The sequence below is a fragment of the Meles meles genome, unplaced genomic scaffold (genome assembly GCF_922984935.1).
Source record: "Meles meles unplaced genomic scaffold, mMelMel3.1 paternal haplotype, whole genome shotgun sequence".
In the NCBI taxonomy this organism is placed as follows: Eukaryota; Metazoa; Chordata; class Mammalia; order Carnivora; family Mustelidae; genus Meles; species Meles meles.
The window spans coordinates 118,600-226,330 of NW_025721188.1; the positions used below are offsets into that span (position 1 = coordinate 118,600).

General features: G+C 43.2%; 2 long non-coding RNA genes across 3 annotated transcripts; both read right to left on the minus strand.

Moving 5' to 3' along the window:
* Positions 1 to 24,395: 24,395 nt before the first annotated feature.
* Positions 24,396 to 34,625, minus strand: LOC123936088. Of its 2 annotated transcripts, XR_006817069.1 has the most exons (4): positions 34,600 to 34,625; positions 32,066 to 32,167; positions 24,538 to 24,598; positions 24,396 to 24,429 (listed from the first exon to the last, which is right to left on the minus strand). It is a non-coding gene; the product is annotated as an uncharacterized LOC123936088 (long non-coding RNA). The 2 variants fall into 2 exon arrangements; XR_006817068.1 differs by lacking the exon at positions 34,600 to 34,625 and having other exon boundaries at positions 32,066 to 32,318.
* A 1,346-nt stretch (positions 34,626 to 35,971) lies between these two features.
* Positions 35,972 to 102,403, minus strand: LOC123936090. Its single transcript, XR_006817070.1, has 3 exons — positions 102,382 to 102,403; positions 100,561 to 100,649; positions 35,972 to 36,020 (listed from the first exon to the last, which is right to left on the minus strand). It is a non-coding gene; the product is annotated as an uncharacterized LOC123936090 (long non-coding RNA).
* Between the last annotated feature and the right edge of the window lie 5,328 nt (positions 102,404 to 107,731).

A 107,731-nucleotide genomic window follows, 5' to 3' on the forward strand; every position in this document is an offset into this window, starting at 1 on the left:
CCAGTACTCCATGCAGTACGTGCCCTCCCTATTACCCACCACCTGGTTCCTCAACCTCCCAACCCCCCCGCCCCTTCAAAACCCTCTGTTTATTTTTCAGAGTCCATAGTCTCTAATGGTTCATCTCCCCTTCCAGTTTCCCTCAACTCCCTCTCCTCTCCATCTCCCCATGTCCTCCATGTTATTTGTTATGCTCCACAAATAAGTGAGACCATATGATACTTGACTCTCTCTGCTTGACTTATTTCGCTCAGCATAATTTCTTCCAGTCCCGTCCATGTTTCTACAAAAGTTGGGTATTCATCCTTTCTGATGGAGGCATAATACTCCATTGTGTATATGGACCACATCTTCCTTATCCATTCATCCGTTGAAGGGCATCTTGGCTCTTTCCACAGTTTGGCGACCGTAGCCATTGCTGCAATAAACATTGGGTACAGATGGTCCTTCTTTTCACTACATAGGCATCTTTGGGGTAAATACCCAGCAGTGCAATTGCAGGGTCATAGGGAAGCTCTATTTTTAATTTCTTCAGGAATCTCCACACTGTTCTCCAAAGTGGCTGCACTAACTTGCATTCCCACCAACAGTGTAAGAGGGTTCCCCTTTCTCCACATCCTCTCCAACACACGTTGTTTCCTGTCTTGCTAATTTTGGCCATTCTAACTGGTGTCAGGTGGTATCTCAATGTGGTTTTAATTTGAATCTCCCTGATGGCTAGTGATGATGAACATTTTTTCATGTGTCTGATAGTGATTTGTATGTCTTCGTTGGAGAAGTGTCTGTTCATATCTTCTGCCCATTTTTTGATATGATTATCTGTTTTGTGTGTGTTGAGTTTGAGACGTTATTTATAGATCCTGGATATCAGCCTTTTGTCTGTACTGTCATTTGCAAATATCTTCTCCCATTCCGTGGGTTGCCTCTATGTTTTGCTGACTGTTTCCTTTGCTGTGCAGAAGCTTTTGATCTTGATGAAATCCCAAAAGTTCATTTTCACTTTTGTTTCCTTGGCCTTTGGAGACATATCTTGAAAGAAGTTGCTGTGGCTGATATCGAAGAGGTTACTGCTTATGTTCTCCTCTAGGATTCTGATAGATTCCTGTCTCACGTTGAGGTCTTTTATCCATTTTGAGTTTATCTTTGTGTACGGTGTAGGAGAATGGTCGAGTTTCATTCTTCTACATATCGCTGTTCAGTTTTCCCAGCACCATTTATTGAAGAGACTGTCTTTTTTCCATTGAATATTTTTTCCTGTTTTGTCGAAGATTATTTGACCATAGAGTTGAGGGTCCATATCTGGGCTCTCCACTCTGTTCCACTGGTCTATGTGTCTGTTTTTATGCCAGTACCACGCTGTCTTGGTGATCACAGCTTTGTAGTAAAGCTTGAAATCGGGTAATGTGATGCCGCCAGTTTTGTTTTTGTTTTTCAACATTCCTTAGCAATTCAGGGTCTCTTCTGATTCCATACAAATTTTAGGATTATTTGATTCAGCTCTTTGAAAAATATCGGTGGAATTTTGATCGGAATGGCATTAAAAGTATAGGCAATATAGACATTTTAACAATGTTTATTCTTCCAATCCAAGAGCATGGAACGGTCTTCCATCTTTTTGTGTCTTCTTCAATTTCTTTCATGAGTGTTCTGTAGTTTCTCGAGTACAGGTCCTTTACCTCTTTGGTTAGGTTTATTCCCAGGTATCTTATGGTTCTTGGTGCTATAGTGAATGGAATCGATTCTCTAATTTCCCTTTCTGTATTTTCATTGTTAATGTATAAGAAAGCCACTGATTTCTGTACATTGACTTTGTATCCTGCCATGTTACTGAATTGCTGTATGAGTTCTAGTAGCTTGGGGGTGGAGTCTTTGGGGTTTTCCATATAAAGAATCATGTCATCTGCGAAGAGAGAGAGTTTGACTTCTTCCTTGCCAATTTGGATACCTTTTATTTCTCTTTGTTGTCTGATTGCCATTGCTAGAACTTCTAATACTATGTTGAACAAGAGTGGTGAGAGTGGGCATCCTTGTCGTGTTCCTGATCTCAACGGGAAGGCTGCAAGCTTTTTCCCATTGAGGATGATATTTGCTGTGGGTCTTTCATAGATAGATTTTATGAAGTTCAGGAATGTTCCCTCTATCCCTATACTTTGAAGCATTTTCATCAGGAACAGATGCTGGATTTTGTCAAATGCTTTTTCTGCATCAATTGAGAGGACCATGTGGTTCTTCTCTCTTCTCTTATTGATTTGTTCTATCACGTTGATTGATTTGCGAATGTTGAACCAAACTTGCAACGCAGGGATGAATCCCACCTGGTCATGGTGGATAATCTTTTTAATGTGCTGCTGGATCCTGTTTGCTAGGATCTTGTTGAGAATCTTTGCATCCATATTCATCAGTGATATTGGTCTGAAATTCTCCTTTTTGGTAGGGTCTTTGCCTGGTTTGGGGATCAGGGTAATGCTGGCTTCATAAAAAGAGTCTGGAAGTTTTCCTTCTGCTTCAATTTTTTGGAACAGCTTCAGGAGAATTGGTGTTATTTCTTCTTTGAAAGTTTGGTAGAATTCCCCTGGAATCCGTCAGGTCCTGGGCTCTTGTTTTTTGGGAGGTTTTTGATTACTGCTTCAATCTCGTTACTAGATATCTGTCTATTCAGGTTGTCAATTTCTTCCTGGTTCAATTTTGGGAGTTGGTAGTTTCCCAGGAATGCATCCATTTCATCTAGGTTGCTTAGCTTATTGGCATATAACTGTTGGTAATAATTTCTGATGATTGTTTCTATTTCCTTGGTGTTAGTTGTGACCTCTCCCTTTTCATTCATAATTTTATTAATTTGGGCTTTCTCTCTTTTCTTTTGGATTAGTGTGGCCAATGGTTTATTGATCTTATTGATTCTTTCAGAAAACCAGCTTCTAGTTTCATTGATACATTCTACTGTATCTCGCGTTTCCACCTCATTGATCTCTGCTCTAATCTTGATTATTTCCCTTCTTGCATGTGGGGTTGGTTTGATTTGTTGTTGATTCTCCAGTTCTTTACGATGTAGAGACAGCTGGTGTATTCTGGATTTTTCCATTTTTTTGAGGGAGGCTTGGATGGCTATGTATTTCCCCCTTATAATGGCCTTTGCTGTATCCCATAGGTTTTGGACCAAAGTGTCTTCATTCTCATTGGTTTCCATGAATTGTTTAAGTTCATCTTTGATCTCCTGGTTGATCCAAGCATTCTTTTTTTTTTAATTAATTTATTTATTTTTATTTGCTTATTTACAGCATAACAGTGTTCATTGTTTTGGCATCACACCCAGTGCTCCATGCAGTACGTGCCCTCCCTATTACCCACCACCTGGTTCCTCAACCTCCCACCCCACCCCACCCCCTCCCACCGCCCCTTCATAACCCTCTGGTTGTTTTTCAGAGTCCATAGTCTCTCATGGTTCATCTCCCCTTCCAGTTTCCCTCAACTCCCTCTCCTCTCCATCTCCCCATGTCCTCCATGTTATTTGTTATGCTCCACAAATAAGTGAGACCATATGATACTTGACTCTCTCTGCTTGACTTATTTCGCTCAGCATAATTTCTTCCAGTCCTGTCCATGTTGCTACAAAAGTTGGGTATTCGTCCTTTCTGATGGAGGCATAATACTCCATTGTGTATATGGACCACATCTTCCTTATCCATTCATCCGTTGAAGGGCATCTTGGTTCTTTCCACAGTTTGGCGACCATAGCCATTGCTGCAATAAACATTGGGGTACAAATGGCCCTTCTTTTCACTACATCTGTATCTTGGGGGTAAATACCCAGCAGTGCAATTGCAGGGTCATAGGGAAGCTCTATTTTTAATTTCTTCAGGAATCTCCACACTGTTCTCCAAAGTGGCTGCACTAACTTGCATTCCCACCAACAGTGTAAGAGGGTTCCCCTTTCTCCACATCCTCTCCAGCACACGTTGTTTCCTGTCTTGCTAATTTTGGCCATTCTAACTGGTGTTAGGTGGTATCTCAATGTTGTTTTAATTTGAATCTCCCTGATGGCTAGTGATGATGAACATTTTTTCATGTGTCTGATAGCCATTTGTATGTCTTCATTGGAGAAGTGTCTGTTCATATCTTCTGCCCATTTTTTGATATGATTATCTGTTTTGTGTGTGTTGAGTTTGAGAAGTTCTTTGTAGATCCTGGATATCAACCTTTTGTCTGTGCTGTCATTTACAAATATCTTCTCCCATTCCGTGGGTTGCCTCTTTGTTTTGTTGACTGTTTCCTTTGCTGTGCAGAAGCTTTTGATCTTGATGAAGTCCCAAAAGTTCATTTTCACTTTTGTTTCCTTGGCCTTTGGAGACTTATCTTGAAAGAAGTTGCTGTGGCTGATATCGAAGAGGTTACTGCCTATGTTCTCCTCTAGGATTCTGATGGATTCCTGTCTCACGTTGAGGTCTTTTATCCATTTCGAGTTTATCTTTGTGAACGGTGTAAGAGAATGGTCGAGTTTCATTCTTCTACATATCGCTGTCCAGTTTTCCCAGCACCATTTATTGAAGAGACTGTCTTTTTTCCATTGAATATTTTTTCCTGTTTTGTCGAAGATTATTTGACCATAGAGTTGAGGGTCCATATCTGGGCTCTCCACTCTGTTCCACTGGTCTATGTGTCTGTTTTTATGCCAGTACCATGCTGTCTTGGTGATCACAGCTTTGTAGTAAAGCTTGAAATCGGGTAAAGTGATGCCGCCAGTTTTGTTTTTGTTTTTCAACATTTCCTTAGCAATTCGGGGTCTCTTCTGACTCCATACAAATTTTAGGATTATTTGCTCCAGCTCTTTGAAAAATATCGGTGGAATTTTGATCGGAATGGCATTAAAAGTATAGATTGCTCTAGGCAGTATAGACATTTTAACAATGTTTATTCTTCCAATCCAAGAGCATTGAACAGTCTTCCATCTTTTTGTGTCTTCTTCAATTTCTTTCATGAGTGTTCTGTAGTTCCTCGAGTACAGGTCCTTTACTTCTTTGGTAAGGTTTATGCCCAGGTATCTTATGGTTTTTGGTGCTATAGTAAATGGAATCGATTCTCTAATTTCCCTTTCTGTATTTTCATTGTTAGTGTATAAGAAAGCCACTGATTTCTGTACATTGACTTTGTATCCTGCCACGTTGCTGAATTGCTGTATGAGTTCTAGTAGTTTGGGGGTGGAGTCTTTGGGGTTTTCCATATAAAGAATCATGTCATCTGCGAAGAGAGAGAGTTTGACTTCTTCCTTGCCAATTTGGATACCTTTTATTTCTCTTTGTTGTCTGATTGCCGTTGCTAGAACTTCTAATACTATGTTGAACAAGAGTGGTGAGAGTGGGCATCCTTGTCGTGTTCCTGATCTCAACGGGAAGGCTGCAAGCTTTTTCCCATTGAGGATGATATTTGCTGTGGGTCTTTCATAGATAGATTTTATGAAGTTCAGGAATGTTCCCTCTATCCCTATACTTTGAAGCGTTTTCATCAGGAACGGATGCTGGATTTTGTCAAATGCTTTTTCTGCATCAATTGAGAGGACCATGTGGTTCTTCTCTCTTCTCTTATTGATGTGTTCTATCACACTGATTGATTTGCAAATGTTGAACCAACCTTGCAACCCAGGGATGAATCCCACCTGGTCATGGTGGATAATCTTTTTAATGTGCTGCTGGATCCTGTTTGCTAGGATCTTGTTGAGAATCTTTGCATCCATATTCATCAGTGATATTGGTCTGAAATTCTCCTTTTTGGTAGGGTCTTTGCCTGGTTTGGGGATCAGGGTAATGCTGGCTTCATAAAAAGAGTCTGGAAGTTTTCCTTCTGCTTCAATTTTTTGGAACAGCTTCAGGAGAATTGGTGTTATTTCTTCTTTGAAAGTTTGGTAGAATTCCCCAGGGAATCCGTCAGGTCCTGGGCTCTTGTTTTTTGGGAGGTTTTTGATCACTGCTTCAATCTCATTACTAGATATCGGTCTATTCAGGTTGTCAATTTCTTCCTGGTTCAATTTTGGGAGTTTGTAGCTTTCCAGGAATGCATCCATTTCATCTAGGTTGCTTAGCTTATTGGCATATAACTGTTGGTAATAATTTCTGATGATTGTTTCTATTTCCTTGGTGTTAGTTGTGACCTCTCCCTTTTCATTCATAATTTTATTAATTTGGGCTTTCTCTCTTTTCTTTTGGATTAGTGTGGCCAATGGTTTATCGATCTTATTGATTCTTTCAAAAAACCAGCTTCTAGTTTCATTGATACATTCTACTGTATCTCTCGTTTCTACCTCATTGATCTCTGCTCTAATCTTGATTATTTCCCTTCTTGCATGTGGAGTTGGTTTGATTTGTTGTTGATTCTCCAGTTCTTTAAGGTGTAGAGACAGCTGGTGTATTCTGGATTTTTCAATGTTTTTGAGGGAGGCTTGGATGGCTATGTATTTCCCCCTTAGAACCGCCTTTGCTGTATCCCATAGGTTTTGGACCGAGGTGTCTTCATTCTCATTGGTTTCCATGAATTGTTTAAGTTCATCTTTGATCTCCTGGTTGATCCAAGCATTCTTAAGCAAGGTGGTCTTTAGCTTCCAGGTGTTTGAGTTCCTTCTGAACTTTTCCTTGTGATTGAGCTCCAGTTTCAAAGCATTGTGATCGGAGAATATGCAGGGAATAATGTCAGTCTTTTGGTATCGGTTGAGTCCTGCTTTGTGACCCAGTATGTGGTCTATTCTGGAGAAGGTTCCATGTGCACTTGAGAAGAATGAGTATTCTGTTGTTTTAGGGTGGAATGTTCTGTATATGTCTATGAGGTCCATCTGGTCCAATGTTTCATTCAATGCTCTTATTTCTTTATTAATTTTCTGCTTCGATGATCTGTCTATTTCTGAGAGAGGCGTATTAAGATCTCCTACTATTATTGTATTCATATCAATATGGCTCTTTATCTTGATTAATAGTTGTCTTACGTAATTGGGTGCTCCCATATTGGGGGCATAGATATTCACAATTGTTAGATCGTCTTGGCGGATAGTCCCTTTAAGAATTATGTAGTGGCCTTCTGTATCTCTGACTACAGTCTTTAGTTTAAAATCTAATTTATCTGATATGAGAATTGCTACTCCGGCCTTATTTTGAGGCCCATTGGCATGAAAGATGCTTCTCCATCCCTTCACTTTCAGTCTGGGTGTATCCTTAGGTTCAAAATGGGTCTCTTGTAGACAACATATGGATGGGTCCTGTCGTTTTATCCAATCTGCAACCCTGTGTCGTTTTATGGGCGCATTTAGGCCATTCACATTGAGAGTGATTATTGAGAGGTTTTTATTGACATCGTGTTGCCTTTGAAGTCTTTCTGTCTATAGATTGTTTCTATATTTCTGTTCAATGATATTCTTAGGATTTTTTCTCTTTTATAGGACCCCTCTTAATATTTCCTGCAGTGTCGGCTTGGTGGTTGCATAGTCTTTTAAGCCTTGCCGGTCTTGGAAACTCTTTATCTCTCCATCCATTTTAAATGTCAGTCTTGCTGGATAGAGTATTCTTGGTTGCATGTTCTTCTCATTTAGTACTCTGAATATATTTTGCCAGCCCTTCCTGGCTTTCCAGGTCTCTGTGGAAAGGTCTGACGTTATTCTAATGGGCTTTCCTCTGTATGTAAGAAGCTTCTTTGTCCTAGCTGCTTTTAAGAGGGTCTCTCTTGAAACATAATTCCCCATTTTAACTATAAGGTGCCGTGAGGACTTTCGAGAATCTAAAATCTTGGGAGGAAATCTCTCTGCCTCTAGTACATGAACGTTGTTTCCATTCGCGAGATTGGGAAAATTTTCATAGACAACTTCTTCCACTATATCTTCTAGACTTCTTTCTTTTTCCTCCCCTTCAGGGATTCCAATAATTCTGACGTTGGAACGTTTCATGGCATCGTTTATTTCCCTGATTCTGTTTTCGTGGCTTCTGAGCTGTTTGTTCCAGGCTTCCTCCTGATCCTTTCTCTCTATCTGTTTGTCCTCCAGATCACTAATTCTATCTTCTGTCTCAGTTACCCTAGCTTTTAGAGAATTTAGATTGGACTGGAACTCATTGAGAGCATTTTGAACATCATCCCTGGTGGCTTTCAGTTCTGCCCTAACATTGTGAACATCATCCCTGGTGGCTTTCAGTTCTGCCCTAATCAATTCTGTTTGGTCATCCATGGCTTTCTCCAACCTAGCTATTGCCTGGATAATTGTTAGTCTGAATTCCTTTTCTGACATATTGTCTATGTCGATAGCCATTAGTTCTGTTGCAGAAGGCCCATCCTCTGTATTTTTCTTCTGTTGGGTATTCCTCCTCCTAGTCATTTTGGTAAGAGATGACTAAACAGATGCAGCTGGACTTATCGATTGTGGTGCAGTCAATGTGCACCCTGGAACGCTTCTGTGCAATCAGGATTCCCCACCCAAATGAGAGAAAAAAGAAAAGAAAAAGAAATAGAGAAAAAGAAAGAAAAAAAGGGGGAAAGAAAAAAGGAAGAAAAAAAAAAGAGAGAGAGAGATAGGAACAAAAGGGAAGATATAAGAGAAGGCTCAGCCCAAATGGGCCACAAGGTAAGATTTGTGGAGTATACAAACAAAAACAGACAAAGAGTGATAAAAGTATATGACAAGAGAAAAAAATATGTATATATAAGCAAAAAAAGGGGAAAAACCTCTTCAGAAAGAACCCCAAGTATAAGATTTATATATTGTCAGGACAGACACAAATTCACAGAAACACTGACAGAAGGAAAAATTGGGAGAATGGTTATAGATTCTCAGTGTGGGTGAGGAAGGTTATTTTGATTCTTCCTGAAGGTATCTTGATGTTTTTGTTAAGGGACTCAACTTTCCTAAGTTACAGGGGGATTAGAAACTAGTTTGCCTATAGGGGTAGCATTGATTGGGGAAAGGGGGTTACCTTGAAGTTTAACTCTATATGTATAGTAGAAAATAAAAATTAAAAAAAGAATAAACTAGACTAAACTAAGTTAAAATTAAAAAAATAGAAAAACAGAAAAACACGGGTGTATGTATCAAAAATTTCAGGTTAGAAGGTTATTAAAGAATTTGATGTCTTTCTCCGATTGACTTATTTCACTAAGCATGATACGCTCTAGTTCCATCCACGTCGTCGCAAATGGCAAGATTTCATTTCTTTTGATGGCTGCATAGTATTCCATTGTGTATATTTGATGTACTGGACATCTCAGTGTGATGGTAAATAGGTTAAAAAATTATCTGTATGTATAAAAAAAAGAACCAGAATATTGGTAAAGAGTTAAAAATAAAAGTTGTATTTATGAAGTAGTGGTGGTTGTTCTCTTGTAGTCTTTTTTTTTTTTCCTTCCTTCCTGGTTGGTTTTCTGGGGGAGGGGCCTGCCACGTGGGTTTTCAGACAATGATATTCCCTGAGTTAGGTCCTCCTGCTCCCCTCAAGGGGGTGAGCTCTTTTTTTTTCAGGAAACTGTTTTTTTTTTTTTTCAGCCTTTTGTTCTCTGGGGGTTTTTATGTTCTTTCATCTGCTTTCTCTCGCCTTGACAGCTTTTGATGGTTTTTGGAGGTTTAGAGGAGAGCAAACAGCACCCCAACCTCCCTCTCAGAGAGAAGCCTCAGACTGTTTTGCAAAAGCTGCTGGCAGAGTAGGTTCTGGGTCACTGTCCCTGGGGATGCAGGGGCTCCTCGTTGTGCCCAAAACCAGGGCAGCTGTGGCTGTCTAGGCAGCTCCAGACCGCCAGAGAGGTTCCGAGCAGAGATCGCGCACTGAAATTTTCCCGCTGTCCCGGGCTGGGAATGTCTGGTTTTTCCTGCTGCCAGAGCTCCAGGCTAGCGCCTATGAGCACCTTTCCCAAGGGAGGGTGTGGGACGCGCGCGTTTCAGGATTGCCGTCAGGCCAGGCTCCCAAGCCCCTCACGGGAGACAGACCCCACTCGTTCTCAGGTGCGCTGGCGTTCAGGTGCACTCGCGGCTCAGGGACCGAGACCTGATTTCTCCGCCGTACTCTCTCTGGCTCCGCACCAGGGGAGGCTGTCCTGGGTCCGGGGACTTAGGTCCCTGACCCTAACCGCCCAGGTTCCCACTATTACCCCCCCGCCACCGCGATCCTTTGCTGTTTGTTTTTTGAGTGCTTTCAACCAGACTCCAAGTTAATGCTGGTCCCCAGACGCAGAGCACTCTCGTGTTGGGGTGTTACTTTCCAATCGGTCACCTCTGGTGGCTCCCTCCCCCTTTTGTTTATCTTCTGATATCAGTCCGATGCTCCCAGTCTGCTTTACCTGCCACTGGCGTCTTCTGCTCCAGTAGAGATCCAGACGTGTATAATTCTGATCTCAGGCTGATTTCATGGGTGGTCGGAGTTCTTTGGTAGGTAACCAGCTCACTTTAGGGTACAGGTTGAAATGGTGCCTCCTCCTACTTCCCCGCCATCTTGCTCCCCCCTGATCCAAGCATTCTTAAGCAAGGTGGTCTTTAGCTTCCAGGTGTTTGAGTTCCTTCTGAACTTTTCCTTGTGACTGAGCTCCAGTTTCAAAGCATTGTGATCTGAGAATATGCAGGGAATAATGTCAGTCTTTTGGTATCAGTTGAGTCCTGCTTTGTGACTCAGTATGTGGTCTATTCTGGAGAAGGTTCCATGTGCACTTGAGAAGAATGAGTATTCTGTTGTTTTAGGGTGGAATGTTCTGTATATGTCTATGAGGTCCATCTGGTCCAATGTGTCATTCAATGCTCTTATTTCTTTATTAATTTTCTGCTTCGATGATCTATTTCTGAGAGAGGCATATTAAGATCTCCTACTATTATTGTATTCATATCAATATGACTCTTTATCTTGATTAATAGTTTTCTTATGTAATTGGGTGCTCCCAAATTGGGGGCATAGATATTCACAATTGTTAGATCATCTTGGCGGATAGTCCCTTTAAGAATTATGTAGTGGCCTTCTGTATCTCTGACTACAGTCTTTAGTTTAAAATCTGATTTATCTGATATGAGAATTGCTACCCTGGCCTTATTTTGAGGCCCATTGGCATGAAAGATGCTTCTCCATCCCTTCACTTTCAGTCTGGATGTATCCTTAGGTTCAAAATGGGTCTCTTGTAGACAACATATGGATGGGTCCTGTCATTTTATCCAATCTGCAACCCTGTGTCGTTTTATGGGCGCATTTAGGCCATTCACATTGAAAGTGATTATTGAGAGGTTTTTATTGACATCGTATTGCCTTTGAAGTCTTTCTGTCTGTAGATTGTTTCTATATTTCTGTTCAATGATATTCTTGGGATTTTTTTTCTCTTTTATAGGACCCCTCTTAATATTTCCTGCAGTGTAGGCTTGGTGGTCGTATAGTCTTTTAAGCCTTGCTGGTCTTGGAGACTCTTTATCTCTCCATCCATTTTAAATGTCAGTCTTGCTGGATAGAGTATTCTTGGTTGCATGTTCTTCTCATTTAGTACTCTGAATATATTTTGCCAGCTCTTTCTGGCTTGCCAGGTCTCTGTGGAAAGGTCTGACGTTATTCTAATGGGCTTTCCTCTGTATGTAAGAAGCTTCTTTGTCCTATCTGCTTTTAAGAGGGTCTCTTTTGAAACATAATTCCTCATTCTAACTATAAGGTGTCGTGAGAACTTTCGAGAATCTAAAATCTTGGGAGGAAATCTCTCTGCCTCTAGTACATGAACGTTGTTTCCATTCGTGAGATTGGGAAAATTTTCATAGACAACTTCTTCCACTATATCTTCTAGACTTCTTTCTTTTTCCTCCCCTTCAGGGATTCCAATAATTCTGACGTTGGAACGTTTCATGGCATCGTTTATTTCCCTGATTCTGTTTTCGTGGCTTCTGAGCTGTTTGTTCCAGGCTTCCTCCTGATCCTTCCTCTCTATCTGTTTGTCCTCCAGTTCACTAATTCTATCTTCTGTCTCAGTTACCCTAGCTTTTAGAGAACTTAGATTGGATTGGAACTCATTGAGAGCATTTTGAACATCATCCCTGGTGGCTTTCGGTTTTGCCCTAACATTGTGAACATCATCCCTGGTGGCTTTCAGTTCTCCCCTAATCAATTCTGTTTGGTCATCCATGGCTTTCTCCAACCTAGCTATTGCCTGGATAATTGTTAGCCTGAATTCCCTTTCCGACATATTATCTATGTAGATAGCCATTAGCTCTGTTGCAGAAGGCCCAGCCTCTGAATTTTTCTTCTGTTGGGCATTCCTCCTCCTAGTCATTTTAGTGAGAGATGGCTGAACGGATGTAGCTGAATGTGTCGACTGTGGTGGAGGCAAGGTGCACCCTGGAATGCTTCTGAGCAATCAAGAGTCCCCACCAAGACGAAGGAATAAAGAACGAGAGAAAAAGAGAGGCAGGAAAAAAAAGGAAAGATAAAAGAGATGTCCCAGCCCAAATGGGCCCTTAGGTAAGATTTGTGAAGTATACAAACCAAAACAAACAAAAAGACTGATAAAGTTGATGACAAGAGAAAAAAAATATATAAACAAAACAAAGAACCTAGTCGAAAAGAACCCCAAGTCTAGGATTTATATACTACCAGGACAAACACAAATACACAGAAACACTGACGGAAGAAAAAAGATGGGAGAGTGGTTATAAGTTCTCAGTGTGGGTGAGGAAGGTTATTTTGATTCTTCATGGATGTATCTTGATATCTTTGTTAAAGGACTCAACTTTCCTAAGGCAGAGGGGGATTAAAAACTGGTTTACCTATAGGGGTAGCTAGCATTGATTAGGGAAAGGGGATTACCTTGAAATTTAACTCTATACGAATATTAATAAAAATTTTAAAAAGCATAAAACTAAAATTAAAAAAAATTAAAAGTAGAAAAGCAAAAGAAAAACACATTTATATGTATCAAAAAGTTCAGGTTAAAAGGTTATTATGGAATTTGATGTACTGGACATCTCACTGTGACGGTAAATAGGTTAAAAAATTATCTATGTCAAAAAAGTGAACCAGAATAGTGGGAATGAATTAAAAATAAAGGTTGTATCTATGAAGTAGTGGTGGTTGTTCTCTCTCTGTTTTTTTTTGTTTGTTTTCTGGCGGAGGAGCCAGCCTCATGGGTTTTCAGGCAATGATGTTCCCTGAGTTAAGTCCTCCCCCCCATCAAGGAGGTGAGCTCTCAGGAAACCGGCTTTTCAGGCTTTTGTTCTCTGGAGGTTTTTTCTTTCTTGTTTGTTTTCTCTTGCCTTGTCGGCTTTGGATGGTTTTTGGAGGTTTAGAGGAAAGTAAACTGCACCCAGACCTCCCTCTCAGAGAGAAGCCTCAGTCTGTTCCTCTGTGAGTGCTCCAGAGCACATAAATTCCCCCATGGCCACTGGCAGAGCACGTTCCCAGTTGCGTGGCCCCTAGGGACACAGGAATTCCTGCTTGTACCGAAAACCACAAGAGCAGCGACTATCTGGGCTGCTCCATACCACCAGAGAGGTTCCAAGCAGCAATCGCACACTGAGATTTTCCTGCTGGCCTGGGCTGCGAATGCTCAGACTCTCCAAGTCTGAGAGTGCTGGGCTGGCGCCTGCACGAACCTCTCAGGGTAGGGTGTGGGGCGCAACTCAGACTCTGGTCCCATGGCCTGCGTGCATGGAGAGTGAAGAGGGCTGTGCTTCTGCTGGTTGGCAAGTCTCCCAGCCCCTCCTGGGAGCCACTACCCAGGCGCTCTCAGGCACGCTCACGGCTCAGGGACCAAGACCTGGTTTCTCTGCTGCACTCTCTCTGGCTCAGCGCCAGGGGTGGCTGTCCTGGGTTCGGGGACTTAAGCCCCTGTTCCCAACTGCCCCGATTCCCACAATTTCCCCCCGTGATCCTTTGCTCTTTTTGAGTGCTTTCAACCAGACTCCAAGTTAATGCTGGTCCCCAGTCGCAGGGCACTCTCATATTGGGGTATTACTTTCCAATGGGTCACCTCTGGTGGCTCCCTCCCCCTTTTGTTTATCTTCTGATTTCAGTCCAAAGTTCCCACTCTGCTTTACCTGCCCACTGGTGTCTTGTGCCCCTGTAGAGATCCAGACATGTATAATTCTGATCTCAGGCTGATTTCATGGGTGATCGGAGTTCCTTGGTAGGTAATCAGCTCACTTTAGGGTACAGGTTGAAACAGCGCCTCCTCCTACTTCGCCGCCATCTTGTCCCCCCTTCCCACTTCTGATTCTTAACAGCCTTTCAAATTGCCCCCGGTCTCCGACAACAGTGAATGTCTCCAAAGTTCCACAATGTGCCAAAGGATCAGTCACAGCTTTGGCCTACATTCGGTTTTCCTTTCTTCTCAACAAACCCAACATAATGATAATTCTAACCTTGAAGGTTACAAACTGGATGGCAGTTTGTTTCTACCTGGGGCTCTGATTCCAGCAGTAATCCACAAGTGGGCCCCAAGAGCATCCTTCTAAGACACCCTGAGAGTCAGCAGGTTGTGTTTTCAGCTCCCAACTACATGCTGCTCCTTTTCCTCTTAATTTGAGTCAGGATTTCTCCCCAGAAACAGGCCTGCTTCTGTAACAAACCAACCGTGGCATCTCTGGTATGGCATCATATGACCCCTCCATCCACAGATCAGGCCCTAAGTAAAATAGGTCTTATTCAAATACCCTTGAGGAAAATGAGGACCAAACCGTGGGAACAACACCAAGAATGCAACAACCAGGTGGCTCACCTGCCAGCAGGACTCGGAAAGCCACCCAGAGTTCCCTCCTCAGCTCTCAGCCAACAAGGCCGCTTCTGCATCCCACCACAGGAGGCGCCAAGCTGCTGCAAAGCCTCGAGTGTATATCCGGGGCAGTGTCAGAACTGGCTACAAATGCAGTCCTGGCCCTCTGAGGGGCACTGGGTCCTCAATTGGCAGCAGAAACCCTTCCGGCTGTGAAGAACCCACTGTCAGATGACACCATGGTGCGCCGTCTGCTCCGTAAGTCTGCTGTGGCGCATGCACAGACGAAGCGCCCCCTGCCGGCCTGAGGGCACGGGCGCCCTCTGCCCGCTGCCCTGGGAATCCCCGCAATGCTCTAAGCTGGGGCTGCTCAGCGGGAGGCACTGAGGCAGCTCTGGTCCCAGGAAGCCTGTTCTCTACATTGGGGCAGGCCTCTGTGACAGTGCCTCAGACACAAAGATAATTCTTCCTTCTTTCTGTGTGAGTGAAGAATGAACCAAAGTTGACAATGTCACTACATAATTTGTAGCGCTTGCACCCCTCCGTTCAACAATAAAGACTACTGACATACAAAATGTAAAGTAACAGGGGCGCCTGGGTGGCTCAGTGAGTGATGCCTCCGCCTTTGGTTCAGGAAATGATCTCAGGGTCCTGGGAATGAGCCCCGCATCAGGCTCTTGGCTAAACAGGGAGCCTGCTTCCCCCCCTCTCTCTCTGCCTGCCTCTCTGCCTACTTGGGATCTCTCTCAAATAGATTAATAAAATCTTTTTAAAAAATGTAAAGATAAATGTGTTTACCCACCAAAATGTTCGTACTACATAAATCACCAACACTCCCATTACACTACTATAATTTTTCTTTCCTTCTTCTTCCTCTTAGGAAGAATTTCCAGTCATGTCAGGATACATGAAAGTCCACTGATACAAGACATCATCTAGCACTATGATCTTGATTGTGAGACTTTATTTTCAACCTTGCCAATAAAGTGTTCGGTGACACATACGTGACAGGGTCAAGATGCAAATCTAGAGGGAGCTACACATGCGTTATGAATTTACTGCATATCTCTTTAGATCGTATTTTCAATGAAAGGGGATTTAGACATGGTAGATGGATGAGATCATTTCCATCAGTCTGGTAAGGAACCAATTTTACCTTCAAATACTAATTGCCATCTCTTCACAGGCAGAAGTATGACATTTCTGCTTGGATGTAAGAGAAGGCTGCAGGGGTTGAAACTGTCCACCTAACATCCTGTGTCAGGATGGGCAGTGAACATGAGGATAGCAACCCTTCATCCTACTGCACATTGCTAGCTCCAGAGGGAGAATATGCACCTTATTCTCAAATACTCTGGGTTGAGATCAGCTGCGCCTCTGTGCCAGTTCCAGTCTGCAGGACTTGGGGCCTGGTTTTGGAACGTGAGCTAGGCCCTGCTGGTGCAGGAGGAATGTGGCAGGGACAGGGCAGGGAGGGAGATGGCTCAGGGTCACCTCCCCACAGGGCAAGCTCTACAAACTACCTGCCAAAGAGCAGCATGCTCTCACTCAAGCCACCTCTCTCCCTGACAGATCCTGAGGCTGAACCCCACATCCCCAGGTCAAATGACGGGGACTCACCTTCCCAAGTGAAATGGCCACTGGAGTGAGATCAGAGCCCTGGACTTAGAGAACTCTATTGACCAAGATTCCTGCCTTTTCTTGCCCCAACACTCAAAGCCCCTCCTCCGTGGGCCATGGTTCCCCCTCCACACTCCTGGGCCACGTCCCACCTCTCTTCATGCAATTCCCCTTTGTTCCTTCCTCCCTCTATCCCTGTCACCTGACTCTTCCTCTCCCACTCAGACTTCTAGTGGTACCACACTGTCTGGGTGCTGTCCAGGAGTCCCTTGACAGAAAAGCTTATGATGAACCTGATGACTTAAATTAGTAAGTGTTATGGAGATCCCACACAGAGAAAGCATGAGAATCAGCTTGTCATTTTTCCATGTATGTACATAATGTAAACCCCACAATGACACCTAGTGAGGTTACAGAGATAAGTGGCATTTCTAGAGATGTTTTAGGTGTAATACCTTCTCCGTTAATATGCGATGATTTGAACACCATGAATCTTTCTATCTAAGGTGAATTCCCAGGACTGGATGAAGTCTATTTTAATGCCACAGATGCAGTACCATTTTCATTCAGATCAGACCGGTTTTTCCTTTGAGATTCCCTTTTATAGTTTTATTCAAAAAGCTATTCAATTTCCAAGTATGTGTGGAAATCCTAGTTATCCTTTCTTGATTAATCCAGCACATTTGCAATTATGATCAAAGAACAACCGTTGTGTGTTTTTTGTTCTGAGATATATTGAGACTTCCTTTATTCCCAATTTATAGTTATAGTTGAATTCAATTCCTTCATTGCTATAGACTAATATCCAGGCAATCCTAGACTCCAGACTGGGGCCCATTCCCCCTTGGAGGGCCAGGACATAAGGAAAGGTAGATCAAGACCTTCATTTATACTCACACCCCCTCCTACTAACCAGAGGGGATCATCAGGAGAGATGGTGGATGCAAGGAACCTCCAACACCTGAAGGGGGGAGTCTGGAGCCAAGATGGATCTTGGAAAACCTTGGGGAGCAGAAAAGGAGGAAGGGACACAGAAAGTGGGAACAGGGAGGTAGGGTTGGATGAGAGTGAGTCTAGGATTGGATATAAAGATAAGGACTGGGCATGAGTAGAGGGTGAGCATATAGCCAACAAGTACCCTTATGGGCAAAACGGTAGTCAAAGAAGAACCTTCAAGGGATAGCATGTTTGAACTCAGTACAGAACGATACTACAATAAATGTCTCCTTCCAACCTGAGCGTTCCACTTTGTGTGACAAGTTGAATAACCTCACTATTATCTAGGTCACTCTACTGTTTGCATGCATGGATTTTCAGTTCTCCTACACAAGGGAAAAATGTAATTGACTCTCATGACTGAGCTTTGAGACCTCCCAAGAATGTGTGTCTTTTAAAAGGTAGATCCTCTCCTGGGGCACAGAGGGACAACACCCACCATTCTCTGCAGCACCAGGAGTTATGAGGGGCTGGGTGCCTCAGAAAGTGACTCTAAGACAAGGATGTGAATATAAGTAGTTTCTCTGGAAGGGTCTTTGGTGAGAAGAAATTATAGGAGCTAAGACATGAAGGAGGAGTGCAGCCAACACACAAGACAGGACGTTAGTTTAAAGGTCTCTGCTTGGGCAACTCTGTCTCCATCCACTGGGAACGTCCAAGAGACATGCAGAACAGCCTGAATCATCCCATCCAAGTGCACAAAGACCTGCACAGGATGAGTGTTGCTCTTATGGACACTGGTTACCTGGCTGACGAGCTCACTGCCATAGCCAAAGAAGACAAGGAAGCCAATGGACACCCTCAGGCAAAGAGCTGCAGGCAGCTGTGGGAGGCAGCCACTGTGTGTACAAGACATGGAGTGCCAGTAAAGACCAGAGGGCACCAACCCTCTCCGCTCCTGGGTGTATTCCCTATCATGACGCATGGGATCTGAAATACTGAGAAATTAGTGTAGCACTGAACATCATACACCAAATGATGGCCAGGATGCCTTATTTTCATGATCACTTACAGTCCCAACACTGATACTTCTTCAATAACGAGTAACTTCTGTCCCATGACTACTCCAATCCCACTCTTTCACTCCAGAAGTTTCAATTCAAGCAACTCTTCTTCCGAGCACTCTTCAAATCTTGCCAGGGACAAAGACATGCACCTTTAACAAGGGATGGAGGACTATCGACAGCGTATACCTTGTGCCAAGAACAGTGAACACTTTTGTCCCCAGGAAAAAATTCCCATTCCTTGGAGTCTCAGAAGGCATGGGTTCTGAGGCTTAAGATTGCTCACTATCCTTGAATTTAGAATTAATAAGCGCAGCTTTACAAGCTGAACAGCAACTGACAGTGTATTGCAGTAGTGACAAAATAAAAAATCTAATCATGTTCCCTTCCTATAAACATTAACAATTAACTGTGTATCTTGAAATCAACTATACATACATGCATGCATATACATATATTTTTTTATTAAGAAAGAGAGAAAGAAGACTGAATGGGTGGGGTGGGCTAGAGGGAGATGGAGAACCTTTTTTTTTAGAGATTTTATTTATTTATTTGACAGACAGATCACAGAGAGGCAGGCAGAGAGAAGGGAGAAGCAGGCTTCCCACCAAGAAGAGAACATGATGTGGGGCTCGATCCCAGGACCCTGAGATCAAGACCTGAGCTGAAGGCAGAAGCTTAACCCACAGTCACCCAGGTGGCTGAGAGGGACAGTCTTAAGCAGACTCCATGCTCAGTGTGGAGCCTGATTTGGGCTTAGTCTCATGACCCTGGGCATGACCTGAGATCATGACCTGCGGCAAAATCAAGACTCTGATGCTTCACCAACTGAGCCACCCAGGCGGTCCCCCTATCAACTCTCTTTTATCCCGTCCAGTAACCTCTAAATAGTCTTTGTTGGTATTAATCATTCTAGTATTAATATATGTGCTGCCGAAGCGAGCACAATCATTCTAGTATTAAAACCATGATTTTTCTCCCCATGAATAATTAGCCCCTGGAATGCCAGGCACCAACTTCGCAGAGCACCATGTGATGACACACCCATTCTAGATTAGAAAACTACATTATGATAGGATACATAATGTTCTATATGTTTTACCTTAACATAAAACATCTGCAAGAGCTCCTTCTGTGGTTTCTATATTGTTGTGTATTACTCAATTGCTATAACATAAATGCTATTATTTGAATAAAAAAATAGGGGCGCCTGGGTGGCTCAGTGGGTTAACCTTCTGCCTTGAGCTAGGGTCATGATCTCAGGGTTCTGGGATCGAGTCCTCCATCAGGCTCTCTGCTCAGCGGGGACCCTACTTTCCCCTCTTTCTCTGCCTGCCTCTCTGCCTACTTGTGATCTCTCTCTCTGTGTCTAATAAATAAATACAACCTTTTTAAAAATATAAATAAATAAATAAATAAAACAATAGAAGGGAATAGGTGTCATTTACTAGTAAGTAATGGTAGGACTAATTATGCAAGATTATGCATTAAAAAATTAAAAAAACAGTGATTACTAATAAACTTTTCTCTTTGCAATAGGTTTAGATTTACCAACAAAACCAAATAGGAAGGACAGGACTGAATATTTCCATACACCTAACACAGTTTGTCAACTATTTTCCTTTTCTTTTAATTCCACTATAGTTCAGAAATACAGTGTGATATTAGTTTCTGGAATATAACAGAGTGATTCAATGCTTCCATGCATTCTTCAGGGCTCATCAAGACAAGCAGCTCCTTCATCCCCATCACCTATTTCACCCATGCTGCCAACCATCGCTTTGTTGTCTGTCGTGAAAAGTCTGGATAAAAGACCTCAGACTGAGGCAGGAATCCATCAAAATCCTAGAGGAGAACACAGGAACCAACTCCTTTGACCTCAGCTACAGAAACTCTTTACTAGACACACCTCCTAAGGCAAGGGAAACAAAAGCGAAAATGAACTTTTGGGACTTCATCAAGATCAAAAGCTTCTGCACATCAAAGGAAAACCGTCAATAAAACAAAGGGGCAACCCACAAAATGAGCGAACTTATTTGCAAATGACACTACAGACGAAGGGCTGATATCCAAGATCTACAAAGTACTTCTCAAACTCAACACCCAGAAAACAAATAATCAAGTCAAAAAATGGGCAGAAGACATGAACAGACAGTTCTGCAAAGAAGACATACAAATAGCTAACAGACACATGAAAACATGTTCATTATCGTTAGCCATCAGGGAGATTCAAATCAAAAGCACACTGAGATACTACCTTCCACCAGGTAGAGTGGCAAAAATCGACAAGTCAAAAAACAACAAGTGTTGGAGAAGTTGGGAGAAAGGAGAACCCTCTCACACTGTTGGTGGGAATGGAAGTTGGTGCAGCCAATTTGGAAAACAGTGTAGAGGTTCCTTGAAAAACGAAAAATAGAGGATATGATATTTCACACCAGGGCTGAACCTGTTCAGAAAATTACATGTGGCCAAGTGATTCATGTTGGCTGGCTCACTTGTTCTCAGGATACCTCGTTTTTCTCTTCTTCCCCTTCATCCTCTGTAACCTAAAGGGAGTCGGGCCGGCCAGAGGACTTCACTGTGGAGGGAGGGGTCCTCCTCCCCCAGTTACTTCCCCAGTGTGCGCTGTGGGTACGCAGGGGTGCACACACACGCACACGCATCTTCCCCACCACCACGTTCCAAGACTGGCATCAGTGCCAGAACGGCTACCCATCCCCTGTGTCTCCCCTAGAAACTGGGGTGAACAGATGCCATGGAGAAAACTACTGTCACCACATGTTAATATAGGTCTGCACCTCGACAGAGACAAGGAGTCTGCTGCCAAGGATAATCAGCTCAGGAAAAAACTCCATTCAGTGGCCAAAATTAGCAAGACAGGAAACAATGTGTGTTGAAGAGGATGTGGAGAAAGGGGAACCCTCTCACACTGTTGGTGGGAATGCAAGTTGGTGCAGCCACTTTGGAGAACAGTGTGGAGATTCCTCAAGAAATTAAAAATAGAGCTTCCCTGTGACCCTGCAATTGCACTGCTGGGTATTTGCCCCAAAGATACAGATGTAGTGAAAAGAAGGGCCATCTGTACCCCAATGTTTATAGCAGCAATGGCCACGGTCACCAAACTGTGGAAAGAACCAAGATGCCCTTCAACGGATGAATGGATAAGGAAGATGTGGTCCATATACACGATGGAGTATTATGCCTCCATCAGAAAGATGAATACCCAACTTCTGTATCAACATGGACGGGATTGGAAGAGATTATGCTGAGTGAAATAAATAAAACATAGAGAGTCAAGTGTCATATGGTTTCACTTATTTGTGCAGCATAACAAATAACATGGAGGACATGGGGAGATGGAAAGGAGAAGGGAGTTGAGGGAAATTGGAAGGGGAGATGAACCATGAGAGACTATGGACTCTGAAAAACAACCTGAGGGTTTTGAAGGGGCGGGGGGTGGGAGGTTGGGGAAGGAGGTGGTGGGTAATAGGGAGGGCACGTATTGCATGGAGCACAGGATGTGGTGCAAAAGCAATGAATACTGTTACGCTGAAAAGAAATTTAAAAATAGTGGAAAAAAATTCTGCATTCAGGACAGGCCAGGATCTCTGGCTGGGACCACACTTCCCCCATCACGGGAAGCACATCACCTCCTTCTGTACATTGAGAACAGACACAATGAGAGGCCATGGGAAGCCAGGTGTCCACGCCTGGAAGTGCAGTCATTCGTGGGTCAAGTGGCAGGCACCCGCAACCCTCCTGACCAGCTCTGCTTCCCTCCCTGACAAGGAGGTATGCTATGCTGCACAAGGGCTGTCCATGGCTACAGACACCGCTGAGGAGATAGGAGTGTCCAGAGTCCTGCAGAGGACCTGGAAGAGAACTTTCTGAGAGAAGCACGACCCTAAGAGTGAGAGAGACCAGCTCTATGATCCGCATCTCCGATATTCGGGCACTCCTTAGCTCAGGCACAGAGCAAATGTATAGTCCTTGGTGCTGAGAAACACTAATGGGCAGATTGGACATCCCCAAATGTAAACCAATGTGTCTGGAGAGCATGTGCAATGCTCGCAGGATGGGTCGGGAGAGATGCTATGAGCTGGCACAGCCACCAGACCCCATCAGCACCCGCTCACGGGAGCACAACTGAAACACGTGTGAGGTGTGGGCCCTGCGGGGAGTCACTGGGATTCCCTCTTCGGGGATGCTGTTCCAGGGGGCGTTTTCTACGACACACCTGGAACTTCCAGAGTTCACCATCAACTCACCCAGGGGCCAACTGGAGGGATTCCAGCTCACATCTTCACCCACACAGATGGGACGCAAAGGAGGTCACTTACAGCTCACCTTCTCCACTAACACTCAAGCTGCCCAAAGCATGTGGCTCAAGTGTGAAGCAGTCTTGGCTTTTCCCATTTTCCATCTGTGAGGACCTCTGCAGACATCTTCCCAGGTTAATCTCCTGACCCCAAAACCAAAAATGCTCCTGCTCCCGCAGGAAAGCAAACCACAAGGAGTCAGCCAGACTAGCCAACTTCACTGTGGAGTGAGATGTCATCCTCCTCGAGTTATTTATACACACGCACACACACACATACACGAGGTGAGCATCCTACCATCACGTGCCTCTAAGCATCTACAGCTTTGGGAGGAAGCACGAAATTGAAGATCTCTAACGGAGCAGCCCGGAGGCTCCTGGGTGAACAGCGTGCAGTCTGAAAGGGATGATCGCAGGACACACGCAACAGCCACAAGGCCAGGACAGGGAGCTGTCCACACTGCAATCCTTTTCAGAAACGGACACAACTAAAAACGCCCACGGCACTTACCGTAGCCATCAATGGGTCCCGTTGAAGGCTGATGCTGCTGTTCATCCTGGGAACCGGTCTAGGTGCTGGATCAGACAAAGGTCAGAGGTTTATTATGGTTTGCATGCCCTCTATGCCTTCCTCCCCCATCTTGCACTCTTTCCCACACTTGGGTCCCTTATCAAAGGGTTTCACCCGTGACTCAAGTGACTCCTTTGTGAAGAGAGACACCAGTCACTTGACTCTTGTGGGAGACACTCCAGGGCCCTGGTTCCAGTGTTTCCGTAAGTAAACCATCACGTGTGGACAGGTAGAGGAACAACTGGCTGGAAATCAACACTAGAATTGGGGTGCTCAACACACATCAGGCAAAATCACTTTTTCTTCATAGACTAAACATCTAAGTGAGAATATCCTTGCGTGGGTGCCATCCACAAACCCCCAATATGAACGACCCACGTTCTCTTCTCAGGCCACAAGGGGATTGTACATTTGTCCATCCTGCAGATGAGACCTAGCATGTGTGCCTGGCCAACAAATAAACATTTCAGGGAAGAAATAGACTTTGATATTTCTATAGTCATGAACAAAGAAATCATAGGCAGATTGAGCAATAAAGCTATGGCATTGCACTGATAACATGAGAGGAATAAAATATATTTCATTGCTGAATATGGTCTTTTAGATTACAAATAAAACAAAAATATAGGAACCTCCATAACGAGTTAATAATTGCCCTTTTTCAAATAGTCTTTTTTTTTCTTTTGCCAAGTTTGACCACTGAGTCAAGGTGGGAAGGGCGCTCAGCTCCCACCTTCTCAGGCTCAGCTCTTCCAAAGGAGGTAGCAGGTGGGAAGGTGTGGAGTGGCGTGAGCTCCACCTGTCACAGGGGCTAGTGTCCTGCTGTCCGGGGGCATATAAGGAAAGCACCCTCTTGTCACCCCTTCAGACAACCTTCAGGCTTGTGATTTTCTCCAGGACACACAGCGATCACCCACAGCAACAGGAAGGACACCGTGCGGTTTCACAGCAGAAAAAGAAAGGACATCTCTAAGAATTACAACACCACGTCCTCTCCTAGGCACTAAACAGCATAGCCGTCATCTCTGCAAACACCCATAAAAACGCATGTCAAACTCTCACACCTGTATTTCTGGTAGGCGTTCTCCCTGCTCTGCTGCATCATCCTTGTTTCCCAATAGCGAGCCTTCATCTGCGGGAGAAAAAGACACCCACATTCAGTTGTGCCCGACTGTGCCCCAAACGAAGACGAGGAAAAAGAAAACACTTACCCAGTTAGCCAGAGCATTCCTCTCCTGAACTGCGATCTGAACAAAGCCAACACACCGAAAGCCAATGTTCAGGGTTCTAAGGATCACTACCATCACCTGCAGGGGGCGCCAAGGGGTCAGTGTGTCGGACACAACTCAGGTTACCTTGTGATTGAAGGTGAGCTTGGACTCCTGCAGCTGATCTTGCATTTCTTCCACTTGTTGTCTGTGAGGGGCAATTGTTTGCATCAGACAAAACCCAACACTGGGTGTGATTTTCAATCATCTGCCCACGTGGCCATCCTCCTCTGATCTGTCCCCTCATACAATGGATCCTGACACAGGAAACACTTTCAGCAGACTATAATTGGACAGTAGGATCAAAGTTATTGTTACAGCCTTTCTGTAACCATTTTTCTTTGCCTGCAGGTTCACAATTGACATAATTTCTTTACCCGTTTTCAATCTTTCCCTCAGTTATCACATGACAAGTGTCTTTGGTCATGAAGCTCTATTCTCCTTTAACTCTGTCTTTGCCATGGTTCCCAGGGTTGCAAAGACCAGTGCCATCAGATGGCACTACCGTGTTTATGGCTAGGACTCATCCGAGGACAAACTGCTTTCCTCAAGACACCACCCCAAGGACACTGCAGTGGAGCCAGTTTCCACAGAGTCAGGCCAACACTGGGAATCAGGACGTGTTTAGTCACGTAATTGTTTTGTGCCTTATCTTTCTGTGTCTGTTAATTCTCTCTGGATACATCCTATGAATTTTGGGGTATATTACGTAATTGAGTCCTCAAAATGTATAAAGATTAAAAATCCGAAGGGAGGGAGGAGTCAAAAATAGCGGAGAACTAGCAGCCTGAGATGACATCAGGTAGCAGGGGATGAGCTAGATAGCTTATCAAACCATTCTGAACACCTACAAATCCAACAGAAGATCGAAGAGAAGAAGAGCAACAATTCTAGAAACAGAAAATTGACCACTTTCTGAAAGGTAGGACCCACGGAGAAGTGAATCCAAAGTGATGGGAGGATAGACCGCGGGGGGAGTGGCCAGCTCCCGGCAAGCGGCGGAGCAACGGAGCACAAAATCAGGACTTTTAAAAGTCTGCTCCACTGAGGGACATCGCTCCAGAGGCTAATCCGGGGTGAAGCCCACGCGGGGACAGCGTGGCCCCAGATCCCGCAGGGTCACAGAAGGATAGGCGGTGTCTGAGTGTCACAAAACTCACAGGTATTAGAGCTGGAAAGCTGGCTACAGAGACAGAGCCAAGGAGTGAGCTCTCAACTCGGGGTTACCTTGAACCGTAATCCATGGCACAGGCCACTGCTCTGTGAGTGGGGTCCCCATAATATCTGGGAAGACCCCCCCGGAAGAGCTCAGGGATCTAAGGGGTTCGGAGACTCCAGGTGGAGCTGTGTGCCAGAGACAGAGATGCTTGGTCACAGGCTGGGTGAGCTCATAGCGCAGCCAGAGGCCAGGAAGTCGGGAGTGGTTGAGCGCTATCTCTGAGGGTGCACTGGGAAGTGGGGCCCTGAGCTCTCAGCTCCTCCAGCCCATAGATTGGGAGGCCGCCATTTTCATTCCTGTCTTCCAGAACTCTACGGAAAGTTTTTAGGGAACAAAAGCTCCTGAAAGCGAACCCAAGCAGATTACTTAGCCTGGCCTCTGGAAAGGGCGGTGCAATTCCGCCTGGGAAAAGACATCTGAGAATCACTACAACAGGCCCCTGCCCCAGACGATCAACAAGAAATCCAGCCAAGACCAAGTTCACTTACTAAGGAGAACAGTGGAATTGCACAGGAGGAGAAAGCAAAGCATGGAATTCATGGCTTTCTCCCCAAGATACTTTAGTCTTGCAAAGTTATTATTTTTTATTTAATTTTTTTTCTTCTGCTAATTTTTTTAACATTTACCCTTTCCTCTTATAGCTTCTTAAAACTAGTTTATCTTAACAATACTTTTCATTTAAAAAAAATCTTTATTGAACCTTCATTATTATTATCATATTTTATCCTTCTTTGTATCTAACTTCAGTTTTTGTATACACATAGGGTTTTCCTTCAAAAAAAATTTGGGTACAACTTCTTCTAATGGATCAAAATACACACTAAATCTACCACCGGGCTTGGTCTAGTCTCCAGCCTGAGCAAATTCTTTCCACTTTCTTTTCTTTATTCTCCAAACCAACTTATCTATCAACTCCTTTTTTAGAAATTAATTTTTTTCACCTTAATAGTCATATTCCATCTCTTCATTATGTTTACCCTTACATATGTTTTTCATTCTTTAAAATATTGGGAGGTAATTTCTTCTAAGAGACCAAAATACACCCAAAATTAAGTGAGTGAACCTGTTCTAGTCACCAGTCTAATATGTATATATATTTTTTCTTTTTTATATTTTTCCTTGTTTTCTTTTTAAATTTTTTTTCCTGAACTTCTTTTTACACCCTTTCTCCCCCCTCCATGATATGGGGTCTCTTCTGATTGGTTAAAGCACATCTTCCTGGGGTCTTAGACACCCTTTTAGTATTTTATTTGCTCCTTCATATATTCTTATCTGGACAAAATGACAAGGTGGAAAAACTCACCAAAAAAAAAAAAAAAAAAAAGAACAAGAGGCAGTACTGAAGGTGAGGGACCTAATCAATACGGAAATTGGTAATATGTCAGATCTAGAATTCAGAATGACGATTCTCAAGGTTCTAGCTAGGCTCGAAAAATGAATGGAAGATATTAAGGAAACTCTGTCCAGAGAAATAAAAGCCCTTTCTCGAGAAATAAAAAAAACTATAATTTAACCAAGTTGAAATCAAAAAAGCTATTAAAGAGGTGCAGTCAAAAATGGAGGCTCTTACTGCTGGGATAAATGAGGCAGAAGAAGGAATTAGTGATATAGAAGACCAAATGACAGAGAATAAAGAGGCTGAGAAAAAGAGAGACAAACAACTATGGGACCACAAGGGGAGAATTTGAGAGATGTGTGACACCATAAGATGAAACATTAGAATAATTGGGATTCCAGAAGAAGAAGAAAGAGAGAGCAGAGCAGAAGGTATATTGGAGAGAATTATTGCAGAGAATTTCCCTGCTACGGCAAAGGGAACAAGCATCAAAATCCAGGAGGTGAAGAGAACCCCCCTCAAAATAAATAAGAATAGGTCCACACCCCATCATCTAATAGTAAAAATTACAAGTCTTAGCGACAAAGAAAATCCTGACAGCACCAGGGGACAAGAAGTCTGTAACATAAAATGGCAAAAGTATTAGATTGGCAGCAGACTTATCCACAGAGACCTGGCAGACCAGAAAGGACTGGCGTGATATATTCAGAGAACTAAATGAGAAAAATATGCAGCCAAGAATACTATATCCAGCTAGGCTATCACTGAAAATAGAAAGAGAGATAAAAAGCTTCCAGGACAAACAAAAACTGAAAGAATTTGCAAACACCAAACCAGCTCTACAAGAAACAATGAAGGGGGTCCTCTAAGCAAAGAGAGAGCCTAAAAGTTGTAGATCAGAAAGGAACAGAGACAATATACAGTAACAGTCATCTTACAGGCAATACAATGGCACTAAATTCATATTTCTCAATAGTTACCCTGAATGTTAATGGACTAAGTGCCCCAATCAAAAGACACAGCGTAGCAGAATGGATAAAAAAACAAAACCCATCAATATGCTGCCTACAAGAAACTCATTTTAGCCCCAAAGACACCTCCAGATTTAAAGGGAGGGTGTGGAAAACAATTTAAAATGGTAATGGACATCAGAAGAGAGCTGGGGTGGCAATCCTTACATCAGATCAATTAGATTTTAAGCCAAAGACTATAATAAGAGATGAGGAAGGACACTATATCATACTCAGAGGGTCTTTCCAACAAGAAGATCTAACAATTTTAAATATCTATGCCCCTAACGTGGGAGTAGCCAACTATATAAACCAATTAATAACAAAATCAAAGAAACACATCGACAATAATACAATAATAGTAGGAGACTTTAACACCCCCTCACCGAAAAGGACAGATCATCCAAGCAAAAGATCAACAAGGAAATAAAGGCCTTAAATGACACACTGGACCAGATGGACATCACAGATGTATTCAGAACATTCCATCCCAAAGCAACAATACACATTCTTCTCTAGTGCAAATACACAACCTAACCCTACAGCTAAAGGAGCTGGAGAAAGAACAACAAAGAAAGCCTAAACCCAGCAGGAGAAGAGAAATCATAAAGATCAGAGCAGAAATCAATGAAATACAAACCACAAAAGCAATAGAACAATGAAACTAGGGGCTGGTTCTCGGAACAAATTAATAAGATTGATAAACCCCTGGACAGACCTATCAAAAGGAAAAGAGAAAAGCCCCAAATTAATAAAATCATGAATGAAAGAGGACAGATCACAACCAACACCAAAGAAATACAAACAATTATAAGAACATACTATGAGCAACTCTACGCCAACAAATTGGACAATCTGGAAGAAATGGATGCATTCCTAGAGATATATAAACTACCACAACTGAACCAGGAAGAAATAGAAAACCCAAACAGACCCATAACCAGTACAGAGATTGAAACAGTCATCAAAAATCCCCAAACAATAGCCAAACAGGGCCAGATGGCTTGCCAGGGGAATTCTACCAAACATTTAAAGAAGAATTAATTCCTATTCTCCTGAAACTGTTCCAAAAAACTGAAATGGAAGGAAAATTTCCAACCTTGTTTTATGAGGCATCACCTTGATCCCCAAACCAGACAAGGATCCCAGCAAAAAAGAGAATTACAGACCAATATCCTTGATCAACACAGATGCGAAAATTGTCACCAAAATACTAGCCAATATGATCCAACAGTACATTAAAATGATTATTCACCATCACCAAGTGGGATTTATTCCAGGGCTGCAAGGTTGTTCAGCATCTGCAAATCAATTAATGTGATCAAATACATTAAGAAAAGAAAGAACAAGAACCACATGATACTCTCAATAGATGCTGGAAAAGCATTTGACAAAGTACAGCATCCCTTCCTGATCAAAACACTTCAAAGTGTCGGGATAGAGGGCACATACCTCAATATTATCAAAGCCATCTATGAAAACCCACCGCAAATATCATTCTGAATGGAGAAAAACTGAGAGCTTTTCCGCTAAGGTCAGGAACGCGGCATCAATGTCTGTTATCACCACTGCTAATCAACATAGTACTAGAAGTCCTAGTCTCACAATCAGACAACAAAAAGAAATGAAAAGCATCCAAATCGGCAAAATAGAAGTGAAAGTCTCACTCATTGCAGATGATATGATACTATATGTGAAAAACCCAAAAGACTCCACTCCAAATCTGCTAGAACTTGTACAGGAATTCAGTAAAGTGTCAGGATATGAAATCGATGCACATAAATCAGTTGCATTTCTTTACACAACAACAAGACAGAAGGACGAGAAATTAAGGAGTCAATCCCATTTACAATTGCACCCAAACCATAAGATACCTAGGAATACACCTAAGCAAAGAAGCAAAGAAAGTATACTAGGAAAACTCTAAAGTACTCATGAAAGAAATTGAGGAAGAAACAAAGAAACATAAAAATGTTCCATGCTCATGGATGGGAAAAACAAATACTGTGACAATGTCTTTGCTAAGTAAAGCAATCTACACATTTAATGCAATCCTTATCAAAATACCATCCATTTTTATCAAAGAAATGGAATAAATAATCTTAAAATTTATATAGAGGGGTGCCTGGGTGGCTCAGTGGGTTAAAGCCTCTGCTTTCAGCTCAGGTCATGACCCGAGGGTCCTGGGATCAAGCCCTACGTTGGGCTCTCTGCTCAGCAGGGAGCCTGCTGCCCCCCCCACCCAACCTGCCTGCCTGTCTACTTATGAGCTCTCTGTCAAATAAAGAAATAAAATCTTAAAAAAGTACACTATTACTGAAACATACATCTATCGATAACTGATAACATCTTGATTATATATAATTACTTTTAAAAAAATTTATATGGAACTAGAAAAGACCTCGAATAGCCAAAAGAATATTGAAAAAGAAAGCCAAAGTTAGTGGCATCACAATTCTGGAATTCAAGCTCTACTACAAAGCTGTCATCATCAAGACACCATGGTTCTGGCACAAAAACAGACACATAGATCAATGGAAAAGAAGAGAGAGCCCAGAAATAGACCCTCAACTCTATGGTCAATTAATCTTTGACAAAGCAGGAAAGAATGTCCAATGGAAAAAAGACAGCCTCTTCAACAAATGGTGTTGGGAAAATTGGACAGCCACATGCAGAAAAATGAAACTGGACCACTTCCTTACACCACACATGAAAACTGACAAAATGGATGAAGGACCTCAATGTGAGAAAGGAATCCATCAAAATCCCTGAGAATACAGGCAGCAACCTCTTCGACCTCAACCACAGCAACTTCTTCCTAGAAACACTGCCAAAGGCAGGGAAAGCAAGGGCAAAAATGAACTATTGGAACTTCATCAAGATCAAAATCTTGTGCACATCAAAGGAAACAGTTAACAAAGCCAAAAGACAACTGACAGAATGGCAGTAGAATTTGCAAACGACATATCAGATAAAGGGCTAGTATCCAAAATCTATAAAGAATTTAGCATATCAGATAAAGGGCTAGTATCCAAAATCTATAAAGAGTTTAGCAAACTCAACACCTAAAGAACAGATAATGTAACCAAGAAATGGGCAGAGGACATGAACAGACATTTCTGCAAAGACATCCAGGTGGCTAACAGACACATGAAAAACAGGTCTACATCACTCAGCATCAGGGAAATACAAATCAAAACCACAATGAGATACCCCCTCATGCCAGGCAGAATGGCTAAAATTAACAAGTCGGGAAATGACAGATGCTGGCGAGGATGTGGAGAAAGGGAAACACTCCTACACTGTTGGTGGGAATGCAAGCTGGTGCAACCACTCTGAAAAACAGCATGGAGGTTCCTCAAAAAGCTGAAAATAGAGCGACCTTACGACCCAGCAATTGCACTACCGGGTATTTACGCTAATGATACAAACATAGTGATCTGAAGGGGCACGTGCACCCCAATGTTTATAGCAGCAAGGTCCACAATAGCCAAACTATGGAAAGAACCTAGATGACCATCAACAGATGAATGGATAAAGAAGATGTGATATATATATATATATATGGAATACTATGAGGCCATCAAAAGAAATGAACCTTGCCATTTGTGACGATGTGGATGGAACTAGAGAGTATTATGGTTAGCGAAATAAGTCGATGGGAGAAAGACAACTATCATATGATCTCCCTGATATGAGGAAGTGGAGATGCAACATTCGGGGTTTGGAGGGTAGGAAAAGAATAAATGAAACAAGAAGGGATCAGGAGGGAGACAAAACATAAGAGACTCTTAATGTCACAAAACAAACTGAGAGTTGCTGGGGGGAGGGGTGTAGGGAGAGGTTGGTGGGGTTATGGACATTGGGGAGCGTAGGTGCTATGGTGGGTGCTGTGATGTGAGTGTGATGTGATGTGAATCTGGCGATTCACAGACCTATGCCCCTGGGGGCTAATAATACATTATATGTTTATAAAAAATTTTAAAAATTAAAAAAAAAAACAAAGGAACAGGTGTTTCAGAAGCCACTATATGTAGTGTCTGAACTTACCTGTACTTGCCCATTTCTTCTTTGGCTACTTTCAGATTTTCATCGGCAGCTGACAGCTCATTCTTGGTTGCATTCAGTTCATAAAGTGTCTCTTCTAGCTTCCTAAGATGGGAAAGGTATATACACTGTCCAGTAGCCAAGGTCCTGAATTTCTGCCATTTATCCTCCCAGCACACTTGATGGCCTATGTTGGAATGTCTCCGCTAAAAGCACAGACTGACAACACAACAGGGAAATGAATGAAGGCCCCATATAGGGTTAAAGAAAAATCGAACACTGGTTTGTGGCCAAGCTCCTTGCAATCGGGGTTGTCTTTATACTTCTCTACTTTAATTCACTCACAATGTCATCAAATAACATTGCACTTTGTGCCCTTTTGGAGTACGTCTTTGGTTTGAGATGCTCAAGGTTCATTTCAATTCAAAGTGAAAAGCCAAGCCTGACAAGCTACACTCATTAGGATGAAGCACGGGGCCAGCATTAGTCTCACCTCCCTGGGGAGTCCTGATCCTCAGACAAAGGCTGGGCCACACACAGTCAGTCAGCCCAAAGGAACCTTCCGGAATATGGCTTCAATGGCATGGAAACTCACTCCCACACATCTCTAGCCTTTAGAAGTACAACCCCTGGCCCCACATGAAAGATCCTGGTGTAGGAAAAGGCCAATCTTAGTGCCGAAAATATGTCCTCAAATAATCCATGTGAACTGTCACATACGCAGGGTGTTATCTCAGGGAACATACTTCAGATGGAAAACTGTCAGCTCCATTCAGTCAACCTTTTTTTTTTTTACAGATTTTATTTATTTATTTGACAGAGAGAGATCACAAGTAGGCAGAGAGGTAGGCAGAGACAGAGGGGAAGTAGGCTCCCTGCTGAGCAGAGTACCCAAAGTAGGGATAGATCCCAGGACCCTGGGACCATGACCTCAGATGAAAGCAGAGGCTCTAACTTACTGAGGCACCCAGGCGCCCCGAGTCAATCTTCTTGAACAAGACCAAGTTCATGGATGGTGAAGGCAGTAAACAGCAATGCTTAGAAAGGTTGTTTTTCTGTGCCGCCCTCGCCTCTTTTGTTCATGGTGTTGATACACAAGGTTTCAACAGGACACTTTTCAAGAATCTCATGCAGAAAGACTCAGAAACAGACAAAAGCTCAAGAAAGAGAAGGACATGAGCATCTGCTTCTGGTCTCTCAACTACCCTTCAGCAAATGTCTTCTGGAGCGTCAGTCAATGTGGGGCTCAGGGATATGGTGTTGAAGAGAGAAAGGTGGTCAGGACACTGGACCTGCCCCAAGAAGAACATACCAATGAACACAACTCAGGTGCCTGTGAAAGAGAACGGCCCCCACCCCTGGAGTCGGAAGGAATAACAAAAACTTGAGACTGCAGGGAAGACAGGGAATTTCAACATGAATGAGGGACTCCAGCATCCTGATCTCCTGAGAAACAAAAGGAAACACTGGACAAGAGAGCGAACTTGTAGAGAATGCACCCAATTTCTAAAGAGCACATGAAGAAACACGAGAACCAGATGGAGAAGGAAGCACAGGAGAAAGCCAGCCTCGAAGTGGGAGCCAATCTCCCCAGGACACATCAGTGAATTCTGGAACAGGCGAGTGAATACACAGTAAATGAACAAGTAACCTTCTGGAGACAGGTTGGAATGCAACAAGTGAAGTTCCAGTCCAGCCAGCAAAGATGAGAATTAGTGAAACTGCAAGCTTTGGTTGGGATCCGGGAGAGTTACACCTAGAAAATCATGTGGAGGGGCACCAGGATGGCTCAGTAATTAAGTATCTGCTTAAAAGTATTTGGTTCAGGTCATGATCCCAGGGTCCTCCAATAGAGCCCAACACTGGACACCCTGTTGGGCAGGAAGCCTGCTTCTCCCTCTCCCACTCCCCTTGCTTATGTTCTCTCTCTTGTGGTCTCTCTCTCTCTGTCAAATAGATAAATAAAATCTCTTTTAAAAAAAAAGAAGAAGAAAGAGAAAATCAGGTGGACAGGGAATACGCTGGCCTTCTTAGGGATTGGCCTGCAGTGAATGATCTCAGTTGTACACAAGATGAAGGGACCCAGTATTGCTGGAGTCCCAGCCCACTTTCCACAAAGAAACTTTCCCTGTTTCTGCAGGAAGAGAATTCCATTTTTCTCTCCACATTCTGGACCCAAGTCTCATGCTGAACAAGAAATGGACCTGATGCATGATTGGTAAGAGCACGTGATGAGAGTGAAACTGAAAAGACAATACAGACTGACCCAGAGGGGATCCAGGCATCAACGTGATTAATGTTGGTACCTTCCCCCTTCTACTCCAATGAATCACACAACAACATGGGGCAAGTCATTAGAACAGAAAGAAAAATGCAGGTTACACAAATCAAGATTGGAAGGGCAGGCACAACTCTACAGAATGCATTTGGCAAAAGTACTCTAAGATCCAATTCCAGAAGATCCAAATACAGTTATCTAGACTTGCCGCCACGTAAATTCATACAATGGTATCTGTGACAACACAGCAGTAGCTTACTCTTCTGCAGTCAGTTTTTGTCTTTCAGAGAATTCCACCACCACATCCAATTTCTTCTTTAGCAGGTTAAGTTCTGTTTCTTTAGCTGTTTTCTGAGAACTCAGGGCATTACATCGGCCTTCCAGAAACTTTTTACTTTCTGTTAAGGATGAGTTTGCTTTTGTGTGCTTGTGCCATGAACTGAGAACTTGGTTTTGATGAGGAAAGGAGAAGGGCAAGACTGTGAAGGCAGGAAGGCATCTTTCCCTGCCCGATGCAAACTCATGGCCACCGTATGGAGATTTCTTCCCTGAAAACAACATACCTTTCAGTTCATGGTTTTTGGATGTCAAGGCTCTCAGCTCTTGATCCCCCAATTCATCTTGGGCCTTTAAAACAGATTTGAAAAAAGACATATGAGGGCACCTAATAGGACAGGCTCATGGAGGGCAACAAAGAAAGCCCTTGAGGCATAAATGGAATAAGGAGAAAGTAAGCAAACTAGTTCATGTCAAAAAATGCACAAATGGCTTTCTTAGTGGAACAGATATAAAATAATCTTCTACTATACAATTGGGCTTGCTATCGCCCTTCATCGCTCACGTATTTTGTGGGATTTTCTACATAACTTGGAGGGCAGCGCTAAATGATGTGATGATGACCCAGTTGTGAAATAAACCACATTTCCTAGACCTTGAAATAGCAAACCACATCGGGGTGGTCGTAAGTGAAATCGCAGCTCACTGTTCTGTAGGAGTTGCAGTTCCCTGACAGTCACGCTCTACTGCGAAACAGTACAGGAGTGCACTGCACTCACCTCACCCAATAAATGAAAAGCCTCCCAAGCCACATTATAGGACAACTAACACCTAACTCTTACCACATCCACATTCTGGATATTCTTTTCTCTCTCATCTTGAAAGAGAGCCTGTTTACACTGAAGCCTGTCCTTCAAATGTTCATTAATCTCTTCCACATTTTTGATGTTCTCCTTCAAGAAAATATATTGAAATATATATATCTATTGAATGAGTAGCAATGATTCATTCCTTTGGACACCTGGGTTGCACCTGGGTGGCCCAGTCTGTGGAGTGTCTGACTCCTGCTTTCATTTGCCTCAAGTCCTGATCTCAGGGCCATGGGATTGATTCCTGCATCAGGCAACACACTCAGCACAGTGTCTGCTTAGCATTCTGTCTCTCTCTCCTTCAGACCCCCTCCCCTCACTCTATCCTTCTCTCAAAGCAATCAATCTTAGAAATTAATAATAATAATAATAATAATAATAATAATAATAATATTTCATTACCTTTACTTCTGTTGTTAGGACACAATTCAGGCAAAGAATGGATTCTTACTTTCAATTTATGTACTTCAGGAAGAGAAAGCTTATGTTCTCTCTTCGTTTCTGCTTGCTCCTTTGCTTCTTTTGCTTTCCTGACCTATAAAACATATGAAAAAGGAATCAGAATTCCAAAATAGCATGTTGGAGAAATCTATCTTTGTGACTCCTTTCACAAAGACAGAGGCAGTGCGCTACATTTGTGAAGCTTCTCTTACTCAAGGACCGCTTCTGGATCACACAAAATAGATCAATAGAGTGAACTACCAGAGGGGAAAGTAACCAAAATGAAATCACAAAAAAATATTTGAAAGGGCACACATACCTTCTCCTCCCAATGAGCTATGTTTTTTTCAAGGTCCCTGTTTTCCTTTTTAAAGTCATCAATCTTCTTCTTTATTTGGTCTAAAGTAACTGAAAGGAGAAAAAAGAATTTTAAGATAATTAGCAAAAACAGTGACATTGAATAATCGCACTGTGTTAGCACCAGAGAGCATTCTCTGACACTTGGGTGTCACTAACTTGCTAGCATTCCCAGTGTGCCTGAAGAAAGCAAGTTGTAGCAGCATTTGAAACCTAAGACTTTCTATATCAGTGATATTCCTACTTAAAATGTTTTTGAAACATAGAGAAACACAATCGCATGTCTTCACATTTTTCTCTATCTGTAAGCACCATTCCTGGAAAATCCAATCCCTGCAAATGCTCATGTCATCGCCAGAGCTGTGACAGAAAAATCTAGCATCCTAGCAACGAACATCTCTCTCCTCCAATAATTCAGATACAAAAGCAGGTCCCTGCACACAACCTAAAATGAGCAAATATATCCTTTGTCCTGCTCAGTGCCACATCCACTTCCAGGTCCTACTTGGAATTCCACACAAGGAAAGCTCAAGATGTCAGGTGAGTGACAACTCGCAGGCCTTCAGAGACTTTCTGCTGCTCACAGATCGCCTTTCATGAACCCCAGGGCTGGGGGCTCTGGAGGACAAGATCTCTGCTATGAACACACTTGGGTAACAATATCTACATTACACAGAGTCTCTGGAGGGCCTGGATAATGCACACACCCGAGAAGACAAGCTTTTTTCATCACAACAGGAGAATGTTACTCTCTACCCTTATAGGAAAACAACACTCAAGAGGAGCCTGATCACAGCTGGATAACACATGTAAGGTCTAGAACACAGACTCCTCTAAGAGCCACTTGATTCTCTCATCTTGGGGCACCTGGATGGCTCACTTAGTTAAAGGTCATCCCTCTGCTGGGGTCAGGACACCGGGTCCTGGGATCACATCCCACATCCAACTCTGCTCAGCGGGAGCCCAATTCTCCCTCTCTGTCTGCCTGCCACTCCGCTGCTTGTGCGCTCTCTCTCTCTCTCACTTTCTGTCAAATGAATAAACAGAATGTCTTAAAAAATAATTCATCTTTCCTCAAAGTGCAAACTTCTCTTCTTCTGGCCCACTGTGAGCGCTCTCCTGCTCTGAGACCTCTCTTCTCACCAGGAGCACTGCCGCACTCACAGCCATGAACAGGCTCCCCACACCCCTCTACTCTAAAACCCTCAATTTGCTTCCCAGAGTCCATAGTCTCTCATGGTTCATCTCTCCCTCTGATTCCCCCCGCCAATTCATTTCCCCTTCCTTCTCCAAATATTCTCTATGCTATTCCTTATGTTCCACAAATAAGTGAAACCACGTAATAACTGACTTCCTCCACTGGACTTATTTCACTTAACATATTTCCCTCACTTTTTTGCAACCCAGTATCTGCACTGAAGTACGGAACCTGGGACTGTTTTAAAATCCTGAAAGAAAGAAAATGGAAGGAAGGAGGAAAGAAGGAAGGCAGGCAGGCAAGGGAGCAAAGGCTGTGTCAAGGATATGCCTCTTTCCTTCTCTACAAAGCTTTCCTGAAACCTTACAAAGAGTTGGCTGTTCGCTGAATTCACACACAGTCACGGCCCATGAGGTGCTATGAAATTTCCCAGACTGTTTCAAACGCGGTGTCATCAAAAAGAAGTAAAAGCCATAGGATGAGAAAAAGAGTGGCCCATGACGAGAGATGAAGCATAAGCCACAACAGAAATGACAGCTGATGTTTCCAAAAAGGGGAGCCAGGCAATTCAGATTCGAGTCGCCCTGATGTTATTATAGCTCAATAACATCGAGGCAAGACCTCATTTTGACACCATTAACATATTTCCTCATTCTAAAACTTCACAGGATGATGAGAGTTTGGGGCCAATCTCCAAATCTTGCCAGGATATTCGAATATCACCATGCTATCAAAAAACCAGTCATAGTATGTTGTTGGGGAGAGTGCATCAGGGGAGGGCAATCAGAAAGCCATGGTTATTCCTTTAATTTCCCATGTTGGTTAGGAACCTCTGAGCTCCCCTGGCCCATGTCACCAGCCCCATGGGCAGGGCAAGTGGAAAGTAGATGGCTACACCAAATACGTAATATTTTTCTTTTCTCTTTGAAGGGAAGTTTTCTCCATTGGCAGGGAGAGGGGGAATAGTCCCATGTAGAAAGAAAGTCAAAGGAGCTCTTTCTTCTTAGAAGGGTCTGGCCTCAAGTGAAACCATGTCTCCAGAGTCTAACTGGTGGTTTCCCAAAGACTAAGCCACAGAGCTGAGGGAAATCACTCCACTGCCACCTCCTCCCTGTCTCACCGGTGAGGACCTCAGTCTAACCCCGAGCCAGAGGCGCAGAAAACCTCACCCTAACTCCCACTTACCTCACTTCCTTTACCAGGACACAGTATCTGGCTTTCAACACAACCCAACAAGGCATACTGCAGGTAAAAACCATGACAGCAAGCGCGAGAATCACATTTCCTGTGGCAGAAGTAATGGGGAGAGCAGGTTGGACTTTAAAGTCTCTTCGATGCATGATACTGGGTCTAAGGGAAAAGTGCACAAGAGGAAGACGAGATGGTAAATGTGGGCAGAGATGTGAAACTCTAAGGCTGTAACATGATTCCAGACAACAACACCATTACAGAAATCAAGAGTGCTTGCGCTGGCCTTTTGAAGAGGCTCAAAACAAACCAGAGGAAAGAATCATTAACAGTAAAGAATGTCCAGTAGAAACTCCCAAAAAAGAAACACAGAGACATACTGACAAAGACAGCACAGAAAATCCAAGATTGGTAGGTCATTACAAAATGTGTGACACACATGTAACAGGAATACCTATTCCTGTAGGAGAATGGACGGAGAGATATTTGAAGCAATAATGACAGAGCATTGTCCAAAATTAATGGAGTTACCAAATCAAGATCCAGGAAAATGAAAACATTGGAAGAGGATAAATACCAAAACACACACACAAACAATGAACAAAAAACACCAATGATGCCTAATCTAGAATATTCAGCTACAGATCATTAGAGACAAAGAAACAGTTCTGGAAATCTGGAGCAGGGGTTGGGAGTGGGTGGGGGAAGGGGGAGAGGGGAGCAGTAGTAACACCTTACTCCAGAGGAAGAAGGATAAGAACATCACACTTCTTTCCAGAAACCATGCCATCAAGAATGATGAATGTTTATAGTGCTTAAAGGAACATCGAGCTAGAAACTGGTGGCCAGTGAAATGATCCTTCAAAACACACCACAGAGTAAGGAAAGCCGCCAGAAATAATGACGGGCATTATTTCAATGAGGAAGGGGTCACTTCTCCAAAAAGACACAACAATTTCTAATGTGCATGCCTCAACAACAGAGTATCAGAGCATATGAAGCAGAAACGGAAAATATTGCTGGTGGGAACAGATGAATCCATTCCTACAGCTGGAGAATTCAAAACCCTCTTATCAGTCATTGACAGACCCAGAGATACAGAAGTTCCATGAGAACGCAGGTGAACTGACCAGCATCACCCATCCACTGCATCCACTAACATCGGCAGAATACTTCATTCAACAACGAGGTATAGACATTCTTCTCAAGCTCACATGGAACAGTCACCGAGAGAGTCCATATTCCGGGCCATACAACACATGTGAACCACGAAAGGAATCAAAACCACAGGAACTATGTTCTTAGACCACAGATGAGTCAAACGAGAGATCAAGAACAGAAAGATAACTGGGAATGACCAAAAATGGAGATTCACCAGCACACTTCTAAAGAAGACATGGGTGGGAGGACAGGTCGATGGAGGGAAGGGTGAAAGAGGTGAAGGGGAAGAAGAGTTCACTTCTGTCGTGAGCACAGAGAAATGTACAGAATTGCTTGAGTCATGTTGTACACCTGAAACTCACATTATACTGTTTGCCAATTATTCTTGAACTTAAAAAAAAGAACATATGGATCAAGAAGTCACTTCAATAGAAATTTAAAACTACATCAATCTGGTTATAATCTAAATTGACATATTAGAGGGAAATCTGTGGTACTGAATGGACACAGAAATGTCCAGGGACTAGGGGGGTGGGGTTATGAACATTGGGGAGGGTATGTGCTATGGTGAGTGTTGTGAAGTGTGTAAACCTGGCGATTCACAGACCTGTACCCTGGGGATAAAAATACATTATATGTTTATAAAAAAATAAAAAAATGTTCAGTGACTATAAATTTTCTGCTTATTTATGAATGAAAGTACAGAAGGTATATTAATATACTTACAGCAAGGACGGTTCTCCAGAGGTAAATGAGAAAGGCACAAGTTCCCAAGGAGGCAGTTAAAATGAGAAGCTTCCACCGAACTTCAGTCTCATGAGGGCCAAGAAGGAAATGGTCAGGCAAGGAAAGGACAAGCTGAAATACCATTTGAGACAATGAGGACTCTCAAAGACATTTACTGTGTATCTGTCACAAAGAATCAACTGTACAAACCCTCAACCAGCCTCCAGGAGGTAAGCATACCTCTCAACTGTCTCCTCCTAGAGGAGAAGGAACACAGAGGGATTTCCAAGGAGCTGGGGCAAACTTTTGGCAGTGATGAGTGTGTTTATCATCTTACCATGGTGATGGCTTCCTTGTTGCTTACCTATGTCCAATATCAACAAACAGTATTCTTTGAAAAGATGTTGTGATCACATATACATTATAACACACTGAAGCTGTAGGCAAAATCTAATAGACAAATCTTAAGAGATTTTATTTTACCTACAAGCACACTGCAATTTTTTTTCTATAGCTAACAGAACTTGAGAATTTATAAGTCAACATCAAATAGACAAGATAAGTCAAAGTGAACTTAGAATAGGTAAGAAGTCAGTGACTTCTATTGTACATCCATGAAGGACCTGGATAAACTCCTTTGGAACATTTCCAAAACTACACCCAAAATTTATGGAAGAATGAGAGAAATCATGAATATAATGTACTAGAGGTACAAATGAGCATGTTATATGGACAGATGTTTATAGATTAGGACATAAGTGAGAGAGACAGGAGGATGCTTGTTAATACAATATGCGATAATTGTCCAATAAAAATAAATTAGAGTTATTGCTTAGTTTCTGAAAACATTTGTTTTCTTTCAATGTTCACTTTGATTCTGAATCACAGTCCAAGATGTCAGATTTCTGAAGTACATAAGGATTTGCATAATCAGGTGATCATGTATTTTCTAAGGATATCTGTGAAGTTTAGTATCTCCAAAAAGCCAATGGAAGGAATTCATGTCCCTATTTCTTACTACTGTATTTAAATCATGCAATAGCAACTATAAAATTTAGCTTTCTAAAGAGAGAAAATATTAACGAATGTATTTATTTATTTGAAAGAGAGAGGCGGAAGGACAGAGGGAGACTGAGCAGCAGACTGACAGCTGAGTAGGGAGCCCAATCAGGGCTAAAATCCGAAGACCCTGGGATCATGACCCAAGTCTAAGGCAGACACTTAACTGCCTGAACCACCCAGGTGCCTGTAAATTTTAAGAATACAAAATTCCTGGACATGAACACCAAGGCAAGAAACACATCATTTTATAAAAACTATATTTAGAAGCAATTCAGGAGAAAAGACATTCACAATGCAATTCATACTAATTCCCACGAAGCTTGGATTTTGTGCAAACACACCTCTCTAGAAAGGAACTCCTGAAATCTGTAACATTTTCCTTCAGGCCTCACAGCTGAGGTCAGGAAAATGTGTGCTGGTGGGAAACGTACACTGTCTTTGAATAGCCACTGTCTGAAAGAGAGCAGTAGCTGTCAGCACAGTGGTTGATCATGGGGATCAAATGCACAAAAGACAGAGGCCGTCCTGTCAGGAATGTAAAACGTACCCACTTGTGGGCACTCAGTATATCTGGCAGCTGTCTGGATGCTAATACCAGTAGCTGAGTCTTAACTAGATGACAGCCAGTGGGGCCAAAAACACTAGGTTCTCCGACAGTGGCCATGAGCAGGTCGAGGTGGGAAATGCAAGACCAGTTTGTTCAGGCAAGAGTTCAAAGATGGGGTAGGGTGAGAAAGGTAAACTGATCCATGACATGCAGCCTAGGTAGAGGGGAATGATTCCAATCAAGATGACCAAGAAATTCCCTATTCTGAAGACTCAAATGAAACATAATGAAGTCTATTTTGACTAGAGGTCTTCATGTGGGATGGGCCTGCCCCAATACCAGGTTCCTTCTTGACTACTGACACTTCTGGACCCCTCTTTCATAATCTGGAGCAAGCAGAACTAAAGAAGTCTACTTGTATCCAGGGGTGTTCCCTAACTGTTGGCCGGTTCTCTCTTTCTCCTGGGGTTACAGGTTTTACTTTTTCATGATAGAGTGAAATATTCATGCTGGGAACCACATATTTCTTTATATTTAGACAATCCTAAGGACATCCAGAACTTTCTTACTTTGGGAAAATCGACACTCTGCACATACTTGGTCAAAGAAAGGACAACAACTCATTCACTTCCTGATCACGTACTCCTAGTGATTTTCCAGTGACATATATCCCAGCAGGATGCGGTCACTTAGTGTCTTCTGGGATTCTCAGTTCTCCATGGATCTGGTGGGACACACGGTCCCTGAGGACAACCTCCAAGACTAGAAGAAGGAAAGGACTGATTCAGAAGTTGCTAAAAGTCAACAAGCCAAGAAGCACAGAGCACAAAGTATATTTCACTTTTTAACATTCTAGTCCCACCACCAATGCTTGAGATACCCAGGGCTGCCAAACTTCACAAATAGAAACAATGCGCTGACAGGAAAACCAACTAGATAGAAGATGGACACTGAATTTACCAGGCTTGCGGCAGGATCTTCACTGGGCTTCCAGGGACTAATCTAATACCCCTAGCTCCTATTAAATTAGAGTTCCTGACATTTTCAAAGACAGTTTTAAAGTGATATGATGTACATATCACACAAACCCCCTATTTAGGACAAAGAGCTCAATGACTTTTCCTATCTTCACAAATCCTTCCTCTTGACACTATAAACCTGGTGTCTATGGTTTCCATCCTACCAAAGCTGCTCTTCTTGGACCAAGCAGCACAGACAGGACCCAAAACTGGATGGAAATGGCTGTGGCCACAACCCCTTCAGGTTGACCCAGAAACCTGCCCTGCGGTGTCTAGTCGTCAGGAAGAACTGTCATTCTTCTGAAGTTACCATCAAGAACCGCATGAAAAAGCTGTTATTTAACCACCGTGTGAAAGAACCCAGTCGGACGGAAGACACCACTAGCAGCTCATGGGCACCCAAATAGCTCAGTCAGTTAAGTGACCAAGTGTTGGTTGGGGTCAAGTCATGTTCTCATGGTCCTGAGGTTAAGCCCCTCCTAGGGCTCTGCGCTCACTGCACAGCTGGTTTGGGATTCTCTTTCCCACCCTCTCTGCTCTTCCCCCTACACCTGTGTCCTTTTTCTCTATTCCTCAAATAAATAAATCGAGTAAATTTCTCTATTTCTCACATATCCAAAAAGAAAAAAAGAAGAAGAAGAAGGAGAATACGATGACAAAGAAGGAGGAAGACACCAGTGAAGTGTCACAGTTACTCACATTTGGGTTTGGGGAACTGGGACACTGGAGCAAGAGGGACGAGAAGAGCAGCCTTTGCACCATCATGCCCTCGTCCTTTTAAGGGCACTGTGGGCCCAGGGAGGAGGTGGAGATGGCTGGGGGGTAGGGGAGGGAGTGGTGGGAGGGGATAGATTGGGAATTAGGGATGGGAATAGGGAGGAAATAGAGGGTAGAATGGGGAAGGTGTTGGTCAGGAGAATGGGTCAGGGTCAAATAAAGTACTTCAGGGGAGGAGCAAGGTTCACAAAGGTTAGTAGGTCAGCAGGACACATTAGCAGGTAAAGTGAACTCTCAGGAGCAGTTGGTGTGGAGAATCCATCCTCCACCAAGCCTTCCCGGGTTTGAACGTTTTCTTAGCAACCTAGAACCATTCTAATCTCTCCACCAATCAGCTGCCTTTGCCCCTAGTAGCTCAACATGGATGCCACAGGTGACCTCGTTGGTACAAAGCCCCTTCCCACGTGATACCCCACCACGTGCCATCCCAACGACAGGTCCTCTCTGGAACTTTGGCCATCCTTCTTGTTTGCTCCCTCCAACCCAGGTCCCTGTTCCCTCTTCTGGGCGCTCTCTCCTTCCTTTCCAAACTCCCATCTGAGAGCCACTGGCTGAACAACATAGAAAGCAAAGGAGGACCAAACTGCAACAATAAGCAAATACACAATCAGAAGAGGAGGTTCCAGCCTTCTCTCAGCAACTCAACGCAGACAGAACACCCACAAGATGTAGATCTTGATGGCAAACCATCTGAATCCCATAGCTGTCTCCATACATCTGTCCACATCCACATCGACCAACTTTAGGTACATAGGAGACCGTTACAAAAATGCGCCCAATTTACTTTAGCCATAAGGGAAATTTCAATTTTTTTTCAGAAGCATGAAATCACAGACAACAACAAAGCATGTTGTGGTAATATAATGTGCTAGAAATCACTGCTAAAAAGCGAACTAGAAATTCCCATATGTTTAGAAATTGAGAAGTACCTCTATCAATGGAACAGGAGTAAAGAAATAGAAAAGTGGGGCGCCTAGGTGGCTCAGTGGGTTAAAGCCTCTGCCTTCGGCTCACGTCATGATCTCAGGGTCCTGGGATCAAGTCCCACATCGCACTCTGCTCAGCAGGGAGCTTGCTTCTGCATCTCTCTCTGCCTGCCTCTCTGCCTACTTTGATCTGTCTCTCTGTGTCAAATAAGTAAATAAAATCTTAAAAAAAAGGAAATAGAAAAGAAAAAGAGCAACACTGGAACTGAATGATAGGAGCATGATACAACTGTAAACAAATATGTCTTCTGGGCTGGAATATCCTCCAGTATTAGTGTGAGAAGTCTGCATGGTCCCAAAACCATCCCTAATTGGCTGAGACATTTGAACACCTCCAACAGCGTAGATGTGTCACTTCTCTTTGTGACCCTCCTACCTACTAGCTTCGGCTTTACATGACGAACCTCACAGGGAAACAATCCAATCAGACTCTCATGGCATCTCCTGGGACCTCCAGGAATGAGAGAATTTTAAGAGAAGACGTTCACCAGCTTCTCCCCTGGTGGATCCAGGACAACACCCAGAGAGCTGGCTGCTCCAGATGTGCTGGGTGTGGACAGCCAAGCAGGTGGGCAGGGCCAGGGATCCAGGAGACTAGACAAACCCCTTGTTATCATCTCTCCTGGGCCCTGTCCTGAGCTGAACTTCCTAAACTGTGTCTCCCTAGGACTCTCACAATGTTTCCTCAACTCCTTCTGGCCCAAGACAGCTGAATATCAGTGCTCTACAAAGCACCACTTTATCATTATGTAAATTTCTTGTAAACAGGAACCATTCTAATATTGCTTAAATAGAACAACAGCTTTTTTTTCTAATTCACATATAATGTATTTTTTGTTTCAGGGGTAGAGATCCGTGATTCATCAGTCTCACACAATTCAAGCACTCACCAAAGCACATACCCTCCCCAATGTCCATCCCCCAGCCACCCCATCCTTCCCACACACTTCCACTCCCGCCACCCTCAGTTAGGAGAACATCTAAACATACATATAAGGAAACCATAAAAAACAAGCCAGCAACAAAAGAAGGATCACAAAATAAAGTATAAAATTCTGCTTAGATGCCGCTGTCCACCTCAAGAGTCCCAGAGCTGGGCTGCCCTGGTTGTCGAAGGAGAGACCAGCTATGGAAGGGGTGGAGTCAGATTAGCCCAAAAGTGAACAGGAGAGAGGCCCAGCCTGTAAGGGGGGACCAGGGACTTCCATGAAAGATGGCCAGATTCACCTTGATTAGAAGTGGAATTGGGAGCAGGGAAAAAATCAGGGAACAGAATTTGGGGGGCCTCAAACAGGTGAGATCAGTCATGGAGTTGAGGAGGTGTCCCCAAAGCCAGAGTCAGTCTCCTATCTATTGTGGAGGCCAAGAAAACCAAGGCTGTACCCACCTCGAGTCTAGCCCTGAAATAAGTACAGCCATCTTGACAAAGCGAAAACTGGCACCTTGCACCCCCCCTCCACCCACTCCTCTCCCCTTGGTAGTATGTGTGAACAAATACTAAACTTGCAGAAATCACAATCCTGCAAGACAGGAGTCTCCCTCGGTTCACAAATGTCCCAGTGCTAAATCTCACTAACAAGGACGCTTGATAGGAGAAATGTGACATTCCACCAGGAAACTCCCAACTGTCTTCATGTTAGTACCTCATCTGAAGGAAAAAGAGCCTTGGCTTGATAATAACCAAGCCTCCAATATCCTGACAGTCTTCTTTACCCTGGTAGCCCTTCTGAACACACCCTTTGCCCTCACCCACTGCTGAGTCCACCCCTACTCTGCCTTTAAAAACTCTGCCTGTAATCCAGTTCAGGGTCCAAGTCCCTACTCCGTTGCATTGGGTATACTTGGGCCCAAGCTTAAGCTTGTCAAATAAACCCTCATGCTATTGCATCAGTGTTGGCTCCTTGGTGCTCTCTCAGATGTGAAGACTCGGGAATAACACTATGAAACCCTTTGTAGCCCCTGGAGACAAGCCGGGAGCCTAGAGTTTGAGACCCAGCTGTCCTGCTTACCTGCTGTTTGGCCCAGTGCTCGTTTCCTTCAGTGAACCGAGAGTGTCCATGCCTGTGTCCATAACTGTGCGGAGGACAAGAAGAAGCCACATGTTGAGAACACATAGACCTTGGTGTCATCATCTCCATGGGCTGAATTGTCTTTGGAGATCCAGTGCCTCATGTCTCACAGCTCTTAATGGCAGCCCAGGTGACAACCACAGGTCCCTCCTGTGTCAGGCCTGTGCTATGCCCTGCCCTTTGCCCACATAAGCTCTTGGGCTCCAGATGGCAGGAGGACCTCATGAACTGGGGGGAGAGCTTTGGGCCCCTGACGAGACTGAGAGATTCCTGGACCCTGGGAAAGGTGAGTGAGTGAGGGATCCTACAGGACTGGGGAACAGAGCTCCAGGGCTCCCTGGAAGGAATGGGGGATTGGGCAGCCGTGGAAACAGCTAGAGGCATATTACAAGATTCCTGGGTCCCCACAGAGCAGATCCCTCCCTCACCTCTGCTGGTGCTGGTGGGGATCTGGAAGCAGCAGCAGCAGCAGCAGATCAATGGGATTTGGATGGAGCTGGAGCTGGGAAGAATGGCAAGGCAGGTAAGTGGTAACCAGGCTTGTAAAGGTAACCAGGCTTGGCTGCTCTTGGCCTCTTCCTCCTTCCCCAGCCACCTCACCACCTCTGACCCTGACCTCACCCTGCAGCAGGGCATGGGAAAGCCAGGCAAAGGTGGACACCCACGGCCAAGGAAGGGTCCCTCCCCAGACCTCTGTGTCCTGGTTGTTGAACAGACAGAAGGAGTCACCCGGGGCCCCTGGAACAGGGAGGGAGAATCTGGCCCCAGAGCCCTCTCTGATGGGGCTTGGGGAGAATCCTGGAGAGACAGAATGTAGCACTGCTGATGAGGGAGCAAGAGGCTGACTGAAGACAAAGCAACAGCTGGCACCTTGCACCTCCTCTCCACCTGCTCCCACCCCAGTAATATGTGTGACATTCCTTAGGCATCCCTGACTGCCCTAAAAGAAAAACAAATAGTTAACTTGCAGAGATCACAATCCTGCAAGACAGGAGTCTCCCTTGGTTTACAAATGTCCTAGAGATCTACAAACAAAGAAGTTACCTTATCAATACCACCATTTCCAGAGGCAAATAACTCTGTTCCTCAAGCCCTAAATAAAGTTAAATTTCTTCTAAACCCAAATCTCACTAACAAGGACACTTGATAGGAGAAATGTGAAACTTTATCTCTAGATCTCCAAGATAGTGTTGAGAATCATTCCCAAGCATATGGCCCACTAATATACATCTAAAGGGTCTCACAAGAGGATTTTTACTACTAGTAATAAATAACGTTTCTCCCAACAATAGTTAGCCCCTCAAGGTCCTGGAGATCTTGCTTCCAAAATTCCTTAGAGACTAACATCACCCTCTTTGTTCTCACCTACCCAACTCCTGTGTATACAATCAGCCACTCCTCAGGATAATGGGGCAGCAGCTCTTTCTGCCCACGGGTCCTGTCCCCGTGCTTTAATAAACCACCATTTTGCACCAAAGATGTCTCAAGAATTATTTCTTAGCCGTCGGCTCCGAACCTCACCCCATCAAACCTCACCTAGGTTCTACAACTTCATCACTGGTTCATAGTCTAAAAAGTAAACCTTTATTAAGGAAATGGAAAAAACGAATTGACAGTTGAACCTCTGGAGGAGAATAGGACCAGTTTCCATTCTTCCAATTTCTACTCTTTGCCTGGAAAATTCCTTCAGCGCTCTTATCCTCCGTGTCCTTCTCTGTCATGTTGGGACAGAATGGCTTCATTCCTCAGGGCATGGATGCCAAGATTCATCAAGATCGGTCATAGAAACCACGAAGCTAGTTTAAACTGATTTTTATACCTATCACTATCATCACTTTTTCTGAACTTATTTTTCTAAACATTATGCTAAATAAACTTTATATTTACTTTCTAAAAAAAGATTTTATTATTTGAGAGACAGCGAGCACAAGTCGTGGGCAGACACAGAGGGAGAGGGAGAAGCAGGCTCCTTGCTGAGCATGGAGAAGGATGCAGGGCTCAGTCTCAGGACCCTGAGATCATGATGTCCCTTAAAGGCAGATGCTTAACTGACTGAGCCACCTAGGTACGCCTATCATCACCATTTTCACTATTACTGTAGATAGAGTTCTGTGGGCATTCAATATATGGTGGTGATTAACTCTGTTGATATTATTTATGTCACTAGTAGAGTACAAGGCCTTGTACAAAGTAGGGGCTCAGCACACAGTGAATCAATGAATGCATGCTCTGGAGCCAAGCTGCTCAGATTCCCATTCTGGCTCCACCACTTTAGAGCTTTGTGATCAGGCAACTTATTTAATCTCCTTAGGCTTCTTTCTGTCTCTCTAAAAGAGGGTCTAAGAGCTTTGTGATCAGGCAACTTATTTAATCTCCTTAGGCTTCTTTCTGTCGCTGTAAAAGAGGGTCCCATCTTCCTTAATTAAATGGTTGCTGTGAGTGGGAAATAAGCCAGCAGGCACGCACACACATGCACACACACGGGAGAGGCCACACTTCCTTCTGCTGACCACACGGTATAAATGCACATATACATCCCCTGGGCTCCCTCCACCCTAAGTCTAAGGCATCACCTTACCTGCCTTAATGCCCACAGACAGACACAAGGACCTCTGTGTCCTCCTTACCTCCCTTCAAATCAGGTCTGGGCTGCTCCCCATAGCTGATTCAGCCACCGCTGGATGTTCGCTCAGGGTTCTCATCACCTCTGTGGGCCCGATGCGGTTCCTGCAGGATCAATGGCTTTTGCTTGGTTTCTGAGCAGCTGCCCGGGCCAGGAGACCCAGGTCCTCAGGTCTCGTGTTTTGGAGGGTCACATCTACCTCTGGCCTGCAGGAAAACTGTCACAGGGAGCCAGATACCTGGGACCTGGCTCTGTCACTGGCCCCAAACATGAAGAATGCGCACTCTGAGCTGAGAAATACAACATTCGCATGCTCCCCAGAGTTTCTCACCTCATTGCCTCTGCTCAGGGAGGAGTGTGAATATTTATCCCTCCCCAAGCCTGGGAGGCCGCCATTTTCATTCCCGTCCTCCGGAACTCTACGGAAAGCGTTCAGGGAACAGAAGCTCCCAAAGCGAATCCGAGCCGATTACTTAGTCCGGCCGCCGGTAAGGGCGGTGCAATCCTGCCTCGGGCAAAGACACTTGAGAGTCATTACAACAGGCCCCTCCCCCAGAAGATCAACAAAATATCCAGCCAGGACGAAGTTCATCTATCAAGGAAAGTAGGTTCAATTTCTAAGACAGCAGCGCAATTCCAGAGGAGGAGAAAGCAAAGCACGGAACTCATAGCTTTCTCCCCATGATTCTTTAGTCTTGCGACTAGTTCAATTTTTTTTCTCTTTTCTTTTTTCTTTTTTAATTTAATTAATTAATTTATTTTTATTTGTTTATTTACAGCATAACAGTGTTCATTGTTTTGGCATCACACCCAGTGCTCCATGCAGTACGTGCCCTCCCTATTACCCACCACCTGGTTCCTCAACCTCCCACCCCACCCCCCCGCCGCCCCTTCATAACCCTCTGGTTGTTTTTCAGAGTCCATAGTCTCTCATGGTTCATCTCCCCTTCCAGTTTCCCTCAACTCCCTCTCCTCTTCATCTCCCCATGTCCTCCATGTTATTTGTTATGCTCCACAAATAAGTGAGACCATATGATACTTGACTCTCTCTGCTTGACTTATTTGGCTCAGCATAATTTCTTCCAGTCCCGTCCATGTTGCTACAAAAGTTGGGTATTCGTCCTTTCTGATGGAGGCATAATACTCCATTGTGTATATGGACCACATCTTCCTTATCCATTCATCCGTTGAAGGGCATCTTGGCTCTTTCCACAGTTTGGCTACCGTAGCCATTGCTGCAATAAACATTGGGGTACAGATGGCCCTTCTTTTCACTACATCTGTATCTTTGGGGTAAATACCCAGCAGTGCAATTGCAGGGTCATAGGGAAGCTCTATTCTTAATTTCTTGAGGAATCTCCACACTGTTCTCCAAAGTGGCTGCACTAACTTGCATTCCCACCAACAGTGTAAGAGGGTTCCCCTTTCTCCACATCCTCTCCAACACACGTTGTTTCCTGTCTTGCTAATTTTGGCCATTCTAACTGGTGTTAGGTGGTATTTCAATGTGGTTTTAATTTGAATCTCCCTGATGGCTAGTGATGATGAACATTTTTTCATGTGTCTGATAGCCATTTGTATGTCTTCGTTGGAGAAGTGTCTGTTCATACCTTCTGCCCATTTTTTGATATGATTATCTGTTTTGTGTGTGTTGAGTTTGAGAAGTTCTTTATAGATCCTGGATATCAACCTTTTGTCTGTGCTGTCATTTGCAAATATCTTCTCCCATTCCGTGGGTTGCCTCTGTTTTGTTGACTGTTTCCTTTGCTGTGCAGAAGCTTTTGATCTTGATGAAGTCCCAAAAGTTCATTTTTGCTTTTGTTTCCTTGGCCTTTGGAGACATATCTTGAAAGAAGTTGCTGTGGCTGATATCGAAGTGGTTACTGCCTATGTTCTCCTCTAGGATTCTGATAGATTCCTGTCTCACATTGAGGTCTTTTATCCATTTCGAGTTTATCTTGGTGTACGGTGTAAGAGAATGGTCGAGTTTCATTCTTCCACATATCGCTGTTCAGTTTTCCCAGCACCATTTATTGAAGAGACTGTCTTTTTTCCATTGAATATTTTTTCCTGTTTTGTCGAAGATTATTTGACCATAGAGTTGAGGGTCCATATCTGGGCTCTCCACTCTGTTCCACTGGTCTATGTGTCTGTTTTTATGCCAGTACCACGCTGTCTTGGTGATCACAGCTTTGTAGTAAAGCTTGAAATCGGGTAATGTGATGCCGCCAGTTTTGTTTTTGTTTTTCAACATTTCCTTAGCAATTCGGGGTCTCTTCTGGCTCCATACAAATTTTAGGATTCTTTGCTCCAGCTCTTTGAAAAATATCGGTGGAATTTTGATCAGAATGGCATTAAAAGTATAGATTGCTCTAGGCAGTATAGACACCTTAACAATGTTTATTCTTCCAATCCAAGGGCAAGGAACAGTCTTCCATCTTTTTGTGTCTTCTTCAATTTCTTTCATGAGTGTTCTGTAGTTCCTCGAGTACAGGTCCTTTACTTCTTTGGTTAGGTTTATGCCCAGGTATCTTATGGTTCTTGGTGCTATAGTAAATGGAATCGATTCTCTAATTTCCCTTTCTGCATTTTCATTGTTAGTGTATAAGAAAGCCATAAGAAAGCCACTGATTTCTGTACATTGACTTCTGCTAAATTTTTTAAAACTTTTACCCTTTTCTTTTTTAACGTTTTTTGACTAGTTTATCTAAATATGTATATTTTTTCTTTCTTTTTTATATTTTTTCTTTATTTGTTTTATTTTTTTAAATTTTCTTCTTTTTTTTCCGAACCTCTTTTTATCCCCTTTCTCCCCACCACAATTTGGGGTCTCTTTTCATTTGGTTACAGCACATTTTTCTGGGATCTTTGCCACCCTTTTAGTAGTTTATTTGCTCCTTCATATCCTCTTATCTGGACAAAATGACAAGGCGGAAAAAATCACCACGAACAAAAGAACAAGAGACAGTACCGAAGGCTAGGGACCTAATCAACACAGACATGGGTAATATGTCAGATCAAGAGTTCAGAATGACGATTCTGAACATTCTAGCCGGGCTCGAAAAAGGCATGGAAGACATTAGAGAAACCCTCTCTGGAGATATTAAAGCCCTTTCTGGAGAAATTAAATTAAATTAAATTAAAATCTAACCAAGTTGAAATCAAAAAAGCTATTAATGAGGTGCAATAAAAAATGGAGGCTCTCACTGCTAGGATAAATGAGGCAGAAGAAAGAATTAGTGATATAGAAGACCAAATGACAGAGAATAAGGAAGCCGAGCAAAAGAGGGACAAACAGCTACTGGACCATGAGGGGAGAATTCGAGAGATAAGTGACACCATAAGACGAAACAACATTAGAATAATTGGGATTCCAGAAGAAGAAGAAACAGAGAGGGGAGCAGAAGGTCTATTGGAGAGAATCATTGGAGAGAATTTCCCTAATATGGCAAAGGGAACAAGCATCAAAATCCAGGAGATGCAGAGAACCCCCCTCAAAGTCAACAAGAATAGGTCCACACCCCGTCACCTAATAGTAAAATTTACAAGTCTTAGTGACAAAGAGAAAATCCTGAAAGCAGCCCGAGAAAAGAAGTCTGTAACATACAATGGTAAAAATATTAGATTGGCGGCAGACTTATCCACAGAGACCTGGCAGGCCAGAAAGAGCTGGCATGATATATTCAGAGCACTCAACGAGAAAAACATGCAGCCAAGAATACTCTATCCAGCTAGGCTATCATTGAAAATAGAAGGAGAGATCAAAAGCTTCCAGGACAAACAAAAACTGAAAGAATTTGCAAACACCAAACCAGCTCTACAGGAAATATTGAAAGGGATCCTCTAAGCAAAGAGAGAGCCTAAAAGTAGTAGATCAGAAAGGTACAGAGACAATATACAGGAACAGTCACCTTACAGACTAATAATGGCACTAAATTCATATCTCTCAATAGTTACCCTGAATGTTAATGGGCTAAATGCCCCAATCAAAAGACACAGGGTATCAGAATGGATAAAAAAACAAAACCCATCAGTATGTTGCCTGCAAGAAACTCATTTTAGACGCGAAGACACCTCCAGATTTAAAGTGAGGGGGTGGAAAACAATTTACCATGCTAATGGGCATCAGAAGAAAGCTGGGGTGGCAATCCTTCTATCAGATCAATTAGATTTTAAGCCAAAGACTATAATAAGAGATGAGGAAGGACACTATATCCTACTCAAAGGGTCTGTCCAACAAGAAGATCTAACAATTTTAAATATCTATGCCCCTAACGTGGGAGCAGCCAACTATATCAACCAATTAAGAACAAAATCAAAGAAACACATCAATAATAATACAATAATAGTAGGGGACTTTAACACTCCCCTCACTGAAATGGACAGATCATCCAAGCAAAAGATCAACAAGGAAATAAAGGCCTTAAATGACACACTGGACCAGATGGACATCACAGATATATTCAGAACATTTCATCCCAAAGCAACAGAATACACATTCTTCTCTAGTGCACATGGAACCTTCTCCAGAATAGATCACATCCTGGGTCAAAATCAGGTCTCAACCGGTATCAAAAGATTAGGATCATTCCCTGCATATTTTCAGACCACAATGCTCTGAAGCTAGAACTCAATCACAAGAGGAAAGCTGGAAAGAACCCAAATACATGGAGACTAAACAGCATCCTTCTAAAGAATGAATGGGTTAACCAGGAAATTAAAGAAGAATTGAAAAAATTCATGGAAACAAATGATAATGAAAACACAACAGTTCAAAATCTGTGGGACACAGCAAAGGCAGTCCTGAGAGGAAAATATATAGCAGTACAAGCCTTTCTCAAGAAACAAGAAAGGTCTCAAGTACACAACCTAACCCTACACATAAAGGAGCTGGAGAAAGAACAAGAAAGAAACCCTAAACCCAGAAGGAGAAGAGAAATCATGAAGATCAGAGCAGAAATCAATGAAATAGAAACCAAAAAAACAATAGAAAAAATCAATGAAACTAGGAGCTGGTTCTTTGAAAGAATCAATAAGATTGATAAACCCCTGGCCAGACTCATCAAAAAGAAAAGAGAAAGGACCCAAATCAATAAAATCATGAATGAAAGAGGAGAGATCACAACTAACACCAAAGAAATACAGACAATTATAAGAACATACTATGAGCAACTCTACGCCAACAAATTGGACAATCTGGAAGAAATGGATGCATTCCTAGAGACATATAAACTACCACAACTGAACCAGGAATAAATAGAAAACCTGAATAGGCCCATAACCAGTAAGGAGATTGAAACAGTCATCAAAAATCTCCAAACAAACAAAAGCCCAGGGCCAGATGGCTTGCCAGGGGAATTCTACCAAACATTTAAAGAAGAACTAATTCCTATTCTCCTGAAACTGTTCCAAAAAATAGAAAGGGAAAGAAAACTTCCAAACTCATTTTATGAGGCCAGCATCACCTTGATCCCAAAACCAGACAAGGATCCCACCAAAAAAGAGAACTACAGACCAATATCCTTGATGAACACAGACGCAAAAATTCTCGCCAAAATACTAGCCAATAGGATTCAACAGTACATTAAAAGGATTATTCACCACGACTAAGTGGGATTTATTCCAGGGCTGCAAGGTTGGTTCAACATCCACAAATCAATCAATGTGATAGAACACATTAATAAAAGAAAGAACAAGAACCATATGATACTCTCAATAGATGCTGAAAAAGCATTTGACAAAGTACAGCATCCCTTCCTGATCAAAACTCTTCAAAGTGTAGGGATAGAGGGCACATACCTCAATATTATCAAAGCCATCTATGAAAAACCCACTGCAAATATCATTCTCAATGGAGAAAAACTGAAAACTTTTCCGCTAAGGTCAGGAACACGGCAGGGATGTCCATTATCACCACTGCTATTCAACATAGTACTAGAAGTCCTAGCCTCAGCAATCAGACAACAAAAAGAAATTAAAGGCATCCAAATTGGTAAAGAAGAAGTCAAACTATCACTCTTCGTAGATGATATGATACTATATGTGGAAAACCCAAAAGACTCCACTCCAAAACTGCTAGAACTTGTACAGGAATTCAGTAAAGTGTCAGGATATAAAATCAATGCACAGAAATCAGTTGCATTTCTGTACACCAACAAGACAGAAGAAAGAGAAATTAAGGAGTCAATCCCATTTACAACTGCACCCAAAACTATAAGATACCTAGGAATAAACCCAACCAAAGAGGCTAAGAATCTATACACAGAAAATTATAAAGTACTCATGAAAGAAATTGAGGAAGACACAAAGAAATGGAAAAATGTTCCATGCTCCTGGATTGGAAGAATAAATATCGTGAAAATGTCCATGCTACCTAAAGCAATCTACACATTTAATGCAATCTCTATCAAAATACCATCCATTTTTTTCAAAGAAATGGAACAAATAATCCTCAAATTTATATGGAACCAGAAAAGACCTCGAATAGCCAAAGGAATATTGAAAAAGAAAGGAAAAGCTTGTGGCATCACAATTCCGGACTTCAAGCTCTATTACAAAGCTGTCATCATCAAGACAGCATGGTACTGGCACAAAAACAGACACATAGATCAGTGGAACAGAATAGAGAGCCCAGAAATCGACCCTCAACTCTATGGTCAACTAATCTTCAACAAAGCAGGAAAGAATGTCCAATGGAAAAAAGACAGCCTCTTCAATAAATGGTGCTGGGAAAATTGGACAGCCACATGCAGAAAAATGAAATTGGACCACTTCCTTACACCACACACGAAAATAGACTCCAAATGGATGAAGGACCTCAATGTGAGAAAGGAATCCATCAAAATCCTTGAGGAGAATGCAGGCAGCAACCTCTTCGACCTCAGCCGTAGCAACATCTTCCTAGGAACATCGGCAAAGGGAAGGGAAGCAAGGGCAAAAATGAACTATTGGGATTTCATCAAGATCAAAAGCTTTTGCACAGCAAAGGAAACAGTTAACAAAACCAAAAGACAACTGACAGAATGGGAGAAGATATTTGCAAACGACATATCAGATAAAGGGCTAGTATCCAAAATCTATAAGGAACTTAGCAAACTCAACACCCAAAGAACAAACAATCCAATCAAGAAATGGGCAGAGGACATGAACAGACATTTCTGCAAAGAAGACATCCAGATGGCCAACAGACACATGAAAAAGTGCTCTACGTCACTCGGCATCAGGGAAATACAAATCAAAACCACAATGAGATATCACCTCACACCAGTCAGAATGGCTAAAATTAACAAGTCAGGAAATGACAGATGCTGGCGAGGATGTGGAGAAAGGGGAACCCTCCTCCACTGTTGGTGGGAATGCAAGCTGGTCCAACCACTCTGGAAAACAGCATGGAGGTTCCTCAAAATGTTGAAAATAGAACTACCCTATGACCCAGCAATTGCACTACTGGGTATTTACCCTAAAGATACAAACATAGTGATCCGAAGGGGCATGTGCACCCGAATGTTTATAGCAGCAATGTCTACAATAGCCAAACTATGGAAAGAACCTAGATGTCCATCAACAGATGAATGGATAAAGAAGATGTGGTATATATACACAATGGAATACTATGCAGCCATCAAAAGAAATGAAATCTTGCCATTTGCAACGACGTGGATGGAACTAGAGCGTATCATGCTTAGTGAAATAAGTCAATCGGAGAAAGACAACTATCATATGATCTCCCTGATATGAGGACATGGAGAATCAACATGGGGGGTTAGGGGGATAGGAGAAGAATAAATGAAACAAGATGGGATTGGGAGGGAGACAAATCATAAATGACTCTTAATCTCACAAAACAAACTGGGGGTTGCTGGGGGGAGGTGGGATTGGGAGAGGGGGAGGGGCTATGGACATTGGGGAGGGTATGTGCTATCGTGAGTGCTGTGAAGTGTGTAAACCTGGCGATTCACAGACCTGTACCCCTGGGGATAAAAATACATTATATATTTATTAAAAAAAAAATTTGGAAGGGGAGGCGAACCATAAGAGACTATGAACTCTGGAAAACAACCTGAGGGTTTTGAAGGGTCAGGGGTGGGAGGTTGGGGGAACAGGTGGTGGGTAATTGGGAGGGCATGTTTTGCATGGAGCACTGGGTGTTGTGCAAAAACAATGAATACTGTTACGCTAAAAAAATAAATAAAATGGGGAAGAGAAAAAAAAACCACAGAGGGTTACAAAAGGGAAGGGATGGGCTGATGGGTTAATGAGGTGATGGGTCCTGAGGAGGGCAGGTGTGGTCATGAACACTGGGTGTTACACGCAACTAGTGAATCATTGACCACTATGTCAGAAACTAATGATGTAGTATATGTTGGTTAATGGGACATAATAAATAATAATGATGATGATGATGATAATAATAATAAAAAATAAGCCACCCTTGGGAGCCTTCTTGTTTTCTGCTCCCTTCAACCCAAGGCCCTATTCCCTCTTCAGGGCACTCTCTCCTTCCTATCCAAACTCCCGTCTGAGAGCCATGGGCTGAACAACATAGAAAGCAAAGGAGGACCAAAGTGCAACAACAATCAAATACACAATCAGAGTAGGAGGTTCCAGACCTCTCTCAGCAACTCATCGCAGTCTACAGATCATCCACGATATAGAGATCTTGATGGCAAACCATCTGAATCCCACAGCTGTCTCCATACATCTGTCCACATCCATATCTACTGCAGAGGACACATTAATTTAGGCGCATAGGGACTGTTACAAAAATGCTCCCGATTTACTTTGGCCATAAGGGAAATTTCAATCTGTTTCAGAGACATGAAATCACACAGAGCATATTGTGATAATATAATGTGCTAGAAATCACTGATAAAAAAAAACTAACCAGAAATTCCCGTATGTTTAGAGATTGAGAAGTACCTCTATCAATGAAATAGGAGTAAAGAAATAGAAAAGAAAAAGAGCTACATTGGAACTGAATGATATGAGCATGATACAATTATAATTGAACATGAATTTGGCTGAGAATATCCTGGAAATGTGGTGTGAGAACACTGTATGGTCTCAAAATCATGCCTAATAGACTGAAACCTCTAAATCCTATGTGGTGGAGGAGAACGCAAATCCATCCTGACATAGCCCTGCTGTCATTTCCTACCAATATCCCACGCCCCTCCTCTGACCCTACATAGGCCCCCAGATGGACTGGCACCATGTGGTGGCCCCAAGAGGCTCCACCAAGCATGTCAAGGTGTCCTCTGACTCAGGAAGTGGGATGCAGTCCTGTAGACATGCTCTGACCAGTGAGATGTGCGAGGGAGTGAGACGTGACACCTCGAACCGAACACCTGGGACTGAGTCTGGCTCCCCCTCCGTCCGTCTCATAGAGCACCTGGCAGTTACGTATGGTGGGTGCTCTTTTATCCTGGTCCCACGAAGACCATGTGGACATGTGGCAGGTGCTAGAAACATACTTCCCTAATAGAAGCCGCTAAGGCACAAGGCTACAGGCTCCTCACAGTAACATCTGGCCCTTGCTAACTGGCAAGCATCCTCCAGTCTTCTCTCTATGAGGCCGCACAGCCTTAAAGGCGAAGCATGAACTTTGTTGTCTGAGACACAGGGTTTGACTTCCACCTCTGCCCATTTCTTCACTCCAACCTCAGGCAACATACTGTGAGTCTCTGAGCCTCCAATTCTACTCTATAAGGTGGATGTTTATACTATCTCAGGTTTGGGGGGGATGAAGGTAATAATAATACACACGTAAAGTTTGAGTCAGCAACTGGCGCACACAGTAAATGTTCAATAAATTTTTGCTGTATATCTTTATGTCTTGAGTGTAATCATTCAAAAAGCTCAGAAATGTATTATGACAAAAGTTCAATTTTTGGCTTGTGTATCCTTTTGAACTGTGTTTTTCAACAAACAGTGTAATATTTACTTTCATTGACAGCGTTTTTCCTCTTAAGAAGGCACTGTGCTCTTTTTAAGTTACAAATTATAGCTCTGCCTCAGCTTTTTAAATTATTTAATGTTAAATGTTGTCAATAATTTAATCATTTTTCTATTGTGGGGCACTTTCAGCGGCTGCACATGGCATTAAAAACAGATGAAGTAGATTAAAGTCCATCATGTACTGGAGGCTAAACACTTTGTTCACTTTTGTCATGTATCTACATATGTATGTATATATATGTATGTATGTATGTATGTATACAATTTAAAATGTACTCCCAGAGACTCTAAGATGGTGGAGAAATAGGAGACCTTAATTTCACCTGGTCACAGGAATTCAGTTAGACAGTTTTCAAATCAATCTGAACACCTGTGAACTCACCCGGAGATGTAAGAAAAGAGTAGCTGCAACTCTAGAAATATAAAAGCGACCTCTGTCTACAAGGTAGGACGGGTGGAGAAGTGAATTCGCGTTGATATATGGGAAGATAAACTGCAGGGAGGTAACAGAAAATGATATAGTAGAGGACTGCAAAGTAAGGACTTTTAGACGTTTGCTCTGATGAGGGATATTCCTGCCTGAAAGGTACCCAGGTGGTGAAGCAGGGCAGAATCCTAGGTGGGACATTGTCTTCTCGGGATGCCCAGGGTCACCGAAATAACAGGGTTCCCGAGTGTGGCAGAGCTCCCAGGCATCGAAGCGGGGACTCTTGCTGGAATCATCAAGCCCAGGAGTGGATCTCAGCTCCAGGTTGCCATAAGCTGTGAACTGTGGCACAATCAGGTGACTGCTTTCTGAGCAGGGACCCAGCAACAGCACAGGGGCAAGATCCCCACTCCTCCCCAGAAGGAGTGGCTTGGGTGTGCCCTGCAGGAGTCTCTAGGGTTTGGAGACTCAAACAGGGTCCTGCCCTGAGATACAAATGCTCAGTCACAGGCTTGGTGAGCACAGAGAGCAGACGCAGACCAGGGAGCCAGGAACGATTCACTGCTTTTCTCTGAGGGTGCACTGAGGAATGGGGCGTCAGACTCTTGGATCTGGGCCTGGAGTTTCGGAAGCTGCCATTTTTATTCTCATCCTCTAAAGAGGCACAGAGAACGTTCAGGGAACAAAAGCTGTAGCAAACTGGAGCAGATTACTTAGCTTGACACCTAGGCAAGAGCCCTGCAATTATGACCCAGGGCAAAGAGGCCACAGAATCAAGGCAACAGGCCCCTTCCCCAGAGGATCAGCAAGAACACACAGCCAAGGTTACTGATCACTGAGAATGCCAAAACCCCAGTGCTAGGGGAATATAGAATATAGAATTCATGATTTTTTCCCCCCATGATTTTGTCCTTGGCTTTTAAAAAATTTAAAAAAAATTTTTGTGTGTTGTTAGTCACCATAAAATATATCACAGTTTTTGAGGCAGTGTTCCAAGATTCATTGTTTATGTACAACAGCCAGTGATCCATCATTACGTGCCCTCCTTAATACCCACCACCAGGCTCACCCATCCCCCCCCCACACACCCTCCCCTCTAAAACCCTTAGTTTGTTTCTCAGTCTCTCATGGTTCATCTCCCCGTCTGATTTCCCCCAATTCACTTTTCCTTTCCTCTGCTGCTGTCTTCCATGTTATTCCTTATGTTTCACAAGCAAGTGAAACCATATGATAATTGACTTTCTCTGCTTTACTTAGTTCATTCAGCATAATCTCCTAGAGTCCCATCCACAATGATGCAAAAGTTGAGTATTCATCCTTTCTGATGGCTGAGTAATATTTTATTGTATATTATGGACCACATCTTCTTTATCCATTCATGGTTTTGTCTTTCAAGTTTAATTTTTGTTCTCTTTTTTCAACCAATTTATTTTATCAACACTTCTTTAATCTTAACTTTCATTTTTGTACTTAACTTTCTATCCTTCTATTATATTTAATTTTGTTTTTGTAAATATTTAAGTTTCTCTTTCTTTATAATTTTGGGGTGCAGTTTCTTCTAACAGACTAAAATACACCTAGAATCTAGGGTATTGCTCTCTTTGCTTTAACTGCCTAATCATACTGTCCTTTCTTCTTCTTCCTCTTCCTCTTCCACTTCTTGTTTTTCTACGTTAGATTTTCTAGGGTTTTTTTTCTTGAAGTCTTTTTAAATTTTCATCTTCATATCGATTCTATCTTTTCAGCATGTTTAATTTTATTTTTGTGTATATATGTATACATATCTATATACATATATATACATGTATGTATAAATATATGTGTGACAAGATTATAAATATGGAAATCTGTAAATTTGTAAACTATAGAAGTATTTTTCATAATATATATCATATAATACTGTATATTATATGTATTATTTATTTATATATTTTTCATATGTATATTTATGGAAGATTTTCCTTCTACACAAATTTGAGGTGGAGTTTTTTCTAACAAACCAAAAAATATGCTCAGGATATGTAGTGTATTGCTCTATTTTCCCTACATGTCCCATGATATTCTCCCTGTTCTGCTCACCTGGCTGAGTAACTTCCCTTTTTTTTCTCCTTTTTTTTTTGTTTTTGGACTTTTAAGTTTCATTTATAGGTAATACAATGGCACTAACTACCTATCTTTTCATAGTTACTCTGAATGTAAATGGAATAAATGGACAATAAAAGGCATGGGGTTTAGGATTGAACCTTTTAGGATGAAAAGGCCAAGACCCATCCATATTTTATCTAAAGAGAATCATGTGAGACCCAAAGACACCTCCAGATTGAATGTGAGGGGGCTTGGAAAAATATTTATCGTGCTAATGGACATCAAAAAGAAAACTGGGGTAGCAACCCTTATCAATAAATTAGATTTTAGGGGCACCTGGGTGGCTCAGTGGGTTAAAGCCTCTGCTTTCAACACAGGTCATTATCCCAGGGTCCTGTGAACGAGCCCCACACTGGGCTCTCTGCTCAGCAGGGAGCCTGCTTCCCTCTCTCTCTGCCTGCCTCTCTACTTGTTATCTCTGTCAAATAAATAAATAAAATCTTTTAAAAAATTAGATTTTAAACCAAAGACTGTCATAAGAGATGAAGGCTACTATATAATACTTAAAGGCTCTCTCAAACAAGATCTAACCATGGTAAGTATTTATGTTGCTAACACAGGAGCAGCCAATTATATAAGCCAATTATAACAAAATTAAAGAAACACAGCAACAATAATACAATAGTAGTAGAGGACTTGAACACCCCCACATACAGGAATGGACCTATCATCTAAGCAGAAGATCAACCAGGAAACAAGTGTTTTGAATGACACAGGGCCCCAGGTGGATTTCACATATATATTCAGAACATTCCATTCTTTTTTTTTCCATTTTATTTATTTTTTCAGTGTAACAGTATTCATTCTTTTTGCACAACACCCAGTGCTCCATGCAAAACGTGCCCTCCCCATTACCCACCACCTGTTCCCCCAACCTCCCACCCCTGACCCTTCAAAACCCTCAGGTTGCCCCAACCTCCCACCCCTGACCCTTCAAAACCCTCAGGTTGTTTTTCAGAGTACATAGTCTCTTATGGTTCGCCTCCCCTCCCCAATGTCCATAGCCCGCTCCCCCTCTCCCAATCCCACCTCCCCCCAGCAACCCCCAGTTTGTTTTGTGAGATTGAGTCATTTATGGTTTGTCTCCCTCCCAATCCCATCTTGTTTCATTTACTCTTCTCCTATCCCCCTACCCCCCCATGTTGCTTCTCCATGTCCTCACATCAGGGAGATCATATGATAGTTGTCTTTCTCCGATTGACTTATTTCACTAAGCATGATACGCTCTAGTTCCATCCACGTCGTCGCAAATGGCATGATTTCATTTCTTTTGATGGCTGCATAGTATTCCATTGTGTATATATACCACATCTTCTTTATCCATTCATCTGTTGATGGACATCTAGGTTCTTTCCATAGTCTGGCTATTGTAGACATTGCTGCTATAAACATTCGGGTGCACGTGCCCCTTCGGATCACTATGTTTGTATCTTTAGGGTAAATACCCAGTAGTGCAATTGCTGGGTCATAGGGTAGTTCTATTTTCAACATTTTGAGGAACCTCCATGCTGTTTTCCAGAGTGGTTGCACCAGCTTGCATTCCCACCAACAGTGGAGGAGGGTTCCCCTTTCTCCACATCCTCGCCAGCATCTGTCATTTCCTGACTTGTTAATTTTAGCCATTCTGACTGGTGTGAGGTGATATCTCATTGTGGTTTTGATTTGTATTTCCCTGATGCCGAGTGACGTAGAGCACTTTTTCATGTGTCTGTTGGCCATCTGGATGTCTTCTTTGCAGAAATGTCTGTTCATGTCCTCTGCCCATTTCTTGATTGGATTGTTTGTTCTTTGGGTGTTGAGTTTGCTAAGTTCCTTATAGATTTTGGATACTAGCCCTTTATCTGATATGTCGTTTGCAAATATCTTCTCCCATTCTGTCAGTTGTCTTTTGGTTTTGTTAACTGTTTCCTTTGCTGTGCAAAAGCTTTTGATCTTGATGAAATCCCAATAGTTCATTTTTGCCCTTGCTTCCCTTCCCTTTGCCGATGTTCCTAGGAAGATGTTGCTACGGCTGAGGTCGAAGAGGTTGCTGCCTGCATTCTCCTCAAGGATTTTGATGGATTCCTTTCTCACATTGAGGTCCTTCATCCATTTGGAATCTATTTTCGTGTGTGGTGTAAGGAAGTGGTCCAATTTCATTTTTCTGCATGTGGCTGTCCAATTTTCCCAGCACCATTTATTGAAGAGGCTGTCTTTTTTCCATTGGACATCCTTTCCTGCTTTGTCGAAGATTAGTTGACCATAGAGTTGAGGGTCGATTTCTGGGCTCTCTATTCTGTTCCACTGATCTATGTGTCTGTTTTTGTGCCAGTACCATGCTGTCTTGATGATGACAGCTTTGTAATAGAGCTTGAAGTCCGGAATTGTGATGCCACCAACTTTGGCTTTGTTCTTCAATATTCCTTTGGCTATTCGAGGTCTTTTCTGGTTCCATATAAATTTGAGGATTATTTGTTCCATTTCTTTGAAAAAAATGGATGGTATTTTGATAGGGATTGCATTAAATGTGTAGATTGCTTTAGGTAGCATAAACATTTTCACAATATTTATTCTTCCAATCCAGGAGCATGGAACATTTTTCCATTTCTTTGTGTCTTCCTCAATTTCTTTCATGAGTACTTTATAATTTTCTGTGTATAGATTCTTAGTCTCTTTGGTTAGGTTTATTCCTAGGTATCTTATAGTTTTGGGTACAATTGTAAATGGGATTGACTCCTTAATTTCTCTTTCTTCAGTCTTGTTGTTGGTGTACAGAAATGCAACTGATTTCTGTGCATTGATTTTATATCCTGACACTTTACTGAATTCCTGTACAAGTTCTAGCAGTTTTGGAGTGGAGTCTTTTGGGTTTTCCACATATAGTATCATATCATCTGCGAAGAGTGATAGTTTGACTTCTTCTTTACCAATTTGGATGCCTTTAATTTCTTTTTGTTGTCTGATTGCTGAGGCTAGGACTTCTAGTACTATGTTGAATAGCAGTGGTGATAATGGACATCCCTGCCGTGTTCCTGACCTTAACGGAAAAGCTTTCAGTTTTTCTCCATTGAGAATATTTGCGGTGGGTTTTTCATAGATGGCTTTGATAATATTGAGGTATGTGCCCTCTATCCCCACACTTTGAAGAGTTTTGATCAGGAAGGGATGCTGTACTTTGTCAAATGCTTTTTCAGTATCTATTGAGAGTATCATATGGTTCTTGTTCTTTCTTTTATTAATGTGTTCTATCACATTGATTGATTTGCGGATGTTGAACCAACCCTGCAGCCCTGGAATAAATCCCACTTGATCGTGGTGAATAATCCTTTTAATGTACTGTTGAATCCTATTGGCTAGTATTTTGGCGAGAATTTTTGCATCTGTGTTCATCAAGGATATTGGTCTGTAGTTCTCTTTTTTGGTGGGATCCTTGTCTGGTTTTGGGATCAAGGTGATGCTGGCCTCATAAAATGAGTTTGGAAGTTTTCCTTCCCTTTCTATTTTTTGGAACAGTTTCAGGAGAATAGGAATTAGTTCTTCTTTAAATGTTTGGTAGAATTCCCCTGGCAAGCCGTCTGGCCCTGGGCTTTTGTTTGTTTGGAGATTTTTGATGACTGTTTCAATCTCCTTACTGGTTATGGGCCTGTTCAGGTTTTCTATTTCTTCCTGGTTCAGTTGTGGTAGTTTATATGTTTCTAGGAATGCATCCATTTCTTCCAGATTGTCCAATTTGTTGGCGTAGAGTTGCTCATAGTATGTTCTTATAATTGTCTGTATTTCTTTGGTGTTAGTTGTGATCTCTCCTCTTTCATTCATGATTTTATTTATTTGGGTCCTTTCTCTTTTCTTTTTGATGAGTCTGGCCAGGGGTTTATCAATCTTATTGATTCTTTCAAAGAACCAGCTCCTAGTTTCATTGATTTGTTCTATTGTTTTTTTGGTTTCTATTTCATTGATTTCTGCTCTGATCTTTATGATTTCTCTTCTCCTGCTGGGTTTAGGGTTTCTTTCTTGTTCTTTCTCCAGCTCCTTTACGTGTAGGGTTAGGTTGTGTACTTGAGACCTTTCTTGTTTCTTGAGAAAGGCTTGTACTGCTATATATTTTCCTCTCAGGACTGCCTTTGCTGTGTCCCACAGATTTTGAACTGTTGTGTTTTCATTATCATTTGTTTCCATGAATTTTTTCAATTCTTCTTTAATTTCCTGGTTAACCCATTCATTCTTTAGAAGGATGCTGTTTAGTCTCCATGTATTTGGGTTCTTTCCAGCTTTCCTCTTGTGATTGAGTTCTAGCTTCAGAGCATTGTGGTCTGAAAATATGCAGGGAATGATCCTAATCTTTTGATACCGGTTGAGACCTGATTTGTGACCCAGGATGTGATCTATTCTGGAGAAGGTTCCATGTGCACTAGAGAAGAATGTGTATTCTGTTGCTTTGGGATGAAATGTTCTGAATATATCTGTGATGTCCATCTGGTCCAGTGTGTCATTTAAGGCCTTTATTTCCTTGTTGATCTTTTGCTTGGATGATCTGTCCATTTCAGTGAGGGGAGTGTTAAAGTCCCCTACTATTATTGTATTATTATTGATGTGTTTCTTTGATTTTGTTCTTAATTGGTTGATATAGTTGGCTGCTCCCACGTTAGGGGCATAGATATTTAAAATTGTTAGATCTTCTTGTTGGACAGACCCTTTGAGTAGGATATAGTGTCCTTCCTCATCTCTTATTATAGTCTTTGGCTTAAAATCTAATTGATCTGATAGAAGGATTGCCACCCCAGCTTTCTTCTGATGCCCATTAGCATGGTAAATTGTTTTCCACCCCCTCACTTTAAATCTGGATGTGTCTTCGCGTCTAAAATGAGTTTCTTGCAGGCAACATACTGATGGGTTTTGTTTTTTTATCCATTCTGATACCCTGTGTCTTTTGATTGGGGCATTTAGCCCATTAACATTCAGGGTTTGCAGGCAACATACTGATGGGTTTTGTTTTTTTATCCATTCTGATACCCTGTGTCTTTTGATTGGGGCATTTAGTCCATTAACATTCAGGGTAACTATTGAGAGATATGAATTTAGTGCCATTATTAGTCTGTAAGGTGACTGTTCCTGTATATTGTCTCTGTACCTTTCTGATCTACTACTTTTAGGCTCTCTCTTTGCTTAGAGGACCCCTTTCAATATTTCCTGTAGAGCTGGTTTGGTGTTTGCAAATTCTTTCAGTTTTTGTTTGTCCTGGAAGCTTTTGATCTCTCCTTCTATTTTCAATGATAGCCTAGCTGGATAGAGTATTCTTGGCTGCATGTTTTTCTCGTTGAGTGCTCTTAATATATCATGCCAGCTCTTTCTGGCCTGCCAGGTCTCTGTGGATAAGTCTGCCGCCAATCTAATATTTTTACCATTGTATGTTACAGACTTCTTTTCTCGGGCTGCTTTCAGGATTTTCTCTTTGTCACTAAGACTTGTAAATTTTACTATTAGGTGACGGGGTGTGGACCTATTCTTGTTGACTTTGAGGGGGGTTCTCTGCATCTCCTGGATTTTGATGCTTGTTCCCTTTGCCATATTAGGGAAATTCTCTCCAATGATTCTCTCCAATAGACCTTCTGCTCCCCTCTCTGTTTCTTCTTCTTCTGGAATCCCAATTATTCTAATGTTGTTTCGTCTTATGGTGTCACTTATCTCTCGAATTCTCCCCTCATGGTCCAGTAGCTGTTTGTCCCTCTTTTGCTCGGCTTCCTTATTCTCTGTCATTTGGTCTTCTATATCACTAATTCTTTCTTCTGCCTCATTTATCCTAGCAGTGAGAGCCTCCATTTTTTATTGCACCTCATTAATAGCTTTTTTGATTTCAACTTGGTTAGATTTTAGTTCTTTAATTTCTCCAGAAAGGGCTTTAATATCTCCAGAGAGGGTTTCTCTAATGTCTTCCATGCCTTTTTCGAGCCCGGCTAGAATGTTCAGAATCGTCATTCTGAACTCTTGATCTGACATATTACCCATGTCTGTGTTGATTAGGTCCCTAGCCTTCGGTACTGTCTCTTGTTCTTTTGTTTGTGGTGATTTTTTCCGCCTTGTCATTTTGTCCAGATAAGAGAATATGAAGGAGCAAATAAACTACTAAAAGGGTGGCAAAGACCCCGGAAAAATGCGCTGTAACCAAATGAGAAGAGACCCCAAATTGTGGGGGGGAGAAAGGGGATAAAAACAGCTTCTGAAAAAAAAAGAAAGAAAAAAATTTAAAAAATATAACAAATAAAAAATATAAAAAAGAAAGAAAAAATATATATATTTAGATGAACTAGTCAAAAAATGTTAAAAAAGAAAAGGGTAAAAGTTTAAAAAGAATTTAGCAGAAGAAGAAAAAAGAAAAAAGAAAAAAAAATTGAAGTAGCCGCAAGACTAAAGAATCATGGGGAGAAAGCCATGAGTTCCGTGCTTTGCTTTCTACTCCTCTGGAATTGCTCTGCTGTCTTAGGAATTGAATCTGCTTTCTCCTTGATAGATGAACTTCGTCCTGGCTGGATATTTTGTTGATCTTCTGGGGGAGGGGCCTGTTGTAGTGACTCTCAAGCGTCTTTGCCCGAGGCGGGATTGCACCACCCTTACCGGCGGCCGGACTAAGTAATCGGCTCGGGTTCGCTTTTGGGAGCTTCTGTTCCCTGAACGCTCTCCGTAGAGTTCCGGAGGACAGGAATGAAAATGGCGGCCTCCCAGTCTCCGGCCCGGAGGAGCCGAGAGCCTGGGGCCCCACTCCTCAGTGCGCCCCCAGAGGACAGCACCCAATCACTCCCATATCCCCAGCCTCTAGCCGCGCTCCGAGCTCACCCAGCCCGCGACCAGTTCAAGGTAACCCCGAGCTGAGAGTTTAGTCCTCGGCTCTGTCTCTCCAGCCGGCTTCTCCATTCTAATACCTGCGAGCTCTCTGACACTCCGACACCCCCGATCCTTCTGTGACCCTGCGGGGCCTGGGGCCACGCTGGCCCCGCGTGGGCTTCACCCCGGTTTAGCCCCTGGAGCAATGTCCCTCAGTGGAACAGATTTTTAAAAGTCCTGATTTTGTGCTCCGTTCCTCCGCCGCTTGCCGGGAGCTGGCCCCTCCCCCTGCGGTCTATCTTCCCGTCGTTTTAGATTCACTTCTCCGCCAGTCCTACCTTTCAGAAAGTGGTTGATTTTCTGTTTCTAGAGTTGCTGTTCTTCTTCTCTTCGCTCTCCCGTTGGATTTGTAGGTGTTTGCAATGTTTAGATAAGCTATCGAGCTGATCTCCTGCTACCTGATGTAGTCTCAGGCTGCTACTTCTCTGCCATCTTGACTCCTCCCTCCAGAACATTCCATTCTAAAACAAAACAAAAAATAAAAGAAGAATAAAAAAGACATTTTTCTTGAGTACACATAGAACGTTCTCCATAATAGATTACATACTGTGTCACAATCACATCTCAACCAGTACCAAAAGACTGGTATTATTCCTCACGTATCCTTAGACCCCAGTGCTGTGAATTTGGAATTCAATCACAAAAGGAAATTTGGAAAGAACTCACATACATGGAGGCTAAAGAGGATCCTACTAAAGAATGAATGGGTCAACCAGAAATTAAAGAAGAATTGAAAAAATTCATGGAAACAAATGAAAATGGAAAAAAAATGGCTCAAAACCTTTCGCATGGAGCAAAGGTGGGCCTGAGAGGGAAGCATATAGTAACACAAGCCTGCCTTTCACATGAAACAAGAAAAGTCTCAAATACATAACCTATCCTTACACCCAAAGGAGCTGGAAAAAGAACAGCAAAAAAGCCCAAACATAGCAGATGAAAAGAACTAATAAAGATCAGAGCATAAAACAATGAAATAGAAACCAAAAGAACAGTAGAACAGATCAACGAAACAAGGAGCTAGTTGCTTGAAAGAATCAATAAGATTGATAAACCCCTGCCAGACTTATCAAAAAGAGAAAATAAAGGAACTAAATAAATACAATCATGAATAGTATTTGACCAACAACAAAGAAATACAAACACCGAAGAAACACAAACAATTAGAAGAACATATAATGAGCAATTATACATCAACAATTAGGCAATCTGGAAGAAATGGAGGCATTCCTAGAGATGTCTAAACTACCAAAACTGAAATGGGAAAAAACAGAAAGCCTGGACACATAACCAGCCAGGAAATTGAACCAATAATCACAAATCTCCCAACAAACAAGAGTCCAGGACCAGAGAGCCTCACAGAGGAATTCTACCTCAAGGGGAATTCAACCAAACATTTCATGAAAAACTTACACCTATTCTTCTGAAGCTGCTTCCAAAAACAGAAATGGGAGGAACACTTTCAAACTCTTTCTATGAGGCCAGCATTACCTGCTCCCCAAAACAAAGACCCCAGCAAGACGGAGAATTATAGACCAATATCCCGATGAACATGGATGCAAAAATTCTCACCAAAATACTAGTCGAGAGGATCCAACAGTCCATTAAAAGGATTATTCACCACAACCAAGTGGTATTTATTCCTGGGTTGCAAGGGTGGCTCAACATCTGCAAATCAATCAATATTATATACTCTATAAATAAAAGAAAGGACAAGAACCATATGATCCACTCAAAAGATGCAATAAAAGCACTGATAAGTATAGCATCCTTTCTTGATTAAAACTCTTTACAGTGTAGGGCTAGAAGGAACATACCTCAATATCATAAAAGCCAAGTAAGAAAAAGCTACAGTGAATATCATTCTCAATGGGGAAAAACTGAGAGCTTTCCCCCTAAGGACAGGAACATGACAGGGATGGCCACTATCACCACAGCTGTTCAACACAGTACTAGAAGTCATAGCCTCAGCAATCAGACAAAAAAGAAACAAAAGACATCTGAATCAGCAAAGACATAGTCAAACTCTCACTCTCTGCAGATGACAAGATACTCTATGTGGAAAACCCAAAAGACTTCATTCCAATATTCTAGAACTCATACAGAAATTCAGCAATATGGCAGGATATAAAATCAATGCATAGTGATCAGTGGCACTTCTATATAATGTGAGAGAAGAAAGGAGAAATTAATGAGTCGATCCCCTTTACAATTGCACGCAAACCTGTAATATACCTAGGAATAAACCTAACCAAAGAGGCACAGGATCTGTTCTCAGAAAACTATAGAACACTCATGAAAGAAATTGAGGAAGACACAAAGAAGAGGAAAAACAGTATTTGAGAACAAATACTGTTCAAATGTCTAGAACACTCATGAAAGAAATTGAGGAAGACACAAAGAAGTGGAAAAAGAGTATTTGAGAACAAATACTGTTCAAATGTCTACACTGCCTACAGCAATCTATATATTCACTGCAATCCCTATGAAAATACCATCAACTATTCACAGAGCTGGAAGAAATAATCCTAAAGTATGTACAGAGCCACAAAAGACCCTGAAAATCCAAAGGAATGTTGAAAAATAAAACCAAAGCTGGTGGCATCACAATTCCTGACTTCAAGCTCTATTACAAAGCTGTAGTCATCAAGACAGTATGGTACTGGCACAAAAACAGACACACAGAGCAATGGAACAGAACAGAGAGCCCATAAATGGACCCTTACCTCTATGGTCAACCAATCTTTGACAAGGCAGGAAAGAATAGCCAATGGAAAAGAGGCAGTCTCTTCAACAAATGGTGTTGGAAAAATTGGACAGCCACATGCAGCAGAATGCTAGTGGACCATTTCTTTACACTATACTCAAAACGGATGAAAGACCTAAATGTAAAACAGGAATCTAGAGGAGAACACAGACAGGAACCTCTATGAGTTCGGCTGCAACAACTCCGTGCTGGACATATCTCCAAATGCAAGGGAAACAAAGGCAAAAATGAAGTACTGGGAATTCATCAAGATAAAAAGCTTTTGCACAACACAGGAAACAGCTGACAATACCAAACAACTGACAGAATGGGAGAAGACTGTTGGAAATGACCTATCAGATAAAGGTCTGGTGTCCCAGATCTATAAAGAATTTCTCAAACTCAACACCCAAAGAACAAATAATATAGTCAAGAAATGGGGAGAAGACATGAACAGACACTTCTTCTAGGAAGACATACAAATGGCCAACAGGTACATGAAAAAATGTTCCACATCACTCAGCATCAGGGAAATAGAGTTCAAAAGCACAATGAAATAAAAGAAAAAAAGCACAATGAAATACCACCTCACACCAGCCAGAATGGCTAAAATTAACAAGTCAGGACATAACAGATGTTGGTGAGGATGCAGAGAAAGAGGAATCCTCTTACAATGTTGGTGGAATGCAAGCTGGTACAGGCACTCTGGAAAAGAGTACGGAGGTTCCTCAAATAATTGCAAATAGAGCTACCCTATGACCCAACCATTAGAGTACTGGGTATTTACCCTCAAGATACAAATGTAATGATCTGAAGGGCCACGTGCACCGAAATGTTTACAGCAGCAATGTCCACAATAACCAAACTGTGGGAAGAGCCCAGATGTCCATCAAAAGATGAATGGATAAAGATGATATGGTGTCTGTGTGTACACATACATACATACACACAATGGAATACCATTCAGGCATCAAAAAATGAAATCTTGCCATCTGCAATGACATGGATGGAACTAGAACATATTACTGTAAACAAATAAGTCAGAGGAAGACAATTATCATATGATATCATACCATAATTCTAGTGATAGTATGTGGTTTTAAGGCACAAAACAGAGCATCATAGGGGAAGAGAGCGAAAAATAAAATCAGACGAAACCAGTGAGGTGCACAAACAGTAAGTACTCTTAATCACAGGAAATGAACTGAGAGCTGCTAGAGAGGAGGATGGTGGACGGATGCGGTAACTGGGTGATGGGCATTAAGGGGCGCATGTGATGTAATGAGCACTGTGTTTGATAAAAGACTGATATCACTGATCTCTACCTGTGAAATCTATAATACATACTAACTAACTGGAATTAAATTAAAAAACTAAGAAACTAAAAACAAAAACAATGTACTGCATACTATGACTAATGTTTTGAAAAGCATGTAGCAGCTCTTGATTTGAATTTCTTTTTCAAATTTTGAAAGATGACAAAACGCCTTCAGGGGTACCTCAGTGACTCAGTTATTTAAGCATCCAACTCTTGATTTTGGCTCAAGTCATCATCTTAGGATCATGACATAATGCCCTGAGATAGGGCCCAGGCTCAACAGACAGTGTTAAGTGAGCCTCTCTCTCCCCTCTCCTCTCTCTCTCCCCCACCCCGTCTCTCTCAAAAACAAATAATTCTTAAAAAAAAAAAAAAGATTACATATAAACTTCTTGGATATTTTTAGACACTTGTCTAATTTTTTTCCTGTAGGTTCACATGCCAACCATAGATTCCCATTGGTGTTCTGCCACAGGAAAGAAACTTTCTCTCTTTTGAGATGATATGCTACTGTATAGAGAAAACACTAAAGACTCTACCAAATAACTACTAGAGTGATTAATGAATTCAGTAAAGTTTCAGGATACTAAGTTAGTATACAGAGATCTTTTGCATTTCTATACACTCCTAAGGAAAATGTAGAAAGAAAAATTAAGGAAACAATCCTGTTTACAATTACCCCCCAAAGTTTAAAACACCTAGCAATAAACTTAACCAAGGAGGTGAAACACCTGTACTCTGAAAGCTATCCAACACTGGTGAAAGAGATGGAAGAGGACAGAAACAAATTCATGAGCAAATGCCACATTCATCAACTGGGACAACCAAGATTAAAATGTCCATACTACCTAAAGGAACCCACCGTTTTAATGCAATCCGTACCAAAATATCAACACCAGTTTTCAGTCAACCAGAACAAAGAATCCTATGGAACAGAAAAGACCCTAAGTGGCCAAAGCAATCTTGAAAAAGAAGAACAAAACTGGAGGTACCAAAATTCCAGATTTCAAGATATACTACCATGCTGTAGTAATCAAAACAGTAAGGCCTAGTACAAAAATGAACACACACAGCAATCAACAGAACAGACAATCCAAAAACCCCATTCTTGCACGGTCAGTTCATCCAAGACAAAGGAGATCAGAAATGCACAATGGGGAAAAGATCTGTCTCTTCCACAAATGATGTGGAAACAGCCACCCACAAACAATGAAATTGCACTGTTTCGTTACACTGTGCCTAAGAAAGACTCAAAACAGTTTAAAGACTTACATGTGAAACCTGAAGCCATAAAATTCCTATAAGAATATAGGCTGTAATGTCCTTAACATTGACCAGACAGGCCCAGCAATTGGGCCCAGACAATGAGAAACAATGTTGCAAATCTAATGACATAAAAATAAATGAATGATAAAAAAATATAATAAAAAACATAAAATAAAAATAAAAAAATAAATAATAAATAAATAAAATGATAAAAAGAGAGAATTCAGGCTTGGAGCAAAGAACAATCTGGCCCTGCTCAACATTCTATAATTCCCACTCCTGACAACTGTATCAGCATTCAACCATTGGTCTGCTGACAACTTGAGAGAGTTCATGAACCACTACTGGCAGAGAAATGTTACAAAGACTGCAAAAAGGGCATACCTTGCTTGTCCCACTTGTCCAAAATACAATTCTGGGAAACAAATCCGTACCTCCCCTGGGCATTTTAAACCACTCAATGAACCATCTGACATTTGGCAACTGGATTTCATGCAATTTCCTCATCTCATGGATATAAGTAGGTGTTAGTCAATGTGCCTTTGTCTTCTCACTGGACAACAGCTTTCCTTTGGAGAAAGGCCAAGGACTCTTCTGTGGCTAAAATCCTGTTAGAAAAAGATTTCCCCTCCCAGGAAAGCCCTCATGAAGTATACACAGTGACCAGAAAACCCATTCTACCATGCAGGCATTTCACCAATTTGCGAAATTTTGCTAGTTTTACAATTTCATTGTCTGTTACTGTCCTCTATCTTCAAAGTTAGTCTCACACGATGACCGCACTACTGGGGACTCAATTGGCAAAATCTACAGAGACTTTCCAGCTCCCTGGGTCAAAGGGATTGCCGTCACTCCTAAATCTCAAGTCCACCCCATTGTGGAAATCAGTCTCTCCTCCTGGGATATAGTCACTGGACACCGTGCATTCAACCACTGCCTCTCGGACCCACAGCTGGGAAAAGGGGATGTATTTTAATAAAGCACAAATTGAGTTGCCTCTATTCAACCTAACCACACTGCAGTAGAGCAGACTTTTTCACAGTGCACTCCCAGGGGACACTTCCCTTGACCGTCACACCTTGTAACCTGGAGATTCAGTTGGGAAAAACCTCCACAAAGATTCTCTCCAACCTCCCCTGAGAAGCCCCTCTCCAATACTGCTAACCAAACCTTGCACTGCCAAACCTCAGGGAATGGATGCTTGGGTCCTTGGGACACCTTTAAAGAAGGCACCAAAGCCTGACTCGACCTGTACATCGTCTGGTCATAAGAAGGTTAATACTGCACCAACTGAAATACAGAATATCTGGGGAGACAGCTTTCCCCACATGTCCGGACCAGGCCTGCATTCCTCTCCTCACTATTCCTCCTCCTCCATGTTCTGTGCAAAGAACATGACATTTTCTGCATCTCCCAGTCTCCTGCAAAAGGAGGAAACTTATTTGGATTATGACCTTTCCAGAAAACACTCATTTTGATCTTGTGAGCATTTCGAGAGGTTTAGAAGGTTCAGAATTCAAAAGTCGATCCTTTACCTCTACTATTAACTGAATCCTGATTCTAATCCAAATGTATGGTTTCTGAATTTACAACATAACTGCTTTTGATAACACATAGAGTTCTAAACAGTTCTTTTGAAAAAAAACAAACAAAACAAAAAAACCAAAAACGATACTGTTTGGGAATGGCCCAGAAGTATTCCTATTCTTGCAACAAGTTCTCTAACGAACGCTTCATATTTTTTGGTGTATTCTATGTTCCCAAACGTGCTCCCTGATTTCATTCTGTGAACTCTCCCAGTATTTCACTATTTTGCTCATAGCCACTCGTTCAGGACACTTCCAGGAGGCATACAGGACTCCGAGTGGGCCTTCATAGGAAGAAACCTTTCTTCTTCAGTCCAAACAAGTGCCAATAAGTATTTTCAGTGGCTACTTTCCTACCTAGGATCCTGGTTTAGAACCAACATATGGTTTGGAATAGTCACCTTGCTTTGTTTCGGCACTTGCTGTCTCTCAAATCATCTGTAGAAACACTGTCCCCAGTGAGGTGATGCTGGCTCACTGATCTCCATCTTGAGGAGACACAGACTTCACAGGGGGAGCTGGTGAGAGTTTCTGCCTTCTAACCCTCCCTGCTCCTCCAGGTCATTTGAGTAGTTTACAAATGTGATGCACATACCCTCCAACATGAGACATGACAACCAGAAAAGGCTTTGCTGGCACTGAAACACAAAACCACTAAATACAAAGAACTTGACTCTTGATTTGAAATTCCTCCAAGGAAACTTTCCTAAAGTTTTAATTTATATAATACTTAACTCACACACTGTTCTATTCGTTTCAGGTGTAAAATCATGATTCAGTACTTCCATGCAACACCTGGCACTCATCACAAGAATACGACTCAATCCCCATGACCTGTTGAACCCATCCCCCCACCACCTCCTCCTCTGTGATTACCAACAGGCTGTTCTCTAGTTAAGAGTCTATTTCTTAGTTTGCCTCTTTTTCCTTCTCTTTGCTCATATGTTTCATATCATAATTTCCACAAATGTGTGAAATCGTATAGTACCTGTCTTTCTCTGACTGACTTACTTTATCAGGGCAAATCTTGATCAGAAGGGGCAAAGTCATAAGGGGAATGTCACAGCAGAGGGAAGAGGTTCTGGTAGGGGGTGACCTGACACAATACCACTCCAAATAAACTGGGGAATCAACAGGAGGACATGGACATGGACTTGATCTTGCACATGGGTGCCCCACTATTCCCGCTAACAGAACTCTATTCTCATCTCTCTATCCATCCCCCCACCTCCTCCAACAGGACTCACCCATGAAAAGCCATAAAGATTTGAACTACCAGATGCCTCCAATGCACTTCTGGTTCTTAACAGCCTTTTAAATTGCCCCCTTTCTCTGACAACAGTGAAACTTTCCGAACTTCCCCAATGTGCCAAAGGATCAGTCACAGCTTCTTTGGCCTCCATTCAGTTTACCTTCCTTCTCAACAAACCACATTTGCTGATAATTCTAACTTTGAAGGTTACAAACTGGATGGCAGTTTGTTTCTACCTGGGGCTCTGATTCCAGCAGTAATCCGCAAGTGGACTCCAAGCACATTCTTCTAAGACACCCTGAGAGTCAGCAGGTTGTGCTTTCAGCTCCCAACTACATGCTGCTCCTGTTCCTCTTAATTTGAGTTGGGATTTCTCCCCAGAAACAGGCCTGCTTCTGTAACAAACCAACCACGGCATCTCCGGTATGGCATCATGTGACCCCTCCATCCACGGATCAGGCCCTAAGTAAAATAGGTCTTATTCAAATACCCTCGAGGAGAATGAGGACCAAACCGTGGGAACACCATCAAAAATGCAACGAGGCGGCTCACCTACCAGCAGGACTCGGGAAGCCGCCCAGAGCCCCCTCCTCAGCTCTCAGCCAACAAGACCGCTTCTGCATCGCACCACAGGAGGCACCAAGCTGCTGCAAAGCCGCGAGTGTTTCTCTGAGGCAGCGTCTGAACTGGCTGCAGACACAGCCCTGGCTCTCTGAGGGGTACTGGGTCCTCAGCTGGTGGCAAAACCCGTTGGTCCCTGAAGAACCCAGCGTAATATGGCGCCATGGCGTGCACTAGGTCCCCTGAGGCTGCTGTGCACACGCGCAAACAGCCCCCAGCCAGCTGGAGGCACGCGGGCGCCCTCTGCAGGGTGCCCTGGGAACCTCAGCAAGCTCTAAGCAGGGTGGGTGTGGAGGTCGGCTCAGTGGGAGGCACTGAGGCAGCTCTGGTCTGGTCCCAGGGAGCCTGTCCTCTACACTGACACAGACCTTTGTGACAGCGCCTCAGACACAAACAAATTGATTCCTTCTCATTTCTGTGTGAGTGATGAATGAGGCCAAATTTGACAATGTCATTATGTAATGTGTAGTGCTTGCACCTCTCCCTTCATAAATACACACTACAGGGGTTTCTGGGTGGCTCAGTGAGTTAAAGCCTCTGCCTTCAGCTCAGGTCATGATCCCAGGGTCCTGGGATCAAGTCCCACATCAGGCTCTCTGCTCAGCGGGGAGCTTGCTTTCTCCTCCTCTCTCTCTCTCTTCCTGCCTCTCTGCCTACTTGTGATCTCTGTCTGTCAAATAAAATCTTAAAAAAATAGACTACAGATGTACAAATGTAAAGTAACTGATAACTGTGTTTACCCACCCAAATATACCTACTACATAAATCACTGACACCCATTACACTATCTTAATTTTTTTTTCCTTCTTCTTCCTTTTAGGAAGAATTTCCAGTCAGATCAGGATATATGAAAGTCCACTGATACAAGACATCATCTAGCACTATGATCTTGATTGTGAGACTTTATTTTCAACCTTGCCAATAAAGTGTTTGGGGACACATAGGTGACAGGGTCAAAATGCAAACCTAGACAGAGCTACACATGCGTTATGAATTTACTGCATGTCTCTTTAGATTGCATTTTCAATGAAAGGGGATTTAGACATGGTAGATGAATGAAATCATTTCCATCAGTCTGATAAGGAACCAATTTTACCTTCAAAATAACTAATGGCCATTTCTTCACTAGCAGAAAGAGGCTTGGTGAAGTAGATGTTTCTGCTTGGATGTAAGAGAAGGCTGCAGGGGTTGAAACCACCACCTAACATCCTGTGTCAGGATGCTCATTGGACATGAAGATAATATCTAAATGTATAATTACCATACATACATTTCATATACTTATTTTGCACATACTTCTATATGATATGTACTTGTATCTGATTATGTATCTATTTCTACATTCAGATGGTTTAACCATCCAAATCTTCTGCATCCTCACTGATTTGGGATCTGCTTTTTATCAGCTGCTGAGGAGGGCTGTGAAAATTTGCCTCCTGGAGGATTTTATTTTTCTTGCAGTATTTTTTTTTACAGATTCTATTTACTTATTTAGGAGAGAAAGCATGAGTGGAGGTAAGGGGAGAGGGAGAGGGAGAAGCAGACTCCTGCTGTTGGGGAGCTGGATGTGCAGCTCCATCAAAGGTCCCTGGGATCATGACCTGAGCTGAAGGCAGATGCTTACCTGATTGAGCCACGCAGGTGCTCATCTTCTTGCAGTCTTGTCAAACATTCCTTTATGGGTTTGACATCCATGTAACTAAGATCCACAGTTTGACATTCCTGGATAAACCACAGCTTTTATCATTTTGTACCAACTTTCTTTGTATCTAGTAATGCTTTTTGCCCGATATTACTATAGTCAGAACAGCATTTCCTTAATTGGTGTTTGCATGGTTCATTGTTTTTCCTCTGTCTTATTTTCCAAATATCTACAACGTTAACTCTTAGAGGATTATCATATCAAAAGTTTACAGTGGTTAGTCGGTTGGTTGGTTTATCAAATTGTGGATTTTCATCTGATCTTCCTGTCCATTCATGGTCACTGGGACCCTTTTCTCTTCAACTTTACATTCACCATCTCATGATCTGCTCTTTATTTGTCCAGAATTCTCTATTTTTGCTTCTTTGGAAAATCGGTTACTATCTGATATCATACCATTCGCTTGGATCCTGCCCCATGAGCCACATGGCAACAGCCTAGTTTCACTATAAGGAAGTGGTGTTAAGTTCACCATAGTTCCCACAGTCCATGTCTTGTGCTCCAACATCACTTCACCCAAAGACCTTAGCATCTACTGAAAACCGGTGGCTGAATTTTTACATATGCTTTTGAAAGATGATTTCTTCTTTCCACTTTCTACTTCTGTCTTTATTTCTGAGCAATCTTTTGTAAGGATCTTTCCCTTCTCTCCAATCCTGATTCTAAACGTTCTCTTAAGTAGTGCTCTAGATTTATGGATTATTATTCAGTGTTGGGAAAACAACCCTGCCATGATTCATTTTGGTGCAGGTTGTCTTGATTTGGTCAATGGTGACCCTTTCAAGCTGGTTCCTGCATCCTTTTCACATGAAGTTATCCTCATTCTCAGTCTGCACAAGTTCAGGCACGGAAACCCAGAGGCTGAGAAAAGAGTCACATCTCCTTGGGTACAAAAGTCTCTCAGTCTACACCAGAGTCCAGAAAGTTTGGGGAACAATGTGAAGGGTCTGATCAAGGTTCAGGTTGGTAAGTAACCTCATCAGAGGTGGACTAAGAATGCCCTGACCTGAGGTCAATATGGCGTCTTCCCCCAAGATAGGCACTCTGAAACTACTCTTTCCTGGGAGGGCCTGCTTTTTTTATGTTTTATCTTCTCCATGCAGAATATTTTGAGTTCTATTAGGACTGAATACCCCTTTTCTCCCTTCTCCAGTAACAACCTAGTGGCAAGTAGCTCTATAAAAGCTTAGAGAATCTTGTCTTGGTTGGTAGCTTAGCTCTCTCCCTCCCTAGCTGTGTGACTGTCTCTGAGCCTCAACATGCTCACCTCCAAAATGGGGAGGACAATGAGATTTATGTACTGTAGGGCACTGTCCCCTGAGAACAGAATGATTAATAAAGGTCTTTGGAGCACACCTGACATAAACATTCAATAAACATGACATCCTATTACTTACATTTCCTTCCCTCGCATTTTTGAGTTCCTGGCTTTCACATCAGGATCATCTTTCAGGGCAAGGCCTAACCAGACTGTGTCTCCTGACCTCCACCCTCCCACAAATATGCTGGTGCTCTTTCTGGTGCCCAGCAAAGGCCTACAGTTCAACATATTTGTGTTGAATTCAATTCCTTCATTGCTATAGACTAATATCCAGGCAATGCAGGACTCCAGACTGGGGCCCATTCCCCCTTGGAGGGCCAGGACATAAGGAAATGTAGAGCAAGACCTTCATTTATACTCACACCCCCTCCTACTAACCAGAAGGGATCAGGAGAGATGGTGAATGCAAGGAACCTCCAACACCTGAAGGGTGGGATTCTGGAGCCAAGATGGATCTTGGGAAACCTTGGGGAGCAGAAAAGGAGGAAGGGACAAAGAAAGTGGGAACAGGGGAGGTAGGGTTGGATGAGATTGAGTCTAGGACTGGATACAAAGATAAGGACTGGGCATGAGTTGAGGGTGAGCACATAGCCAAGAAGTACCCTTTTGGGAAAAATGGGAGTCAAAGGAGAACCTTCAAGGGATAGGATGTTTGAACTCAGTAACAGTACCACTGATAAGGATACTACAATAAATGTCTCCTTCCAACTGGAGTGTTCCATTTTGTGTGACAAGTTGAATAATCTCACTATTATCTAGGTCACTCTACTGCCTTACAAGTGTGGATTTTCAGTGCTCCTACACAAGGGAAAAATGTAAGTTGATTCTCAAGACTGAGTTTGAGATCTCCCAAGAATGTGTGTCTTTTAAAAGGTAGATCCTCTCCTGGGGCACAGAGGGACAACACTCACCATTCTCAGCAGCACCAGGAGTTATGAGGGGTTGGGTCCCTCAGAAAGAGACTCTAAGACAAGGATGTGAGTATAAGTAGTTTCTCTGTAAGGATCTTTGGTGGGAAGAAATGATGGGAGCTAAGACGTAAAGAAGGAGTGCAGCCAACACACAAGACAGGACGTTAGTTTAGAGGTCACTGCTTGGGCAACTCTGTCTCCATCTACTGGGAATGTCCTAAATACGTGCAGAACAGCCCTGAGTCATCCCATCCAAGTGTGAAAAGACCTGCACGGGATGAGTGTTGCTCTTATGGACATTGGTTACCTGGATGACGAGCTCACTGCCATGGCCAAAGAAGACAAGGAAGCCAACGGACACCCTCTGGCAAAGAGCTGCAGCCAACTGTGGGAGGCAGCCACTGTGTGTACAAGACAGGGCTTGCCAGTGAAGACACCAAAGGGCACCAACCCTCTCCTCTCCTGGGTGTATTCCCTACCATGACCCATGGGATCTGAAATACTGAGAAATTAGTGTAGCACTGAACATCATATACCAAATGACAGCCAGGATGCCTTACTTTCTTTTTCTTTTTCTTTTTTTTTTTCATGATCACTTACAGTCCCAACACTGATACTTCTTCAATAACGAGTAACTTCTGTCCCATGACTACTCCAACCCCACTCTTTCACTCCAGAAGTTTCAATTCAAGCAACTGTTCTTCCAAGCACTCTTCAAATCTTGCCAGGGACAGAGACATGCACCTTTAACAAGGGATGGAGGACTATTCACAGCGTATACCTTGTGCCAAGAACAGTAAACACTTTTCTCCCCAGGAAGAAATTCCCATTCCTTGGAGTCTCAGAAGGCAAAGGATCTGAGGTTTAGAGTGCTCACTATCCTTGAAATCAGTATTAATAACTGCAGCTTTACACGTTGAACAGCAATTGACAGTATATTGCAGTAGTAAAAAATTAAAAACTCTAATCATGTTCCCTTCCTATAAACATTAACAATTAACTGTGTATCTTGAAATCAACCATATATACATACATACATATACAATATTCATATATATATTTAAAGATTTTATTTATTTATTTGGCACAGAGGGAGATCACAAGTAGGCATAGAGGCAGGCAGAGAAGAGGAGGAAGCAGGACCCTGAGATCATGACCTGAGCCGAAGGCAGAGGTGTTAACCCACTGAGCCACCTAGGCACCCCTGTATTTTTTTTTTAAGAGAGAGAGGAAGAAGACTTGATGGGTGGGATGGGCTAGTGGGAGAGGGAGAATTTTTTTTAAGATTTTCTTTATTTATTTGACAGAGAGATCGCAAGTAGACTGAGAAGTAGGCAGAGAGAAGGGAGAAGCAGGCTCCGCACCAAGCAGAGAACATCATGTGGGGCTCGATTACAGGCCCCTAAGATCAAGACCTGACCTGAAGGCAGAGAATTAAACCACTGAGCCACCCAGGCACTGGAGAGGGACAATCTTTTTTTTTTTTTAAATTTTTTTTTTTTTTAGATTTTATTTACTTATTTGACAGACAGAGATCACAAGTAGGAAGAGAAGCAGGCAGAGAGAGAGAGGAGGAAGCAGGCTCCCTGTGAGCAGAGAGCCCAATGCGGGGCTCGACCCCAGGACCCTGGGATCTTGACCTGAGCTGAAGGCAGAGGCTTAACCCACTGAGCCACCCAGGCGCCCCGGAGAGGGACAATCTTAAGCAGACTCCATGCTCAGTGTGGAGCCTGATTTGGGCTTAGGCTCATAACCCTGAGATCGTGACCTGAAGCAAAATCAAGACTCTGATGCTTCACCAACTGAGCCACCCAGGAGGTCCCCCTATCAGCTCTCTTTTATCCCCTCCAGTAACCTCTAAATAGCCTTTGTTGGTATTAATTGCTCTAATATTACAACCATGATTTTTCTCCCCATGAATAATTAGCCCCTGGAATGCCAGGCACCAACTTCGCAGAGCGCCATGTGATGACACGCCCACTCTAGATTAGAAAACTACATTATGATAGAATACGTAATGTTATATATGTTTTACCTTAACATAAAACATCTGCAATAGCTCCTTCTGTGGTTTCTATATTGTTGTGTATTACTCAATTTATGTAACATGAATGCTATTATTTAAAGAAAATAATAGTAGAGAATAGGTGTCAATTACTATAAGTAATGGTAGCACTAATTATGCAACAGTATGTGTTAAAAATAAAAAAACAATGATTACTAATAACCTTTTCACTTTATAATAGGTTTAGATTTACCAACAAAACCAAATAGGAAGGACAGGACTGAACATTTCCATACACCTAACACAGTTTGCCAACTATTTTCCTTTTCTTTTAATTCCACTATAGTTCACATACAGTGTGATATTGGTTTCTGGAATACAACAGAGTGATTCAACACTTCCATGCATTCTCCAGGGCTCATCAGGACAAGCAGCTCCTTCATCCCCCTCACCTATTTCACCCATGCTGCCAACCATCGCTTTGTTGTCTGTTGTGAAAAGTCTGGATAAAAGACCTCAGACTGAGGCAGGAATCCATCAAAATCCTAGAGGAGAACACAGGTATCAACCCCTTTGACCTCAGCCACAGAAACTCTTTACAAGGCACACCTCCAAAGGCAAGCAAAACAAAAGCAAAAATGAACTTTTGGGACTTCATCAAGATCAAAAGCTTCTGCACAGCAAAGAAAAACCATTAACAAAACAAAGGGGCAACCCACAAAATGAGAGAACTTATTTGCAAATGACACTACAAAGAGCTGATATCCAAGATCTATAAAGAGCTTCTCAAACTCAACATCCAGAAAACAAATAATAAAGTCAAAGAATGGGGAGAAGATGTGACCAGACACTTCTGCAAATAAGACATACAAATGGCCAACAGACTCATGGAAAAATGTTCATCATCATTAGGCATCAGGGAGATTCGAACCAAAACCACATTAAGATACCACCTTCCACCAGGTAGAATGGCAAAAACTGACAAGGTCAAGGAACAACAAGTGTTGGAGAAGTTGGGAGAAAGGAGAAACCTCTCACACTGTTGGTGGGATGGCAAAAACTGACAAGGTCAAGAAACAACAAGTGTTGGAGAAGTTGGGAGAAAGGAGAACACTCTCACACTGTTGGTGGGAATGGAAGTTGGTGCAGCCAATTTGGAAAACAGTGTAGAGGTTCCTTGAAAAACGAAAAATAGAGGATATGATATTTCACACCAGGGCTAAACCTGTTCAAAAAATTACATGTGGCCAAGTGATTCATGTTGGCTGGCTCACTTGTTCTCAGGATACCTCGTTTTTCTCTTCTTCCCCTTCATCCTCTTCAGCAGTAAGAGGACAATCAAATATTTCCAATTTAAAAAGACATTTCATTAATACTTCCAATACTGGGGACATTGAACTGGGTACAGATGTGCCTAAGTAATGCCTTTCTGCAGACTGGCTCTGGGGGGCGGTGGTCTCTGCATCAGGGATTTAGAAGGCCAACAGTTGTTCAGGGTCTTTTAGAGCTGAAGGGTTAATCTGGATTGCTTGATTGACTCACTGACTTTATTTATGATAAGGAAAAGTTGGTCACAGTTTCATGAGAAATGGAATTCAGGCAGGTAGTCAATACCTAAACACCTGCTCTCCAGGGTTATGTTTTTAAAAGACTGGATGTGTAGAAACTAAAACTGACTTATGCACCAGCCACAGGTCTTTAGCTCATGGGTTGCAGCCTGCCAATACACAGGGGAGATCATGGGCTCACTGATATCACAGAACAGAAACAGAATCTGTCACAATGAAGATATAATATTTCATCATGAAGGTTTTTTTTCAAAACAAAGTTCAAAAATTGTGCAAACCCATAATTTATTTCATTTCACTTTGTAGCAAATAAAAATATTTTTAAATGGAAGAATATTTTGGGAGTGATTTACATGTTTTGTGCAATAAACAATTTGCATCTTAGGGGATCACAAGAAAATATTGAAAGTCCAAACTCTGGAAGAATTCTGAACTTAGAGTATTATAGACTATTATAATTTCTATACGCCTATTCATAGAGTGATAATAAGATCTTGTCTTATTTGTATAACGAAATTCAAAAAGAATTTGTAATGCTATTACATTATGTGAGACCTGAAACACTATTGAGAATATTCAAAGAACAATGCTACCCCTTGGCTATTGATGGGAAAACAGACACAGCCCATCAGTGAGGAAAAGCTTCAATTATAAGAGACGTCACATGAAGAATGTCATAAGGGTGCGCCTGCGAGTCTCAGGAGCACCTGCCTTCTGATATGCTCATTTCTCAGGATCCTGGGATCAAGTCCCATGTTGGGTTCCCCACTCAGTGTTCAGTCACCTTCTCCCTCTGCCTCTACCTACCCCTCTTCACCACTGTACGTGCATAAAATTGTTAAAAAAGAAAACAGAGAAAAGGAGATGAGGTAAAAGGCACGTTTTGAAGATATTATTGATGAGTTTCCTTCCAAAGAAGACCGGAAAGGATAAATAAAACAATTCCTGTTTTCCTTGTAAATTTAACACTAGAAGAAGGAAAGTTTATGGTATCACGTACCTGCCAAGTATTCACTTGTTTTCCAACTACTGTAACGTTGTTGGAAACAATAAACACTGAAAAGTAATAAAAGCATGGTTCAGTGCAGGACAGTCTGTGCTTTTGCCTGGGGCACTGGGTTTAGCTGAACTCAGAGAGGGAAACCCCAGCTCTTCCTTCTAGAAGGTCCTGAAGGTCAGCAGTTCCTGCATTCCTGTCCCAACCCAATGTAGCTCCAGTTACTCTGAAGCTGAGTCACGATTTCTCCCCAGAAGCAAGTCGGCATTGGTAACAAACCAACCACAGCATTTCTGATGCGGTGTCCCCTAACCTCTCAATCCAGAGACCCCTGAGTAAAATAGGGTCTTTTCCAATGCCCTCAGGGACAATGAGGACCAAACCCTGGAAGAGCCCCAATATGTAAGCACCTGTACTTACCACCTACCAGCACGTCCTGGAGAAGCTTCCAGAGCCCCCTCCTCAGCACTCAGCCAACAAGGCATCTTCTCCATCACACCTCGGGAGGCAAAAAGTTGCTGCAAAGCCCCCACGATCTCTCTAGGGCATCGGGGGAACCGACTGGAAATACAACTCTGGCTCTCTGTCCCAGGGCAGTGAGTCTGGAGCTGGATCCCAGGGCAGCTACAGAAGCCCTTCCTGCTGTGTCCACTTGGGTGCAAAAGGCCTATGGCCCGCCCTCTGCTGGCCATGGCTGCACACGCAGAGAACCCGCCCCTTTCTGTTGGAGGTGCACACGCTCCCTCTGCTGGCCACCCTGGGAATCCCTGCAATGCTGCAAATCATGGCATCTCAGCTGGAAGGTCAGAGGGTCGGGTCTCTCTCCCTGACAGATCCTGAGGCTCCGCCCTACAACCCCATGCAAAAAGAGATGCGCCCACTTCCCAAGTGAAACAGTCTCTGCACAGCTCAGGGAAATCTGATGTCCAGGATTCCTACCTTCTCTGGTCCCAATGCTCAGAGCACCTACCTAGACCTCCACCATGGTCCATGCTCCACCTCCACACACCTAGATCAGCAACCTCTTGTCATCCTTGAACTTCTTTGTCTCTGCTTCTCTCTACCCTGTCTCCCTTACTTCTTCTCCCTTGCTAGCACTTGCCAATCCCCCCACCACTCCCTCAGTGTCTCACCCTGACAGTCTCTTTATCACTCTGCAGACCCTCAGGCCTTCCACTCTGTGTAGCTCTGTCCAGGAACACCACAGGGAACCACCTCTCCTGTCTCCCCCTCTCTTCTGCCCTCATTCAGCCCAGGCAATGCCACAGGGCGTGACAATCCCATTTATAAAGGCTGTTCAGGCTGACCCTGACTGCTGCAGTGCAGTTACCAGCCACTCCTGGGCAGCATGTGGACAGAATGACCTTGATACTTCGGTGGCCCAGCCATGACCCCAAAGCTGCTGGAGGACGGCTGCGTCCATGACCTTGGAAGAAGGAGGGCTTTGCAAGATCCAGCAGCTCTGCTGCAGAAGGGATTGGCAAAAAGGGCCTAAAAGCTGACAGAAGCATACCCCCAACTCCTCCTGCTGCTGAGGAAGGGATGGGTCCCCTGTCATTGACCTCTGCCCTCCCCATCCCTTAACAGGGAACTGTGGGAGGACTGTGGGGCATCACGGGTCTTACCAAGAAAATTGTCAACATCTGCTCCACTCAAGGCCCACCTGTAGTTTGGGGGCAACTGGTAAGGTGAAACCACTGCACAAAACCTGGATTAATGCTGGGGCTCCAGGTTCTCAGCACCTCACCAGCTTCTCAGGGCCTCTCCAGACACCTCATTGTTTGGTGTCACAGCAGACCACTGCCTGGGGACAGCCACCTGGCTTGCTGATCACTACCCCCCCCCAAACTAGCAGGGTCCATGTGCTCAAGAGGATCTGTCACCGGAGTTAATACTAAAGCAGCGGATCTAAATTCAAGCTGGGCCCCCTCCCCAGAAGGATTCCTGGGGTCCCTTTCAGTAGAGGTACCACGAAGGGTAATCTTGCTCTATCCTCCATCACCCCACGGCTGCCAGGGTGTTATCTGTGTCTGAAGGCTTCACCCTGGCCACTCAAAGGAGAGGGACTGTAGGTCCTCCTGAAGGCAGACGCTAACACAGAGACAGAACCGTGAATGGTTTATTGGGGGGATACCAGGAGAGACAAAGCACAGGGGAGAGGATGGGCAGGGAAAGCATTCAGACTACCAGGAGGAAAGCATTCCTATCTTTACTGAATATAAACTCATTGGAGCCCGGTTGCAGGAGGTCAAGGAAGTCTTCAGATTACAAAATGATTAGCCTGTAAGGCAAAAGGATTTGGGTTAGTACAATGGGACCTTCTGCTTTCCCAAATGCTCTCTGCCTCCCATAGTGTATCTGAGGCCTTGGCGGAACACTTGAGTATATGGCCGCCTCTGTGTGTCTATATGTAATAGAAACGAATTGTCTTCACATCTCACATATAAATCTCTGATTGTACCCGTTCTCTTAACTATCTTACTTCATTGTGGTAAGGACCCGAAATTTAATGGGAAAAGGGGCCTCTTTGTTTTTTCAAATGAGAATTGCCACTATCTGGGCTGAGGTATTACACTCTTAGTGTATTTTGTGGACTTAAATGAACATATTTTGACACTCATCGGCATGGAGCTATTTTAATTTCAACATGAGAACAGTGAATGGTCAGAGCCCAGACACTTTGCCAATTTTTTTTTTTCTTATTGAGACAGAGACTGAGAAAGGACAAACTTGTGAGCGAAGAGGGAAGAGGGAGAAGGTGAGGGAGAGAGAGAATCCCAGACAGGCTCCACACTCAGCAGCGAGCCTGACCTGGGGCTCAATCTCAGAAGCTTGAGATCATGACCTGAGCAGGAATCAAGATTCTGCTGCTTAACTGACTGAGCCGCCCAGGGGCTCCTGCATGTTCTTTATGTACTTCAACTTCTACTGCTCTAGTGACCTCAGAATCCAGTATGCTCTCTCTATCACAAATTTTAAAAAAGCTGAGGCCCAGAGAAGGCCCCACTGAGAGCTGGTATTTGGGCTGAGAAATCAGGAACACAGGCAAATCCCCAGGACACTGGGACTGAAGTCCCAGGGGAGGTGCACAGTTGCAGGCAAGGTGGTGACGCAGATGCAAAGGCCTGGTGACAGGGCTCCAGCTAGAGCGGCTCCTGGTCAACAAGGACTCCCCCACTAACACTCTGTCTCAGGCTAAGAGGAGGGCAGCCACCCTTCACCGATTCTCAGTCCTGTCTTCACTTTTTCTCACTGGGGGACATAATATCAACCAGACAAGAATCCCTAAAGACCATGTTAAATTTCCCAAATCTCCACAAGTCTTTCACATGCTTCAGAGCCTTCAGAAATTCAGGGAAACAATGCTCTTCACAGACTCTTGAGTGAATGGCTTCATGGCAAAAACAACATTCTGAGACAAATAACGGCATGATCCAGACTGTGTGAGTGAACACATGCAGCAGTCAGTGTAGACCGCGCGGTGTCCTCACATTCACTCTCAAGCTGCTGGCCTGCCGGGAACGACCTCACCCTCCCTGAGAGAAGCCCAGGCTCTCCCTGAGCACCTTCAGGCTTCTCAGCACCCACAACCTCCTGTTTCTGTGTGACTCAGGGCTCCCTCCATTCTGGATACATCTCTGGTTCTTCCCTTATACGGAACACACCGTCTATGTCCTTTCATCAGTGTGTCCCTCCCTTCCCTCAGACACACACCCTCAATTCCTAACGTTAAGAGCAGGCCTCATCCCTCCCAGAGCACAGAGTGTCGTCTCTGTACCATGCACGCATGCACACCTGCTGTGCCCAGCTTTCAGAGAAGGGCAGCTCTCTGTCACTACGAGGGACCTGCCAACCCCCTCAGTATGACTGGAAGACAAGGTCTATCAATTCTATCTACAGAAAAACTGGATTAAAGTTACCATGTCCTTAGCAGCCTTCACTCCGTCATGACATGAGAGGCCTGTGGGCAGCACCACTGGTCCTTGTGGAGGACGCTCCAGCATCCATACCTGACACACGCCATGGAAAGGACAGAAGCTTCTCCCCCTGGAAGTGACTGAGCAACATTCCAACGAACCCTCCACACTAGCCACCAGCATTGGCCACTGTTACTCATTCTCACCTCCCTCCCAGTCCAGACAAGAGCATTTCCCACAAATTTCCAGACTGCAGAGGACAAGGGCAGACCCCTACACTAATGATCAATGAAGGGACAACAGCCCTGTGTCAGGCATTTACACAACTAATGAAATGGCAGCTCAAACTCTACACGCTGCAGTTGAAGTGAGAGGTGTTTCATCCCTCCCAGAACGACATATGCGGATGCTGGATGTGCACGATGTAAGAGACAGATGTCTGCCATTGTGCAACGGAGACACTTCCTTCCCACTGCTCAGTGTGTGCAAACAGCCAGGCACAGGCACATGTGTCCTGAGGAACTTCAGAATCTAACTGCGTCCCCACCCCGGTTTCCCCTTGAATGTCAAGCCCTGAGCACAAACGATGCCTTTGCTCCACCAACACAACCGCAAGGTGATGATCTGGAAACAGAGAAGTCTGTAAGCTCCCCACAAAGACTTGTCACTTTGAACAGGAAACAACACCACACGTGGACCCCAGGAGATACCCAACAGACACAGGTCAGGACACTGTGCTGCCCAGAGAGGAACAGGACTCCAGAAACGGGTACAACTGAAAATGCCCCAGTATTTACTTGGTTCTTCTCTGGGACCTCCTTGGGCACAGGGCTGCTCTTGTCCCCTTGAGCACCACAGGCTTCTGAAAGGGAAGGAAGCACTAGAAGGGGTGGAGGTGGATTCAGACTGGTGATGACCACACAGGATTCAAGCCAACCCTCTCCCCCTGCCCCAGCCTATTCCCCTCTCCCTCTGGCGTGTCCTTCATGTTTCTCACAGGACTCCCCTGACCCCTGTGGAAGAAGGAGAGAACTGTCCCTCACCATCACGGATATGACCACTCTGCCAAGGGACAGATGTTTCCAGAATTAATCTATAATGCTGAACAACTGGGGCCTCCACACGTGAGAGTGATGTGAAGGTTGTGCTTCATCCAGCCCAGAGACCAAAACATCATGCCCGCGTAGCACACCTGGGCAATGCTTCTATGTCTGTCCTCTGTGAAATGTCACTTTTCTTCTCCATGGCAGACACCTGCTGCCCAGTTCTGTACGGTGAACCAGACAGTCCATGAGATGGACGTCCGCCCAAAGTGGAGGAATGATACCATGTCCTCACTCCGGCTTATCATTGCATTGCAATGCCTTGTGGTACCACTTCTCCATCCCCTCCACCGACAAAAGTGGTTCAACTATGAATAAGCTTTACGACTCACGTAAATTCAGATCATCTCACCATGTGGTGGAGGAACGAGGTGTGGCTGAGGCCCCCAGGTCCACCACTGTGGAGGTGGATGAGGAGGAGGGAAGCCTGGTACATTCCACCCCATGTGGTAGGGCATACGGAGGGGCCCTGGGCAATGAGGAAACACTCTCACACCTCTACCGACCTGCAGAACAGACAAGAAAATATTTTAGTAAAACAGACAAAAGTTGCAACACAAGAAAAGCAACCAAAACAAAGAGCTTTCAGCACCCGGCTCCTTCTCCAATGCCACCTTCCAGGAGAGCTGAATTGTGCTAGAAAACATTCATACCCCTCCCAGCTGGTGCCAGTACAATGAGGGGGGAGAGGGCAATAGCTGTGACAGGAATAACCTGTCACCAAACATCACTGCCCATGTCTACCCAGCAAGAAGTACTGTCTTAACGATGAAAAAGGATCATTACAAACTAGTAAAGCAGCACATTCCAGACACGGAGGCATCAACACCCAGGACAACACTTCCTCTTTCCTCCTCAGCCACCGGAGATTTTGGTTTGGTCAGAATAGAGAGAATGTGACGAAACTGAATGCCCTTTCCCCACAAAGTTTCTGAGCCACATGAGGGGAATCGTTTGCTTGTAAGTCCCTGACTGTCTCCACACTGCCTTGCCTCCTGACAAAGGGGTCCTCTACTCTCTACAGTTTCTGTCCATGGCCACAAAGACACTTCAGGAATTAGGGACTTGCGGTCTGACAGGGGCACTAGAAAAGTGTCTTCTGAGGAACATGATACCGAAACTCCTTATTTACATTCATCAGCTGTGTTTGTCCTTTTTTTTTTTTTTAAGATTTTATGTATTTGACACACAGAGATCACAAGCAGGCAGAGAGGCAGACAGAGGGAGGAAGGGAAGCAGGCTCTAAACTAAGCAGAGAGTCTGGTGTGGGGCTTGATTCCAGGACCTAGGATCGTGACCTGAGCCTAAGGCAGAGGCTTTAACCCACTGAGCCACACAGGCGCCCCCTGAGTTTGCCTTAAAACACAGTCATTTGGAAATTTCAACCTACTGAGTTCCAGAGTAATTTTGTCCATGGGAAATGAAGATGGGAATGCCATATAAGAGAATTCACAAAAGGGTATATGCTTCCCGAGGGAAAACTCCACACGTGTGATGAGAAAAGAAATCAGCTCTCACACTAACTTAGGACCAAATGACCTGCTCCTGAAGCACAGCTGAAGGGCTGGGAGGCACTGGTCACACAGGTAATCACTGACGTCCCCCTTCAGAACGTGTGAGCCAATGTGTGATTACGACAGTGCACCTCAGAGCTTTGACACTTCAAAATACTTGTAGAAAGGGTGTTAAGTGGGCTGGTTCTGCACGGCACGTTTTCCAGAAGTAAAATGGGGATGACTCGTGAAACACGCCCTGAGAACATTCCAGACTGCAAAGGAGACAGTATAAAATGCACAGAGAGTTTTCCCCAGTTTCCTTTTGTGAGGATTACCAGACCCATCTATCCCCAGCATGAGCACAACACCAGTGCACCTGAACGTAACCTAAAGGGAGTCGGGCCGACCAGAGGACTTCACTGTGGAGGGAGGGGTCCTCCTCCCCCAGTTACTTCCCCAGTGTGCACTGCAGGCAGGCAGGGGTGCACAAACACGCACACGCATCTTCCCCACCACCATGTTCCAAGACGTTCTGGCATCGGTGCCAGAATGGCTACCTGTCCCCTGTGTCTCCCCTAGAAACTGGGGTGAACAGATGCCATGGGGAAAACTACTGTCACCACATGTTAATATAGGTCTGCACCTCGACAGAGACAAGGAGTCTGCTGCCAAGGATAATCAACTCAGGAAAAAACTCCATTCAGTGGCCAAAATTAGCAAGACAGGAAACAACGTGTGTTGGAGAGGATGTGGAGAAAGGGGAACCCTCTTAAACTGTTGGTGGGAATGCATGTTGGTGCAGCCACTTTGGAGAACAGTGTGGAGATTCCTCAAGAAATTAAAAATAGAGCTTCCCTATGACCCTGCAATTGCACTAATGGGTATTTACCCCAAAGATACAGATATAGTGAAAAGAAGGGCAGAGGACCTGGAAGAGAACTTTCTGAGAGAAGCACGACCCTACGAGTGAGCGAGACCAGCTCTATGATCCGCATCCCCGACATTCGGGCCTCCTTAGCTCAGGCACAGAGCAAATGCATAGTCCTTGGTGCTGAGAACCACTAACGGGCCAATTCGACATCCCCAAATGCAAACCGATGTGTCTGGAGAGCACGTGCAATGCTCCCAGGATGGGTCGGGAGAGATGCTATGAGCTGGCACAGGCACCAGACCCCATCAGCACCCGCTCACGGGAGCACAACTGAAACACGTGTGAGGTGTGGGGCCTGCGGGGAGTCACCGGGATTCCCTCTTTGGGGCCGCTGCTCCAGGGGCATTTTCTACGACACACCTGGAACTTCCAGAGTTCACCATCATCTCACCCAGGGGCCAACTGGAGGGATTCCAGCTCATGTCTTCACCCACACAGATGGGACTCACAGGAGGTCACAGCTCACCTTCTCCACTAACACTCAAGCTGCCCAAAGCATGTGGCCCAAGTGTGAGGCAGTCTTGGCTTTTCCCATTTTCCATCTGTGAGGACCTCTGCAGACATCCTCCCAGGTTAATCCTGACCCGAAAACCAAAAATGCTCCTGCTCCCTCAGGAAAACAAACAGCAAGGAGTCAGCCGGACTAGCCAATTTCACTGTGGAGTGAGATGTCATCCTCCTTGGGTTATTTATACACTCGCACACACACACATGCACGAGGTGAGCATCCTACCATCACGTGCCTCTATGCATCTACAGCTTTGGGAGGAAGCACGAAATTGCAGATCTCTAATGGAGCAGCCCGGAGGCTCCTGGGTGAACAGCGTGCAGTCTGAAAGGGATGATCGCAGGACACACGCAACAGCCACAAGGCCAGGACAGGGAGCTGTCCACACTGCAATCCTTTTCAGAAACGGACACAACTAAAAACGCCCACGGCACTTACCATAACCATCAATGGGTCCCGTTGAGGGCTGGTGCGGCTGTTCATACTGGGAACCGGTCTAGGTGCTGGATCAGACAAAGGTCAGAGGTTTATTGTGGTTTGCATGCCCTCCATGCCTTCCTCCCCCATCTTGCACTCTTTCCCACACTTGGGTCCCTTATCAGAGGGTTTCACCCGTGACTCAAGTGACTCCTTTGCGAAGAGAGACACCAGTCACTTGACTCTTGTGGGAGACACTCCAGGGCCCTGGTTCCAGGGTTTCCGTAAGTAAACCATCACGTGTGGACAGGTAGGGGAACAACTGGCTGGATATCAACACTAAAATTGGGGTGCTCAACACATATCAGGCAAAATCACTTTTTCTTCATAGACTAAACATCTAAGTGAGAATATCCTTGCGTGGGTGCCATCCACAAACCCCCACATGAACGACCCACGTTCTCTTCTCAGGCCATAGGTGGATGGTTCATTTGTCCATCCTGCAGATGAGAGCTAGCATGTGTGCCTGGCCAACAAATAAACATTTCAAGGAAGAAACAGACTTTGACATTTGTATAGTCACTTAGGAAACTCAACACCCAAAGAACAGATAATGCAACCAAGAAATGGGCAGCGGACATGAACAGACATTTCTGCAAAGACATCCAGGTGGCTAACAGACACATGAAAAACTGCTCCACATCACTCAGCATCAGGGAAATACAAATCAAAACCACAATGAGATACCACCTCACACCAGGCAGAATGGCCAAAATTAACAAGTCGGGAAATGACAGATGCTGGCGAGGATGTGGAGAAAGGGGAACCCTCCTACACTGTTGGTGGGAACACAAGTTGGTGCAACCACTCTGAAAAACAGCATGGAGGTTCCTCAAAAAGCTAAAAATAGAACTACCCTACGACCCAGCAATTGCACTACTGGGTATTTACCCTAATGATACAAATGTAGTGATCTGAAGGGCCACGTGCACCCCAATGTTTATAGCAGCAATGTCCACAATAGCCAAACTATGGAAAGAACCTAGATGTCTATCAACAGATGAATGGATAAAGAAGATGTGGTATATATATACAATGGAATACTAGGAAGCCATCAAAAGAAGTGAATCTTGCCATTTACAACGATGTGGATGGAACTAGAGTGTATTATGGTTAGCTAAATAAGTTGATGGGAGAAAGACAACTATCATATGATCTCCCTGATATGAGGAAGTGGAGATGCAACGTTCAGGGTTTGGGGGGTAGGAAAAGAATAAATGAAACAAGAAGGGATCAGGAGGGAGACAAAACATAAGAGACTCTTAATGTCACAAAACAAACTGAGGGGCGCCAGGGGGAGGGGGATAGGGAGAGGGTGGTGGGGTTATGGACATTGGGGAAGGTATGTGCTATGGTGAGTGCTGTGATGTGAGTAAGCCTGGCGATTCACAGACCTGTGCCCCTGGGGGCTAATAATACATTATATATTTATAAAAAAATTTAAAAATTAAAAAAAAAAGAAAACAAAGGGAACAGGTTTTTCAGGAGCCACTATATGTAGTGTCTGAACTTACCTGTACTTGTCTATTTCTTCTTTGGCTACTTTCAGATTTTCATCGGCAGCTGACAGCTCATTCTTGGTTGCATTCAGTTCATAAAGTGTCTCTTCTAGCTTCCTAAGATGGGAAAGGTATATACATTGTCCAGTAGCCAAGGTCCTGAATTTCTGTCATTTATCCTCCCAGCACACTCGATGGCCTATGTTGGAATGTCTCCGCTAAAAGCACAGACTGACAACACAACAGGGAAATGAATGAAGGCCCCATTTAGGGTTAAAGAAAAATCAAACTCTGGTTGCTGGCCAAGCTCCCTGCAATCGGGGCTGTCTTTATACTTCTCTACTTCAATTCACTCACCATGTCATCAAATAACATTGCACTTTGTGCCCTCTTGGAGTATGTCTTTGGATTGAGATGGTGAAGGCTCATTTCAATTCAAAGTGAAAAGCCAAGCCTGACAAGATACACTCATTAGGATGAAGCTGGGGCCCATCATTAGTCTCACACCTCCATGGGGAGCCCTGATCCTCAGACCAAGGCTGTGCCCCACACAGTCAGTCAGCCCAAAGGAACCTTCCAGAATATGGCTTCACTGGCACGGAAACTCACTCCCATACATCTCTAGGCTTTAGAAGTACAACCCCTGCCCTCTCATGAAAGATCCTGGTATAGGAAAAGGCCAATCTTAGTGCCGAAAATATGTCCTCAAATAATCCATGTGAACTGTCACATACGCAGGGTGTTATCTCAGGGGAACAGACTTCAGTTGGAAAACTGTCAGCTCCATTGAGTCAACCTTCTTTTTTTTTTAAGATTTTCTTTATTTATTTGACAGAGAGAGATCACAAGTAGGCAGAGAGGCAGTTAGAGACAGAGGGGAAGCAGGCTCCCCGCTGAGCAGAGAGCCCAATGCAGGGCTGGATCCCAGGACCCTGGGACCATGACCTCAGCTGAAAGCAGAGGCTCTAACCCACTGAGCCACCCAGGTGCCCCGAGACAACCTTCTTGAACAAGACCAAGTTCATGGATGGGGAAGGCAGGAAATGGCAATGTTAGAAAGGTTGGTTTGCTGTGCTGCCCACAGACTCTTTTGTTCATGGTGTTATTCACAAGATTTCAACAGAACACTTGTCAAGAATCTCATGCAGAAAGACTCAGAAACAGACAAAAGCTCTACAAAGAGGACATGAGCATCTGCTTCTGGTCTCTCAACTACCCTTCAGCAAATGTCTTCTGGAGCGGCAGTCAATGTGTGGCTCAGGGATATGGTGTTGAAGAGAGAGGTGGTCAGGACACTGGACCTGCCCCACGAAGAACCTACCAATGAACACAACCCAGGTGCCTGTGAAAGAGAGCGTCACCCACCCCTGGAGTCAGAAGGAATAAAACAAACTTGAGCCTCCAGGGAAGACAGAGAATTTCAACATGAATGAGGCACTCCAACATCCTGATCTCCTGAGAAACAAAAGGAAACACTGGACAAAGAGAGCGAACTTGTAGTGAATGCACCCAATTTCTAAAGAGCACATGAAGAAACACAAGAAACAGATGGAGAAGAAGGAAGCATAGGAGAAAGGCAGCCTGGCAGTGGGAGCCAATCTCCCCAGGACATATCAGTGAATTCTGGAACAGGCGAGTGAATAAACAGTAAATGAGCAAGTAACCTTTTGGGGACAGGTTGGAATGCAACAAGAGAAGTTCCAGTCCAGCCAGCAAAGATGAGGCTTAGTGAAACTTCAGGCTTTGTTTGGGATCCGGGAGAGTTACACCTAGAAAATCATGTGGAGGGGCACCAGGATGGCTCAGTCATTAAGTACCTGCTTAAAAGTATTTGGTTCAGGTCATGATCCCAGGGTCCCGCAATAGAGCCCAATATTGGATCCCTGTTCGGTAGGAAGCCTGCTTCTCCCTCTCCCACTCGCCCTGCTTGTGTTCTCTCTCTTGCAGTGCCTCTCTCTGTCAAATAGATAAATAAAATCTCTTTTAAAAAAGAAGAAGAAAGAGAAAATCAGGTGGACAGGGAATATGCTGGTCTTCTTAGGGATTGGCCTGCAGCGAATGATCTCAGTTGTACACCAGATGAAGGGACCCAGTACTGCTGGAGCCCCAGCCCACTTTCCACAAAGAAACTTTCCCTGTTTCTGCAGGAAGAGAATTCCATTTTTCTCTCCACATTCTGGACCCAAGTCTCATGCTGAACAAGAAATGGACCTGATGCAGGAGTGGTAAGAGCACGTGATGAGAGTGAAACTGAAAAGACAATGTAGACTGACCCAGAGGGGATCCAGGTATCGACGTGATTAATGTTGGTACCTTCCCCCTTCTACCCCAATGAATCACACAACAAGGTGTGGCAAGTCGTTAGAACAGAAAGGAAAATGCAGGTTACACAAATCAAGATCAGAAGGGCAGGCACAACTCTACAGAATGCATTTGGCAAAAGTACTCTAAGATCCAATTCCAGAAGATCCAAATACAGTTATCTAGACTTGCCACCACGTAAATTCAAACAATGGTATCTGTGACAACACAGCAGTAGCTTACTCTTCTGCAGTCAGTTTTCGTCTTTCAGAGAACTCCACCACCACATCCAATTTCTTCTTTAGTACGTTCAATTCTGCTTCTTTACCTGTTTTCTGAGACATCAGGACATTACACCGGCCTTCCAGGAGCTTTTTACTTTCTGTAAAGGATGATATTGCTTTTGTGTGTTTGTGCCATGACCTGAGAACTTGGTTTTGATGAGGAAAGGAGAAGGGCAAGACTGTGAAGGCAGGAAGGCATCTTTCCTGCCCGATGGAAACTCATGACGACCATATGGAGATTTCTTCCCCCAAAACAACATACCTTTCAGTTCTTTGTTTTTGGATGTCAAGGCTCTCAGCTCTTGATCCCCCAATTCATCTTGGGCCTTTAAGACAGACTTGAGAAAAGACACATGAGGGCACCTAACAGGACAGGATTATGGAGGACAACAAAGAAATCCCTTGAGGCATAAATGGAATAAGGAGAAAGGAAGGAAACTAGTTCATGTCAAAAAATGCACAAATGGCTTTCTTAGTGGAACAGATATAAAAAAATCTTCTACTATACAATTGGGCTTGCTATTGCCCTTCATCGCTCACGTATTTTGTGGGATTTTATACATAGCTTGGAGGGCAGTGCTGAATGATGTGATGATGACCCATCTGTGAAATAAACCATATTTCCTAGACCTTGAAAGAGCAAACCTCATCGGGGTGGTCGTAAGTGAAATCGCAGCTCACTGTTCTGTAGGAGATGAAGTTCCCAGACGCCCACACTCTACTGCGTAAACAGCACAGGAGTACACTGCACTCACCTCACCCAATTTACCAAAAGCCTCCCAAGCCACATTATAGGACAACTAACACCTAACTCTTACCACATCCACATTCTGGATATTCTTTTCTCTCTCAGCTTGTAAGAGAGCCTGTTTACAATGAAGGCTATCCTTCAAATGTTCATTAATCTCTTCGATCTTTTTGATGTTCTCCTTTAAGAAAATATATTTAAATATATACATATTTATATTTACATAATATATAAATATATAATATATAATATAAAATAATATAATATATAATATAATATATAAAAATATAAATATATATAATTCTCTCTCTCTCTCTCTCTCTCTCTATATATATATATATAGAATGAGTAGCAATGATTCATTCCTTTGGACACCTGGGTTGCACCTGGGTGGCCCAGTCTGTGGAGTGTCTGACTCCTGCTTCCGTTTGCCTCAAGTCCTGATCTCAGGGCCATGGGATTGATTCCTGCATTAGGCAACACACTCAGCACAGTGTCTTCTTAGCATTCTGTCTCTCTCTCCTTCAGACCCCCCTCCCCTCACTCTCTCCTTCTCTCAAAGCAATCAATCATAGAAATAATAATAATAATAATAATAATAATAATAATAATAATATTTCAGTTACTCTTATTTCTGTTGTTAGAACACAATTCAGGCAAAGAAAGGATTCTTACTTTCAATTTATGTACTTCTGCAAAGGAAAGCTTGTGTTCTCTCTTCGTTTCTGCTTGCTTCTTGGCTTCTTTTGCTTTCCTGACCTATAAAACATATGAAAAAGGAATCAGAATTCCAAAATAGCATGTTGGAGAAATCTATCTTTGTGACTCCTTTCACAAAGAGAGAGGCAGTGCGCTACATTTGTGAAGCTTCTCTTACTCAAGAACCGCTTCTGGATCGCACAAAATAGATCAATAGAATGAACTACCAGAGGGGGAAGTAACGAAAATGAAATCACAAAAATTATTTGAAAGGGCACACATACCTTCTCCTCCCAACTCGCTATTTTTTTTTCAAGATCCCTGTTTTCCTTTTTAAAGTTATCAATCTTCTTCTTTATTTGGTCTAAAGTAACTGAAAGGAGAAAAAAGAATTTTAAGATAATTAGCAAAAACAGCAACATTGAATAATCCCACTGTGTTAGCACCAGGGACACATTCTCTGACACTTGGGTGTCACTAACTTGCTAGCATTCCCAGTGTGCCTGAAGAAAGCAAGTTGTAGCAGCATTTGAAACCTAAGACTTTCTATATCAGTGAGATTCCTACTTAAAATGTTTTTCAAACATAGAGAAATGCAATAGAATGTCTTCTCATTTCTCTCCTATCTGTAAGCACAATTCTTGGAAAATCCAATCCCTGCAAATGCTCATGTCATCGCCAGAGCTGTGAGAGAAAAATTGAGCGTCCTTTCAACGAACATCTCTCTCCTTCAATAATTCAGATACAAAAGCAAGTCCCTGCAAACAACCCAAAATGAGCAAAACTATCCTTTGGTCCTGCTCAGTGCCACGTCCACTTCCAGGTCCTACTTGGAATTCCACCCAGGGAAAGCTCAAGATGTCAGGTGAGTGACAACTCGCAGGCCTTCGGAGACTTTCTGCTGCTCACAGATCGCCTTTCATGAACCCCAGGCTGGGGGCTCTGGAGGACAGGATCTCTGCTATAAACACACTTGGGTAACAATCTCCACGTTACAGAGTCTCTGGAGGGCCTGGATAATGCACCCACCCGAGAACACAAGCTTTTTTCATCACAACAGGAGAATGTTACCCTCTACCCTTTTAGGAAAACAACACTCAAGAGGAGCCTGATCACAGCTGGATAACACATGTAAGGTCTAGAACACAGACTCCTCTAAGAGCCAATTGATTCTCTCATCTTGGGGCATCTGGGTGGCTCAGTTGGTTAAGGGTCTGCCCTCTGCTGGGGTCAGGACACCGGGTTCTGGGATCGCATCCCACATCCAACTCTCTGCTCAGCGTGGAGCCCAATTCTCCCTCTCCGTCTGCCTGCCACTCCGCTGCTTGTGCGCACTCTCTCTCTCTCACTTTCTGTCAAATGAATAAACAGAATGTCTTAAAAAATAATTCTCTCATCTTTCCTGAAAGTGCAAACTTCTCTTCTTCTGGCCCACTGTGAGCTCTCTCCTGCTCTGAGACCTCTCTCTTCACCAGCAGCACTGACGCACTCACAGTGATGAACAATGACATTTGACAGTTTCCTAAGAGCCAGTCGGCTACCCAGGCCATCAAGAGCCAGTAACACGGAATCACCACAATCTAGTGCCCCAGGCACTATCCATTATCCCCGCTGGCACAGGCTCTATTCCATTCATTCTCCTCTGGCAGGAAAGGCTCCCTCCACTTCAGACTCAACCACAGTTTAATCCTCTCCTGTGACACACGCTCTGCATGGAAATATCTGCCTCCTTCTCTAAGTGTAGTGTGTTTGCTAGACTCAGAGAGTTTTCGCCTCTTGACATTTCACCAAGAGCCAGCTCATGGTGAAGTACTCACTCCAGACTTCAGGCTGTGATCATCACTTGCCTCCTAAACATCTCTCTGCAAAATTACACCTTGTATTCTCCCTAGTCCCACCAGGTGTTCCTCGTCCTGGTCTCTTAGAGATGGCAACTCCCTCCACATTGTCACTTAGACTCCACATGGGGAAGAGAACCATTTTCAAGACATAACAAGTCAGTGAGACATCAGAAGTCACCATATTTATCCCTCATCAAATTATGCCCACATCAAACACTGATACTGAGAATTTTTGGTAAAGAAAAGTGAAGCCGAAAAACTTACCTTCATATTGTCTAGGCTTTATCTAAGAGAGGAAGAAACAAAGATAAGATGGATGTCAAAACATGCTACGAGTAAAAATCTATAGTTCAGATAAATACCGCAATTGTAATCCAAAGGTATTACAATAATCACTTTGCTTAGCAGAATGAAGCCACAGGATTAAAAAAGAAGACAAACTTAGAATTTCCTGATTACATCATCATTGTTCACAATCCATTTCTGATAAAGAGCACACGTGTGTTTAGCTTATTTTTGACCCCAAATTCTATTCACATTGTAGTCAATGAATGTTCAACCTATTCAATTTTGACAAGGGATCATGCAGACATTGAAAAAATCCATTAATTCATCATTTCCCTAGTTTTATTTATGTTAGTCACCACACAGTCTGTCATTAGTTTTTGATGTAGTGTTCCAGGATGCACTGTTTGCATATAACACCCAGTACTCCATGAAATACGTACCCTCCTTAATACCCATCACCAGGCTCCTCCCACCCCTCTACTCTAAAACCCTAAGTTTGCTTCCCAGAGTCCACAGTCTCTCATGGTTCATCTCTCCCTCTGATTCCCCCCGCCAATTCATTTCCCCTTCCTTCTCCAAATATTCTCTATGCTATTCTTAATGTTCCACAAATAAGTGAAACCACGCGATAACTGACTTCCTCCACTGGACTTATTTCACTTAGCGTATTTCTCTCACTTTTTTGCAACCCAGTATCTGCACTGAAGTACGGAACCTGGGACTATTTTAAAATCCTGAAAGAAAGAAAATGGAAGGAAGGAGGAAAGAAGGAAGGCAGGCAGGCAAGGGAGCAAAGGCTGTGTCAAGGATATGCCTCTTTCCTTCTCTACAAAGCTTTCCTGAAACCTTACAAAGAGTTGGCTGTTCGCTGAATTCACACACAGTCACGGCCCATCAGGTGCTATGAAGTTTCCCAGACTGTTTCAAAAGTGGTGTCATCAAAAAGAAGTAAAAGCCATAGGATGAGAAAAAGAGTGGCCCATGATGAGAGATGAAGCACAAGCCATGGCAGAAATGACAGCTGATGTTTCTTAAAAGGGGAGCCAGGCAATTCAGATTAGAGTCACCCTGATGTTATTATAGCTCAATAACATTGAGGCAAGACCTCATTTTGACACCATTAACATATTTCCTCATTTTAAAACTTTACAGGATGATGAAAGGTTGGGGCCAATCTCCAAATCTTGCCAGGATATTGGAATATCACCATGCTATTAACAAACCAGTCATAGTATGTCATTGGGGAGAGTGCATGAGGGCAGGGCAATCAGAAAGCCATGGTTATTCCTTTAATTTCCCATGTTGGTTAGGAACCTCTGAGCTCCCCTGGCCCATGTCACCAGCCCCATGGGCAGGGCAAGTGGAAAGTAGATGGCTACACCAAATACGTAATATTTTTCTTTTCTCTTTGAAGGGAAGTTTTCTCCATTGGCAGGGAGAGGGGGAATAGTCCCATGTAGAAAGAACGTCAAAAGAGCTCTTTCTTCTTAGAAGGGTCTGGCCTCATGTGAAACCATGTCTCCAGAGTCTAACTGGGGGTTTCTCAAAGACTAAGCCACAGAGCTGAGGGAAATCAATCCAGTGCCATCTCCTCCCTGTCTCACCGGCAAGGACCTCAGTCTAGCCCCAAGCCAGAGGCGCAGAAAACCTCACCCTAACTCCCACTTACCTCACTTCCTTTACCAGGACACAGTATCTGGCTTTCAACACAACCCAACAAGACATACTGCAGGTAAAAACCATGACAGCAAGCACGAGAATCACACTTCCTGTGGCAGAAGTGATGGGGAGAGCAGGCTGGACTTTAAAGTCTCTTCGATGTATGATACTGGGTCTAAGGGAAAAGTGCACAAGAGGAAGACGAGATGGTAAATGTGGGCAGAGATGTGAAACTCTAAGGCTGTAATATGATTCCAGACAACACCACCGTTACAGAAATCAAGAGTGCTTGTGCTGGCCTTTTGAAGAGGCTCAAAACAAACCAGAGGAAAGAATCATTAACAGTAAAGAACGTCCAGTAGAAACTCCCAAAAAAGAAACACAGAGACAAAAATGACAAAGACAGCACAGAAAATCCAAGATTGGTAGGTCATTACAAAATGTGTAAAACACATGGACGGAGAGATATTTGAAGCAATAATGACAGAGCATTGTCCAAAATTAATGGCGTTACGAAATCAAGATCCAGGAAAATGAAAACATTGAAAGAGGATAAATACCAAAACACACACACAAACAATGAACAAAAAACACCGATGATGACTAATCTAGAATATTCAGCTACAGATCATTAAAGACAAAGAAACAGTTCTGGAAATCTAGAGCAGGGGTTGGGAGTGGGTGGGGGAAAGGGGAGAGGGGAGCAGTAACACCTTACTCCAGAGGAAGAAGGATAAGAACATCACACTTCTCAGAAACCATGCCATCAAGAAGGATGAAATGTTTATAGTGTTTAAAGGAACATTGAGCTAGAAACCTGTGGCCAGTGAAATGATCCTTCAAAACACACCACACAGTAAGGAAAACCGTCAGGAATAATGACGGGCATTATTTCAATGAGGAAGGGGTCAATTCTCCAAAAAGACACAACAATTTCTAATGTGCATGCATCAACAACAGAGTATCAGAGCACATGAAGCAGAAACTGAAAATATTGCTGTGGGAAGAGATGAATCCATTCCTACAGCTGGAGAATTCAAAACCCTCTTATCAGTCATTGACAGACCCAGAGATATAGAAGTTCCATGAGAATGCAGGTCAACTGACCAGCATCACCCATCCACTGCATCCACTAACATTGGCAGAATATTGTATTCAACAATGAGATATAGACATTCTTGTCAAGCTCACATGGAACAGTCACCAAGAGAGCCCATATTCTGGGCCATACAACACATGTAAACCACGAAAGGAATCGAAACCACAGGAACTATGTTCTCAGACCACAGATGACTCAAACTAGAGACCGACAACAGAAAGATAGCTGGGAATGACCGAAAATGGAGATTCACCAGAACACTTCTAAAGAAGACATGGGTGGGAGGGCTGGTGGGTGGAGGGAAGGGTGAAAGAGGTGAAGGGGAAGAAGAGTTCACTTCTGGTGTGAGTACTGAGAAATATACAGAATTGCTGAGTCATGTACACCTGAAACTCACATTATACTGTTAGCCAATTATTCTTGAATTAAAAAAAAAAAAGAACATATGGATCAAGAAGGCACTTCAGTAGAAATTTAAAACTACATCAATCTAGGTGATAATCAAAACTGACATATTAGAGGGAAATTTGTAGTACTGAATGGACATAGAAATGTCCAGGGACTAGGGGGGTGGGGTTATGGTCATTGGGGAGGGTATGTGCTATGGTGAGTGCTGTGAAGTGTGTCAACCTGGCGATTCACAGACCTGTACCCCTGGGGATAAAAATACATTATATGTTTATAAAAAAATAAAAAAATGTTCAGTGACTATAAATTTTCTGCTTATTTATGAATGAAAGTACAGAAGGTATATTAATATACTTACAGCAAGGACGGTTCTCCAGAGGTAAATGAGAAAGGCACAAGTTCCCAAGGAGGCAGTTAAAATGAAGCTTCCACAGAACTTCAATCTCATGAGAGCCAAGACAGAAATGGTCAGGCAAGGAAAGGACAAGCTGAAATACCATTTGAGACAATGAGGAATGTCAAAGACATTTATTGTGTATCTGTCACAAAGAATCAACTGTACAAACCCTCAACCAGCCTCCAGGAGGTAAGCATACCTCTCACCTGTCTCCTCCTAGAGGAGAAGGAACACAGAGGGATTTCCAAGGAGCTGGGGCAAACTTTTGGCAGTGATGAGTGTGTTTATCATCTTACCATGGTGATGGCTTCCTTGTTGCTTACCTATGTCCAATATCAACAAACAGTATTCTTTGAAAAGATGTTGTGATCACATATACATTATAACACACTGAAGCTGTAGGCAAAATCTAATAGACAAATCATAAAAGATTTTATTTTACCTACGAGCACACTGCAATTTTTTTTCTATAGCTAACAGAACTTGAGAATTTATAAGCCAACAACAAATAGACAAGATAAGTCAAAGTAAACTTAGAGTAGGTAAGAAGTCAGTGACTTCTATTGTACATCCATGAAGGACCTTCATGGTCCATGGATAAACTCCTTTGGAACATTTCCAAAACTACACCCAAAATTTATGGAAGAATGAGAGAAATCATGAATATAATGTATTAGAGGTACAAATGAGCATGTTATATGGACAGATGTTTATAGATTAGGTCGTAAGTGAGAGAGACAGGAGGATGCTTGTTAATACAATATGTGATAATTGTCCAATAAAAATAAATTAGAGTTATTGCTTAGTTTCTGAAAACATTTGTTTTCTTTCAATGTTCACTTTGATTCTGAATCACAGTCCAAGATGTCAGATTTCTGAAGTACATAAGGATTTGCATAATCAGGTGATCATGTATATTCTAAGGATATCTGTGAAGTTTAGTATCTCCAAAAAGCTAATGGAAGGAATTCATGTTCCTATTTCTTTCTACTGTATTTAAATCATGCAATAGCAATTATAAAATTTAGCTTTCTAAAGAGAGAAAATATTAACGAATGTATTTATTTATTTGAAAGAGAGAGGGGAAAGGGCAGAGGGAGACTGAGCAGCAGACTGACAGCTGAGTAGGGAGCCCAATCAGGGCTCAATCCCAGGACCCTGGAATCATGACCCAAGACTAAGGCAGACACTTAACTGCCTGAACCACCCAGGTGCCTGTGAATTTTAAGAATACAAAGTTCCTGGACATGAACACCAAGACAAGAAACACATCATTTTACAAAAACTACATTTAGAAGTATTTCAGGAGAAAAGACATTGACAATGCAATTCATACTAACTCCCACCAAGCTTGAATTTTGTGCAAACACACCTCTCTAGAAAGGAGCTCCTGAAATCTGTAACATCTTCCTCTTCAGACCTCACAGCTGAGGTCAGGAAAATGTGTGCTGGTGGGAAACGTACACTGTCTTTGAATAGCCACTGTCTGAAAGAGAGAAGTAGCTGTCAGCACAGTGGTTGATCATGGGGATCAAATGCACAGAAGACAGAGGCCGTCCTGTCAGGAATGTAAAACGCACCCAGCTGTGGGCACTCAGTATATCTGGCAGCTGTCTGGATGCTGATACCAGTAGCTGAGTCTTAACTAGATGACAGCCAGTGGGGCCAAAAACACTAGGTTCTCCGACAGTGGCCATGAGCAGGTGGAGGTGGGAAATGCAAGACCAGTTCATTCAAGCAAGAGTTCAGAGATGGGGTAGGGT